The sequence below is a fragment of the Typopeltis vanoorti genome, chromosome 25 (assembly GCF_054136105.1).
Source record: "Typopeltis vanoorti isolate ZY-2024b chromosome 25, IOZ_Tvanoo_1.0, whole genome shotgun sequence".
In the NCBI taxonomy this organism is placed as follows: Eukaryota; Metazoa; Arthropoda; class Arachnida; order Uropygi; family Thelyphonidae; genus Typopeltis; species Typopeltis vanoorti.
Window position 1 is genome coordinate 61,171,572 of NC_143573.1, and position 144,179 is coordinate 61,315,750.

General features: G+C 34.1%; 1 protein-coding gene across 1 annotated transcript; it reads right to left on the minus strand.

The window, feature by feature from the left end:
* Nucleotides 1–37,376: 37,376 nt before the first annotated feature.
* Nucleotides 37,377–117,836, minus strand: LOC150092781 (sodium-dependent proline transporter-like). Its single transcript, XM_090414612.1, has 14 exons — nt 116,859–117,836; nt 76,261–76,477; nt 70,800–70,934; nt 59,723–59,866; nt 57,987–58,140; nt 55,405–55,537; nt 55,046–55,180; nt 54,839–54,942; nt 52,463–52,700; nt 51,251–51,379; nt 47,904–48,003; nt 47,622–47,731; nt 45,956–46,126; nt 37,377–38,401 (listed from the first exon to the last, which is right to left on the minus strand). The coding sequence occupies exons 1-14, from the start codon at nt 116,949–116,951 to the stop codon at nt 38,237–38,239; spliced, it is 2,028 nt and encodes a 675-aa protein (XP_090270738.1). The 5' UTR covers nt 116,952–117,836; the 3' UTR covers nt 37,377–38,236.
* Between the last annotated feature and the right edge of the window lie 26,343 nt (nt 117,837–144,179).

A 144,179-nucleotide genomic window follows, 5' to 3' on the forward strand; every position in this document is an offset into this window, starting at 1 on the left:
AGATTTAATAAATTATCCCATGTGGAGCAAAATATATTATATTGTTCTAAATTCAAATGTTTCTTAAGTTTTGTACTCTGTTGTGAAACTACTGTCAAGGTATGATGCGCTTCTGGTTGTTTTGTTTCATTCTTTTTTTTTTCTTAGGTTTATTAAATCTCTATTCTCTAATATTCAATTCAATATTTTTGGACCCATCCAGCTGCATTAATTTAAGATCGAAGCAAAAAGGCACAATTATGTGGTTTAGTGTGCTAACCGAAATTTCTTCTAAGCACAATGAAGAAATGTTATTAATACAAAAGAATTTGTCTTCACTAAATTCATAATAATAGTTGAAGAATATTAATCAAAAGTCGAGAAATTTGTAATGTTAATGAAAGATAGTTGCCTAGAAAATGCACAAAGATACACAGAAAGATGTTTGCAGAGCATTTCATATCTTTTTATCCATACGTTTGTATCTTATTTTAATGAGGTGTTGTGTATATTGGTTTAGGTGATTATAAAAAAAGTTACCATCTTCATTGACGTTTATCTACCTTAATATTCTACTAATATATAGTTTAATATTAAGCATACAGTGTAGAACTAATATAAGTTTTTTGAGATATATATTTGCAGCATTTCAAACGGAGAATGAGGTGATTCATATTACATAACAAACATTACATAATATCACTGGTAATAAAATGTATGCATGCAGGGATTTTTTTTTAAATGCTATTTTTTCTTCTGGAAGTGTAACCTGAATCACATAAAATATTTAAATGTAAATCACGTGTAATTGTATAAGCCATTATAGAAACCGAGGGGTGTTTAAAGAGCTAAAATGTTACAATAATTTTTAAATTGTATTTAATTGTATTTTATGACTCTTTGCCTGAAAAAAGTGAAACTAGGAAGATCAAAAGTAAGTCAGAGAACTTCATTGCGCACAACAAAGAAAGGAAGGAAGTATTTGGTGTGAAAAGAATTATATAAGGTTGTTGGATAAGCTTTCTTGTGTCTCTACGTTGTTTTGTTCTAAGAATAACAATGAAGTTAGAACTTACTAGGTAAAGTAACTTCTGAAGGCGGGCCTAAACGTGCGGTTAAAGGAATTAAAATAATAAAGCGTTGGATCCTGCTAATCTTCTAATTTTTATATGAATACCACCCACGAACAGGTCGTAATCCTTTTAGATTAATACTGCAAGGATTAATGGCTATTAATTCCGAAATCCTCCTCTAGAAACCAACATGGAATATTTTTAGTTACTTCATAGTCGCGAACACCTCATTTCGGTTATGGATGAAATTTATCTAAAACATAAAAACCGTTTCAGATATCCATGTTACACCGGGACTCGAACCGGTAGCTTGTTAGTTGGAAAATCGAGAGGTTATTCGCTCTCCATCAGAGAGAAAGAAAGAAAGAATCCTATAATTTACAAATACTTGAATTATTAAAAATTTACCAGAGCTAATTATTAAATTCAACAATAGTTAATTATTTATGAAAGCTTTCATACAGACGGCGAAATAAAGTACTGAAAAATGAGATTAATGACAAACTCTTTAGGTAGAGTTTCACAGTAGTTTCTAGTTTACCTTGAGAAGATTACAGATAAAGATTTATTATTTTTTTCATGACAGGTACCTAGACGTTCCGTACGAAAAATTATTTATAGAGCGCGACCTCATTTTTCCGATAAAAAAAAATAAAAGTTCCTCAGATATACTGAGAGTAATGAACAAGCTTTAAATATCGCAGTGTATCATTTTTCTCATAACGTTATCCTTATTTTAAAGAGAAATTATTTAGAATAATAATACCAATAATTTAAAAATCATAATGCAACTTGAAAACTGAATAAAAATGAATTTATTACGCATGCAAGTTAAACACCTCTCAGAACAGATTTTATCACTCGCAGAGTTTCACCATTTGTAATAGCGTTTCATTAACTACCTGTCTTCTTCAAGGTTTTTTTCTATGTGACTCAAGAGTTTTAAGTTTCTTATGTGGGTGTCTAAGATTACCGTCTAAAGATAAGGATTCGCAATGACTTCTGAATTCCAAAATTAGACGGAAATAGTTTAAAGAATGCATTCGAAAGGAAGGGACAGTCATGAGTTGAAGGTATCAGCAGAGAATTATATATATTATATATCAAAGAGATAAATTTCCACATCTTCATGAGTTATGATTGCCTTTTTATTGCAGTTACTTCAGATAATTATGCTGGCCTTGGCCAGGAGGTTGGTAGCGTTTTAAATTTTATATATGTTATTGAAGATAATTCCAATTCTTTATTTTTATTTCTTATATCGATATTCTCTCTCTCTCTCTCTCTCTCTCTCTCTGTCTCTCTCTCTCTGTCTCTCTCTCTCTTTATCTGGATATAAATGTGTAAATGTTTAAATTAAGCTAAAAATTACTTTTCAGTATAATAAATTAAACACCCGCTTTAAGAAATAGTTGAAAAATAAATTGAACATTAAGCACTTTAATGATTATCCCAAAATCGAAGCTCAATGAAAGAAAGACACGCTCATGAACATCACATTTAATTACTACTTTTTTTTACTAAAGAATTCAAATTTCTCATAATTTCCTTCTCACGTCTTTGCATTAATCTGTTGCCTTTATTGTTGCTCTTCAAATTGTGATCAAACTGCTCGTTGATGATTTACCTCTTAAACCCTGAGTTTAGATTTCCCACATAAGTAAACAGGATGGCATCTTCTTTCATCTTCGTTGTCACTTTAAATTTTACAACTTACACTGGCTTTAGCTCTTCGGTTTCACTCATTAATCACGCTCGGCTTCAAAGGATGTCGAGATATTTCCTATTAGTAAATAATTCATTTAAATACTAAATATTCTTCACCATTCTGCCAAACTCCTTCTGCGACCTTTTGTTAATTAGTCCTAGTTCCCATCATGGAGTATGTATCTGTGTCCTCCTTCAAAACTAGGAATATAACCACTTCCTGTTTTTACTTGCTACAGAAATTCTTCCTTCAATTTGTCCCATTTTTTTTCAAAATACAATGGTAGTAAATGGCATGATCTTCGTTAATTTCCATTCCTTTTTGTGGTCAAAATAATGACATTCTCCTGATTTCAAGACAGATAGAATAAAAGAGATAATTATATTATGGTAATAGATGTCTTTATCTCTGATTACCCGAAATACTTAACTACTATTTATTTTTGTGTCCTCTAAAAGTATTTAAAGGTTCGAAGGAAAAATCAGCATCTTAGAAGTGGCTCGAGATCAAAACATCAGCTTCCCAACCATCTAAACTGCGCTTCACAACAGCTACAAAAATCAACACGAAATCTAACTTTTAAAGGGTCAAATGCAGAAAAGTTGCTTCCTATTCAAAAAACAGAGGAACCGGAACTTCTAGTCTCCTGCTAGGACCACAGGATGCAACAATTGAATTTCTTTGTTTTCACTGATAATATCATCGTAATATCACAATACATACTTCCAAATATCATGCTCTTATCAAACTTTTGTATAGAGAATCGTACAGGATATTAGTACCATGTGTGTGCAAAGGATATTTACTAGTATTTAATTGGTGTTTATAATTTTTAGTTTTTTTTATTTCTTTTTATATCATTTGGAAACACTGCTTTAGATATCAAACATGGAATTTTTCAATTCAATTTGGGCCTCTAATAAGCTTGGCGGTGGTCTTCCATCCGAAGATCAAATTCATCTTCTACTTGAAGACAATCACAAACATGGTCACTGAGGAATCCTAACCCGCAGCTGTTGGTTGGAGAGTTGATATACACTAATCACTCTCTGCCAACCAGAGAGTGATTAGTGAATATCTCCATGTCTTGATGATTTCCCGAATCATCAAGACATGGAAAAGTTTAAACAAACGCATGTAGAGTCACTGTTTGGCATTTCCAAAGCCAAACAGAAATTAAGGCTTTCACAGAGACTTGCTCCATCTTTACATTTACAGGCATCTGGATCAGAGGCCTATTTTCTTCTTCTACCCTTTGCATTTCGGTCCTCAGATTTTTCTGTGGTCGTTCACTAATTTCATAACATATTTCTTCTTCTTTCACTACGCGTTATTCCCGCTTCCTCTGCAGGGTCCGCGTGTTACTTAGATGCGACTACTTGTTAGTGCCACTCCCAACCGACCTGTCGCGTAGTCTGCCGCTGGTGGGGGGGATATATTTTTGGCTGTATAGGGGGATGTTCACGAGGATGAAAAACGCCAGATAAACTGGCGGAAAAAGCCCTACTTCCCGCGCCCAAGACCGGCTAACTTGGCTATGGCAGAGGAAGATCCTCAAATTCCTTGCATCTTCGACGGGAATCGAACCTGGGACACTCCTTCCCCAGTCATATGATTGCGAAGCGCAAAGCCACTAGGCTAACCGCGCGGACTCTAATTTCATAACATATAACTTCCTCTATTCAGATTCAGTTTCTATACTCTAGTTTCCTACTAATGCCATAGTACCACTGGTCGTTGTACTCTATCACCCGATCTTCTCTTGGACATAATCGTTTCTCATCGATCTTATCTATAACTATATGGATGGCAGTACGCTCCACTCCTTTTCTTGATTTGACAAACCTTGTGTTGTGCAATCATTGCAAGTTTAAAAATCTTCCATAATAAATGCCTTGAATTCTGATCTCTTTGCTATTTTAGTGAAATCATTGCTTCCAAATACAGAATGATGTAGCTTCACTTCCCTTTACTTTGAAAATACCATAATACCCAGCTATTCATTGATTGAACAATTAATTGAACAATCCGAAAGAGGATTGTTCAATTAACTGGAAACTGTTAACGGGACTCCTTCCTCCTTATATGTATATTAGGCCCTAGTGGCCTGTTACGTTCGTGTTAGGCATAGCCTATTACGATTCGAAACCGCGACCACTGATAATATAAATATATTATCAGTGTTTTTCTATGTCACTTCTCCAAACTCAAAGGGAGCATTCTACATTTTTTTCGAAACTATCTCATACGATATCTTGTTTTGTTATTCATTTAAACGAATATGATCAGGGCTAAAAGTACATTGCTGTCAGTTATACAGAAGATTACCTGGCGATACTGCTCATCAAAGTGAAACCTATGACGTCACTGTCTGCGTTCCTAAACACATTGGCTGATGCTGTTATTCAGAATCTTCGTTTACGAATAACAACTATTCTGGCTAACGTACAGCAAGTCCTGGCTGCTTATTAATGAACCTAAGTGTTGGCAGGAATACTTAGTTCTTGACAGTCGGGAAGGAGCTATTTTGTGTAACATAAGTGTCTCAAAAAATAAAGTGTTTTCGTACGCCAATGAAAAGTTACTTCTGGTATGCTCGTCAATGTCTTAGAAGTTTCTTGTTTGCCATATGCTATATATACGATGTCTACGTGCGCGTGCTTATTTTATATATCCTTCTATCATATACTTAAATACAGTATACTAAATACACATAAATATTGTATATAATATGAATATTTTCGACGTTATAACTTTCTAAATTTCAAATATATGTAATGTTATTAGCAGTGATGGAAGATGTAGAAGTGACATAAAAGCAAGAAAATAAAAGCAAAAAAAGCGATGGGAAGAGATGCCTTTAATAGAAAATGGAATTTATTCAGAAGAAAATGGATTGAATCCTAAAGAAAATAATAATGAAATGTTATGTGTGGAGTGCTGCCCTCTATGCAGCTGAAACTTGGACATTGAAGAAAGAAGAAATTAACATTTTGGAAAGCTTTGATATGTGGATTTGGAGAAGGAGGGAAAAATCAAATGGACAGATAAAATAACTAAATGAAGAGGTCTTAAAAAGAGGAAAAGAAGAAAGAAGTCTTTTAAGGAGGATAAAAAGAAGAAAGAAAACTGGATCGGACATATTCTGAGAGGGAATGGAATCATCAGAGATGCCATTGAAGGAAAAATAGATGAAGAGTAAGGAAAACAATGCTAGATGATATGCTGAATGGAGATAGATACAACCTTGAAAGAGAAGGCTCAGAACAAAAGAGAGTGGAAGAAAAGTTTTTGATACTAAGAGAAGAACCTGCTCAACTGCAGAATACTCAAGAAGAAGAAGAAGAAGATTACTTTTTGAAAGGAATATTCTGTCATTTGACTCTTAAACATTTCCAGAAATCGTGAAGGGTGGTTTAGATTTGTAAATAATAATTAGCTATCTAGGCTCGAACTAATTAACATCAAAGTACAGGAATCCAAGCTATATGTTACCTTTTAGAGATGTGATGTGATTTTTCAAGTTTAGGAAAAAGATTTGAAGGTAATTGATAATCTGAAGAGAGAGAGAGAGAGAGAGAGAGAGAAATGTATTTTATCCTTGCAATGATGTCGTTAAAATAATCTTCATTGTGATATTAGCGTCTTTCTCATAATAATAGAGAGAGCATAATAAATCTAAACCAGTTATAGTAACTATTTAGTTCAAAAATCAATACTTCAGAGATCACATGTAGCTAAGTGACTCACAACGGTAAAATTCCTGATGAACCTATAAAAGAGTAAATAATAGGAAATATATATCAGTTTGGAAAACTAATTAGAGTATGTTCTTTTCCTTATTCAATTACGAAATACTTTTAATAAATGTTAATATCAAGGCTATCCCTTTAGCAGAAAAGACAAGTATCCAATTCGGATGTAAAGTCAACTTCTATCTTGTTTTTTTGAAGGGTTCCTTTTAATTAATCCTCGCCTGTGATGATGACAAGAATTAATTATAACTTTATAATGTTATAAAGATTATAATAAAATTATTTTAATGGCTTATCATTATACTGATAGGATATATATTTCTTTTCATATTAGCATTTAATTCAACTCTTATCCTAAAACCAAAACATCATCACAAATAAATTTACTTCAGACAAAACAAAGCTTGACGTTTTCCCATTTTTATGTTATGTTATTTAACTCCTAAAATAAGTAATTATTCCACACAAATCTAAACCCTTTCAGAGTGTTTATATATTTGAATTGATTGCACAAAAGAAAGGTCCTGAAGAAAGCCTTCTGATGTAGATTCGTTTCAGAAGAAACTTTTTCGGATTTTTGATTACAATGGTCATAATTCAGAACAGCGATATCAATCACTGAGTTAACTATTGAACTATGGCTGATTACCTTACTGACTGAGTCAGTAAGATAATTAGCCTTAATTATCTTACAGATTTGTTCACGTGTCCTTCATGGCCACTAATCAACTGAGCTGGTTACTCTATCTCTCCGCTTCCTCACTTCCCTTGAAATCTGAAATAAAAAAATAAAAAAACACGATGAACACGATCAGTATCATCTTCCAGTTTTAAACTCAACGAACCAGCTTTTGTCCCCACATATTTCTTAACTGTTGATTCTTTTTGAGACAACTTTCCTCTTTCAGCTTTATAGAAAGTATAACCTATAGGCATACAAAAAATTACCAATAGCCTCCCACGGTTCTAACACCTTCCGATTAAATGGCATGTTAATATTCGTAAATGAATATTAAAAAATTTTGAGGTTAGTAACGATTTTATTATCCTACTTGAGAACAAAATCATAAAACAGACCAAACCGGTTTGGAATATACGATCTCGTACGCAAGTTGCCTTCTACTTTTTAAGAGTACTTTCTTGATCCATGGTTATGAGCAAGCGTTCATCAGTATCTCATGTGGAATAACGCCTATTTGATCAAATACATTAACAAATTTATAACTAATAAATTTTAATAAATTATAATTTAAATAGAAAGGATTTTCTTAAACATTCATAGTTTTTGAAGAAATTTTGCTAACCTCTCCCATCATCTTTAAGTCTTCCATGCAGTTAATGGAAGGCTTAAAGATGATGCATGGAAATTGCTCGATGAAGTGCCTTTTTATAGAAATTAAAACAAATGTTAAAGTTGTCAGTTTTCATTTCTTTAAATCATCCCCACAAGCAATCATAAAACCTTTAACTCAAGAATACTATATATAGGAAAGTGGCTAAGGAGAAGTAAAACCCACTGATGTGGTTTTTAATAGTTGAAGTTATTCCAAAGAACAGAGAGGAATGGAAAGAAAAATGAAGATAAGGAGTTGGCTCAATTAATTTGAAGTTGACTTCTGCATGCATGTACACCCGGAGCTGCTTATATGTCTTAAAACTTGAGGGAATAATGCAAGCTAGTTCGGTTGAGCAGCACTCATGAAAACATATGAGGGATTTATCATGTATAAAGCGAACTACCCTCTTTTCTATCTTGTTTTATATTGAACATCTCAGGGAGGTTTTGATGCATCACTTTAAATGTAAGAATAGTATTTTAAGGTTGGGCGAATTTGAGATTGATATAGTTTTTGGAAATATACAAGAGAAGAGTAGCGTATTGAGCTTCTGAAGAGGAAGCGGGATTTGTGAAGACTATAACTGATATGTGTTTGTGCCTCAGAAGGTTAATGGTGTACGAGGGTGTGCTGAAAAGTATGGTAATCACCATGAAGGAATTGAGGTAGGGCCATTTAAATTATACATTACTCTACGTATTCCAACACGAAGTGTTATACACTGGTTACAACGCTGTTGTATCATTTGCAATCCGCTGATAAAAAGCCTTTCCCTTATTGGATAAACCACTCCTCAGCTGCAGTTATGACTTTATCAACTGTGGTAAATTTTGTTTTCCTTTCAAGTGTTTATTTAAATTTGGGAATAGGAAATAATCAGAGAGGACCAGGTCTGGCAAATAAGGTGGATCAGACATTGAAAGTCCAAATTGTGTATTGTCTATTGGGTTTTATGAGCAGTGTGAGCAATTGCGGTCGTTTTGCAAAAGCAAAAAGCCTCTTCTCAGTTTCCTACCGCGTTTTTCCTTCAGAATTGTTACAAGTTGTCCTTTTTGGAGGTACTTGGTAAAGATTACACCATCCGTATACCAAACAACAATGGCAAAAACCTTCCCAGGTGACGTTTGGATTCGGAAATCCTTTGGCCGAAGAGAACCTTTATGTTTCCACTCCATTGACTGTTAACTGGTCTCTATGTCATAGTGATGAAGCCATGTTTCAAAAACAGTCGCAATACGAGCCAAACATACCTGATTTTTCTCAAAATACCTTGAGATGATAGCACACGTTCGCTCTTTTGTTAGGCCATCAAATATTTGGAGATCCACTTTGTTAAGAGCGTCTGCATGTTCACATGATGGGGGATAATAACAGTAAATCATTCCCTGGATATTCCCAGAGTATTTGCAATGTTTAGGCTGTATTCATCTATCATCAAGGATCATGCCATGCAATGCATCGATGTTTTCAGGTGAGATCGCAGTGGAAGGTCTTCCTAAACCTGAGGGGGGGGGGAGCATCTGTTGTCTAACGATGCCCAGTTTTAAACTTGGCAACCCACCTGCCAACTATTGAATATGCTGGGTCACATGGCCCTGAAGTATAACACCCAAAGTTTGGCGAATCTGAGTTGCTGACTTTTCTTGTAGCACAAAAAACTTGATGAAGGCGCGTACCTTTGTGCATTCGAATTCCTTCAACATCTCTGACATGTCATCATATATATCCTAAAAGAAAAAGAACAAATTATTACAATTTGATGAAACGTGGGGCTTAAAGGGTTTTAAAATATCTTCTTTTTTGTTATTATATCAATTGCTTTAATACCATTTTTGTTCTAGGTGTTTATCAGACTTTTTAGCCCCTCCCCCTCGTAAGTTAGTTCAAAAAGAGAAAGCCAATCTCGCGTGGAGATCTGAATTTTATCAAGGATAAGCAGAAAGTAAACGAACGTCTTTCTTACAATATTTAAGACAAGGCTGTGTCTTGGTAACGTTAAGGTCCCTAGTTGTCCTCATTCCAGTAAAGAGTGGATATTAGTGAGAATGATTTTTCGAAGATGTTCAAGTTTGGATCATTTGAGTGTTAAAAGGCTTGTAAATGAAAAATAAAGTCGAATGTACTGTCAACATTTACGCCATTAAAAGGATTTGAAGATAGTGAGAGAACGCCATTAATGTATAGGAAGAACGGCTTGAACAAAAGTATAAAGCCACGGGTTACTCCAGCATTGGTGAGTAAATCTGAACAGGGATTGCATCCACCATGCAAATAGTGTAAACTGATAACTCAATCATAATGGGAAGAAAACATAAAATAATAGCTTTCCCTTCATGCCTGACCCAACTGAATAATTTCACAATATCAAGCATAAGTGAGTGTCTTCGAACCTTACTTTGGCATGCGTTCAAAATTGGAAAGTGTGGACAAGAAATCTGTTAAAGGGATCCAATGTGATCAGCAGTGGTGGCTTTCTTCTATTTAAGATACGCAGGCGCGCACACATACACACACACACAGCACACGTAGCACACGTATATGTACTCTGTATATATAAAAAGATAGGCGTGAAACGTTTTTATGTCACGTTTTTTTAGTCTCCGGCTTACCAACGTAACTCGGTGGGTTGGGAGCCGTAGGCGCCAGGGGGGAGGGGGGCAGAGCCCCCTAGTATATATATATATATATAAATATATATGCGCCGCTTGGAAAGACGTTAACGGAAGCCATAGTGTGAGAAACAAACAGCCATGGCGCCCACCTTAATAAGATGTAGGACTTCCTTGAGCTGCGATTGAACCATTCTTCCTATAACATATAATGAGGTGCTGGATTATTGTTGGGTGAAGGTCCCTTGACCTCTCCCGACGCTCCAGTTAACCCTACAGATGTTCAATAGGGTTGAGTTCAGGGCTCTGTAGAGGCTACTCCAGTGTGATGACGTTCATATCCATAAACCACGCAGTTACTGCAACAACCTTATGACATGGTGCATTGTGTTGCTGAAAGAGACAACAGGCAGTTCGTTAGAAGCGCCACAAAGCAGGAAGCATTGCATTGTCCAAAATCTTAAGATACCTCTCGGTGTTCAATGTTCGTGACAACAGAAACAGAGGCTCGAGGCCAATCCAGAAAAAGGACCATATTGTCGCACAGCGACCTCCGAATTTTATAGGTGTGATTAAGCACTCTGGTAAGAGACGTTCACCGGTCATCCACTCATAGGGTGAAGAACAAACAGCCATTCCCCCCCCCCCACCTTAAAAAGATGGAGGACTTCCTTGAGCTCCTACATCACACACTCGTCCATCTTCTCAGTAGAGGGTGTAGAGTGATTCATCGCTCCATAGCACTGCTTTCCAAGTTTCCAATTCCCACTGTACATACTTTTTTGCACCACTGAAGACGACGCTGCATGTTGTTTTGGGGAATGTGGGTGTTGCATATTGCGGTCCTACCATGGACACATATGTTGTGAGCCCCGGTTATGAATGTTTTTGTGCAGATTCGTGTTCCAGTCGATTCCTGGAACTCCGCATTCAACATGTCGTCCGAAAAATTGCGCTTTTTCGCCTTATCCTTCTTCGCACCAAATGATCACGTTTAGTGAATGTAGTGGGTCGTCTACTGCAAGCACTTGCAGTTGACATCCTAGGCTTCTATCTCAGTATGTTATTACTAATGGTTGACCTGGGATGGCTCAGTTGGTCACCAATTTGCGAAACAGATAGGCCTTCAACATGACATCATATTACAACGCCTCTTTCAAACTCCATCAGTTCCCTTCTTGCACCCATCTCACCCGGACACAGTTGCACTGACTTGGTAGCATCATCTCCTCCAATTTATACCGGCTACAAACACGTGACTCGTTACATGGCATGGCATTACACACACATACCAGTGATGTAGATTATTCCCTCCTTTTCATCGGTCCCTTAGGACCAGATTGAGTCTCTTAATGAGCGGTTTACGACGAATTAATGCAGCTGATTGGTCTCACTCCTCTGCGGCATCCCCTAGTGGCAAGTATTCATGAATGTAGATCCGTGTGTGTTAACGCGGCCGGTTGCGTGTTCTGAGGGACGAGAAACGCAACAGTTTCCCGGTGATAAACCCTACCTACGTATGAGGCCGGCTAACTCACCTTTAGTCGAAACAGTTCCTCACGTCACAGACGGGAATCGATATTTTCCCGTCTGTGACGTGAGGTCTATATATAGGTCTATACCGACTTAGCTACGGAGCCTCTGATGTAAAATTATCAGGCTTTGTTATTACGCCTAAAAATTTAGAGCTGTGTCACTTTTTACCAATATGCTTTGTTATAAAGTTTTTTAAAAAATAATATTATCTTCTTAAACGAATGGTGCATTGTACTTAATCTGTAATGTAAGGCTTTCGAAGGAGACTTATCTCTACATATCCCCTGACATGAGTATTCTACCCACTGAGACAATCGGGATGGTTATGTGTATTTGAAAACTAAGCAACAGATCCGTGGGATTTGGATATAGCGAAAAATTTCCGCTTTTGCGGATAATAAATACAGATCTTTTTTCCGATTTATAATAAATAGATATTAATTTTGCCGATTATTCATATGGAATAAAAAAATGAGGCAAAACACTAAATTAACTGTTTCGATTACATCAATGGTAGAAGCATATGAAAAATTAAAATATTAGGAAGAAACTTAAGGTTACATTGGCATTCAGAAATACGTAAGTAGAGCTAATCTAAGGTTATAATCACTTCACCTGAAGGAAGAGAAAAAGCTGTCAAAACGTTTGACAAAGTGATTGGAAAAGGACCCAGGGAAAGACCAAAATATAGGTGGACTGATGCAGGTCATAGTGTCTTAGATGATCAAAGATTGAAAGATAAGACCTGCCAAGATTGGTGTCATGACAAATAATTGAATAATTTGGAGTCACATCACAGCATTCTGTCCATTTTCATTTCCTCTATCATAATGTTAAAGAAAATTACTGCACATAATAAAGAGTAGGAGATCTTAATGCGAATTTTATCTCCTACCTAGCAGAAAGAGAATGAAACTGTTTCTATAAACAGAGATTCTGTACAAAACGTAACTTGTCCTGCTAATCATTCGTCTAAGCAGGATCCTTTTGTAACGCAAATGCAAATAAACCATTCACGTCTATTTAAACAAAGAAAAGAAAAATAGAATTTTATAAATCTAATCTTAAAAGCACTTAAATTGAAAGGGGAATTATCCAAATAATTTATTGCTACTTCATTTGGAAGTTAGTAATGATAATCGTCATAGGATTGATTTCGTGGGAGATTTTTCAGTAATGTAGCATTAACGAGCTTTAGGAGCTCACTCTATTTAGAGGTATATAGCTACTTCCTGCTCGAATTGGCGTAACTACTTTTACACACGCACACACGTATACAAGAATGCATGTGCGGTGGAAGCAGAACGACAAATGTCTCTTGGGATAAAGCCAACAAAAAGTATCAGTTGCGCTGTCATTTGATTTATCAGGAATTCGCCCATAGATTTCAGGTGTCAAATGAATAACTACAAAAAAAGAGCATCGAGTTTTGAACAGAGTTCCGTTTAATTTTAATTGCTGCTATGTTTTGCATCTTTTTTTAAGAAAAAAAATCACACAGACTACTTCCGTATTTTAAATTTATGTGACTTTTTTTCTATGCAGCAAACATAGCCACTACCAATGCAATATGTTTCACTCTAATGAGTTAAAAGTTAATAATTAACTTGCTGCGTTAAAAAAATGAACACGTGTTTCAGTTGCTGATGGAAATACTTCATGTTGACGAGAAGAAGCAAAAGGTTCGTCAAGGTCAAAAGAAAAATGAAAATATATTTGTCAAGGTCAACTGAAAATGAAAACCTAATTGTCAAAGTCAACTGAAAATGAAAATATATTTGTCAAGGTCAACTGAAAAAGAAAATATAATTGTCAAGGTCAACTGAAAATGAAAAACGAATAAATCCATTTTCATCTGCTCCCTCAGCCATTCAACACAAAAACTTTTTTTTTTTTCGCTTTTCTGTTCACTGGGAATAACTGTTTATTAATCACTGCTTGTTAAATATAACTTAATTATTTCTATTAAGTTATAACTTAATCATTATTTCCTTTTATCTACCATTTCATCAAAGCACACCTACTGGAGTACTTTAGCTTACTAATGTAGGAGTCTTAAGTTAAAGTTTAACAGTAATTTAAAGCCTAGTACTCCTGTAGGAGCAGTAAGTTAAATCTTAGTAATCCTGTAGGAGCAGTAAGTTAAAACGGACTACTCCTTTAAGAGTATTAAATTGAATTTACTACTCCTGTAGGAGTATTAATTGAATTCATACTCCTGCTGATGAAATTCTTATTTTACTTGGAGATCGTTTAACTTGCTAGTTTCCAAACAGCATCCTTTAGTAATGGACAAAACGTTATCACAGCCCTTATCTTTGCTCATTGAACTTGCTTAAAATATAGATAACTTCCAAAATGAGGAGCGCTGTAAATCACTGTGTGATTTACAGCTCATAATCGCAGTTCGACTTGTCAACATTAACTAAATAAATAACTCGTTTCGTTCACCACAAAATAGAACCATCAAATGTTCGTTGGTTATACTATAACTGTATGCCTTATGTTCCTTCTCATGTCATAGAATTAAATATTGAGCATATTTTGTATCAAACAAGTTAATTATAAACGAATGACTAATTTCTGTGGTGTTTAAAACCACTCCATTATATAACGGATATGTTTCGTGCCAGATGGACTATTTTTAGATAGTGCGGATTTGCTTTGCAATTCCTTACATAATTATGATACACCCACATATCTTGAAAGCATAATGGCACACAGTTAGTAAGTAGGCTAACTTTATCGTTCACTGTGTGATTTACAGCTCATAAACGTAAGAAACATTACTTAAAATAACAATTATAGAATTAAAGAGAAAATCAAATAGTTGTTGACTTAATCAGTTATATTTTCGGGCATCTGAAATTAATAATAAAATGCTGAATGCAAGCAGAATAACAAAGAATTAAGATAGGCCTTTCGGGTATTATCATAAATGACTAAATCATCAATGACGTATTATTGAAACACATTACAAAAGAATAAGATCGAAATGCAAACAGCTTCTTCTTATTCGGATTTGTATGACAACTTTGCATGTGCTTCATATGTTATATCTCTCATCAGATAAGCAGACATCAAGGGTTGAACGTTAGAGAGAGCAAAGGCAGAAATAAGGAACATAAACAAATATTTCATTAATTTAATAATATACAAATGTAAAATACTTCAGCAATGTACCGGGAAATCTAATCAAAACATCTCGTTTTGATTAGATAGGCCTAGTCTCTAATCCCTTGGGGATAAGATTTATAAGTGATTTACAGATGAAGATGAATTAACCAGTTTGAAATGAAGGAGATGTGCTTAGTATTTTTCCCCTTCCTCTGATTTTCTTCTACTAAAAGACAAATCTGCCAATAATCATACTACTGATATACGTTGGAGAAATTCGCCTACCATTGCTATTTAAATGGAGTATATAAAAGCCAAATTAGTTGAGATCAGATATGAAAATAAATGTATGAGAAGGTATTTTTTGTTCTAAACAAAAATGCAAAGATAATAAGGTACTTAAAAAACGGCCAGTACCTCCTAAAACTTCTTCCTATTCCTTCACCCATACAGCTGGTGGAGGTAGCTTTTATTTTTATAGAGAGGTGATTATGAGCAAGGTTGTTTTCGGTTGCCTTCGTTGCCGTAGTATATTTTATGACTATGGTCGTGCGTGTTCAAGGGACTGGTTTGCCTGTTTTGAGGGATGAAAAACCCGAGTTACTTGGAGACAAAACCCTCCGCCTCCGTTCGAGACCGGTAAACTCACCTTTAGTGGAAAGAGACAGATAAAGGTTTCTCACGTAACTGACGTTAATCGAATCCAGGTCTTTCCGACCAAAAGACTTCGTCTATACCAGGGTCGGCAACCTGCGGATTAATATTAGGTAACGTGAATATTGTAACATTAAATGAAATATTAACAAAAGAAAGTTATTTTTATAGTATTTAAAATTTCAGCAAATAAGAGAAAGATAGAACAAGAAAATCGTGATTTTAAAAGTGAATGGACCGAAACCTTTGCATTTGTTACAAATACAGCAGGATTTCCAATGTGTTTAATATGCCATGAAAAGCTTTCAAAGAATAAAAAATCAAATATACTAAGACATTTTTTAAATAAGCACGATACGTTTGACAAAGCATATCCAGGGAGATGAAAGTAAAAAGGCAGTAGAAGTGTTGCAACGCAAAGTAAACCTAACTAAATATTCCTTTTCCAAATGGATAAAAGCATCAAGAAATATAATTATTGCGTTTCGTGGCCGCTCAAGAAGTTGTTAAACGAGGAAAACCTTTTACGGATATGTGAAAGAATGTTTTATTAAAATCCGAATATCTTTTCTGCGATTTTATAAACAAAGCGGAAATAATTACAAAAATAAAACACATGCCATTATCTGCTAAGATTGTAAGGGACAGAACTATACGAATGGCAGAAGATATAACAAATCAGCAGGTTACATTGCCTGTGACGAATCATGCGATGTGGATGACATTGCACAGATTGTACTTATTTGTAGATACGTAAACTCTCAAGGACCTCAGGAAGAATTTCTCGATATACTGCCACTTACAGGACAAACTCGTGGAGAAGACATTGAAAAACTGCTGTTACCATTTGCTTCAAAAGTAAGGGAATTAATATTAACAAAATAATATCTATTGTCACCGATGGGGGCGCCGAGCATGAAAGGTACAAAAAAAGGGTTTTGTTTCTTTATTTAAAAAACAAATTTTGCATGACGTGTTTTCCTTTCACTGCATAATCGATCAAGAGATACTTTGTGCACAAACTTTTCCAAAAGAGATAACAATAGTGATGGATTTGGTTGTAGAAATTGTTAACAAAATAACGGCAACACCACCGGCAATTTTAGGAACTTCTTAAAGAAATCAATTGCCAATATTCCGATCTTCTTTTGCATAACAGAATAAGATGGCTTTCCAGAGGTGCGGTGTTGATGTGATTTCCCATTTGCCTTGGAGAGGTTAAGTTGTTTCTATGAAAAATGACCTTGAATATGCACAGTAAGAAATATCAACAAGAACAAGCTGATAATAATTCCATAAATTTAACCTTTTTCAAAGAAATCGTGGTAAATATGCGATCTGAATTTAATGGGAGATTTGAGGAGTTTAGAAAGAACAAGGCAACTATGTCATTTTTATTGCGACCGCTTAAAATTAATCCTGACGAATTAAATTTTTCACCTTTTGCTGGAATTGATGAGGCTGCATTTCAACTTTAATTAGAGGACCTGAAAACCCAGGATTTGTGGAATTCAAAATTTAGAAATCTTGAAGCTGACCTGGAGGAGTTGAAAAGACAAAAATCTATCCTTGCAATAAAACACAAATGGTCTGAAATAGAAAATCTTAAAAAGCAAGATCAGATTGTATTTGACACGTAGAATTGTTTACCGGACACTTACATTCAGTTAAAAACATACGCATTTGGACTTCTATCGATTTTTGGATCGACATATTTGTGTGAGCAAATATTTTCTAATATGAATTTTATTAAAAATAAGTTGAAAAACCAACTAAACAACGTGAGTGTTTGAAAATGAAAATTACGGCGTATTCTCCGCATATTGAGAAACTATCCCAAGAAGTTCAACAGCAAAAGTCGCGCTAAGAAGATATTTTAAATTAAAAAAATTAAAGAAATAGGTATGTTATTGGATTTTATACATATGTTTTTGTAAGGAGGAGGAGGAGATCTTTGTGTTATTATTTAATGTTTAAAAATATCATATAATTTCGTGTGACAAGTATGATAACGTGTTACTGTAAAAAAAAACGGAATAAATAATTTAATTATAATATTTTTTCAATGTAGTTTCTAAATAAATAAATCCACATGTAAAAATCAACATTCATAAAATAGATTTTTAATTAAAATATACTAATTCTACCGTACAAAACGAACACTGTGGACCGCACAAAAAACCTAAGAGGGCCACATGCAGCCCGCGGACCATTGGTTGCTCATCGCTGCGTGCAGCTCCCTAAATGTTTTTTTAACAGATATAATTTTAAAAATGACTCTTCACTCCAAAAAGGTTGCCGACCGCTGGTCTATACTAACTTCAGTTAGTATAGACCAGTGAGTTAGCCTGTCTCAGACGGAGGCGGTAGAGTATTTCATTTTTCAAGACAGACAAACCGCCTCTGAAATTATGAAATCGACAGGCATAAGAAACTGTGCATAACGGCCTATCATCACATCGATAACCTTTCTATGAAACAAGTCACTTGTTCGCGACAGATCATTGAGCCTAATATGTTAATCTTGAATGAAATCTTGTTGTTAATAGTAAACATACACGAATCCATTTCTTCAAATTCAAATCATTATATCTGATCAATGTCTTAATAAATTGTCTTAATGGACTTACCACCGCATCTTCTTCAACAATCCAACTTGTATAATCTTCCCAATTTATCGGCAAACAGTATTAAGTAACTAGATTGATGGCCTCATCATTTAAGTCGCTTTATTACCAGGGAAGGCACAGTCACCTGTCTCAGAAATAAATAAATAAATAATAGAGTAACTTCTTAGCGAACTGCTATTCTTGTAGTATTAAATAAATCACATTAGGGCTAGTGACACTAACTAATAAACGCGAAAATTTCCAATATCCATGAAATGCTTCAGTATTGGCAATCCATTATTCTCTCTGGGAATTGACAAATAGCACTAAACCTTCAATAACTTCTAGCACATGAGCACAAAGTTCGCTCCCACAAATGGAAAAGTGTGACAATCCACTAGTAGAGTGGTCGGATTGAATAAAACCTGTTAAAGTTTAAATAATAGCTTTCATTAACAGAAAAATTATGTAAATACCCAGATTAGAGCTAACGAAAAGTAATTTTTTACGATTATACCACTATATCTGTGCGAATAAATCAAACAAGCCTCTTAACAATGGGCTCTTACACTACCATGCTTATTAGATTCTTGAAGTAACTTGAAAGAGCACTAAATCTGGTTTCCAGAGCAGTAAACCTGCTTTCCTGATTATATAATCTTTAGTAATGTGTACATTCATGGACCAATTGCCATAAAAGGTATTTTTTCTGGGATTGTTGCAAAATATTTGAATCTGTTCATTGTTATCTCAATACTTAACAGAATGCAAAGCAGAGACAATATTTCAGGTGCAATTTTATCACATATATGGTATGTTAAACTTTCAGAGAATTTTGTTCAGTTACAAATCTCCATCATTTTATTTCTCATCAACACTTCTTTTCGTAACATATTTTCTACACATACCAGCTACTGAAGTAGAAAAATTTATTTAATATTGCGTTGGACCTCCTTTAGCCAGAATTAGCACAAATGCAGTTTGGAATCGGGTTTGCGTAGACGTTGGATTGCACCTAAGTCTACAACGTACCAGGCATTCACCATATAGTCCATTACTTAGTTCCGATTTGACGGAATAGGACTTTGCTCCCTCATCTGTTTTTCTAAAATGTCCCAAACATTCTCAAAGAGGTTCAGATACCGACTTTTTGGTAGCCAATAAGATGGAAGTCGGTGTCATGCTTGCTGAACAGTTCCAGTGGATGAACAGAAGCATTGCCTTCTATGAAACAACCGCACCTGCTGGATAAAACTTCAACATTGCAGAATGGAGTTGGTCCTCAATAATGTTCAGGTATTCTTTGGAGGACACCAGACCTTCCAGAAATATCAAGGGACCAGTTCCGTACCAATATAACATTCCCCACACCGTGGCACCATCTCCAGAACCTTTAGTTATATTTACAATGCAAGTTGGACTCATTGCTTCATAAGGATGACGCCAAACTCTCTGCCTACTGTCGGTACATAACAAGGTATACCGTGATTCATCGGGTCACATGCCATTCTTCAAGTGCCCAGTCACGAGGTTCCTGACACCACTCTAGACAAACTTTTTGATTCTTTGAAGAAATCAGTGGCATAGGCATGTGACTTCCTTTACCGATCCACTTCGATTCCTTGGGCATAGTTCGGTGAGATATGGGTCGAGAACAGCCTTCATTAAATGCTTCAGTGAATTGCTGCAAACTGGAAGAGTTATCTGTACAAGCCTTCTCAAAGGACAGTGATCTTCTCGTTCTTTCTTGACAGACTGTTTTAATACCAGACTTCACTTCTTAGATAATGTGGATATTTTTCCACTGGTTTAACATCTGGGATATTTCATTTTTTGAGAAACTAGTCCGCAGAGCGGACTAGTTTCAAAATTTTCAAAATCATGGTTCTAGACAGATGGACACCCACAATTATGCCCTTTAACGAACTCCTAAAGATCCTTTGTTTTTCTCATTTTGATCAACACTATTGACAATTACTGACAGCAACATTCTTATATAGTTGCGTAGAACACGTGGTGACACATTTCAACAAGTATTGTGCAGGTACGCTGCGTAAATGTCGTTTGCATCTTCATAAAGCTTTCTAAATTAGTGGCCTGCATGTGTATATCATATTATAGGGTAGATAATACAGAATAAAATTTACTTAAAGAAAGCTATTTCATTCAAGTGTCTCCTTCGGAGGGTGACAGCTATGTCTTTCGCATCTCTAAAGATCTGGCCATATGTTTGTCTGTCCATTTTTCTATGTCCTTCATATAGTAATGTGTCGTCCACTACTGTTATTTTACGTGATGATCCCATTTGTCAGTTCTTCTTTTCTTGGAGTATGTCCTAGAAAGTATTTTCCTCTTATCATTCAATAAGCTTGATTTTTGGTTTGCCTTTCCAAGTAGTTGTAACCTTTTTTTATCCATCTTATCTATATTTATCATCTCAATAATCACATCTTCAAAGGCGTCAGTCTTCTTTCCATTTCTTTTCCATATTTCTGAGTTGTGCATTAATATAGACTATATACAGCAAGTCATTAGTCGCATTTTTTTATTTATATTGATTTTTCTTATAGCTTATGTTATGAAAGGCTGCTTTGACTATTTGTGTTCTTCTTTTTATTTCTGTTCACATTTCTTCATTTAACTTTCGTGATATATAAATTTGTCTATTTTCTCTCCAGAGCGACCTTTTATTATTAGTTTTCTCACTCTGTTTATCGGTGATTATCATCGTTTTTGTTTTCTTTATGTTTATATTTACTTCTAAATTATCGCAGCTCGTTGTTAATTTATTAGTTATACTTTGTAGAAGCTCTTCTCTCTCTGTCTCAGGGATTAGTATTTATGTTTCTTCCCCCAATGGAGATGTGTTTCGAATTTTTGCACGATCCTTGATGACAATATGTCCCCATACCCCAAAAAAATGTGACATTACACATCCCGTTTACACATCCTCTGTTGATAATCCTCAATAAAAAATAAACTATTCTTTAATTTTTTTGAGGATTGTTATTTTTCATATTCTTGCTATCATTAAATCTTTTTCTTTAATACTTTTTTTTTCTTTTCTTTATTTCTTTAATACTTAACTGTATTAAAGAAAATTCATAAATATAAAAACTTAAACAATACTCTTAACCTCGTAGAGCAGCGTAGTTAGAAGACTATATTTAATTTTTCGATATAAAGAATAAATTTTACTGAGTATTGCACTACACACATACTAAAACGATATCAGAATTTTTTCCAGGTATAATGATCCAATTTGAGTGCTAATTCTTCATCATTAATCATTTTTAACAAACCAACGCTATCAACTGTCATCTATCTACGCCATCTCAGTATTCCTTGAGTGAATTGCTGGAGTAAGACCAAACAACAGCTTGGTTAGCAAGGCTGTAAAGTCTACATACAAACAACACGTTGCTGTAAAAATAGATTTCACATTGTCATCTCAAAGATTCTCCGGTGTTTAAGGTGCGCATGTTTTTCTCTTTTTTTATAGTGTTTTTTTATTTCCTAGTGCAAGGTCACCCCTTCCACTGTATAAGACCAGTAAACATATACTGTTTGTAGACAGAAAACGCGGAAAGGTCACAGGTAATCTAGAAAACAACCTCATTATAGCGAATTCATTTGGGTAGGAACAGATATTAATGATATTTTTCTCACTGAAATTCAGCACGGTGTATTTTGAGTTATATTCATCATATCGAAAAAAGAACTGGCAAGTTCCTTTAGTTGAAACCACTTCCAAATATTCCTTACGTTTAAAATTATAGTTGACTATATTAGTTCTTTAATGTGTTTCGATTGCTATTTAAAATACGTAATTAAAATTACAACGTTTATATTAATATTTAACAATTAAATAACCATCCAGAATTCAATACACTTTTAGTCAGTGAAATTAATTTATTTTACTTTTTTTAATGTTTTTATTTTATTTTGTTATTCTTATTATTTATTATTTATTTATTTATTCCAGAAAAATGCTGAAGTATTGTATAATGAATTGTTCAAGTATTTATAGCGTGAATCGAATATTCTTTCCACAAGATGGCGGCACATGTTACCAGAACTAACTGCACCGGAAGTGATACCAGGAAGTTTTTAAATTTGGTTGATTCGAAATCATGATTTCGAAAATTATTCCAGATGAACTTAAAGCGGTATTTTATTTTATTTTATTTTATTTTATTTTTATTTTTTTTGTATTGCATACTACACGACCATCAACTTATCCCTTTTTTGTTTTATTTCTATGCAATTTAGGATGAGAACTGTCTTTTCTAATTAAATTTTCTATATATTATTGTCCATAAAAATTGTATTTTATGCATAATACAGAACCGATTTCATAATAACTGTTTTCGAGTTGTATATATATATATAGAACACATTTTATATAGAACACATAATATATAAACATTTTTTTTTCAGGTTCACTCTTCCATATCATATGAGTTCTAGAATTTGTCTAGAATTATTTATCTAGAATTAGCACTTTTATCCTTGCAGTTTCATATTAAATATTTACTACGGTTTAATATTTAATGTGTCATAAATTTAAGCCATTTAATATTAATTTAACAATTACTAAATAAATTAATTGTTAAGCAAAAATTAAATATATTATATTTATTATATTTCTTTAAAGACCAATAATTACCACGCATTTAATTTTTGATATATTTAATATTATCCTTCATATTTTTTTAATGTTAAATTTAAAAATATTTATATATCAATTAGTTTTGAAATTTAAAAAAAATCTGATATATACATAATCTTATAAAATGTGATATATATATATATATATATATATATATATATATATATATATATATATATATATATATATATATATATATATATATATATATATATATAAACTGACTAAAAATCAGAGAATTATAACAAATTGAGATTTATTGGATACGCAACATGTTTCGTCGGGATTGACTTCATCAGGCGTTAAGAACATAGAAAGATATTAAAAGACACTGAAAATAACATTGAGACACTCTAAAGCTATACAATTATAAAGTCATAATATTCGACTGTAAATTACAGTTATTATGAACTTGTGCTATACTCCGTGTTCAAGTTCTATTGTTGTACACATGTGCGTGTGTGGATCCACGCGATCTCCAGTATCTGATAGTAGAGCTGAAAGAGTCAGGCAAATTATAGCTGACATTATTGTTCATATGAAGAGGGTCCAAGGTGATTTCCTTTGACTCGACAATGCGGCGTTCTACCTCATCGTGGCAAATGTGCAGTTTGAAGTTGTTGTCCAATTTACTTCATGTTGGCGGCTTTCGTTATTTGTGTTTATTGAAAACAGGACATGGCCTGATAGGGCAGTAGCCCTGGTTCTCTTGTAAGCAATGTCTCTCTGGTGTTCCTCGAGACGTAGGAGGATAGATTTCTGCGGTTGGCCATAGTAAGGTTTTTCGCACTCACATGCGATTTTGTATACACCTGGTAATTTTAGAAGGTTGTGAGATTGTTTGTAATTGCTGAAACTTGATCTTATTTTTGGAAGAGTCGAGAAGCACGTTTGTATGTTAAACTTCTTTAAGATTCTACTCAGTTTTTTGAATAGTGTGCTGATATATGTCAAGGAGATATAACCTTTGGAGTCGTCCTGTGTCTCTACGTTGCTACGTTGACGGTGGAATAATTGTTTGTTAATACTTTTTAAAGAGTAGCCATTGCTTTTAAGGATGTTGTAGTTCTTTTTTTTTTAAGTTTCTTCTTCATCTGGCAGTACAGATCTTGCACGATTCGCTAGAGTTGATATAATACCCAACTTTTGCGCTGGATGGTGATGTGAGGACGCATGCAGATATCTCTCCGTGTGTGTCGGATTTCTAAATATAGAGACTTTTATGGACTCAGGCGTATATGGAGAACTTCTTGTGTCGGAATGTTAGTAAAGAGTGCTACCACGTCAAAGCTCACCATGATGTCAGAAGACTTGAGTTTTTGATTTTAAAGTCCTTGATTTTAGAGACAAAATCTGTTGAGTTTTTAATATAAGAAGAAGATTTTCCCTCATGAGCTTTTAATGATGACGCCAGATATTTAGATAACCTGTAGATGGGTGAGTCAATGCTGTTTACTATAGGTCTCAGTATTTCTCTTGTTGGATTCCTCTCAATTTCCGAATAACTATCCGACTCTAACAATGTTAAGATTTTTTCTTCAAACCTGCACATTTGCCACGATGAGGTAGAACGCTGCATTATCGAGTCAAAAGAAATCACCTTGGACCCTCTTCATATGAATAACAATCTCAACTATAATTTGCCTGACTCTTTCAGATCTACTATCAGATACTGGCGATCTCGTGGATCCACACAGGTGTACAACAATAGAACTTTAACATGGACTGTAGCTCAAGTTCATAATAACTGTAATTTACAGTCGAATAATTTATAGCTTTAGAGTGTCTCAATGTTTTTTTCAGGGTCTTTTAATAGCTTTCTATGTTCTTAACACCTGACGAAGTCGATCCCGACGAAACATGTTGCGTATCCAATAAATCTCAATTTGTTATAATTCTCGGATTTTTAGTCAGTTTATATAAAAAATGAACATATCCCAACTCCGAGTTAATATTAGTAGTTATATATATATATATATATATATATATATATATATATATATATATATATATATATATATATATATATATATATATATATATATATATATACTCTATTTTATTTTTTAATATAATAATAGAACTTTTTAAATTAATAATAATAATAATAATAATAATAATAATATTTTTTTAAATTTTAATGCTCGAAATTTAAACATTAAATTAATCCAAAAATCAAATAAAGATTTTTACTATGTAATTAGATGAACAATTGCACACTAGGTGGCAGCACTAACTGGTGCAATCTGTTCCTACAGGGAAGTATTCAAGTTGTAAGCGAACTTGATTTCACAACCATTCGATTAGTCATTAGAAAAATGACTAGTAATTAATGCAATGAAGGCCATTATAATATATTACATAATACAACACATTAATATTAAATTATTAATAACATACTACATTAAAATAATAATAAAATAAAACGCCTCCTTGCCTTAGTGCTTCCTAAATTATCGCATTAAAACTTTCTTGTTATGTACTCATCTTATATACAGCCTTATTCAGTGATCAATTTGGGGAATGGCAAATGAGGGCACTTTTTCTTTTCGATAAATAATGGGAGATGGCAAAAACGTCGGCTCCCAAAAAATACCTTGAAAAATGTTCTTTATCAGTGTTCTCTCGTGCGTTTTTTGTTTTACATTCATAAATTTATTCATAGATATTCTTAGACTATTACTAAACTCAGAATAAGAATCCTTACTGATTATTCATTACAATTTCTCAGCCATCAAAATTGCCTCGCTAATTATTAATTAGCTAGTAATTACTATTCCCATTAGCATAGGATAATTTATATAATGTCTATTCAAAACGCTTTCGACCTATTTTACTCGTCAGGATAGTAAGTGATCATCATTCTCGTTTTTTCGTTATTTTATATAAAAAGATTTTTTATTACAAATTTTTGAATTAAGTTGAGAATTGGTATCATCCTTGAAGGAGTATATTAAAGAGGGTTATAATAATACAGAAAAAGAGGAGGTGTATAAAATTATTATGGGAACAACATTTCAGCAATAATAACAGGAATTATGCTTGAATTAATGAGTAATGAATGGTGGAATTTATAGCAATATTTCACAGAAACTGAATACATCTGGCAGGTAAGCTAGCTTATTTTGTATTATTCAATTTATAACGAGGACGGGAAAGATGAAATAACTCAGTAAGTGAAAGTAATATTAATAGCATATTAACGTACCACATGATTCTGTTGGAAGTCTGCTAATGGCTGCTTCCTGGGTGCTAAAAAGACCGGAAATTGGTTTTCCATTACTTTGCCACTGAGAAGTTAATTCATGCATTAGCTTAAATATCATAGAATAAATTAATAATCATTGTGCAGATGAAGCCGAAGCAAAAAGAAAACTCTCGGTGCCCTTTCGCACGCAACATATTTGAAGCAGTAATAATGTTGAAAAAGGAGTTAATCAAACTTTTATGTACATTAAAGAGGATAAATGCACTTACAATCATTCTGTGATCATTCTCCTTCAGATTAAACGATAAATATATGGAGAAATAAAATCTTTTTGTATATATTCATGAAAACATAATAAAGTTCTAGAAGAAAAATTACATTCATTCATAGAAGGTTATGGGAAAAAGAGACTTCCAAGGGGTCAGTGACTCAGCGAAAGAGGCCACATATTACCTGCGCCAGCTGTCATCTCTGTTCTTGAATTCATTCATAGTACCTGCGCTCACCACTCTCAGTGGAAATCTATTCCAATCACGCACCATTCTATGAGAGAAACATCTAGTTCTCACCCCCTCTTGACAGCATTAATTCTCACCTTCCAAAGATACCCTATCGTTCTTTATCCATGCTCCATACAACTGAAACCTTCCATTTATTGATATCCTGTATGATCCTTTCAGACGTTTGTAAGTCTGATTTATATCACCTGTAAAAAAACCTTCAGCAAATCCGGTGGACTTAATCTGAAGAAGGGCCAAGGTCGGGAGAGTGAGATAAAAGGGATAAATTGAGGGGGCAAAGGGGCTCTCGCTTCGAAGTTGTTTCTAGTGCCAAGCCTTTCCGAGAACGGGGTAGAGTGACGCAGTTTCGACGAAGATAGAAAGTTTGATAGCAGCGGAGACGGTCCTTTCGAGATGTCCTACCGTATGACTCTTCGATGATCTACGTGTATGCTATAGTATTGCTTCCGTAACCTAGAGCCCGATGGGAAATGTTTTTTTCTTGGAAGAAGCGGAATGTGCCCGTATACCTTTAAGATCTAGAACTATATGTAATGAGCTAGCAAGATTGTAAGATGTTTTATGCTAATTCCTAGATTGTGAAAATTAAGAGATGAATGTTGGGTCTATCGTCGATTAGTAAAGAAAGTATTAGAGAAGTCGGAAAGCCGTATTTCTGTTTGAAAATAAGTATTATACAGAGTTTTAAAGAATTTGCTAATGCTGTGTAATGCAAAGAAATTGAATGTGATTAAAAAGCTTAAATACTAAGCGAAAATACTTGAATGGTCGTATGGAAAATTAGACACGTGATTTGTATTGTCTCCATTGTTATCTAGTTGTATTAGGCTGAACCAGACACTTGATATGTGCAGTTTAAATTTTGTAATTAACTTTGCTTTACCAATGCACTGTCTCATAAAGATATAAAACCTGTGTGACCAAGGAATAGTGATAGCCACGACTGACTGAAAAACAAATTTTAGGAGTTGCTTGAGAGATATTTCTCGTGCTTAACTGAATGTTTCTCTTGCATGTAGGGGAAAGAAAAACAATTCTTTTACGCAATCCTTAATGGCGCAGTCGTTAAGAAAAATAAATTTTTAAGGATCAATACAAGAAAATACAGCAAGGTAGTTTAGGGAATTGGTTCCAGCCAGAAACAATTCCAGAGTCTACACTTCGAGCACGTGAAATAGCTTACTTACGGCCTTGAGAGAAAAGGGGGAGAAGTAAAACTATAGACTAAAAGGATGAAGAATAATCACAAGTTTTGTGCATGAAGAATTAGCTCAACGATAAACTCGGTATCGCGACTGATAGGAAAAAGACATTACAAAGACGCAGTCCGATGACGAAGTAATAATAATAAATAAATAAATATCAACATAAAATATATTATTACACCCCCCCCCCTCTTTCTCCTGTTCGGTACTGTCTACAATCTACAAATTCTCAATCTGTCTTCGTAATCAGTATTCCACAATTCTGATATCACTTTCAACATCAATAGTCCAAGTGAGGTCATTATGATATCTATCTTTGCATCACTATCAAACAGTTATAAGTCACCTGTCAAATCCTTTCTAATGTTATTGATGTATAGATCGAATAACAATGGACCAAGGACTTATTCTTGTGATACACCACTGGTTGTCTTAAATGTTGCAGATTCACATCCCCTCCATCTACCACTTTTTTGATATCGGTCAGTCAGCCCTGCTCTTATCCACGCCAATATTTTATAATTCAATCCCATATTCTCCAATTTATGCAACAGTATTCCATGATGTATTCTGTCAAAAGCCTTAGAAAAAGTCCAAATTTATCATGGTGTACCCATTTCATTTGGCTAACTCAACGGCAACATTATAGAATGTTAGCAAGTTGCTCAAACATGAACCCTTCCTTAGTATGGAATGCTAAGGAATAATGCAATTAAAGGTTTGATGGTTATCCTTATTCTGGAGTTATTCGTTTCAGACAGCGCTCAGAAACAAAAAGGCTCAAGGAATTGACAAAAAAATAAAATGGCTGCGTTTTATACTCTTCTGTTCTGATGATAAGGCTACTGGTTGAATAAGATGACCAGAGTGATCGGATCCTCATCTTATAGTGAACAACTGGTCACATCCATATAATGTTCAACAGATGGAATGTGGGAAATGCTTTTATGACATAAATCGGCACCATGACAATAAAATGTCATTATGTATTGAAGCAAGATTTCAGATTATATACATTCTACAATATTACATTTTACTATTAAAATGGCTGCTTGAAAAGTAACCAGTACTGCTATAAATATTACGTCAGACATAAATAGTGAATTGTAGCAGAAGATGGAGAAATCAATTATCTTTCATGCTCATTCTGATCCCAAGATATTCCAACCTTTGAGTTGTATAGGTGTATTGCAATGAGATGTGTTGCGGAATATCACGTCAATTACAGACATTGGATTGAATAATTAAATATACTGTAGCTATGAGAGTAGCTGGATTATTTCTAAATTCTTTAAATCATTCCACTTAACTTTCTAATCCAATTATCTTTCCATGGTAGCCTAGAGAATCGCATATAGAATTGAAGCTGTTATTAACTAGTTGTATACTATTCTGAGATTCGTTTATAATATTTTATTAAGGATGTGAATTTGTGCTAGCAATAGGGCGACTTTTGTTTTAAAAAAGTTACCTCTTAATTTATTTTACAGCCAAGTTAAAGCCTTGTAGAAGTTCCATACATACCTAGACTTAATCCATAAAATCTTCCCGAATTTCACACTATTTTAAGATAATATCCTCTTAGAGAACTAAATTTTGACTATAACCGTAGTGTCTGTGCGACCTTCATCATCCTAACAGGATTTATAAATTAAGAAATTTCTTTGCTTATCATCTGAAAAATGTTAAAAGGCAGATTCACCCAACTCGCCCTCTTTAGTTTGTTTTGCATGATTACCGATCCAGATGTGGCGGAGGATGTTGCTGATACTTTTCTGTGTATTTAATGCCGTTTAAAGAAAAGTATTAAATCTTAGAGTAGTGTTGGTGCATCTTGTATTCTGTTGTCTGCCTTCAGCAACTGAATTTTCAGCATCATGTGGATCTATTAAATACCTATAGTAAAGAAGGAATTCTAACCTCCTAAGAAGAAAAACAAGCGGGGAATCTCATGACAAATGTTCATCCTTGTATTCTTTCAATAAATGAGTGAAGATAAGCTAATGATCTTTGTTCGAAAAGCAAGTCTTTCACCTACTATTATCTTTGACCATGCTCAGATCTCTAACCAAGAAACCATATTTACAATTTGAATAAAATCGTTAATCTATAGTCTTCCTTTCGCACTCAAGTACTGATTCCAGACCTTCACATCAAGCATCTTTTGTCTTTGGTACACTATTCGTTTATTGATACAGTTGTTGTGAGCCTATGTCTCACTGCAGACAGAGCAATAACCTTCACAACCTCTCCCAATCTCTTCTATCCTGTGCCACTCTTGTCCATGTGACGCTGAGCCGTCTTTCGATGTTTCCCAGGTGTTCTGAGCCATTCAGTTGCTCTCTTTGACCATCTATCAATTTGATATCTTGCCAAGTGATCTGCCAAACCCCATTTTGATTTCCTAACTGTAGTGGTTAGTGCCCAAGTCTGGAAACCATAAGTCAAAGTTGGCAGGACAAGCATATTTAATAATTTTCTTTTTAATCGAATGGGGAGGATCCCTTTCATCTAATGCTTCAGTTCCCAGAAGCCCTTCCAATCACTGTCGATTCTGTACTGGATTTCAAGGTCAAAGTGATTTGACATGGAGATCATTTGTCCTAAGTATTTTTAGTTCCCTGCATATTCTGTTATAGTATTTTCAACATCAATGGAATTTTTGTTTTATGATAGGTTATTGTTAGAACTATTTACTTGCTTTTTATGGTATTTATACAGAGTTCGGCAATGTACAAACTCTACAGGATTCACGAATGAGGGACCTTTAAAAATTATGGGATTTTGCTTTCTCAGAAAGTCAGTTATGTCTAAATATTATTTTTCTGAAATTGTCAGAAATTGATACTGGATTTTAAATTTATGTATATATTTTGTTTCCAAGAACTCATTTGTTTTAGTCTACTATGAAAAAAAAATATTATTGCTCAATGTCAAAGAATAAAATTTCATAATAACACTTCGTCTTTACAAGTCTCAATTACTGTAATGAGTGTGCCCTTGATGGTTTGATTGCATACATACAGATGAATTAAATTCGATTTTTGAAATTACATTTAAATTTAATTAAAACTTAATTCGATTGCTTTTGTTTTGGAAAGTTAATTTACGGAACTGATAATTGATTTCTATCAGTAGTTTATATGAATGATGTGGGTGAGTGGCTTGTTTCTTTTGCTTTGAAGGAATAAAGCGGATCTGACCTTGGTTTCATTTTTCCAGTTATGTTTAAGCGTTGTCTGGTACTGGAACCAACTAACTACAGATAAATGAAATAATTATTATGTTTCTTGTGTCATAGTTAGCACAATATGATATAGTTCTCATGTTTCGACCTTTGAAACAGTGTTCACTACATTTTTTTTATTTCGTATGGGATTTCCCCCCCTTTTCTCTCTTCGTCCTTTAGGACGGGTTGAGCCCACCTAACGAGGGATTAAATATGCATTTTATGACTGTAGATCCATGTGTTCAAAGGACGGTTTGCCTGTTTTGATGGACAAAAATCCTGAGTATCCGGGTGATAAACCCTCTACCCCTGTATGAGACCAGCTAACTAACTTTTAGTCGAAAGAGACCAAGTAAAAGTTCCTCACGTCTTGGACGGGAATCGAACCCAGATCATTTGCTACGGAGGCTCGTTCACTACAAGTGCGACTTATACGAGATAAGAGGAGAGCGTATATAATCTGTGGATGTCTGCATACACCAACACATATCTACAATCCCGGACACTTTTTATTGAGTTACTCATCTAACTTTCATATTTCCCATTAATTAAGTTGTTGAGCAAAGCAACATTTATGGACCCCCCGCAAGTTTGCTGATATGGAGGAATCCATAAATATACCACTTACATATTTAAAACCGTTTTGAGGTTTTCTATTTTTGTCTAAAACATTCCTTTGTATAAACCGACATCTCTTGGCGCAGTGGAAACAACCGTCTATGATCTTCTGTTGAAAATACTTCAATTCAAATCCGAAAAATAAGATTTTCTAGAGCGACACTCGATGAAATTAGATGATATGCGATGTACTTCAGATTGTGTTCTTTCTAGAAAGTTTGAATATAATTTCATGGTTTTTCTTTGTGATAATGCAGACACAACTTAAAAAAGATGTAGTCGAGGGGATCTCATGGCTTTAGTTATTTCTTTGGTCATTCTAAAAATAAATCTTGCCCAAATGGCACATTATTTTTATATTCTATACTGATCTTAATAGCCGGGTTGTTTTCAATCCAGAGCAGTTTAGAATTAAGTAATTATAAATAAAATTATGGCTGATCAAAACTATCTGTAAATTATCAGGATGACTGATAATTTACCGCATGTTGCAATAATGTATCGCAACATGTTTTAATCTCTGATGGAAAGATGTTGCAATACACTTCGTTGGAACATCTTCTTATGCCAAATAGTAGTGCAATTCTTCGTTTATTTAATTCATAACCTTTTTCCCCTATTATAGAGCAGTTTAGACTCTGTGTTCTGTAAACAGAGTTCTATAGCTTCAAATATGTTTATTTGCAGATTACTAATACGCTACGCCATCAGTCTTTTGGGCATGAGATTGCTATAAAGTAGGTTGCTAAAATTGGAACTCTATCTGGTCTCTTAATGATGCCATATTTTCCCATTCATTACTCTTTTTACCCTTTCTTTGAGACGCTTGTTCGTAATAATTTTTCTTAAGTATTAATTCGATAATGTTCCGAAGCCGATGTACTTAGTATGCTTTTAATACATTAAATAAATCCTTGTAAAAGGGTTTATTTAATTGCATTTAAATAAGCCCTTGTAAAGAAGATAAGTCCTGTTTTCAGTGTCCAATTGAAAAGGATTTGCTACGGAAAAATTTTAATTCAGTAAGACGTCGATATACAGAACTTTATGCCAAATAAGCCTTCGATTTATGTTTGGTCCGTTCTTGCCAAAAATATAGTGATGTTTCTAAACCTGTTGGACAAAATATACATTTTACCCAAAAGGACAAATAAAACAGTTTTTTTTTGTCCTCTTGGACACCAAACGACCAGGTCAGAGCCATTGACCTTTTGATGTATGTCTGTCTGTTGAAATTATGTAATAATTCAAGTATCAAGCATTTTTGTTAAAGTAATTCTACACAGGAAAAATATTTATTCTGTTGGTCATACTTTTTTCAAGTTAAATAATTTTATTGGACCTAAATATCAAAATACATTTGTAAATGTATTAAAGTGTAATTTACATGTTCCAGTGCAAAACACTCTATTGAATATATTATTATGAGGTGTATTATATATGAGAAATGTGACTATTTCTAAAATTAATCAAAGCCAGACAATTTTAGCCTTTATTGTTTTGTCATAATTTGTCTCTTTTTTATTATCCACAGAAAAAGACTTTCTTGTTTATCTTAGTTTCCAAGGAAACAAACAATCACATCCATTTCTCCTACTGAAGATGGACATGTATACTCAGTTTTAAGTTTTTCTATTGTTTATCTACATTTATTTGTTTTCAGAAGAAGCAAAGCTACGCAGAAAATACCTTAACTTAAACAACAAATAGGAACAAGTTGTTTTTTGTTTATCTTTCTATTAATTGTTTATCTTTTAATGTAAAAAGTGATTGATACAAAAATAAAATATTCGAGTGTTTTTTTTTTTACTGAGTTGGCATATGAATTAGATTGAGCTATCTTAATACTGGTAAATACTGAAAGGTATTCATATCTATAAATGGTTATTTATTTGAGTTAATTATGCAAAACTTACTATATGCTAAACCACCATTATTTATTACAGTCTGCTGAAAACCTAAGTGGCAATGAACTGCCTCAATGAACAATGAATTTTAGTTATTTTGCAACAATGATTCTGAATTATACTTTTACAACAATTGATCTCGTGACTATAACATAATTTATTCCTTAGCCTTGGACCTATAAATAGATAACCACTATTTTATAAATGGAGGGCATTATACAAACAAATACTATCTTTCTATTGTGAAGATTTTGATTATTTCAGATTTCATAAACTATATATATGCAGTCCATCTTTTGAACATAAGAAATAAATCAGCACCGCAGTATAATTCAAATTGGAATGTTAATTTATGACATATTTAGGGTATTTTACACAACTACACTTATGAGGTAGTGTCCAAAACTAAGCAAATTAGTATACCTACGGAATTATTAATTTAAATAAAGAAATTCTGGTCATAACACGTAGTTAAAAATTATACCTATTATTCTTTCGTAAACTTTCATTCTTACTTTCAGAACTTGTATTTAATTTTCCATAATGAGATCTCATATTATCTAAACCACTTCAGTAGTTTAATTTTAACATCTGTTGTTAAAAACTATACAACTTATTATACCATAGTCAACCAACCAACCGGTAATATTTTTGATTGATAAACAAATTACTATTACTAATAACACCAAGGGTCATCTGACTATAAAAAAGTTGATATGCATTAGCTGAACTATAATCAGGTTACATACTTAGGACTTTGAACGTCTTTTATGATGTAACTAATATTAACATCCCTATGCTGGGTTTGAGCAACTGTATATACTCTATGGCACGTGGAATTCACTCCTACCCTGAAGGGGGTATTCGGATGTGTGGTCACGTGACAGGAAAAAACTATTATGGTTTGCAAAAGTTTACTCTAATATAGTGCAATGTTTTAAATACAATATCAGTACTCTATATACACTCTCTGGTATGTTACCTTTGTTTCGTAAGCTCTATACATTTGTACACAAGTCATGAATTTTATATTAATTTATTTTATGACACACCGTCGAACCAAATTTTAAAACTCCTAAATGAGTTTTGCACTAATAGAAATAAAAATAAAATATTTAATAGCGAAAATATTGCTCATTTTAAATTTCATGACTTTTAACACTGTATTTATTACGTTCCTATCTTTGAATATTTAGTTTAATTATATATCGTGTTTACGGAAGTATGGTTGCAGCGGATAAATGCGACCCTTCCTTCTTTAACCCACCCCCGCAACAATATTTCGTGGGCCTACTCGAGTGCTCCCTATGTCGAAGAGTTTCTTGACATGCCGTCGATTAGCAATTTCTACATAGGGTAATTTAGTTAGCGATGCACTTATTGTAATGGAAGCGAGGGATCATACACTAGAATCAACTTTTTTATTTTTTACCTTTATGCTACAGTAAATATTCTTTTAACTTCTTACACGTCAAGGAAGGAAAAAATATTTCGCCCATTTTAAACTAATTTCTCTAATTGGACGGTTGATTTTGTATAACTCCTAGACATGCGTACACATATCGATTGTAGCGTGGAACTAAAGCAAAAGTGTTTTCCCCTTATGATTAAATTTTTATTATTTGTTTAAGGGATGGAAAAGTCTTCAGTTGTATAGCAAGCAAGAAATTTGTATTTCTTTATAATGATTAACTTATATTATCGCCTATATTTGTATGCATTATTAATGGAAACTTCCATCTTAACTTTTATGTAGAGGTATGTCGTAACTAGGGCTGGTTCAGTGAGCGATTACTCCAGTATAATCTACTAGAAAAGCTAAGACTTTTCTAGTAGATTATACTGGAGTAATCTTACTGTTTCCAAAGATTCAAGTTTGGTTACAAATGTGGTAACAACAAGATATCACTATAGAGTTTCTCGCTTATTCTAAATCGAATTAAACAAATGTTTACTTTCACTGTCACCAAGCCTTCAGAGGAATTTTACAGAAATTCATACTTGCATGAAAGCTGATGGATATGTATATAGATGTTAGAACTATATGCATTACTAATATTTGTTTACTCCAGTCAAATACATCATTTCAAGTTAGTATTTTATTAAATATGTAATATATCAATAATATAGTGCCCCCTTCATGTATTCCTATCTAAAAAGACAATAATTATCTTATCTCCCTCAGATGTTTAGCAATTATAATTGTATAAATTATATTAAAAAAGATTTTAAAATTATAAAACTGAAAAGAGCCCGTATGTTGAAATGAAGAAGAACTTCTGAAGTAGTTCCGAAACCCTAAGTTCATATACTCGTATTGTGGGGTGGTAAAGCACAGCCTAGCTAATGTTGGTAATGTAGTGTGTATCAATAGCCCGTTAGTGAAATAGTTTATTTCATTTATTTCTATGTTCATCCCGTTACTACCATTCTTTCGTTTTTAACTATCTAAAGTGAACTAGGTGTTACAATAATATGGCGTCTAGTTGATTATATTTGGCATATAGTTACTTTGGTATACAGTCAGACTTTGGCGTGTAGCCTAATCCAATGCCAACATATGATTCGGTTCTTATTGCTGCTATAGGATTTGGAAGGTTTTAATGATATGGAAATTGGTTTGATATAAACTAATGAAACTACAACACTTCATAATTATTTGAGAACTCACGTATTAAAATAAAGTTCCAAGTAAAAAAGTAATACACTGAACACATACACATTAATAAAATGTTTTTCATTTCGGATATTAAAACGATATACTAATTTAGTTTAGCTTGGATTGGGGAAAGTAAGCTTCAGAAAATAAATTTATTTAGCTGATGTTGTTTCTACGTTATCTTTCAAAGAAAAAATAAATCAAAAATCCAGCTGTTCACGCAATACAGAATCTTTGTTCAGTCTGGGATTATTTCACCATATTGAGACATTCCAGCTCTATAGAGACTGAAAGGAATGATGGGAAAATCCTAACCCGTGATACACATACAAACACATTCGCACGCACACAAACACGCTTCGTGATGTATATAAAATCTTACATCTAAAGATCTTTAATGTAACTTAAATCAGCAACCATTACGAGGCCATTAATATCCCTATTGTAATTCTAACGAAAGCTCTTTATTTTCAAACAAAAATAAAGCCTAACATTCTGCTGCTTACAAAAGCTATAGGTCATTAGAAGTATATTAAAATAAAGGCGAAATAGTAAAGATTATGAAAGTGAAGACTTTCCAAATACAATCTGGATTAGGCTCAGTTTCAAAATGAGTGCTCATTAAAAATAGTTAAGAAAAGGTTTTTCAGTTATCTAAATCTTATTTCGGTAAGTGACTTTATAAGCATATTGTTTCTAATATTATAAATATCTAACTATAAATATAGACTTCAGTTATCTTGAAATAAGATACGAATTCCTTACCTATAGGCAAATCTCTGCATAACTGCATACAAAAAATATTTGCCAAGACTTATCCTTTCGCACTATAATATATTAAGGCTCCTAATGTCATTATTATAAATAATACTAATTCGTTATTTTTTTTCAATATTTTACAGCAAAAACATTATAGGTTATTTTAAAATTCATCTTCTTTCCATCTCTTGATCTTCCGACCTATATATATATATATATATATATATATATATATATACTCGCACACACTTATCACTTATCAAATAGATTAAAATAAGTAAGAATTCTCTTTAAATACTAAACCTCTCAGTGTCAATGAAAAAAGTTTCTGTCCCTAATATTCTACGTTTAATTAATAAACATTTCTCTATAGACTTTAGCTCCATCTATAAAAATGAGGTTTATAATAACATTAAAAATTCATCAGCAAACATCTGAAATATGGTTTTTTTTTGTAAAAAAATAAAAAAGAAAAAAAAAGAAAGAAGAAAAAAAAGAAAATCAGATGCCAACATAACTCGCAAATCAACAATATTTCTAAAATATTTATACAAAAATATAGAAAATAAAGGTTCACCACACAGGTGTACAGATATATATGTGTATAATATATATCTAACTATACCTATGTAGATATATATACATAACCATCGTCTACATAACATATCACAAACTTGGCTTCTTAAGCCTAATTACAATAGTTCAATGAGACGGTTTAGGTGAAAAACACAAATTACATCAACATGATGAAATGAAGAATGGACATGACTGACCCGTCTTCGCTTCAAATATAGATGAAACAGCAGACCTACTCCCAGAGCAACCCTGTTTTGATAAAATGTGTTTTTTTTTTCTCTCTTATTTTCTCTCTAAAGCAGAACTATTTTTATTTGACAGTTTATTCTAAAATATTCCGAAAAGCAGCTTTTTTTCGGCATAGTCTAATTTTTTTTTTTTATATGACGAACTAACACAGATAAAAGTTTATCTCTCTGTGCTGACGTAACACTGGTGCCATGAAATTCTATAACATACACAGATAAACGCATGTTCTTAGGAAGATTCATGGTGCCCATAAGGCTCAAATAGCAGTCTCAAAAGTATAGGTGACATTAAATGATGGATTGTCAAAAGAATTTTCTCTGATAACACTTCCATTTTCTTCCATCGTTTCTGTAGTTCTAAAAGTTGTGACCTTCTGAGCAGGTCCCCAATCTTCTCGAGGTTGTAGTAACATCCTGCAACGCTAAAATATAAAGCAATAAACTGTAAGTTAATAAAAAAATGCTATGAATGTTTAAAAGAAACAATTATCAGTGCTAAAATTTATCTCTATCATTCTGGAAATTGTTATTAGCGAGATCACGTCATGTCAATATAATCAACAGTTTATCACATCAAGGTTTCTGTGGCTTTTGTTCATGGTCGAAAAAATATATTCGGTAAATCCCTATGCATAAAAATATTCATTAATTTCACTAGTTTATCACATTTTCTGTAAATAGAGCAAACTACATCTTATAAAGATTAAGTTAAAGAATTCTAATAAATACAACAATATACATCAAGGCGTGCATCCAGTAGTACATAACAGCTTCACTGTTGAGCTGTTTAACATAACTCATACCATCGCTGATGATTTGAATCCTCAAATATCGTTTGATGGCCAACACAATGCAACAGAAATTAAGATCATATTCGCAACCACTTAAAAGCATTTGAATTTTAGCAAGTTACGGTATGACATATGATAATATTAACCAGCTGAATAGTAACATTTGAGATTCAGATGTAATATTAGTCTGTTGTATTTTTATCGTAAGATTCCTTTAGAGTTTATGACCTGTATAAGAGGTAATTTGCTTTATTATTTAACACACTGCACTTTGTGCATTTCTATTCCTAAAAATTCAAACTAAAGAGTGTGCAAAACAAGGCAAATTAATATAATTAATAAACCCGCTTTTCTGACTGGTAAACAATTTCCATTATTTGAGGCGATCAAATTGCGTGTTCTTCTACCTGAAGCTGTTGAAATCCGAGAATAATATAATATTAAAATGCTTTCGTTTTAATTAGTATAAATGACTGCCCATAATTAAATCAAAATGGTTTATTTTCAATCCAATTATTAAGTAAAAAAAATGACTGCATGCAGTAATGTAGAGAAGCCTACATTTAAAGGCAAATGCTATCATTTGCCTCAGTCTTTTCTTTTCCGCGCGCGCGTGGGTGCACGTGTGTGTGTGTATATATATATATATATATATATATATATATATATATATATTAAATATTATAATATAATTTATATTTAAGTAGTATTTCATGTATTTCTTTAATTATTATTAAAAGACTCTTTTAGCACTTATATATATAAGTGGTAAAATAGACGTTTGGTTACTTTTCACAATCTACGTGGCTGACATTCAACAGAACCTGAGGACTACCATCACAGCCCTGTATGCTGATGACACATCTATAATGACAAGATCTCTCCGCCCACACCTGGCGATCAGTCGTCTCCAGGACACCATTACAAAGCTAGAGAAATGGTTCTCAGACTGGAGGATACAAGTAAACCCCATCAAAAGCTCAGCTATATTATTCACCAGACGCAAAGCCTTCATCCAAGATGATATCCAACTCCTCGGAAAAAAGATACCATGGCAGACAGAAACCATATACCTTGGAGTACAGCTAGACAAAAAGCTAAATTTCAACAGCCACATCAAGCTCATAGGTAGAAAGACATCCAGAACCATAGCCCAACTCTATCCCTTGATCAACCGCAGCAGCAAATTGGATACACGCAACAAGCTGCTACTATATCAGATGGTAATACGACCAGTAATCACATATGCATCCCCAGCATGGAGTCACACATCCAAATCTAACATCCTGAAACTGCAGAGGATAGAAAACAAATGCCTGCAGATGATCTTGGACGCCCCATGGTTCGTCAGAAACACGCAGATCTACAGAGAAACTGGAACCCCAGACATCCATTCTCTCCTTCATGACCATGCGGAAAAGTTTTTCAGCAAGGCACACTCTCTTCCCAACCCATTAATCAGACAAGCTTCCAGTTATAGTGAACATGGCTATCACAAACATAAAAGACCCAAGTCAATCCTGCTCTCAGCAGAACAGAGCTAACTCCATAGTTCACAAAGTGCGAGCATAAGACTCACAACCCCATCCCATCAAGCTTCTCGACACAGACAAAGGGGAAAACAAAAAGCATTTTATGCTTCACCCAGCAAGCCAGTAACGTTGCTGTTGTTGTATAGACGTTTGGGAGGTGCTTAATAACACCCTTGGAGGGTAATGGATGGCAATGCTGTAGCCAATGAAGTTCTAACTGAGGTTCGGCTATTGCTGTTACCCTCCTGCCATGATCAGAGCTTTAATAGCTCAATAACACCTTATCCCTACACTGTCCTCTACAGATAACCGGGAAGATGAAAAGCATTTTTGCTTCGCCCCTTTAAGCCAGTCCTTACAAGGACTATAAGGATAGACGTTTGATGGATCAGATGACATGCCCTTGGGACACTATGGCGGTTGTGGATTGTAATTGCAACGAGGGCGATTTGTTAGGCCTAACAGCCGTTAGAATCGCCATTGTTAGCACATCTATTTCAGATCCATATATTTGCAGGAATTATTTGCATTTATACGCAAATCGTTAATGATGAATGTGTTAGATTTGGACGTCCTCACAGATTCTCTGGATGAAGAGCCAGCGCTTATTCTTGTAAATAAACTTCAACAGAAGTTTAAGCTCAAATGGCCATCAAACATGATAGCTCCTGACATCCTTATAGACTCTCTAGATAAAGGACTGGCATTCAGCTTCATAAAGAAACTCCTTAAGAAGTTCGAGCTTGATGACCCTGCTTCTTAAATTTTTACTCTTTACCCGAGACTGATGAAAATCAAAATGAAGGCGCTCCTCAAATGGAGGAAAAATTAAATCTAGTAATCTCGGACTCTACTCATTCAGATCAAGGATAGACGCGCGCGCGCAAAAAATGCAAAACTCTCGCCTCGCAGTCAGCAAACGAAAATGGCATGGATGAAGATGCCCCCAACACAGATTCCTCTGCCTCCACCAATGAAAAGGTGCCTCCAGTCATTCTTAGGGAAAAGCAGAGATGGACAGCCTTAAGTACCACCATGGCCAACCTGCAGGTAAATTACTCCACTGCCAAGAACACAGAGGAGGGCATCAAAATTCAGCCCGCTACAGTGACTGACTATAGACATTTAACCAAGGAGTTGGATGTATGAGGTATACAATACCATACCTTCACACTTACCTCGGAAAAAAATTTAAAAGTGGTACTCCGAGGAGTATCTGAAGACATTGAAACAGCTGAAATAGCCGCTGACCTCAACATGCAAGATCTGCCTCCCATAAAGGTCAGCAGAATGTACAGATCAAACAAGATCCCTATGCCTCTGGTATTGGTGGAAATACACAATATCTATAAAAATATTTATAACTTGAAGACAATCTGTGGGCTTAAGGTCTCACCGGAGCCACTTAGGAAGAGGGCCTTTCTGGGCAGTGCCATAGATGCCAAAAATTTGGTCATGCCCAGAAGTTGTGCAAAGCTCAATACAGATGTTTAAAATGTGGTGACACCCACCTCACACATACCTGCTCCAAGCCAAAAACCACCACAGCTAAGTGCGCTAATTGTGGTGGCCACCACCCTGCAAATTACAGAGGGTGCATTTGCCACCCAAAAAACAGGCAAACTGAGTTAATCAGTCAATCTACCTCACTATCAGAAACGAGAGCCCCAGAAGCTCAAGTTCATCAGGCTCCTATTAGTTTGAACAAGATGACAGGTGTTCACCCACCATCAACTGAGTCCCCCAAGAAAATAAATCTTCAACACCAAACAAGAACATATGCTTATGTGGCCCGCCCCAAAAAAGCAGTCCATGACCAGAATATGCTAAATCCACATTCAAATATAACAGCCCTTCATCACCTCTTCTCTTGTAAATATGTTACAGGATTTCAGTAACGCAGATCCATCACTACGCATTACAAAAAATTTCTTGCAGCAAACACAGTCCATTTTATCTGCACTTTCCAATACATAGGAAAAGTTTTACCCCAGATTCTCTAATGATTATTGCATGGAATGCGAACGGCCTTAAAAATAAAATACTAGAAGTGCAGAAATTCAATGACAGATATAATCCGGATATATTATTAATTAATGAAACTCACCTGAGACCTGCTGACAATCCTAAATTCAAAGGTGGTGGTACAGCCATCCTCATCAAAAATCACATCAACCATCATGCTGTAGCCATTCCTACAACCACTAATCTCGAAGTCACAGGTATCAATGTCATCACAAACTCTGTCGGAAACATAAAAATCTATGCTGCTTATAACCCACCATCAAAACCATTGCTGACCACAGATCTGGATGTTATCCTCGGAGTTAAACTATCGGTTATTATCGCCGGAGATTTAAACGCAAAACATCACGCCTGGAGCAGTAAGTCTATAAATAGGAATGGCCGCATCCTCTTTAACTACACAAGCTCAAATTGCGCAGCTGTGGCTGGTCCCTCAGTGCCAACTCACCACAGTCCCACTGGCTCATCCGACGTCTTGGATATAGCTGTCCTTCAGAATGTCAACCTGCAGTACACCCTGGAATCATTGAATGAATTATAATCAGCAAAAATCCTATTCTGCTCCAACTGGGTTATCAGAGGGGACTTTCCCCTTTGCCTCACACCTTCATTCCCTGGGAAAAACTATCCCAAATGCTTCCAAACTACATTGATCCCGTCCCTCATATTAATTCCAAGGAAGAAATTGATTCTGCAGTCAATAAACTTACTGATCAAATCAACACAGCCATAGCATCTATCACCTCAAATTCAATTGCTTTCAAGCCTAAACGACTACCAGATGACATAATGAACCTAATCAGGGAAAAATATAAAGCAAGAAAAAGATACCACAACACCAGAGCACCTCAAGACGAAAAATATCTCAAAAAAATGAACAGTGCAGTGAGAGATGCACTTAAAATCCACAGAAACAAACTATGGGAAGACAAATTAGCCTCCATATCACCTGGTGATCAAACCGTCTGGAAGTTCCTGAGAAACATTCAAAAACAAAAACATACCTCTTCCTCCTCTCAAATCTGACCTGAACATTGTTTACACAAATGCAGAAAAAGCTGAAACTATAGCTAAAAATTCAGAAAAACAGTATAGCCCTTCATACAATAATCTAAATTTCAATCATATTTACAAAGTCCACCGCCACGTCAGACACGTGTTAAAACGGTCTGATACCTGTACCAGCCAACTCACACCTACTTCCCCAGCTGCAATTTATGACATTATAAAGAACTTAAAGAATAAAAAAGCTCCAGGGCCTGACGGCATATCCAACAAAGTTATCAAACTGCTACCCGAAAGGCCATCGTATATCTTACAACAATAATAAATGCTATGTTCAGGTTTAAGGACTTTCCCTATGCATGGAAGTTGGCAGACGTAGTTCCTATATACAAGCCTGGCAAGGATCCTCAGCAGCCTCAAAGTTATCGTCCCATAAGTCTGATTTCTAATTTGGGCAAAATAGCAGAAAAAGCTATCCTTTCCAGAATTCAACTTTCAGTAAAAAAAATTAAACATCCTTCCTTCAGAACAGTTTGGTTTTCGCCAGTTTCACAGTACCACCCAACAAATTCATAGACTAATCGAATTCATCACCACGAGTTACTATTGGCAACAATCCACCGGAGCAGTTTTTCTTGACTTAGAAAAGGCGTTCGACAAATTATGGCACTTTGGACTACTATAGAAGTTGATTTTAGCTGGCATTCCATTAGATCTAGTCCAAATTATAAAGTCATTTCTTAGTGACAGATGAATAAAAGTCAAACTAAATGATATATTATCTACCCAACGACTCATCTTGGCAGGAGTGCCCTGGAAAGCAGAAGCCAAATATCTGGGTGTACTGCTGGACAGAAAACTAACCTTCAGTCCACATATAAAAGCCTCATGTTCAAAAGCATCAAGAGTCATTGCACAGCTTTACCCTCTTATCAATAGGAATAGCAAGCTGGATACCAAAATAAAACTGCACCTTTATCAGTTGATGATTCGACCTATTATTACTTATGCGTCCCCAGCCTGGAGCCACACCTCAAGTACAAATATCCTCAAACTACAGAGAGTGCAAACCAAATGTCTCCGCATGATCTTAAACGCACCATGGTATGTCAGAAATGTCCAACTCCACCGGGACACAAATATCCCCTACATCTACTCTTTCCTGCAGTCTTCGACAGTAAAGTTCTTCTCAGCATCCTCTTCACATCCAAATGAATTAGTGCAACAAGCAGCAAATTATGATGAAACAGGCTTCTCCAATAGGAGACCAAAGGCCATCCTACTTCCAAATGAAGATCTTTAAATCGCACCCACTCAGGCAGAGCACTTAGCTCATAAACTTTTCCTCACACAGCAACCTTATCAGATAGCAGGGATTATAAAAGCATTTTGCTTCACCCTTATAGTCAGCAGCAACGTCTTGCGTCTTGCGTAGACGTTTGATGAGTAGATTCGCGACACCCATCCAGGATAATGGATGGCAATGCTGTAGCCAATGAAGTTAACTGAAGCTCGGCTGTTGTTGTTACCCCCTGGGGCGCTGAGATTCGAGAGTTTGAGTTCGCTCTCTTAAGGTTTTTGCCTTAAGGGAGCAATTTGAGTCTCCGGGGAAAGTGTTCTCCGGCACGGCCCGCTGAGGGGCTTTGTCGGTGAATGCTTTTCTTCGGAATATGAGCGGTTCTGCTCGGTGGTGGTGGTGGTGTGTGGCTGGAAGGCCATCACTGAGTGGAGCCAACGCTGAGATGGACGGTCTTTCGCCCACGCTTGAGTGGCCTAGGGATCGTCCGAATTTTTAGAGACGGCTTTACCTTTACATATGGCAATGCTGTAGCCAATGAAGTTAACCGAGGCTGATTAGAGCTTTTAGCTCAATAACACCCCATCCACAAAGATTTTCTTCAATCAGATGAAGGGATAAAGAATCAAGGACTCAGTCCATCTTTCCTCCCCCCCCCCAAAAAAAACGAACGTTTGATAATCAGAAGATGAATGAGAGAGGGTAACAGATGGCAATGCTGTAGCCAATGAAGTTTTAACTGAGGCTCGGCTATGACCGTTACCCCGTCGTTACCCTGTTATCGAGCTTATAGCTCGATAACACCCCATCCATACATTTCCTTCTACAGATAACGGGGATTATGAAAAGCATTCTTGCTTCACCCATCTAGCAAAAAAAAAAAGTTTGATAATCTAACAATATTGTCCAAAATTCTTTTTAACCACCTTACCGGCCATTATGGATCAAATACATATCCTCATACGCTTCGTATCCATCATATATTTCAATCTAATATCAATGGTAGTCCAATTTTAATATGCACTTCGCATCCATGATAACCTTGACGTCTTGGTCTGTAGCGTGGTTAATATATTCGTTATTTTCTATGTATAAAAGAATATTGATTGTTATTTTATGGCAATCAGGTCTGATTACACTAAGTGTCCTCGTAATAATGAAAATGCAATAATAAAATAGCACACTAATTTAAAACTGTTCTTGTCTAAGAACAGTTTTAAAAACGTGTTTATTGACTTTTACTTTTCTTAACTATTAATATTTCGTGACATCAATGTCTACTGGACGAGTATATGTTCCCGAAAATGATCATGTTTTGACACTTACCTCGCGAAGGGATCCCTTAGGATAGACACAGATCTTCCACACCATCATAAGTAAAATCACAGCTACAGGTATCAGAGCAACAACCCATCCAATCACATTAGCCCACGTGGGATAAACGTAATTACCACTTTTAGCTGGTGTGTATTCGATCCAGTTGAAAAACAGAATAAACTGAAATAGTCATAAAATATAAGTATTAAAGTATAGAACAATGCAAACACAATGTTTCGACATTAAAGAAATTACTAAAAATCTACAAGCAAGTAATTCTTACAAGATATTTCGACTGTTACACGCTATTTAAGGATTATTTAGTAATTAGAAGAAATGCAAATGAGAAGTGAATTGAAATACGTGTTATAAAGTATGGATGATCACAAGAAACATTGATATATTGCTGAGAAATGAATGCTCCTGGTGGACACCAAATAATCCAAGGTGAAACGTTATCCAATAGTATAATATTATATTAGATTATTTTAGTATATACAATACAAGAATACACTATTCAATTTTCCCTGTCGTGTTTGAGACTAATATGAAAAAAAAAAAAAACAGGTAAGTAAAATTTCATTTCTTATCATGATTTAGCACGTTGAGCTTGTTCAAAGTATTAAATTACTATTTATAAAATAATTCTAATCTGAAGACTTCGTAAATTTGCTCTATCTGACAAAACAAATCAGTATACTGCCTATTTATATACTAATGAGTATAGGAATGCGCCAATGAAGTCAATAGGATTAGTTATAATGAATCAAAATAATAAAAAATCATCATCATCATCATCATCATCAATTTTCTGAAATGTACCCTCAAAAGGAGTATGGAATACTATGACAGTACTACCGATTATGTTTATTACATTTCCTCCAAATTCGTTTATCATTATCAACACTCTACTATTGCAAGATCTTATATTTCTGTCTTCTAAGGCACTTCTTAATGTATCAGTTCTGCCTTGGTCCTCCCCTTGGGATTTTTTCTTGACAAACACCTGCCTTGCTAATCTTCTCTCTCATATTCTGTTTAAGTGACCAAATTAACTTAGGTTAGCTCTGCTAACACCTTTAATGCTAACAATGCCAAGTTCCTTCCTAATATCTTCATTTTTAATATAATTCTGTCGATACCCTCTAGTCACTCTCCTAATTTTTCGCAGAATTCTCATATTTATGGTCTCTAGTGTTTTATAATTTTATTTCTAACTCAATTCTCATATCCATTAGTTAAAACGGATTTGAACATTGTCTTGTATAATGGAGATTAATCACTTGCCTTTTTTTTTTCTCTTATTCCAAATATATTTAATCATTTGATTCCAGCCTTGCTAATTATGTTTCTACTTATTTCCAAATTTAATCTTCATTCTTCACTTAAAATTGAGCCTAAATGGCTGAAATATTTCAGTTGTTGTATAGGACCTCCACTGAGAGTGTAACTGAAGTTTTCCATATTGTCCCTGCATATTTTCATAGTTTTGTCCTTTGTATGCTAAACTTCTGTCAAATTTCTTTTTTAATTAAGTAATTAAAGAAAAAAGGATTTGTGTCATTAATTTAATAATTTAAGACTTCGAACATATCAGATATGAGTGAGCGTCTCATTCTTCCAATTCTTATACCCAAAAATACTTCTTACATAAACAATTTCTGAGTTCACTCACCAGAAGAGTTGCTGGTGTAAGAAATTTCCACATTGTAGTCCAAAACATCGTCCACAGGTATGATCGTGAACCAATCATCTTTTCTACATCACTCAGAAAACGTTCAGCACCTGTAAGGTAAAATAGAATTCAAAGGAAAAGTAATATTTTTGGTTTGTTTTCTGGTCTTTTTATAAACATAGTCTATTGGCCAACTTCTACTTTAAATTAAAGTTTAAGTTACCATAATTTATCTGTTTGTTGAATCTATTTATTTATTCATTTGTTTCAACTGTTCCTTACCATAGTTCCATGAAACCAAGACACATTCTGAAATAGCGATCAATAGAACGGAGAAGTTCGCCGCATATTTATCAAAGAGCTGCAGCCAGTAGACACCTGCCTGCATTGAAGAAATTAAAATTAACAAAACGCAAGACTTTATAGCATTTCTCATTCTTAGGCGTAAGTTATAGAACTATGATCAATTAAAATTAACTTAATTTTATTGCATAAACTCATATCGTAATTGTTAATTACCCATACCTTGTGTATTTTATTATTTATAAGTACATGTTTTAAACAATTAAAAAAATTTAAACAATTAACCTCATATCGTAATTGCTAATTACCTATACCTTGTGCATTTGATTATTTATAAGCATGCTTTTATAAGAATTTTTTTTAAAATGATTAATAATAAGTAGAAAGCGCGTGTTGTACTGACATTAACAAAAGTTGAATTGTTCAAATAGATTCGATAATATACAGTACATCATCTTTATTTATGATATGAGTAGATTTGAATTGAAATCAAGCTTTTGTTTCTATTATATTATATAGTTACGACCAAGCAGGCTACGAACGTGTTTACGTAAAAATAATAAAATCACTTTTTAATACCAAATATAGTTGTAATTCTTAGGTGTGTATTTTAGAAAGAGATAAACAACGCATATTTTGTCAAATTAAAATGTTTTTTGTGTGTGTGTGTGTGTGTGTGTGTGTGTGTGTGTGTGTGTGTGTGTGTGTGTGTGTGTGTGTGTGTGTGTGTGTGTGTGTGTTGAACACGCAGAAAAGGTTATCTACACTTATCACCGATTTATTTTATTCAATGCCACTGTTAATTTCCAGTGATACATCTGCTAAAATTATAATTTCTCTCAGTCATTCATGGCCAACAGAATCGTATTATTTTCTGACTTAGTACACATAGTACAAATTTCATCCGCTAGATGGAGGCAGAGTCGATCCTGCTCGATATCTCGCTGTTTCGTTCAAAATTGTAGTGTGTTATTGAGACTATTTGAAGTTATGGATGAAGCAACAAAGGCTATGATGTCAGTCTATTATAATCTGTTAACTCTTGTTCATCGGGCTGGTATGTTTGGTGGCTGAAAAACACCCAAGTTCCCGGAAGTAAAAAAATCTTACTGTCCAAGTATAAGATTAGCTAACTCATCTTCAGTTGAAAGCCCTTATAACGGGATTTGTACTCAGGTCTTTACATCCAAACATCATCGTCCATACCGATTGAGTTATTCAGTCTGTGTTAGTGACTGTTTGTTTGCACTTCTGTGTTTTCTGCTCCATCACAAAAGGAAAAGTAGATAACGTCATTAAACAGCGTGTGCGCATTAAATACTTCTTCAAACTGGATAAAATTGCGAAAAACCTTGGAAATATTAAAACCTAGGCTTTCGGAGAGGTTTTAACATTTCACTGATTTTTTTAAGATGAAAGGCTGACACATATTTTTTTTTTGTACTTTAATTTGTTTTATTTTTGTATTCACGACATTACGAATTCATTAAGGTGAAGGAGTGAACGTGTACTTTCTACAGCGTGTACAGGCAGATGTGAGGTAAACATGACTCAAAATGGGGTATAATATTAGTTTCATCCCACAACAATGAACTCACTGTGCATGATGTCTGTTTCGTGAAGAGTGATGGCTGTCAAGTGCCGCCATTTTAGGGTCCCTAATCCTAACACTATGTTTCACTCTCTGAAATGATGGGGGTTCTACGTTCGATTTTATTGAGTTTAAGGGGCGAAAAACCCGAAAAGAAAACCACTTGCCCATTCCACAGATCGATAGATTAATAAAAAAACAACCTAACTTAACAAGAATTCTAAAACTACTTTAAGTTTTAGAATTCATGTGGCCTCCAGTGGGTTCGTTCATGTGAAATGCATCTCAAAATAGAAATAAACAATACCGACAATGTCAAGTACATATTTCAGATCAGGAAGCTAAAATTTGGACAGCGAGACCACTGCGAATTTATTTTGATGCAGATGATGCAGATGATGGTACACAAATATTCTATGCATTTCATTTTCGCTTGAATAAAACCTAGAATGGCTTCAGATTTTATCCCATATGTAACACAGACATACTACGATGTGTGCTTTGTCTTAGATAAGAGAGAAATTAACAATTGCTTTTTGTTTGCCAGCAAAGAATTTCGAGTATACGAAATAGTATCCTACATAACAATAGTTTCGTATATTTTAACTTTTTACTTAAATACTCCTCGACCGACAGAGGGGAAGGCCCTTTGCTAAGGGCTACTGTAAAGATTTATAAAAATATTTCGCATACGAGACGTTTTCCAAGATGGTTCAGTATAATCTCTCTTCATGCGCTTTATGTGTTACTAGCTCAGAGTGGTTTCCAGTGTCCTTTCTGGAATCACGTGACCAAAAATCATTATTATCATATATTAGAAAGAATATTTGCTTGTTAACTAAAGAAGATAATTTCTACTCTATTTGGAAAATCCCAAAACAATTAATAGACAGGATGTTTTAGTAGATTGTACTTTTAAATAAACGATTAGCTACGAAAACATTAATTACTTAGACTACTCCGTATTTTAATTCAGTCAAATCCCATCAATCTAGCAGATAATAACAGAGCAGTTAATTGATATCAGTGGAATCATAAACCTCGCTTATTATGCTTTTTTTCACCCCGAGATATCTAACAGAATCGTATGTTCTAAATTATGCATAATGGAATGGGCATTGTTAGGCATTAATTGTTGTTAGGCATTAATTATTCGACAATTAATGTTTCTACATTAATTGTCGAATAAATGAACAATTAGAGAAAAGTTCACTAATTATAATTATCTATATGGTGATATGGTGAGTATTTAGACTATAAATTAATTATGCTAGACATAATACTGTTCCTCTCTTCATTTGCGTCACAATTAAAAATATATAAGAAGCAATACATTCAGCCATAGAAATGTCTACTTAACCTCAAATCCCCTCCTGCAAAAAAAAAAAAAAAAAAAAAAAAAAAAACATCGGATGAAAGTGTTCTACTTTGGGTTAGAGATCTACCATATACTGTATATACAGTATATATATAGCTTTTTTTTCATACTTTATTTATATACACTCTATTTATGTATATTTACACTTTATTTATATACACTCCAGAAACTTTTATTAAAACCACGATTTTGGTCGCAACGACTTACATCAATGGAAATAATAATAAAAAAAAATCATAGAAATATTCCATATTCTACGTGTAACTTGCAAAAGAATTTCCTATTTCGTATATAGGTCTGCCTCTTAAAGCATTTTTGAATTCTTCCGATTCTTCAAAAATCCTAGCACGAACTTACCTGAGTAGTAAAGATCAGACCTCCGAAATATCCGAAGACACAGACGCACAGCACCACAATCAATTTCTTCTCCCTCAAGAATGGAAAACGATCTAGAATGGCAGTCGTAACCGTTTCAAGTAAGGCGAACTATAAAAGACGGAGAAAATTCATATGAAATCAACCTTTTTAGTGGTTTTTCTATGACGTGCAGAGAGTACCAATTGAATAAAGGTATAGAGTTAGATAGATCCTTTCGGCTTTTGTTGTCCGTGTAGTATTAGTGTCAGGTAAAGTTCGCCCAGAAATTTCCATTACAATTTTATTACCAGTGTCAATCAAAAACTCCGAAACAATATGTTGTACAAAGTGAAGCTGAATAAATAATATAGCTAACAATATGGCTATAAATAAGTCGATATTTAAACATAAAATTAATGTTTCTTATCCTCAAACTAAAAGGCTAAAATCTGTGGTGTACTGTTCTGCTCTTGATGTCGTACATGGGAGTACTAATAATTTTCTTACAGATTAGAAGAGCTTTCAATACATAATATTTAGTACAATCAAGTAGCGGTACCACACACCCATCTTGAAAGAAAACATGCCTAAATGTTCATAATACATTAACATCAACAATCAGTCGTATCTTAAGACGAAATAAGATGGAAGTTACCATTCACGTTTTAGCTTTGGTTATTTCTTTTTGACAAAAGCTATTTAGCGTGTAAATTAGCACTAAATTAGAAGAAACTATTCATTTATCTTAATAGTTTCAGAGTAATTAAGAAGAAAGACGTTTAAACCTTCATTTTAGAGGCAATTGCTTGTTAACTTGGCACAACTATCAGTAATCTTCCAATGTTTGAAGTCTTCCGCTGCTGTTAAAGAACTACCGTTGTTGCCACTAAAATTATTATTGGTTAAAATCGTGACAGCTAATTAAGGAATGGAATGTTTTACACATTCTTTTCTTATCGAATTAGAATAGTAATAAATTAAATGTATTTAATTTAAACGTAGATTAGCATTTAATCTGCATTCCTCTAGACGGCCTCGCTATGGAAGAATTTCACATTAAAGTGCTCCGTAATGAACATCTATAGATTGTTTTTATCGTGCTAACGAATAAACTCATGTAGAATTAACAGGAATTCAGTACTTGAGTGTTTAATTTATAATTCTAATGTAATAAATTATCTCTATATTAACCAAACACTACTTTTAACTAACCTGACTGTCCAAACCAAGAGTAAGTAGCATGATGAAAAAAAGAAATGCCCAAAGAGGTGCTACAGGAAGCCGAGCTACAACTTCAGGGTACACGATGAAGGCCAGTCCAGCGCCTTGGTCCACGACTTTTCCTACATCCACTTTCAGCTCATTGGCAAGGTAACCGATGACGGAAAAAATAACAAATCCGGCGAATATACTGGTGAGGATGTTACTGATAGATACAATAACTGCATCTCTACAAGTGGAAAACAAAATTATGTACAAACTCTGACACGAATAAAACTGAATTAAGTAAAATAAACATTCCGCTTACCTTTAAAAACAATAGAGGGAGTCATACTCCTTCACTCTCCCACATTTCATATTTATTTAACTATTTAATAAATTAATTATAACTAATTAGGAACTTGAATCAATGATTTAAATAATCTGCTTATATTCTCCGTAGATCTCTGGATTATTTCACATACAGCTGTTTTTTTATTATATTATATTAAAAAAGTTTCGATCAGTACTTAATTTTATTTGGTCTACATCATTAAGCATAACATAGAAACAAAAATCGACTATGGACATACAATTTGTTAAATCTGTTAACAATGAATCACCTATGTGATGCACGAGACAGGTTGTTCCATGAATAAGCTGAAAAATCATCTGGTTAATTTAATGAATTTGACTTTATATATATATTAATTGTGCAATAAATTGCCTTGCCTTTAATATCCTAAATGCCACTGGGAAACTAAGCGTAACCGAAGAAAGAAGTTGTAATACTTACGTTAAATAACATGGAAATCATTCTCTCTGAGATTTGAAAATCCCAACTGAATCATATGTTAAATACAATACTGCGAGTATTATTTGTGAAATTAGAAACTGAAATATCTAAAATATAAAATGGGAACTGAATATTTAAATGTCGCTAATAAAAAATGTATAAGTGTGTTATTGAGGATGCTATTGTACAATAGGTAAGCTAGACGCACGTGTAGTAAGAAACAGGTGACCATGATCCACTTACCTCGGCTTCCACTTACATTTTCTTTGAAGAGTTACAAAAATGATTTCGTTAATGTGGTATTTGTTGAGGGGAGGAAACCCCACATGTTTCATTTTCTCTGATGGCATCTAATTGGTTGAACTGCTAATGAAAATGTAAACCCCATGTGACGTTACCTTCTCCCTTTTCTGAATGATGATACTGCCAAGTGTAGAAATAAATTTTCAGTACATGTTAGGTGTCAGTTTGATCAGTGACGAATACCCTGTAATGGGTCGCATTTAATTTTGCAAATTATTGCTTAAAGGGAGATATTTCGGAGACATGTGTAACTTTGTAATGTGTCATATTCTAAGATTAGGTTTTTAAAATACAGAAAAAAATAAAATACAGAAAAAATAATGTACAATGAGTTATTATTGGGAATCTAATTGCAGAAGGTGAAGAAAATAATAAAGATGCTGCTAGCTACGATTTTATTTTCTTATATCGTGAATTGTTACTGGAATTGCAAAGTTTTATTAATTAATAGAAATGCTATTCTGGTGATATTTTATTGAAACTATTGATAACGAAGTATCATATCCCATATTCAGTGTCGAATACTGTTGTGATGTATTTCTACATTTTGATGATACCAGTTTTATTGAAGTTATAAAGTTTAAACTATTATTCGACTCACATTTATATGAAAAGGAACTAAACCGACAACCAATTTAAGAAAGCTTAGACAAGATATATTTTGCCATCTTTACGTAGGTATGAAAAGTAGTAGTCTTCCGGTGGCATCCACTAAAAAGTGGGTTGCAGCTCTTCTCCATTTCTTTCGATCTGTTGCCTCCGTCATTCTTAAGGCAGTCCATTCCACGATGTCATTAAACCACTCTTCAGTTAGCCTTCCCCGTCTTCTTTTCCTCTTCAACTTTCCCTTGAAATATAGTTCTTGTCAGATGTCCTGAGGAACCTCTCAGAAGATGTCCTGCAAATCTGATCTTTCTTTGCATAATATTTTTAAGCAGTGTTCTTTCCATCCCAACTCTTCTTAAAACTTCTTGATTTGATATTCTCTCTGTACAGCTAATCTTTTCCATCCTTCTATAACACCACATTTCCAATGCATTAATTCTTTCCATATCTCTCTTTTTGAGTGTCCATGACTCACTTCCATAACTTGCAACACTCCAGACTGTTCCTTTAACTATTCCAATTCTCACACTTATTTTAATATTCTTATTTATTAAAATTCTCTTCATTTCTATAAATGAAACTTCCATAAGGTATGAAAAGTACTGCATAAAATATCAAAACAATATACAGAATAGCAAACAATAGTAAATAGTTTGTATTACATAAAAAATACCCATACTTACTTGTAACAGTTGTTATGAAACTTATTATAGGACGCTAATGTGATGAGACCTCCCCAGGCTGGACTAAGGGCAAAAAATATCTGCACTGCGGCATCACCCCATACCTAAAATATAGGGGATATTATATATATACTGATGAAGTATAGGCATCAGAAAGCAAAAACTATTTCCTAGAAATATCTTTAAATAAGTTTTATAAATAAATACCTGAGCATTTCCTAGGAGACTCCAGTTGGGTGTGACATAAAAGAGAATACCCTCCTTGGCCCCTGGAAGTGTCACTCCCCGGAAAAAGAGTATCACCAGAACCACATAAGGAAAGAGTGCAGTAAAGTAAACAACCTGAGGAAAATGAATTGATCAATATAACTTTATTATTACATTATTAATAATTAATAACCTGCATTAGTAAATGCAACTGCTCATTCTCAAAAAGGCAGATAAAGTATCAGTTCCATCAAGGTATTACTAATTATTTGTTAAGCATGATTCTTCTTTAACAGTTTTGTTATACAATAATTATTAACGTTTTGTTTTAACAATTTTGATATTATTTCGACACTTACCTTCCCTGAAGACTGCACTCCTTTACAGAGACATAGGAAGACAACGATCCAAGCAAGGAGAAGGCAAAGTGCAAGGGACCACCTGATCTGGCCAGTCTCTTCAATTCCCGATGACTGCCCGAGGACATAATATCTAAAAATCATCGGAATAATTCTCATTCTTGTCTGATTATCTTTAGCATCTAGTTAAATTTAATCATTTAAATGATTAAATTTAAATAATTAAATTATTTTAATTAATTTAAATTATTAAATTATTTTAATTAATTTAAATTATTAAATTATTTTAATTAATTTAAATTATTAAATAATTTTGTGTTCTTTAACAGAACTATTTTTATATTTTTTTTCTCTTATCTACACTTGAAATTTTTTAGCGTAAGTAAAATTTGTAAATTCGTCAATTGACATTGCTAATCGAATGAGTTTGGGCTATAATCAGTTTGGCTAATAATGTGGACTTCAATTATGAAATATTACCGAAAAATCCTGAAATAGCTAAACATATGGATATGTTTTTGACCGTATAGAAAAATGATGACTAGATAAACACTGCGATAGATATAGGTGTGTACTTTTTATAATTTCCTGTTACTCGTAAATCTTATGTCATCTACGTACTCCAAAGTCTACTTCAGAAATATATTATTATGATGTGCATTTATTTATACTGAAGAAGAAAACATAAGGTAAAAGATAATAAAACGGGCCTGTTTTGATGCTGAGCACGACACTATCGTTTTAAAATGACAATATTATACATTTACGGTATTATTACATCGATAGTTTATTTTCCATTATAACAGTAGTGCATTTTCAATGATCGTCAATATTTTTTTCGGTAATGTGCAGAAGAATACGATTTGAGAAAGAAACTGGTTCATCCATAGTTTGAAAGAACATTGGCATTTAAATGCCAATCTGTATCCAAGGGGTTTGCCATGCAGATATTTATGATGTTTGTGTATAATAATTGTCTTACGATAAAGAGAATGCATAATAAGTGCATCACTGTTAAGAATATGAATATAAAAAGATCAATGCCGAAATAATTCTCTAAAATATGTTTTATTCGGCTATTCTACTGAAAAAAAGCTTAAACTTCTTTTCAAATGTAAACAATGAACAGACCTTTATGCATTATGCATTGCTGTTTATCATACAGGAAAAGAATACAAAAACAAAATTATCGTTTTTAGTTGAAAACTGTTTACTTTATAAATTCGTTTCAATAGCCAAGTTAGCATGTTCTGTGGACCGAAATTAGCACAGCTGGATAGGTAAACACTGCTTATTATAAACTTTATAGTAAGCATTGTTTACGTTATGAAGATAATACCAAATCTTTAGAATACAAAAGCAATTATATTTCATAGAGAAAAACAACATAAGGGAGATTGAAATTTTAAAGAATAGCAATTATGATTTGGAAGGAACAGCCAAAATCTCGACCTGACCAAGATATAGTCCTCAAAGGTTGTCATTACATATAGTTAACAATTCAATATGTACTTATAAATTATCATTTTATTTTTTAATACTCAAGAACCGAACTTCAACCCTGCACTAATTGAATAGTACTGTTCTGAAGATTAATTAATTGATGCAATTTTTAAAACCTTGTTTTGATTTCATACAAAAAAATAAATAAAATGCTACAATTCATATGTTAGAACAATAGAAATTGCCTATGTTTTTGACACAGTTATCTCAAAGATAACTGTCAAAAACGTTTATTTTTCCAACATCAGTATCAAGACAAGTCAGTTATCTCAAAATTATAAAACACTTCGTGTACTTGAGACCAGGGGAGAATGTTGGTCTTGAAATTCACGCTTGCCCTCTTGTTATCATTGAAGTCTGATTAGCGGAATAATGAATTACTGACCATTTAAACCTATATATTTAGAAATGTATATACATTTAATCATACAAATACATTTATTTTACAAATGATATTCTGTCTTTTTCACTACTTGGATAAATATTCTACCCTACGGTTCTTCTTTATGAACTGGTCAATAACATTGTCATAAAAAGTTGGTTGTAATTTAATTTTCCCAAGCAACACGCACACTTGTAAAGGCTGGCTGAAGCTCACTGGCTAGAGCTACACTGACTACTTGTGGCCTGTGTTTAAGCAACAGCGTGAGACGACATGCAATGGCTATACGCGCGTATGAAATCACAGTACTGCTGCGAGGACCTGGAAGCTCCCACAACCGAGCAAGCCAAGGTAGCTTTGACTAGACGAGCAAGCATCGGCCTTCGATACACAACCCAAAGCTCAATTATTGCCGCGCAAGCTTAAGATGTTTTCTGTCTACAAAAAACAAAAGCCTAAATTCACTTAAGCATAAATGCATGCATTTATTAACAAATAAATATTAATTCTTTCTCAATTAATGAGCTTGCGCAGCAAGCATAGCAAGCATGGAGAATTCGCCACTGCTTGAGGCGTGTTTATTTCATACAAAGTGTAAAAGTAACATATATTGAACAATAAACACTAAAATATATAATAATATGTATATAATTATTATATAATTATTTACACGTTTACAGGCAAAATTAAAACTTACACAAAATATTCATCAGCTGGAGGCTTCTTTTGCATCGTTTTCACCAAATAAGTAAGGTTCAGGGAGACGGAAGCATTGTGATCAAAACAAGTCTGATTATAATACATTCCATTTTTCTGGGAACACTCATCAGCATCTTGATAGGAATAACATGCTATGCATACAGAATATAAATTTATTAATAACTGCTTGTTTTTATGATTATAACGGGTTTAAGAATTAATAAATAATAAGCTATTCAGCGGAATAATTGTATCTACCATGATGGCAAACTGAATAATAGGCCTTATTATTATTATTCCAACCACGATATAAAACAAAATATAAACTAGGATATGGCACTAATTAACACTAAGAAAATTATATATGAAATAGCACTAAGATATGTCATAACCATATAAACTAACACTGCAGACATTCACCTGTCGAAATCATAAATGCTGTAGAGAAGAATCATTTCCGCCCTGCTTGTTTTTGGTTTTATACTTTTTTGTGAGACTTTATTCGTATTAAGATTGTTTGAAATATAAAGAAGATACGGATCTTTCATTTGAAAATAATCTACTTAAACATTCCAATCTCACTGAGGAAGCCAAGACTATTTTCTAACAGTTTAAGAAAATCTTAAACCGTGTGTGTGTGTGTGTGTGTGTGTGTGTGTGTGTGTGTGTGTGTGTGTGTGTGTGTGTGTGTGTGTGTGTGTGTGTGTGTGTGTGTGTGTGTGTGTGTGCGCGCGCGCGCGTTGTAAGAAGTTTTCTTTAAAGAAACTAATCTAATGCGAATAAAAGATGGAAAAATTCGACGTGATTTGCCATTTATTGCTGAAGAAACTGTCTCAAAGGTCACGTAAGATGATTTGGTAGTTTATTGTTGCGCGAGCAATATCGACTGTATTGTGCTGAAGTAAGCCATATATATCTCCAAGATATAACATAATGATCATGCTTCTATTGAAGATATATGCGAAGTAGATTTCGAAAATCCATATTTCTTCAATGCTTTAGTTGCACTATCAAGCACAACATCGTGCTTGGTACTTATGGCAGTTCATTCACCTAGGCATTGGTCATTGGACTACCCAAATTGATGAAATTCAAATCAGGAGAATTAGATGGTCAATCATATTATTAATAAGTAAAAGTTATTACTTGGCAAGCTACACGTAATACTAAACGCACACCGGACTAAAAGTGTTGGCAGCAATGCTGCAACTTTATCGACTAGCCAACTAGGTCAATAACTAGATGATTGACAACAAAAATCAGCCTATCAAAGCTGTGACTGTTATGATGATCGTAAAGGGTAGCAATCAAACAACCACATGATGTGCGATTGCAGTCATAACTAGACAACAAAAGCTTTGAATTTGGGAGAAAATTGTATGTAACCGCACATTTTGACTTTCAAGTTTACGTTTTAATTATTGTTAATGAAAAACTCTTAACATTTAACATTTTCTCAGTTTTTGATATGTATAATCTATAAAATCTATCCCTTTTTGAGTGCGTCGAAGAACTACTTCTAATTATTTTATATCCAGTAGGATGTGCTGTGCGGAGTGAGTTCCGCTAGTCTCCATATTCTGTTTTTATTTTTTTTTTTTTATCTAAGTGGAGTATATTTTAATTATAGAGCGTAGTTAGCAATAAAATTCTTCGGACATTGTTTAAGAAAATATCAATAGGCAGCTCAGTTACTAAATATAATTATTTACTAATCTCAGTATTAAAACATACCTGATGTACTCCACTCTGGATCACAATTCTCCCAAGGTAACCTTTTACTCCAGGAAGCAAACATATAGAAAAAGGTCCAGGCAATAATCATATTGTAGTAGAGCATCACAATACCCGAAACTAGCACCATTCCATAACCAAGACCTAAAATAATGACAAAAAGTTAATTGTCCCAGTAATGAAGATTTTTTTAATCAAATATAGAGTACATTGTCTGTTCTGTTCATTATATAGAACATTATATACTATATGACACATCTATCTTTGAAATATATCGTAAAGCAATTACGTGTTATTTAACCAACTTATTTGCCATAAGTTACCATGCTTAAAGAAACAACCCACAATCAAAGAATGCAAGTGACCTGCTCGCCTTTTTTGCGTTTCCTTTTACTGAAACCTCTTCTGTTGTTGGAGGATTTGACGTGCATTCAGTACGATGAACCAAATACCAAAGCAGCATTTGTAGCGAAAAAGCAGACGATGAAAATCAGATGAGAGATGAAATATTTTATTGCCCATATAAATTTTATTTGCATTACTTTAAAGGAAATAATAAATATAGAATCTTATCCAGTTATTGTTAATAATTTTCTATTTCAAGTGGCCATTGATTTTAACATCTATATTTACAGAATTAGATCGACTCATGTTTCTTTCTTAATGTAAAACCTAAATCAATACCTATCAATAAACAAGGTCACTGGGTCAAATATGACATTCACAAATAAATCTTTTTTTTCTCTTCAGTTATGGAAACTTTTTCCTTTTTAAAATTTTTTTAAAGAAAAAAATTTTAAAGGAAAATTTGATGGTGACTTTAAATTGCGCCCATTTAAGAATTCACCCTCATTACAAGTTATGGCAACTTTTTCCTTTTTCTTTTTTTTTTTTTTTACATTTGCGAATTCACCCTCGTTCCACGTTGTGAGGTCTCCGGAAAACAAGATAATTTTATTGATCTGCAAAATTTAAAGTTTATGAAGATGAAAGTTGAATCAGCCAAACACATACGAACAATAATTTTCTAAGAAAATAGTGCATGGTGCGCCGGTAACTGCAGAGTTGGAAATGTGACATTCCTAATTAGATTTCGTACCCAAAAAAATGAGGAAATACTTGCAACCTACCACAATATCAATTCAAGTGTGACTAAATTTATGCGCATAAGAATATTGTTTTTATTCTTCTTCTTGTGTGGATATATGTAAGAATTCCTGGAGGACTACTTTCCCAATCTGGAACCCGAGTGATCAAATGCATGCATAAAACTCCACATTCTGTATTCTTGTCTCATACAAATTTATCATGTTTAAAATATCTATGCATTAAAAACGGTTGAATATAGAACAAGCAGTGATCAGTTCTTCCTACTTCAAAACTTTATGTTCGTGTTTAGATTTAATATTATCAACCAGCTAAGGGAATTTTAGGTGCAATTTTAGCGATACAGGGAAAATCACCATGTTTTTTATGAATGGAATTTTAGATAAAGTTGAAAAGGATGGTCAAGTGTTAATTATTTAACAAGTGTTAAAAGGAATTATAGAGATAAGAAACTCTGGTTTTATTATTTTTTAAAATCAGTACTTGGTTGATAAAATGCTCATCAGGTTCAACGAACTTGAAAACCAAACTGGGTGATGAAAATGCTTACAAAATGAATATTATATGAAAGCTAGTGTGCATGACAAAGAACTCTTCAACAGTTATATATATATATATATATATATATATATATATATATATATATATATATATATATATATATATATATATATATATATATATATATACACACATACTAATTATTGTCCAAATTTACACTTTTAAATACACGACGGTTTTGTTTTTTTCCACCTTTATTAAAATTTTGAAGAGAGCAAGACCTGTCTCAATGGTTTATCTTTTAATGTTTTAATTTACGGTTATTGTAAAAAGAACTTATCTCGTTCACCATTATTACCACAGACCAGACTAGATTTTGTGTATAAAAAATAAAAATATAAATAAACTTATTCGGAACATGATGAAAGCGTGGAACAATAAATAGAAGGCAATCGTAGATAGGAAATATGATGCCTCATTTTTTTAAATAAGTTAAAAAAAAAAAACGTTTTCTGAATAAACAGAAACAGTCTTAAAATGAGAACTGCATGTCGTTGAAGACATGAACATTATTGGTCAGGAAAAAACGGAACTGCCAAGATTGCCTTGTATTTGTTTACACCGTAAGTAATTACTGCATTCCAAATGCGCGCGCGCGCACGCACGCACACACACACACACACACACACACACACACACACACACACACACACACACACACACACACACACACACACACACACACACACACACACACACACACACACACACGCACGCACGCACGCACACACACACACACACACACACACACACACACACACACACACACACACACACACACACACACACACACACACACACACACACACACAGAGAGAGAGAGAGAGAGAGAGAGAGAGAGAGAGAGAAATTAAAGATGCCTAGAGGTATCCATCAATGTTAAGAGAAAATATCCATCGTTATAAGAAATAATGTAAAAGTCAAATATACGTAGACATGAAAAAATTACTTGATATAGCAGGCAGAAAGGAATACTGTAACTAAAATAATTCGTTTATCTCGTTGACAGACGAAATATTTGACAGAAACACACTTCGGTCTGAGAAGACCTGCTAACATAGCCTAAATTTAAAAAAAAAAAAAAAAAAAGTAAAAATTCACTGATCTGACAATCTCCCATCTCAGTCGCAAACATAAAACTCAAACTCCATCGATACCACAAACATCACTGATCACATCGATACCACAAACATCCTTGTTAAAATATTTATTTGTTGAATCCCATGAACAACCAATGAAAGAAACACTTGAAAATTTTATTGAATAGAATCTACAGCCAAAATAATGGTTACGTATATAATGTATACATTATAAAATGGTTTAAAATGCCTCTAAAGGTACGTAAATTCTCCATCAGTAATTTTACTCTGCCGTTTTTTAATAATATGAATAAAAAGACAGAATGGAAGACATATGAATCAGATGAACACACTATTAGAAAAGATGTTGCGAAAACAGATTGTTAAGAGCGATAAAGTGAAGGAGAGTTGTGATTGAAAAAATTCGCTGAAAGCTACTTTTGATTCCCTGCACAGCAATACAGAAAAAAAAAGAAGAAAGAAATGCAAACTATTATTGAAATTATAATGAAAAATCAGTAGAAAAAGAAAAACTAGCAATGGACTTTTGATTATTAGCCGCTGCTCTCTAATATATTTCTTTATTTCATATAATTAATTCAATATTTTCATCCTCTTAAACAAAGACGTGAAAATATTTTTTATTGTTTTATTGTTGCGAAAATATTGTTGGGAGGAATAAATAATGTTGCTGTTTATATTTTAAAGTGAATTAAAGCCAAGACATTCTATCGTTTCCTCCTATGTTATAATTGAGATATATCTAAAATTTTAATTCCAAATATTTTTTCTCCATTACATAAAAAATATACAATGAAAGAACAAACTTAATCGAAAATATTAAACTTGAGTTCAGTTGCATAGATTTGTGAATATTTGTATTCGTCACTTTTAAATTGCATTTCGAAAAGTTTACATGATTTCTTAAGAAACCAAAACAAAATTTGAAATGAATTTTATAATTGCTTCGTTCACAGCTTTTATAAGAATAAATAGCTTTTTAACCGAACTATTTTCTCATTTGTAATTTCACGAATACATTTTTGAATTCATTTGTGTATTTAGATAGATTCATTTCGATAAAAAATAAAATAAAATATGGTATTTTTGCAAGTTTAAAATATAACTCTTAAATTTTTTTTGTTTTGTTTTTGACGTAATTTTATCTTGGCAGTTTTTTACTTCTAGTGGTAATCCTTTTTCCCAAATTCAGTTTGTTTTTCATAAAACCTTATTATGAAGATATGAAATATCTGCATAATAAGGTTTTATGAAAGTATAAGGTATGAAATTATTACGTTTTAGTTTTCGACTTTTGGTCTCCAGATCATCATGAAAATCTAAAATATATTTGCATTTATCTGAAAAAATTAATTAAATTAAACAGAATGTCGCTTTCTTTTTGGAAAAAAAAAATCTTAATTAATCCATAATATTAATATATTATTGATTAACTGAGAAAATAAATTATAATAAATTTAAATTATCTTTCTCAAAAACATTAACATTATACAAAGTGGGTGATTTCAATATATACTATCATTAAAAAAAGCACATAAATTCTTTAAATACATACATACATACATACATACAGAAGAAATAGTCATAAAATATATAAAACATGAAAAATAGTGTGTATATATATATATATAATAAACTCCATATAATCTACAAAAAATCCAAAATAGTGATTTCAAAAATGCATAATTACTCTATAGGAATTATTTTGTCCTTACAATCACGGCCTTCATTATTTTTCTATTGTAGCCCCTCGCTAGTTCAAAAAAAAAAAAAACGTGAGACACCCCTGTCCTAAAAATGCATTATCACGAAAACTAAAGCGGTTTTTGCAGTTCAATTTGCTTTATTCTTTAAATATGGTAAAGCTTCAGTAAATATCGCTAAAATATGTTAAAGTAAAAATGCTTAAAATATATAGCAACCTTAACCTAATATATTGAGGCCGTAAAAAAAATAAAAACAAAAAAAAACTTACAATAATTTTGATATGTGGGCGAAATATCCATGCCTAATTAGGCTTTTATATTAGCAATAATCTTAACAGATATTCAGTTTTCTTTTTTATTAGCCACACTTAATTTTAATTAGAGGTAGCTAAAAGCTCATCATTATTTAACACTGAATGGCTACAGTAAACAGGGATTATTTAATAAATATAATTAATCTTAGTTTGACTTAATAAATGTAAATGTACATATCAGTTATAGTTGCAAAAGATTGTGATTTTTATAGATTTAATATTTAATCGTATTCCCTTTTCAATGGAGTAAAAAGCATTTTTACTCCATTGAAAAGGGAATACGAATATCACCAGAACAAAAAAAGTTATCTTTCTAAAATTAACAATTCGTTTATTGTGAAAAATTTTAGAAGGCTTGCTAATTTTAAATTGAAAGATTTAATTTTAATATTTCATTTCGAAACAGTGTTTTCCAAAATTCGGAACATGATATCAAAGACAGAAGAAATCATTTTGTGTATAATTGCGAATAAAATGGCATTAAATCAAACCAAATTCAACATAATAATTAAAGATATAATTTCTATGAATTACTATAAATTATCACAAAACATCATTATACTAAAATTAATTATCTCTGATAAAAACATAAGAATTTAGTTTTGATTCCAAATATACGCACATAATCATAAATATATATTTATTTATCATTATTTATAAACTAGTGAGCAGATCGCTCCACCGTTAGCCGATAGTTGGCCCGAGACGATCAATGATCTTAATTGTTATTCCGGTGGGAAAGTATGGCAGAAACTGCCATCACCTTGCAGTCCGTAACCATAACACTATATATCAGTGGTGTTCAACCTATTTTTACTACGCAAGCTAGTTTTCTATAAAAAGTTATTCGGCGATCTACTCTCTTATATATAGATCACGTTCCCCCAACCTGATATCTGATTACGCACAAATAAACAACTAAAAACAAACAACTAAAAAAAATACACAACTAAAAACTTTACTTATGTATTTAAAAATTTATTTATCACTTTTAATTATTTTAATACAACAAATATTTTAATACAACAACAAAAAAATATATATTGGAATAAAATATTTATTTCTCTATTTTGGAAAACCAAAGTTAGAAAAAACAACAGATTGATTACAAACTTACAAGTTACAGGAAATACTGGTTGATTAAAAAAAAAGTTAATGTGAAATTTGGCATTGCTTGGACCTCGCAATATTTCCATAGTCAAGTTGATATGATGAAGTGGCCAATCGCAAACAACCATCCAAATGATCATTTGTAATTTGGTTTCTTAATTCATTTTTTATGACGGTCATTTTTGAAAAAGCGGATTCTGACAAATCTGTCGATCCGAAACACGACAGAATTTTTCGCGTAATATCAGTTAATATTGGGAATTTTTCATGTGCATACTTCCAAATGACTTCATTGTTTATTGATTTTAAATGTAAACTGTTCTGAATGTTTATTATCTCAAGTTCTACTTCAGCTTGGTTTATATCAAACAGCCCACTAATTTTATTTGAAATTTCTGTGATGTTCAAGTTTTCTTGAAATGGATTATTAATAAAAGATACAATCACTTCAGTTTTATTCAAATCTTCAAATCTTGAATTTATTTCTTCCTCAACTAATTCTTTTCACGAATAAATTCTTTTAAATCATAGCGAAGCATTTCTTGATTTTGTTCAAAAAAACGTTAATAAATATGGGAGAGGAAATATTTAAATTCGCGGTAATTTATATTTTTCTTTAATAAAAGTAAGTATTGTTGAAAAGTTTTTATTGAACTTAACATGTCAATGTTAAGTTCAATAAAAACATTATTGTACAACACCGAACATTATTGTACAACAGAAGTTCCCTATCATCATCTGCCTGCAATTTAAATAACCGCCGTTGCAGGGCTTTTCCTCATACAGAATTTACAATTTTAAATGTAATATCCAAAACACCTTTTGTGTTTAATCTTTTACTACACAGTACTTGTTGGTGAATAATACAGTGGTACGTTAAAAAATCTGGATATTTGTCATCGTTTTTACATAATGAAATGAAGCTTGATTTATTACCTATCATTCCAGGAGCACCATCAGTAGTAATGGACACAAGCTAAACATGTTCATTGTCAATCACGCGACATCGCGTGATGCGAGTTCTCACCTGGTGACGATCACGCGTTATCGCGTGGACGTCGCTAACTAAATAAAACAATAAAAAAAATTTGGCCACCACACGAAATTCCAATTTTCAGCTTGGCAATGAAAGTGTTAAAAAGCGGAAGTTTGTGCTGTTTCACAAATTCATCAAATGCCGAAAAAATGTCTTCTCCCGTAGTCCTTCCCAATAATGGTATAATTTTCAAAAGTTCTCCTTTACTTAAATAATCTCGAAATATACCATTAACTGAGCAATATCAGTGAAGTCATTTGATTCATCCAATTGTAATAAAAACGCAGCACACTGGTAAATGTCTGAGTTTAACCTGGCCTGGAAACTTTTCTCCGGCAACTGGAACTCTTCCTTTCGGCAATTTGAAACCTTGTCTGCGGCCTAGAAATAGTCTCTCTCTAGCGACGTCTCGAACCGAGAAGCTCCTTTCTGGAAGCGGAAAACTCCTCTCTTAAGCAACGTGGATCCGGGCAGGCTCTCTGACGGCGACTCTGGACCGGGCGACCTCCTCTCTGACAGCAATTCTAATACCGGGACCCCTTCTGCTTGCTTCAGTCCCTTTTTATTAGGCCTCCTCTGAGACCTCGCATGAATTTTGGCAACCCCCCAAAGAATCGGTATGAGTCTTTCATCTTTAGTTTCAAGTTCGGCACGCCTTTTTTTCTCCTTCGCTTTCTTTTGATTGTAAGTTGCCGGCCATCGGAAAGTTGTTTGAACTCTTTCTGACTGACTTCGGAGATGTTTACACTTAGAGACTGCAAGTCTTTCTCATACATACAAGTTTCAATAACAATCTTTCTAATGCCGCCATGTACAGCTTCGGCTACAAAAACATTGCCTTTGTTTTTAACAGTCTAACATATTCTCATTAATGCAGTATATATACAGTTGGCTTCAAAAGAGACAAGTTTGTCTCCGTATAGTTTTTATAATATTCACATGTGACTTAACCTAAGTAAAAAATCGATGTAATGTGTTTTGGAATATTTAATACTTAAGCTACAATCGAGTTTTTACACTTTGCTTATAATTGTATTCACTCGGCTCGCTGTTTGACTTCCACTAATCCAAATTAATTCATTTAACCGGACTTATAAGAACATTACTGATTTGACAATTTTAACGAAAAATAAATAAACAATAGCAATACACTTAAAGAGAATTAAAAATAATACAAAATAATGATAAATAAAATATTATGTTTTCAGTTTTAATTAAATTTGAGGAATACACAAGAGATCGACCAAAAATCGCTCCGCGATCGACGGGTTGAACATCCCTGCTATATATAATCGTCGGAAACAGCGATAGTTATACGATCGGTTTTCTTAAATATACAGGATGAAAAACTTGTTTTTTTAAATAAAAAACTTCCTTACGAAAGATCCTTGGGAACCAGCCGAAAAAGGGTAAGAAAACTTCCTCCAGTCAACGACTAGAATCGAACTTAAAACGGTCTTCCTTTGGGAAGTTTAGCGCTAATGATGCAAATGTCATTTCTATAGGGACTGCAAAAGACTACCTTAAGACATTTATATGATAATTTTCTATTTTTTAAATATTTTATTCATAAATTAAAAAATCTATGAAGAACCAGTTTTAATTTTAATTTGTAAAAATAAGATTTATGATAATTTATAAGAATTATTATTATGATTGAATCTAATGACAATAGAGATTCATTATTATTATTATTATTATTATTATTATTATTATTATTATTATTATTATTATTATTATTATTTATTCATAATAATTACGAAAATAGCTAATATGAATGCCATCTCATTGCAGTAGTTAATCAAATTTTTGTAAATCAAAATCTTATGAATTTCTTTTTGCTTTAAATTTCATTCTGCTCCGAAAAAATATTATGCCTGAATGACTGAGAAAACGAATTCATGAAAATTAAATTATAATGATAATATAAGAAAAAATTCTATCCCCTATCCATTATATACTTTTCTTTATTTTTTTTTTTACAAAATGTTTTATCCTCGATTATATTACGAAATGAAATAATTATTCAAATGGTATTAACGGCTAACAATCAAAAATAAAATAAATCCGTTTAAGCCTTTTATTCCCGTATAGGAAGAGGCCGTTTTAGCTCTGTAAAACTTTGGAGATTGAGGGGAAAGTTAAACTCCAACAGTAGCCAATCATGCATGGGTGGCCAAAGACTATCACTAATTATAAACAGCTTCCGATGAAAAGAGGCAGACAAGTGCCGTCATCGAGGTCCCTAACAGAAGATATTATTTTTTGTCTAAAATAGTATGGGTTCCTACGTTCGATTTGTTATTATTATTTTTTTCAGTTTACGTGACGAAAACCCGTGTTTCTGTGAGTTAAGAACCAACTTGCCGAACCGGTGTCCAATAAAGGGTGAGAAGAAGTTTCGCTAGTTGGCAACTAGGTTCGAATTGAAAATGTCCTTCTTCGAGCAGTCTAGTACTATGGATTGAAAAGTCATTTCCATGGGGCTACAGGATTTGCAAAAAAAAAAAAAAAAAAAAAAATCTAAATTAGAAAAAAAAAAAGGGAAACGTATTTTCACTTGTTAACTAGTCGCGGCATCAAAACCTTTCAAATTACTTCCAGAAGGGAGAGCTAAATTGTAATAAATAAAATATATCTCACATAATAAATGACATCCTAAATTAAACTGAAAGTATACTTTAATAAAGAATACTTCTTCAACATGGAGATGAAACAAAGTGGTGCATTATTCATAGCTAGTATATCTACGGAGGTTGAAAACTTAAACATTTAATGATGTTTTAAAACTCATTAAAAGTATTACTTTCATAAGACTCAATTAAACCGTATTACTTATATTTCCTGAAACTACTGTTCTGGTAATTTGTTTACATTAATTAAATTGCAGTACATTAAAGTTTATTTTTCTAAACAATTAAATGCAGCCTCTATAAATGTAAAAGTACTAGCACATATACTGTTAAAGTTGTAGTTGGTGTGAATGAACATATCGTGGATGTTTTCTTTCAAAATAAAAAAAAAAGAAAAGAAGAAGAAGAAAAATAAAAATAAAGTGGGTCTAGATAATTAGGTATTTGGCAAGATGCTTAATGCTATCACTTTATATTCCTAGACTGTTTCTATAAAAAGCTGTTTCCAACTACTTTATGATTAGTTCGTCATCATGTTAATTGCATTTGGCTAAATAGCGTCATGAAAAGGAGAAAAGTGTAACGGAAATTTAACGTAGTGTACTTCCTTCTTAACAAATAGCGGACAAAGTCAATTTGTAAATACAACTAATGGCTACGTATTTAGAGATAGGGAAACATTTAATTGTTAAGAATTCATAGGGATGTTTTAATTGTTAAATTCATGGGGATATTTTAATTGTTAAATTCATAGGAATATTTTAATTGTTAAATCTTATAGGAAGATTAATTGTTAAAATGTATATGATTATTTTAACTGTTAAAATTGTGTATGCAAAAGTATTGCTCCAAAACCTAACCTCGTTTTATACTATTGTTTTATCTCAATGCCTTAATGCAAAGAGAAAGAAACTTTACAGATATAACTAAACAAAGAAATGGAAAAAATAACTCATATAATAACAGAGCAAAGATAAAGTATTTAAACTTAAAATTGTATTAAAAATCGGGATGAACTGTCATAACAGCATTATCTAGAGTAGCCATAATTCGAAGCTTTACACAGAGAAAGAGAGAGAGAGAGAGAGAGAGAGAGAGATGAAATTCTTCAATATTAAGCAGAGAGTGAATTGTGGATTATCTTTAAAGAGTTATTATCGGTTTTACTGAGTCGCAGACTACATATTATATCTAATTGAAAGAACTTTTCATTTCTTTCAATCAGGATGATATTTTGGCATGTCATCCATGCGGTTTCATAATTGGCATTTGACTTCTTGGGGGAAAGGTACTGACTTGTTGGAAAAACATTTCCAAAGAAGCACGACGAAGAAAAGAGTGAGAGAGAGAGAGAGAGAGAGAGAGAGAGAGAGAGAGGGAGAGAGAGAGAGATGTATCGTTAGGGGGATGGGCAGAAGGTCTAGGACAAATTAAGTATCTTTAGCCAAACACTGTGTGATTCACACCTGAGACCAATAGTTCTATAAAGTTCTGCTAGGTGGCGCTTTACCCTGTAGAAGTGGGCAGAAGCGCTCGAAGATGGCTATGGGACCAAGGTTAGCGAACTGCCCAAAAGCAAGTTCCATGAACATGAGAGGTAATCCAGCCAGGATCATCATGCAGATGAATGGTATCAGGAAGGCACCTGAAAATAAACAGAGAATACATTACTGGAAATATATTATGTCACAGGAGTTTTGTATATAATAATACGTTTCAATTCATTGTAAAATATATTCAACTATGTATGTTGTATCAAACACCTCGATTTGATTTGCTTCATTTTAAAGCAAACGGCAAGAGGACACTACTTAAACCTTCACGGTGCCTCTAACCAGTGAGAATTATAACAGTTATGAAATATATGTATCTTATTTATTATTTACGGAATAATTTAGATTATTACGTTTTCTTGGATATACAGGGTGTTCGGGATAAATTTGACATATTTATAATTAATTATATTTTTCCGTAAGTTACATGTATTAACACACACTTCTCTTCATTTAAAAGTTTGGACCCTTCTTCATTCATATACAAGATGTCAGAAAGGATGGATAGCTGGAACCCACCTGAATCATGGAAGAGAATAACTTGTATCATGATGATTCGTGCCCGCCATCAAAATAAGTATATTACGACTGCTGCCCAATGCTCCCTGAATACAGTAAAAACAATCAGGCATGAACTAGAGACTTGCAATGGTGACTACGAGGATGTAGCAAGAAGAAAGATCCCTAGCAGACGATCTGATTGCGTTCGTACAGCAGAATTCCTCGCAAATCTGCAGGAACAGGTGTTGAAGAACCCTGGCATTGGAATTCGGGCTTTGTTCGTGGAGTTGCTAACTGTAGTCAAGCCCTGGATAACAAGGGTAGCCAATGGTAGGCCGTATGTATGGCAGCAGGATTCGGCCCCTTGCCACACCTCTGGGAAAAGTCAAAAATGGTTGTCTGAAAATTTCTACGACTTCACCAGTCCAAATGTTTGGCCTCCAAACTCCCCAGACCTTAACCCCATGGATTATTTTGTATGGGGCGCAGTTGAAAAAGACACCAATCGCACTTCCAGTAATACAAAAGCCCAGTTAATGGATAAAATTAAAACAGTTTTTGCGGCCCTTCCCAGGGAGACTGTAGCATCAGCTTGTTCGAGGTTCCGAAGCAGAATTGAAGCTGTGATCGATGCTAATGGTGGTTATTTTGAGTAAATCTTGTTGATAGTATTGTAATTAACTCTGCCTGTAATGTTTTTTTATCAATTCACTAAATTTAATAGATACAAAGAAGATTTTCTTTTTCCTTACGAAACTGTCAAATTTATCCCGAACACCCTGTATATATAGAATAAAATTGATTTAAACACAAGAATGTTAAAATAAAACCTCTACGCTTGCAGTTGAACAAGTTTAATCTTAAAAACCATTATGCAATTTCTGTTAAGATCAGAAATTGAGATGAGTATTCATGTAGTGCTCAGAAATTACTATAAATATTAATGCAATAATCAGAAGTTGTTATAATTATTTAAGGTGATATCTGTATTTTTTATTATATACCTGTGATATATCAGCATAAAATTTCTTGAATACTACCATTATATGTTTCTATATTAAACAGCCAAAAAAATAAATAATAAATAAATAAAATAAAATCTTTTAACAGTAACACACATCGTAAAAATTTAAAAAAAAAAACGAAATATCAAGTACGGATATTTAAAAACAGAAAGAACAAACAAAACATTCAATACTGTGCTTTTTGTTTATCATCAAGTTTACCGGTCAAGTTTTTTTAAGTCATTCAATTAATTTTATAGAGCCTTTAAATTTAGGAATTCATAAATAAATATAACCGAGAATATACACTCAACTAGACAACACATTTTCCATAATGCACAGCATACCCAAGGCTTGGCTGAGTGAATTTTGGCTCTTCTCTACAATCTGCAGGCAGTGATTTCGAATCCCACACGAAAATACGATTGGGAAGGTGGGAGATGATTTTAATCTCTCGTTACATATTTACGTTCACCCCTAAATATGTTAACACTGCTCAGTCCAATTGAATTCCAGGTTATAGCACTTTCATTCTTTCATTTTAACAACCGTTTTGTAGGAGTATCACGAATATCTTTTTCAAAGTACAAACTACATCGATTTCAAAGTACAAACTACATCATTAATAATATTAACTATTTTGATGGGAAACCAACAAAAAAAAAGAAAACACTACCTTTTCGTTTTGAAAAATATCGCTAAATAGTTATTAGTAGTTAACTAACAAATATACTCGTTGTATACATAACGCTCCCCTCAAGCAGCCATTTACTAGACAGACGTATTATTATTAGCAGAATGCAAGTAGCTCGCTAATAATAATGCATTCAGACTCGCCATGTTGTTAATCATGAGCTGCTTTAAGCGAACTTTGTTCACTACTACACACTCTATCCACATCAATCATTAATTTAGTAGAACATTTAAGTCATTGGAGAAGTGACAGAATTATAACGTACAATTACCTTCAAAGGTATGAGATATATGATGTATGAGATATCTTGCAATGCCAGTTTCAGTGACTGTGTCAGTCTCATGATGCCTACACCAGTCGATTTGTCTGTTCTGCAGAAATTAGGCATTAGTTTTATTCGGTATTTATTGGCACAAGGCTCATTAAAATATATATTATCAATCGTACACTGCTTAGAAAGAAGACAACGGACATCGTAGTGTGAGGTACACACAAGCTTTTATGAGATAGGACCTCTTTCCACAAACGTATAACAATCAATGGGAATTTTGGACCAAACGATTCTTCCTGTAGGCATGCAATTAAGTTCTGGATTGTTGTGGGACGGACATCCCTTGACCTCACTCGACGATCTAGTTGATCCTACAGATGTTCAGGGCTCTGTGGAGGCTAGTCAAATATGGTGACGGTTATGTCCACAAATCACGTAATTACAACAGCAGCCTCACAAAAAGATGCAGTGTCTTGCTGAAAGAGACATTGGTCAATTCCGTGCAAAACCACAAAATGAGAAGCACTGCATAGTCCAGAATGTTCAGCTACCGCTCGGAGTTCAATGTTCGTGGCACCACAAACAGAAGTGTGAGGCCAAACCAGGAACTTCAGGATCACACCATCATACCGCCACCTTCGAATTTCATAGTTAGGGTTGGGTATTCTATTATGAGACGTTCTCCGGGATTCCACCAAGCCCACACCCGTTCATCTGCTCGGTAGAGAGTGTAGCGTGACTCGTCACTCCATAACACGACTTTACAAGCTCCCACGCCCAATACATGTTCGGATAATGTGGGGCTTATATACTGCGGTCATTACCATGGAAATCCATGTTGTGAGCCTCGGTTCTGAATGTTTTTTGAAGATTTGTGTTCCAGTCGATAGTCGGAGCTCTGCATCCAATGGATGTCGCCCGACGAAAGGCGGTTTTTACATATTTGTCCACTGTACTGCAGCACGTCAGTTTATTCTCCCCGCTTCCATCTAAGTATGGTATTATTGGTTATTGACCTGAGATGGCCCAATTTCTCAACAATTTAGGAACAGATAGGCTTGCAACATGACATCCTATCACAACACCTCTTTCAGACTCGGTCATTTCCCTTCTCGCAGCCATTTCAGCCAAACACAGATCCGCTAACTTGGGGGCATCATATCCCTGCAATCTATAACCACGTAACTTGTTACACACAACGACGAACTTTCACCAGAGGGATGTCCTTTGACTTCCTTCCAAGCAGTGTATATCATTTTAGAAATTATATCTCTTCTGATTCGTCTATTTTATATTGTGTTTGCACTAGAAGTATTTAAAGTGATGATTATTAATCGATCTCGGACTATTATATTGGATTATTTTCCATCCAGGTATTCGATTTCCTCTCCAAATCAAGAAACCTGCTTCGAACGCATTTCTGTAGCGATAAAAGTACTTCAGTATACAGTAAGAATTTGGAGATTCTTGGATTTCATACTATTACATTATACGGACAAATATTTTCTGTTAGACGATGAAATAATAATAATAACCTACTTTACGAGTATCATGGTGGACTCCCATATCTTTCATATGGAAGTCCATACACGCAAAAAATGTACTATAGGTGATAAAAATATACAAAAAGAAATATTTGGAAGGTTTATTTGCTTCATTTGCTCATCCACTGGTTAAACAGTGTTCAATATGCATCAGAAACCAGAAGAATTTGGGGATAATTTGATTGGCTTTTTTACCGATGTAGCTGGATGCTTTAGGAAAAGTGAACTTGCAAATTTTAGTAAAAACTAGTTCTTATTCAATGCAATTCAAAGACGCTACTTAATAGATATTCAACAAGATAAATTTTAAATTCTGAGTTGAGGGCTGCATTACAGATTAGTGTACTTTAACACATTTGTATATCACATGATATACTTGACCTTGCCCATCAGCGCTTTTTGTGGCTTACAAAACGATGATAGAAACATGTAAATTTTGAGAAAATCTGTCTTTCCAATTTCATTTAAATGGAAAACAATCACCTCTTCTCTTTCATTCTACGCAGCTGGACATCGATGACTCAAGATTTAATTACTTTCGAAGTCAATCATTTCATCTTTTTCCCACTTAACTTCATTCCTTTTTGTCACAAAATACATGTGAAGCAGAAGTATTGGATGTATTGATTTCTCACAAGTCTCCATAACACATGCACTCTATTCTAGTGACAGATCTAGTGATAAAAACTATTTCCACTCGGTGTCATAAAACAAAGTTGTCACACGAAAATGGAGTGCTTTTAAAAATACTTGAATGTTTTCATAATAATATACTTACCAAGATATTCTTATTAAATATTCATAAAAAATAACTAGTCGTGGATATGATATTAAAAAGTATTAAACCGACAGGATATTTTCCACACATTGCTTGGATAATACCAGCCTTTGTGATGGGGGGCATTCCTTGCTTAAAGATTCCAGACCCATTGGGCCACACTCACCATGTAAGGAAATATGTGGTCTGAAAACATCCCAAGGTAAGAATTAGCGGTCAAGGTGTGTTCGCTAGAGATGAAAAGACCCAATAATATCCAGATAAAAATTCCCATACTACGATACCTCTATCATCAGCCTGTTGTAAGCCATCTGTGTAGTCTGGTAAGGCAAAAATAACCTTCTAGTTGTCCCAAAAGAATTTTCTGCTAAACTTCAGAAGATCTAATCAAATGTTGTTCAGAAGCATAATTCGTCTACCATCTCCTAATTAAATTTTAAACAGAAACCCACAAAAAATATCCACCTATTCCGTATAGAATGGTTTTGACGAAATAATGAAAGGATAATAGCGTTTTACTTCTCCATTTGTCCCTTTCTATATTTTATATTACCGGAAAGGGCCTATTGTTCAAATATATGAAATGAATTTTTATGATATTCAATTAAATCAGATAGAAAAATTACCTCCTCCATTGCTGTAACAAAGGTACGGAAACCTCCAAACATTCCCGAGTCCCACGGAGTAACCCAGAAGTGACAAGATAAAGTCAAATCTTCCTGTCCAGTTCCCTCTTTCCACTGCCTCCACGTCCATCCAGCTGGCTCGGTCCTCATCATCCACTGTTTTTGGTGATAAGGGAACTTGACTACTAACCCGAGGAAAGTCTTTGTCAACATCATTCTGAAAAATAAATATTCGGATGTCAAATGTGTATATTGGTATAAAGCAAAGCAAAATATCGATATATTGTGTCGTATTTGAAGAAGCTTAATAAATATCCAGTATACATTTAAGTACATGGCATGTTTCTATCAAAATATTTTAATGGTATGTTTCTCCATGTATTTTGTTTAACTATTGAAGAAGATAAACTATCAACAATTGAAAAAAAAAAAACTAACAATTGAAAAACAAAAAAAAATAAAATAAAACTAACAATGAAAAAACAACAACCAACAATTGAAAAACAACAAAAAAAAAAAAAAACTAATCATTCATTCTACATATGCTCCTGTTGTTATATCTTTGTGGCATAAAAGCAATATTGGAATACGTTAAACTGGGAACAAAACTGTTTACAGAAAGAAGTTAATTCAATAAGTAGGTAATCCAGAACTCTAGTCAGTTGTCTTAAACAGTGTTTGATGCAGCTTCTGCATCTGAAAGCTAAAATTAGTTACCAGCACAGTAAGTGCATTATAGACATCCGTATCATTGATTATTAGAAACGTCTGGTTTTCACTTACAGGAGGAATCTCGTTATATGTAAAGTATTAATTACAAATTCTGAAAATAGACCTCAGTAATTTAATCACTTTCATGCATTATTATTAGCATTTGATTGAAATCCTGTATCCGTATCAACAGGATGATTTAAATTCTGTTGAAATGTCGAATCATCTTGGATTTCATTACAGATATTATTTATTGTAAAAGTACTTTTCTAACATTAAAATCTATCATAGCTGATGATTATTACTAACAATATAGATGATGATTATGTATGCAATTCACAGTTCTATTCCAGTATAAGGTAGCAGTTCTGAATGGTTGATTGTGGTATCACCGGACCGTCAAATGATTTCTCACAGATCCCAGCAGTTTCAGCGCTCAATAGTTTATATACATATTCAGCATTACGAAGATACTTTATTTTGACCTTATAATATTTAAGAATCCAAGTTCATACGAGTTTTCTGTTTCCTAATGCCATCTGAGAAGGATTCATGTAAAAGTGTCGTTGTTTTTGTTGGTATACCAAACACAAGGATAACTCTGAGTTTTTGTCAGGAGTATAATGCTTTTTCTGGTAAATAATGATCCTGGTAACCTTCCATAAGACATGCTAATAGATATTTTCCATAATAAAGAGGCCTTTCTCATAGATTCTAAGAGATCTGATATCTTATTCATAATAACAGATATACGTTACATTGATTATTTCTATAAACTCTTAAATGAAGATAAGTCTCGATACAAGGATTTAATTAATTAATGGCTTATTCTAAAAAAATAAAAAAAAAGTCATAAAGTAAAGTACGTTTGTGGAATATGTAAATTTGAGCTCAGGTCCACGCATGCACTCAAGTTATTTGAAACCCGCGTGGTGACTGGTTAACGCTACGTTGAACAGTGACCGGTGCATAAAAACGGTAATTACCTGAGCGAGAGTAAACTAGCACCATCGTTACCTCATTCTCTGCAAATGCAGCTTATGATTTATTGCTAATAACTCCATCAAATAACGGAACTTATCTTACGGCTCGATGTAATGAAGATAAGCTATAATGAAGAGCTGTGGTCTGCCAGTACGTTCATTAGCGTATCATAGCATTAAAGCTTTCCCCCCCCCCACCCCTCTATACTGTCACGTGGAAGATAATCTTACTCCGGATAAAAAGAGAACTAATTTACTTCACATCTGAGGATTATGCTTTCATTTTAAGGAAGGTCTTTAACATGTATGCTACACGAAGATTTTAATTATTGCTATACAAATTATATCTCTATTTCCTAGACGAATGTTGATTGTCTACATACTTTTTTGATTTCTAGATTTTGATATATATATATGACTTAGTACTAATGGATTTGTTTATCAATAGACAAATAATTTGAAAAGGAATTGAACGGGAGAAAGGAAGAGAAGTTAGAACCAATGTCTTTTCTCATCAGAGGAGGAAATGAAGTCTACGAAAAAAAAATCATAGAGAAAAGTCATAGAGAAGATGGGGAAGACAAAATGGGCAAAACTAATATACAGGTTTTAGCTATAGTGTCCATAAATGACATATTTTCAACTAAATTTTACTAAAAAGATCGTGTATATAATAATTAAATATTATTATCACAGATAAACAGATTTGTGTAACTAAGGGACGGCAGTACTTCCTTCTCGGTGGAAGAAAGTTCTTGAGGAAGCTATTATATAAACATCATGGATCGGGTATAAGCATGAGCGAACATTGCTTAAAATCTACTTTGGATCTCGCCCAAAACAATAAATGCTTGGATGAAAATATCCAGGAATGTACTTTTGCATTTCAAATAGAATGGGTGTATTGAAACGTTGCCAAAACTCACTAGAAAACATTCAAATTACAAAAAAGCAGCCAGAGAAGTTATTACCCCAGTAATTATAATTTATCTCGCCATTTTTAAAGGATATTTTATGGTTTCATTTGCTAAATTAGCCAATTACTTTTTTACGCAGCTTATAACTACTCCGTTTATGGATCCAACTGTAAACTAAACCAATCTATCTAATTATACTTGGCAACAACAATTTTAACTTTTGTTCATTTAATGAGAGAAACTGTTCGGTATAAAATTTGCACGCTGATGGCAGTGCATTATTTGTTTTTCTGTGCGGTGCATTGCGTTAGTGAAATAAGCCAAGTGTCCGCTATAGTGATCTACAAGAACTACCATTGAAATTTCTTACCCTTCAATATCCAAAACTATATTTGTTCTTAATACATTCCTATACTCATCGACTAGGACAGGGGGTGTTCAACCCGTCGATCGCGATCGACGGGTTGAACACAAATGAAAACATAATATTTTATTTATCATTATTAAATACAAATGAAAACATAATATTTTATTTATCATTATTAAATACAAATGAAAACATAATATTTTATTTATCATTATTTTGTATTATTTTTAATTCTCTTTAAGTGTATTGCTATTGTTTATTTATTTTTCGTTAAAATTGTCAAATCAGTAATGTTCTTATAAGTCCGGATAAATGAATTAATTTGGATCAGTGGAAGTCAAACAGCGAGCTGAGTGAATACAATTATAAGCAAAGTGTAAAAACTCGATTGTAGCTTAAGTATTAAATATTCCAAAGCACATTATATCGATTTTTTACTTAGGTTAAGTTCCATGTGAATATTGTAAAAAAACAAACTTTGTTTGTCTCCTATAGTTTGTATTAGATGTTTTTGTAAATAACTCTTTTGAAGCCAACTGTATATATACTGCTTTAATGAGAATATGTTAGACTGTTAAAAACAAAGGCAATGTTTTTGTCGCCGAAGCTGTACATTGCGGCATTAGAAAGATCATTATTGAAACTTGTATGTATGAGAAAGACTTGCAGTCTCTAAGTGTAAACATCTCCGAAGTCAGTCAGAAAGCGTTCAAACAACTTTCCGATGGCCGGCAACTTACAATCAAAAGAAAGCGGAGGAGAACAAAAGGCGTGCCGAACTTGAAACTAAAGATGAAAGACTCATACCGATTCTTTGGGGGTTGCCAATTAGGTCTCCTCTGAGACCTCGCATGAGGTCTCAGAGGAGGCCTGAAGCAAGCAGAAGGGGTCCCGGTTCCAGAATTGCTGTCAGAGAGGAGACCGCCCAGTCCAGAGTCGCCGTCAGAGAGCCTGCCCGGATCCACGTTGCTTAAGAGAGGAGTTTCTCGCTTCCAGAAAGGATCTTCTCGGTTCGAGACGTCGCTAGAGAGAGACTACTTCTAGGCCGCAGACAAGGTTTCCGATTGCAGAAAGAAAGAGTTCGAATTGCCGGAGAAAAGTTTCCAGGCCAGGTTAAACTCAGACATTTACCAGTGTGCTGCGTTTTCATTACAATTGGATGAATCAAACGACTTCACTGATATTGCTCAGTTAATGGTATTTATTCGCATGGTATTTCAAGATTATTCAAGTAAAGAACTTTTGAAAATTTTACCATTATTGGGAAGGACTAGGGGAGAAGATATTTTTTCGGCATTTGATGAATTTGTGAAACAACACAAACTTCTGCTTTTTAAACTTGTGTCTATTACTACTGATTGTGCTCCTGCAATGATAGGTAATAAATAAAGCTTCATTTCATTATGTAAAAACGATGACAAATATCCAGATTTTTTAACGTACCACTGTATTATTTCCCAACAAGTACTGTGTAGTAAAAGATTAAACACAAAAGATGTTTTGGATATTATATTTAAAATTGTAAATTCTGTTCGAGGAAAAGCCCTGCAACGGCGGTTATTTAAATTACAGGCAGATGATGATAGGGAATTGAGTGATAAAAGATGGTTGTTACTTATCATTTTTAGTAGATTTCTATACGAATTTTAGCAATTTAAATTTAGAGTTACAAGGTAGAGATAAAAATTTAATTGACATGTTAAGTTCAATAAAAACTGTCCAACAATACTAACTTTTATTAAAGAAAAATATAAATGACCACGAATTTAGACATCTCCCATACTTATTAAATTTTTTGAACAAAATCAACAAATGTTTCGCTATGATTTAAAAGAATTTATTCGTGAAAGAATTAGTTGAGGAAGAAATAAATTCAAGATTTAAATATTTTAATAAAACTGAAATGATTGTATCTTTTATCAATAATCCATTTCAAGAAAACTTGAACATCACAGAAATTTCAAATAAAAATAGTGGGCTCTTTGATATAAACCAAGCTGAAGTAGAACTTGAGATAAAAAAATAATAGAATAGTTTACATTTAAAATCAATAAACAATGAAGTCATTTTGAAGTATGCACATGAAAAATTCCCAATATTAACTGATATTGCGCGAAAAATTCTGTCGTGTTTCGGATCGACAGATTTTTCGGAATCCGCTTTTTCAAATATGACCGTCAAAAAAAAATCAATTAAGAAACCAAATTACAAATGATCATTTGAATGATTGTCTGCGATTGGTCACTTCTTCATATCAACTTGACTATGAAAATATTGCGAGGTCCAAACATTGCCAAATTTCACATTAATTTTTTTTTAATCAATTTGCTGTAACTTGTGAGTTTGTAATCAATCTGTTGTTTCAAAGGATATATTTCGGTGATTACACCACATTTTTTATTATTCAGTTATACAAAATACTGAAATAATAGTTCCCGACAAGTTTCGTAAATCGTAGGATTTACATCTTCAGGGGGTAAATAGTATAACTTAAAGTTTAAACAAGAGAATTAATAAATACAAATCATAAAACCGTCTGGCTATTCATAAACTCAAATAACAGAATGCAGATATATAACATTATTGACGTTGAACAATACTGGACGATGTGACGTGTTCTCGTTCATACAGTCCGAGCTCAGATTGAGGTAGATTTTTTTATTAGAGCTGACCACACTTGATGGAGAATTAAACCTTGATTTTTATTGCATTGGGTTGGGTTTTTTAGCATATTAGCAGCTTCTTTAAATTTTCTTATATAACTGTTGTTTTCTATGTATGACATCGTCGTTTTTTGCCAGAGTACATCGTGTCCAGTGGAAGTGGTCTGGAAAGCAAGACCCGTTTTTTGCTACGTAGGACAGACAGGAAGATCTGGAGAAATACGCATGACTGAACACCAAAAAGACGTACAATACAAAAGAGAACAAAAAACGGGTCTTGCTTTCCATACCACTTCCACGATGTCGTAGATAGAAAACAACAGTTATATAAGAAGCTGCTAATATGCTAAAAAAAACAACCCAATGCAATAAAAATCAAGGTTTAATTCTCCATCAAGTGTGGTCAGCTCTAATAAAAAATCTACCTCAATCTGAGCTCGGACTGTATGAACGAGAACAAGAACACGTGACATCGTCCAGTATTGTTCGGCGTCAATAACGTTATATATCTGCATTCTGTTATTTGAGTTTATGAATAGCCAGACGGTTTTATGATTTGTATTTATTAATTCTCTTGTTTAAACTTTAAGTTATACTATTTACCCCCTGAAGATGTAAATCCTACGATTTACGAAACTTGTCGGGAACTATTATTTCAGTATATTGTATAAACTGAATAATAAAAAATGTGGTGTAATCACCGAAATATATCTTTTGAACCAATTAGTCACAGAAGTCTGCGCCTGCGATCTGTTGTTTTTCTAACTTTGGTTTTCCAAAATAGAGAAATAAATATTTTATTCCAATATTATCGACTTTCTCATATGATTTAGCGTGACTCATGACTCTTATATGATTTAGTGTGATCCTTGACTCTCATATGACTATCCCATGACTTTGCTTGGCAGGTGACTCTCTCATATAATTGTCACATGACTTAGTCTGAAAGATTATTCTCTCATATCACTGTCACATAACTTAACCTGATAGATGAAGCTCTCGTATGACTGTCACATGACAGCCTGACAGATGATTCTCACAATGTGACAAATAACTCTCTCCTATGAGTGTCTCATGAAATCGTGACACTCGTTTATGATTCAATCACATGACACTGCGTCTGCGCGGTTAGTGGCTTTGCGCTTAGCAACCATATGCCTGGGGAAAGAGTGTCCTAGGTTCGATTCCCGTCGGCAACGAGAGGAGCTTAAGGATCTTCCTCAGCCATAGCCAAGTTAGTCGGTCTTGGGCCCTAGACAGTAGGATTTTTTCCCCAGTTTATCTGGGGTATTTCATCCCGCAAACAGGCAAACCGGTCCCGTGAACACACACGAATACAGTCAGGAATACTTAAGACGATCCCTTCAGCAATAGGTCTGAATTGTCAGCTATGCCGGACCCAAGCCCGGATGAAAAAATAGGGGATGATTGAGGTGGTACCGTACCTCCCCGGAATAGGGGCTCATGGCCGTTGAATTACCATACGAAATAAATAAATAAATAAAACATGACACCGCGACATGACTCTCTCACGTGTCTCTGTCACATGATTCAGCGTGACACACGAATTACTTAATAGTAATTTCTAATATGAAGTCGTTCATCAATTATGTATTGCTATTTTTCGTACTTTACAACTCTCATCTCCATCAAATACTACATAATAACTTAGTAATAGCCCCCCTCCAATGAATCCACAAGTTTTACAAAAAAGAAAAAAAAAGGAAAGAAAGGCGAATATTTATATCCTGGTTGCATAAAACTTAAATGTGTAATTTTGTTTAACAAAAAAAGAAGAAAATTATGGATATTAAATTTGCAGTGAAATTTTATAATATAATAATACACTGATACATACAAGTCATTGATAACTTATACTAAGGCTTTATTTGAATATCTTTTAGTTTGTTATGACTTATTGATCTGTCGAAAGAAGTTTCAAACAGTGACTCAATGGAGTGTCTCATAATTCGCCCACACGTAGTAAGAAATTTCGACATAACAGTTGTATTAAGTAATCTACATTTCTTTTATCAAAACCACCCTATAATTATGTTGTAGTCACTATATTATACAGTTAACTTTATTTACATTATACTCTCCCGTGTGGTGGCCTGGATAAGAATACTTATCCAGGGTTTTTAGAATACTTATCCAATGTAGTTCATGCATGTCGTAAAAGAGGCGACTAAAATGGGTACCCAGGGAGGGTAATAGATGGCGATGCTGTAGCCAATGAAGTTCTAACTGAGGCTCGGCTATTGTTGTTACCCTCCTGCCATGATCAGAGCTTTATATACCTCAATAACACCCTACTCTTACATTGTCCTCTACAGATAACGGGGAATATAAACAGCATTCTTGCTTCGCCCATCTAGCCAGTCCTTTTAAGGACTTTAAGGACTTATATTATACTGGTAATTTTTTAAAACAGAAAAAAAAATTTAAGGTGAATTAATACTGAGATAAATTAAATCAACAAATAATCCTTACTATAAAGAAACGATACTTTGTTGATATTGTTATTACCATCAAAAATATTCTCCCGTCACAAACTATCTTGCATTTCGCTTACAAATATAGTAACCAGCGCCGTAAATCGGTGCCTGAGGTGGAGATCATAACTGGCGTCCCTACTGACATTATTAGTATATAATAACAATATAAAAATATTGCTCCATAATTCCAAATGCTTTCCCTAAGAACACGACGCCTGGAACAAGGGCACGGCTTCACAACCTACTCTACGGCGCTGATATTAACTGACACTATTTCTCCGAAAACGATAAACTCCAAATTTTTTTACTATAAAACGTATTAAACAAGATAACAACCGAGCATTTCAGTTTGTTTGGCTTATTTATTTATTTATTTATTTATTTTTCAGTTAGAACGGCCTGAATTCCTATGTCGTCTAGAACGTTCAGTGGATAAATATAAATACTTTATCTACCGAAACTGAGTTCATCTTATCATTTTGTAAGTTTTTTAATTCCGAAAACGTCGTATTCAATACTGGAAAACCAAACAAGCCAGCCTGGGAACACAGATGAAGTTGTCGAACATTATAAACTCGAATCAGTGCCGTGTTTGCTTTGGAATTACAAAGATCAAAGTGTGGCGCCATCTCTTGGCCAGGACGTGAACTACATTTATAAAATACCCATCATGGCACGTTATACACATAACGATAAGAAACAGGAATTGTAAACGATGGAGATGAATTTCACTGCCTAGTTTGAGACGACCACCTCACCGCTTATTGGAGACCTGAAGTGGCTTGAAAAAGATGTTCCTTAGCCCACCATAAGTACAAAATGTACTTTAGTTTAGTGCATAACATTTCGTGGGTGGGAGCAACACAGTGACATCACAAACGCAATCCTATATACATCAGTCTATTCCAAAAAAGAGAAATAAAACTGCCGATTCATCGTCATTTTTAAATAACGGCAAGTCATCAACACTCCTTTATTCTCAGACTGAGACTTACTTAATCAATGATCATCAATATGAATTCCTCTACTTCAGATCAACGGTGGATCTCCTAGCCTATATTACCCAACACTTGATGCGTGCCATGAAATTTGAAGAAATCTGTGCTGTTGCTATTTAAATTTCTCGCGCAGTAAGTTAGACTGAAATAGGCCTACTCAGAACATTGTCATCCTCTGATTTATCATCCACGCTCTGTGGTTTAGTAGCTGGTGTCCTCTCTTGTTAATCACCTTCCATAGCAATGCTTGATGGCTTTCTGTATCCGAACTCCTAAAAATATGCAGGAATACTCCAGAGCTCTGTTCTATCACCTATCCTCTTTCTTTTGTATGTATGTATGTACGACATTCTCTCACTGATAATAAATTCTACCCCTAGTTTTGCTAATGATGCTACGTCAATCTCTAAAAAAGAGAACGAATAAAAAATATGCGTTTTTTTTCTCACTCTCTCTTTCTTTCTGTCACTTACTTCAACTGCTGTTTCTCAGGCGGTTTGTTTCAGTCTTATATTTTTCTACAGGTATTTTTCTTGATCCGTTCTAAAGAAGTGGCACTTCATTCCTCCGCTTTTCATTAATCTCTGAAAACACAAGGCGCCGGCTGCCAAACATCATTTTATAGTCTAAGTATAAATCAATCGAACTTGTAACCTTTCATATGCGAGATTAATACACTTAAAATGATTGCGAAGAAACTTTCTTCCGAATATGGGATAGTTAATCTAGAATAAATTATGAAATTAGTCAGGATGAATAACATAGCGATAAGAGAGAGTAGTCATCCTACCTGTGCAGATTATATTTAAACATTACACCGTGGATACCAGTACAGAGCTTCTCTCCCATATCTCCCAGAGTTTCTTTGCATGTCGCTTTAAGGCAGAATATTTGCACTAATAGAACTCTTAATAGGAATCAACGCTTCCTCTTGCATGACATATGAAAGCCATTTACTAGAACTAGAAATATATTAGACTTCAATTATTACGATAATTATGGAAGCAACGAGTGAAACGTAACAACACATCATTCGTTAACATCAAACTTAGGCTTTCTCTGAGTATACATGAGTCATTTTTTTTTCTTCATTTACGTACCAGTTTTAATAGTCTAATGGAACTACTAGATATTTAGTTAGATAAACTTGCATTATATACAGGGTGGTTCAAAATTCCACGTACAAACTTTGAGGGGAGGTAGAGAACATCAAGATCAACCATATTCACATAGGAAAGCATGACCAGAAACGCCACCCGAAAGTGATAGGTGGCGCTGTTCGTCAGCGCTCCAGATGAGCAATTGGGGCTTTCTCATTCAAGCTTTCGACGTCGTACGAAGAACATGCGTCGTTTTACGAACGCTGAGATGACAGACATGCACCTCGTTTACCATATCACGTATCCAACTACTATTGAACTGTTCCGTTACGCTTAGAAACGTTCAGCGATCTTTCCAATTCTAAATCAGCCACGTGTAAGTGCTCACTATGCTTACCGTACGCAGCAAAGATGGCAGCAACAAAAGACAACGGCCAACTAGCACCGTGTCTCGCCAGCACAGTGTCGTCGATCGCCGTTGTTAAGCCTATTACGCGCAGCAGCTGCAAAACTGGTGTCACAGATAGAAAAAAAAGGATATATTCTGCGAGTTCTGTTGCAACTGGCTGCACGCTTCCTGCGGTAAAAATAGATGAATCTGCGCAAAAGCTACTGATCGAACTTAACTAGCCGTTCTTCTGTTTCGAACTGACTTCTGAACATAGGTAAACGTGTCGAAACCTCGAACAGCACATCAATGCTTTAAACGAAACTTTTACCTCCAAAATACTTGCAGTGGAAGCTAAGCTCGAACAAATTAACGATCAGCGCAACGCAAGCTCAACTTTGCCCGCGAATGAACTCCGTGATCTAGTCGCTCCATCAAATCATAAACGATTTGATGGAGACCAAAAACAAAAAATTCAACGAACATTTTGAACTTACCGAGAAAACGGAAAATCATTAAAAGATCACATCAACAAATTAACTGAAGAATGCAACATCGATCCCGAGAATATCGTCAAGTGCCATATCGTTTCAGGCCTATAAATAAAAGGAAACGAACTTTCCACGCCTAGTAAAAGTAACTTGCGACACGTCGACAAGCACATCAAAATTAATAACAGCGATCAACAACAAGTTCAAAGACACTTGTCCCCAATTGCGCATACGTGCTCGACCAGATTTATCATTTACACGAAGGGAACAAAGACGCCAGCTTCGAAAACAACTCGAAGAAAAACATCAAAATGGTGACAACAGTTGGATCATCGGCTACACACAAGTTAAACTGGTGCAATAACCAAGTGATGCCACTAGCAGCCACAATGGAGATTATTGTGGCTGATAGTGGCATCACTTGGAGTATGCAGGCATTGCATAGGAAATGTGCAAGATATATGTGAGTCATATGTTTTTGACCGCAAAAACATATGACTCACAAAACCCTACATATCCACTTCACCAACATCCGTGGCCTAAACTCCAACCTTAATAGTGTCCACTACCACCTTCAGTCTACCAAACCCCACCTACCCTTTCTGACAGAAACTCAAATCTCCCCTCCCTTCAGCACTATTTAACTCAACCTTCCAAACTGCTCACTCTTTAACAACTTTCGTCCCAAGGGTATGTGCATACATCGGCTCTGCCATACCTTGCAAAAGAGCACCCAACATAGAATCACCCAACTTTGACCTTGTTTGGTTGAAAATATCCCTTCCCCACTCAGTCAAATTCATTTGCTATCTCTATTGCTCCCCCAACTCAACCAACCACTCTGAGCTCTTTAATTTCATCTCCTTAAAAATTGACTTTCTCCAATCCCACTTTCCTAACAGCAAAATTATCCTCCTAGGAGACTTTAGTGTCCACAACACTAGATGGCTTTCTCCTCCAGTTGCACAAATCTTGCAGGCAGAGATGCTGAAACATTAGCCATCATTATCGACCTCACACAACTTGTTCAGATGCCAACCAGAATACCAAATAACCTAAACCACTCCCCAAACACCCTAGATCTCTTCTTCACCAATGATCCCTCCAAATACACAATGAAAGTAGTGAGACCCCTCAGTAATTCTGACCCAGGACTTCTGTAGTTGGATTGCCTGCTTTCTGTCTGGATGCACACTGTTTGTGAGAGTGGATGGCTCCCTATCCTCTCACCATTCAGTTAATGCTGGGGGTTCCACAAGTTTCTGTCCTCTCACCAATCCTCTTCCTGCTATATATCAACGACCTAGTTCGGTTGACCTCCAACCCAATACACAATTTTACGGACGACAGCACACTACACTCCTTGCTTTCATTTGATAAACCTTACCCTACACAACTCACCTCAACCTACAGAACATCAACCACCACTGCTTTCAATTCTGATCTCCAAGTCATCCTCCAATGGGGTTCAGATAACCTCATCAATTTCAATGCTAATAAAACCCAATTCTGTCCTATTTTCCATAATAAATAACCATCCCCACCCCCAGTATCCTTTTTGACGATACCTAAATTTCTAGACAATTTAAGATTTCTCGTCTTGGAATTATCTTCACATCAAACTTCTTCTGGCATAAACACATCACAATCATTGCACATCCTCAGCTTCAAAAAAACTAGGATTTCTCTTTCGCTCAAGACGTTACTTCATCCCCGACCAGCTGTTAACATTATACAAATCCGCCCAGCTATTGAATACTGCTCTCATATATGGGGTGGGGTCCCTAAAAGGTCTCTCAAAATGCTCGACTCAATACAGAGGAGAGCAATTAGACTGTTAAATGACCCATCTCTTACCCACTTTCGCACAGACGTTTGGTCTCTGCAGTATGTATATTCTACAAATATTTCCATGGGAAATACTCATCTGAAATAACATGAATAAATCCTCCACTCAGTACTAAGCTCGTCGGAACACGTGCAGCTGCTGTTCAACATCCCTTCACAGTACACCTAGAAACAAACAGAACAAGTTTCTTTTCCTCCTCCTTCATCCCTGCAACTGCTGCACTGTGGAACAGTCTCCCACCTGCTGTGTTTCCCAAGGAATACAATTTAGAGTCATTTAAATCGAATTTAAACAAGTTAGTCCTTTCCCAACCCACTACCCATACACGGTACTAATGTACTATAGATTGATCAATCAATCTCTTGTATATGGGCACAACATAAAAAAAAAGTTATTTGTAATAGCCTGATTCTTAATCTTGCTGATCGCTGCTGATATTTGATTAGCAGAGCAATAAAGAAAAAACTCTAACACATAAATGCAGGAACGATAATACGAGTGGGATATCATTGTCAGTTCGAAAAAATCAGAAAAAAAATTACATATTCTGATTTATATCATAACGCATAACAGAGATATGCTAGATAAAATCAAAAGAGGTTTTCCAACGAAATATTAAAGAAAAAACAAACAAAATTCTGGTCACAAAGAATTTCATTTTTATATTTTCATGTTACTGTGTGTTTAATGTTCAGTACCAGTCATGTAATATGAAACGTATAGAATTTGGCTGCATGCTGCATTGCTTGAATTTCTGTAATTTCATGAAAGACCTACAAATGCCACTGTTTCGATTTTTTTTTTTTGAAGTAGTTGTGCATTCAAAATAAAATCATTATTTTCAATCAAAATCTGATATTTCATACACCCCTTAACAAACATAACTACTGGTGTCACGATACCCATACTATTTCAATACAAGTTACAATTTGCCATCACGAGATGGCGGAAGTTGTGTGCACGCCCCCTGTGCGTTCGAAATCCTCAATAGATGGTTAACGTTATAGACAGGCTCCCCACTGATTTCCTAAAAAGATAATAAAGAAGACAGGTACGCCATCTACTCCTGTTTTGGAAATAATGGATTGCCATCATTATAGAGATGTACGAACAAACGTACATAATGACATGGACAATTTCAAAAAAAAAAAAAAAAAAAAGGAAACAAAAAGAGACAGAAAGTAAATATAAGTGAGCTGTTGATTACGTTATCCCTACTCTCCACAGTACCTTCAAGATTCGGTTAATAAAAGCGGCTAGCAGAATGAAATAAATAACAGAAGTAGCAAAGACTTTGCAATTAAAGTTCATAGTTTTATCAATATCTGGTAACGAGAGTATAGGTACCTGCTCTGTTTTAAAAAAATAGATTAAACTTTTTTTCCCCTTACGTTATAAATCTAGTAAAAAGCAATCGTGGTGTTGTAATAAAACGGAAACGAGAACTGGGCCAGTATTCCAAACTTGGCTACTTGCCAAACCGTTGCCAGAGTAACACCCTAGTTGTATAGTAGCAGTGGAGCTCGATTGTTGAGATATATATTTACTCCTGTGTGCAAGAACTGTAAATAAAAACGAGCGAGTTATTGAATGGTCGACGAACAGTGACACTATTTCTGAGTAGAGGAGTACTTCAGATTTTCTAAATATAGAATAAAGTATCTAAGATGTTACAGTTCTAGGATAAAAGTATGAGAGCAGTTTAGAGAGGAACTTAGGCAAGCCAAGAAATAATAAAATTGAAAAAAAAAAAAAAAACGAAGATAAATGCTTCATCGCTACATAATATTTCAACATTAAATAACGCCCATTCATGACGTTTAGAAATTTCAAAAGTCGATTCTGAATACGAGCGAGTTGATAATCGCTAAAGAATGGGAACATTAGGAATGCAAGAATGTATTTCACGTCATAATATGCAGACACACGAAACAATTTGCTCTACAACGCGACTGACAATGAGAATGAACGAAGAGGCATGACTAAGACAAATGTACACATCCATAAATGTCCAGCAACAACCATGATGCAGGAAAATAAATCCTAATCTTTAACGATTAGTGATTTAGCTTTCTTGACACATTAAAGCCTTACGGGAAAAAGGATGTGAATGTGACCTTCGCACGAAGGACTCCGGTAATAATTTGCCGTCGACCGAGTTTGCGAGAACTTTCCGAAATCGATTATACCCAATGGAAACCAAACTGCGTGACCAAATGATTACAGCCTCATTTCGTTTTTATTCTCATTTCATTTGGATTTTTCCTACGCAAGCAGGCAAACCAGCCCCGTGAACACACCAGCTAAAGCCACAGGACCTAGTTCGTTACTGCTATATATACATATTTGTGTGTGTGTGTGTGTGTGTGTGTGTGTGAGAGAGAGAGAGAGAGAGAGAGAGAGAGAGAGAGAGAGAGAGAGAGAGTTAGCACTTTATGCTTCTTCTTCTCTTCTTCTTCTCCCTTCTACGTATTAGGCCTACTGGCTAACTTGAGCTCTTCTAAGTCGTACCGGTCCTGTGGCTTTTGCTGGTGTGTTTCACGGGGCTGGTTTGCCTGCTTGCAGAGGAAAAATCTCGGATAAACTGGCGGAAAAAATTCTGTTGTGCACACCCAAGACCGGTTAACTTGGCTATGTCTGAAAAAGATCCTTAATCGCCTCACGTCGGCGACGGGAATCGAACCCAGGACACTCTTTTCGTAAGAAAATCTGCAAAAGCTAAGAAATGGAGAAAAAAGTATTGCAACAGGAATTAGGGGTGATAAAGATGACATCAAAACTGAAGACAGAGATATTCGGAAGTAATTACTGTGAGAGATTACTAAATGAAACACGTGATAGTGAAATGATAGACAATATTCCACGGAAATTCAATCAGGAGTGCATATCAAATACTTTAGGAAAAAAGTCACCAAAAAGGCAAGTAGATGACATTCGACCAGTAATGCTCAAATATGGAGGTATAAATGTTTCCCAGTCTTTACTGCAAATTCACAAGCCATGGTCAGAGGGTCGAATTCCAGATAATTCGAACAGAGCTTACGTAGTATTCATCTATAAAAAGGGAAATAAAATAATCTGAGAATTACAGAGGAATATCTCTCCTAAGTGTTCCAGGTAAGATTTATGCAAACATACTCCAAAATAGGTTGAGAGAAACTGTGGAAGAGAAAGCGGGAAAAGAATGAGTTGAATTCGTGTCATATGGAGATTGTCCGGATCAGATTTTCAGTTTACGATAAAGAGTTTAGAAATCGTGGGAATGTGACAAGGATCAGTAATTAAGTTGTGCAGATCTCGAAAAGATAAGTAACAAAGAAGAGCAAAGAGAAAAGGCGATAAAACATCACAACTATATTGTGTAAATGGGACGCACTATTAACAGAGCAATATATGAGTTATAAACCAGCAGTTAGAATTGAAGGATGTTCGGGAAGTTGATTTGGCGATAAGTCAGAATAAAGATTTGAGATTAACATCTCCAGTTTTGATATCAGATTTAGTACCATCTCCATTATTCAACTATACGGATCTCATTTTGAAAGTAAGTGGCACTAAACCTAATATCGAAATTGGAGATGTTCGACTCAGCTCTTTATTTTATATTGACGATGTTATTACTCTTAATTAATTTCGTTCCAAGTAGGCAGGATTTCTTAACTAAACTGAATAGCTTCTGTACCAAATTCTGTATGAATGCCAGCAATAAAAATACATAAATTGTGAACAAAGCAACAACGAAAACATCATCTGCATTCTTAGTGGGAAATCTAGAATACAAATACAACATTTTAGCTAACAAGGCACATTTTTTATTGAAGATGGCAAATTAAATATGCAGATGGACAACATAATTAAAAAAATCAGTATGGTAGGGAGTCAATTTAATAAATGTATATTGAATAAGAGAGAAATTAGTCCAAAAAAAGCCAATGTTAAACAGTTGATCACTACAGAGTAAAATTAGAAACAGTATCTGAGAAAAAGTAAGAGAATAAACAGATTACAACAATGGAGGCATCATTAACAATCAAAATGTTAGGAAGGAACTAACAATTTTTAATCAACAATCTGTGAATAGAGTCAATCTCAGATGGAGAGAGAAAATATTAGCAAAGCCGATGTCTGATACCAGGTTGTCAAGGGAAGACTGAGAGGAAGACGAAAATTAAGATGGACTGATTCGCTAGCTTATTTTGGATATTATAGCTAATTGTTTCCAATACATCTTCAATATCTGGTTCTACATTTCATGTTATAAATAAGAATTACTTTTGTAAATTTCTCGTTGGAATCAAGTCAGTCATTGAAGACGATTTGCTTAAGTTTATTGCAATTACGGAAGAAACAGTTATGGCTTTGAGGTCAGTTGGAGTATGTAATAACTTCAGTTTCGGAGGAAAAACTGACGTACACACGTCAGACCGACTAATTGACATCCAGGTTATAAACCATATAAAGAATCCTTGCGTCTTACGTAGGATGAGAACCCAGTTCGTTCTTATCGAAGAAGAAATGTCACAATCCTGACGACTGCACCACTATGAAGATTCCAGCATAGATGATCGAAAGCAAATTAAGTAACCCCGGTATACACGTAAGTACAACTAAAAATGTATCATCTTCCTCAGTTTTATCAATTGTAAATACTAAAAACATCAGTAAAATATGTCATTAACTAAAGTTTGTATCTTAATTAGTATTTCACTGATTATTACTACTTGCAAAATACTTAAATTCATCCGCAAACATACTCTAATAGTCAAAAGTATGCTCTATGAGCTAGTTATATTTAATTAGCTTCTACCATCCATCATTCTTTATCTCTGTTAACTCTAAAAGTTTGTAGGATTAACCTTATAATTCAGATTTCGCTTTATAATACTAATTAACAATTTAATTAACGTTAGAAGGCGCTTATATCATGATAAGAGTAGATTTATCATTTGTCCTTTTCATAAATTCGTCCCGCAATTTATTTCTATGAGACCTTGAATATTCATTTAGTGAACTATGTATTTAAATTTACATCTTGGAATAAAGCTGAACATTGATTATGCAAATTTTCTCTCACTTAATGTTGTTTTTATTTCTCTTATCATATCTAATACTTGGCTTTATTGACCTTCTCCTTCTGACTTATCACTTTTCCCCCAGTCTTAATTCGCCTGGTAAGGTGACACGATCATTATCACACAGAAGCTAATTAATATGATCAGTCACTAATTCCCCAAGAAATTATGAAAGCTAACGTTCTGTCTCCATTAGTATGTTCACATAGAGATAGCTTTCACATAATTATCAAGACGTTGATCTCATAACAAGATGGTTCACATAAATATCAAGACAAAAATTAACCTATTTGTATGATTGGCTGTTTAAATTCTTTCATATAAGTTCATATGAAGGTGACAGATTTTTCATCCCTCAACACAGGCAAGCCGGCAGAAGAACGCACGCAAATACCGGATATAATATATTAGATTCACAGTCTTAGTTGTTTCTGATGTAATCCCAAAGCCACAGGTTAATAATATAATTTAATTTTCTCTTTCTTAAGTAATTGATCATTAATAGTATGCTCCCACTAAGGCTACGCACACACACTTGGCGTACATTACATATGAATGCATGTTTCGTTTGAATTTTTTCAGTGCGTATAGATTATATATGAATGAAGCTAACAACGCAGTAATATGATACAGTTTGTAAATATCAAGAAATTAAGTCATTTATTTTAGTTCTTGAAGAGGGATCCATGTCTCACTCTGGTTGTACCGTCCTTCCTATCATCACTTAAAATATTGTCCTTCCACTACAGTTAAATGTCATAAAAACTATCTTAGATTTCTTTTCTAAATCATTAAGAATGTCATTTAAAATGGCACTGAACCATCAGTATTTCAATGGATACCACAGCCAAATATCATTACAGTTTGTTAACAAATGGATACCATGAACTGATGAAGCTACAGTCGTGTATTGCGTACTAAGAATCCAATTAGATGCCATTATTCTAACCATGGATTCCTCGCTGTCGGAAGTAGACATTACAGCGAAGCTAATCTTATTAACTATTGCTCTCTTCCTCTCTCCATTGTTTTTAAAAGTTACCAGTAAAGGATGTTTTTTTTCTCTCTCTCTCTATTCATCCATTTGTTCATGTTTTGAGAATTCATTAAAGGTGATCTTCCTGTTCGCCCAGACAGTAATTCGTTATTGTTCATGGTATATGTTGGAGTTTAATAAGTTCATAAGCTATTTTGAAAAGCATATACAAGAACCATTGTGATTTGAGTTTTATAAAATTCTTTGCTATCTCAGGCTGTGTTTGCAGGGCTTATTGTGAGTTAAATTCTCCAAAGACTGTAGGAGTTAATTCACTGAATAAATGGGGAATAATATATTAATCACACAGAAATTAGTTACTGTTCGTAAAATGCGTGTTAAAACTGTCTAATGTAGTAGTTTCTGATAGTTTATATACTCGTATATAAAAAAATTGTAAACCGCATATCATAAAAAGGTGCGTTTTCTATATCCTCTTCTTCAAGTGTCATCCAATAGAAGGAAGAGGTTGGCAACCATGTGCAGAACGTTTTTCTTTCTTTTGCTGCTCTGGAACATTTATGGTAATTCAAGCCAGTCCAATCCTTAATGTCTTCAAACTACATTCTCCTGGGTCTACCTCTCCCTCTTTTCCCATCCAGTTTCCCTTTTAATATTAATTTCTGAATGGCTTCTTGTCTAGTTAGATGTCCAAAATATTTAAGTTTTCGTTCTTTAATTATTTTTGTTAATGTTGTTTTCATTTTTGCTCTCTTTAAAACATCTTCATTTTTCATTTTTCTGTTTATGATATTTTCAACATTCTTCTGATAGTCCACATTTCGAAAGCTTCTAATTTTTTCTCTGCTTCTTTATCTGGAGTCCATGTTTCACTGTTGTAGAGAAGACTTGACCAGATATAGTATTTTATTAATATTTTTCATGTGTTTCTCGTGTCTATGCTAATGTCTCTGGATGTTAGAACCATTTTCATATCAATAAAGGCTTTTCTTGCTATTTCTATTCTTCTTTTTATTAAGGGAATTTCCTCTGTCTGTAAACATTTGTCCCAAATATATAAAAGACTGAACCTGTTCAATTTTCTTTTTGTTAACAGTTATGCTTAGAGTCTTATTTATTGGTTCTTTTGATATAATCATGCACTTTGTTTCCTTTAGGTTAATAATTATTCCAATGTCTAAGCTTCTGTTGTAAATTTTCCGTGACTAAAGTTTGAAGATCATCTTCAGATTCACCTATAAGGACTGTTTCATCTGCATACCTGAAGTTGTTGAAGTTCCTACCCCTGACTTTTACACTCTTCAATTCTGAAATATCTTTAAAAACTTGCTCACTATATATTTATTATACAGTAAGGGTGATGAGACACATCCTTGTCTTACTGATTTTTTGATTTCAAAGATCGTATTTGTATATAGCGTTTTGTATATAGCATGCTTGAAAAATATCAAAACAGTCATTTTTCCTTCTTTCTCTCTCTCTCTCTCTCTCTCTCTCTCTCTGCAAATGCAGGGACAGGTTGAAGTACTCAACCGCTTTTACCACATTTGTAATACAGTTCTTTCTTACGTCCTTAGAAGTTTAGCAGTTTCATTAAACCGAAAGAGTTGCAAATCTTCCATACACAAAACTATAAGCCGTATTATTCAACCCGTTTCTAGTGAATTTGGAATCGCCGATTCTTAAAGATTTCCCTAGAATTTTGACACAATTAAACTAAATGGAGAGGATTATAAAGGAAGGTAAAAATATAAAATATTCGCAGACACCGCTACAAGCAACATTATCCAACAGATTTGGGAGCAATTATTCCTCATTAATCAAACGATAGTGTATTTATTTCGTTCTCCAACAAAACAGCAGAATGCACATTCGATCCATTGATGACTTTCATCACCCAAAGATGTCCATGCACTTCGAATGTTTAACTCAGCTAAAATAAACTGATTCAGAATTACTCAGTTTTGTTTCTTTATGCTGAAGTTCTTAGCGAATCTTCATCAACGTAAATTATGGGTGTATTTCAAATTTGTTTGAAATTTCTTTAACGATGTGACCACTAGTTGTTTGTGTGTGTGTATATACAAGATAACTGGCTATAATCTCTTGTAACACTAAAAACACCAGAAGCCATGTCAGAGATATCTATATGCCAGTTTGGTTGATATTGGGTCTCATGATGGAATGTCATGAAAACAAAAATGCTTTAAGTTCGTTAAGGTCCATTTTGCAAAATGCGCAAGTACCTACAAGAGTTATTTATTGTCTGCCGTCGTTACATAAGCTTGCAAATTAATACGGGACTCTGGCTCGATGGATTTTACTCAAATTTAGTATTTGGAATTTTTGCAACACCTAAACCATGTCTCTTTATCGAGATGTGGAAGTAATTCTGCTCGTAAAGATTCTTTTTTCATCTCTTATTCTACTCCAAACTATATGTAATTTCGTAGAATGCTATCTACATCCATGTTTATGCTCCTAACCTTATTGCATGTCATTTGCATCGTGGTTGAGCTTTTGCTGAAGTATTCCAATAACTTCAGCAATACACACCACAATTTATAATGGATAAGGATGCTACGCAGAAATTAAATATACTTTTTTTTTTCTTTTTCAAACAGGATGCGGGAATCAGGAATAAACAGTGGCATGTAGTATTTATAACTGGTTCATTCTCTCTCTCTCTCTCTCTCTCTTCATACCAATTAATTTACCAACAAACAAACCAACAGGTGTTTACAGCGCAATCTTAGGTGATTGCTGCTGCTTCTGCATCATATCGGCCTCGTGAGTCATTTATAGGTAAATATAAATAACATCTTCAGAAGTGAAGCTCTGAAGTATGTTGTTAATACGTAGGTCAGATTTCAGCGCTGCGCTGTTATATTATAACAGCGGAATTCGCTAATTATAAGAGTGAACAAATCTGACATTTATGATTGGCATGCAGAAATCAAGTGAGAAACGTAACTTTAAATAAACAAAGCACACCTTCCAATAGAAATCGGTTCTGAAAACACGAGGAAGAAGACATTTTCTACATAAATAATTAGCAAAAAAGTCACTTGCTTTTAACAGAATATATGGAGTTGACCGGAAGGAGTTTATCGCTTTGAGAATTTTAATGCAATAATAACTTGTGGGCAATATTGTACCATTGTCATCGTATGAATTAAAATTTTATGAAGACATTTTGCAATTGATCGATCGACTCTCTCTCTCTCTCTCTCTCTCTCTCTCGATGAATCTGGAGTTTTGTTTATCTTTGAAGCTTCATATCACTGCAGGAATAGCTCAACATTTGTTTTCTGACCTAATGTATCTGGAAATCTTCTTTTAAAGAATATATCAATATATTCTATAATAATTAAATTCTATAACAATTATAGAAACTGCTGATTGTTTATTGCAGCAGATATGGGGTTTAAATCCCACGTTCTATAGGCCTAAGGGTTTATAACGCTCGCCTTTTTTTTACTGTGTGGTGTGAAATGAACGTGGAATTCACATTCTATGCATAATTATAGTAGTAGGTATTGGCAATATCGAACCTACGTAGCTCAGTTGGTTTCGCCGGAGCCCTTCGGTTGGTTTGAATTCTGTCTATGACGGAAAAACCTTTATCAAGGCTTTTCAAACAAAACTGAGTTAGTCAGACTCGGAGGGTTTTTCGTCCCTCAGAACAGACAAACCAGACTCATGAACACACAGATCTACAGGCGTACAATTCCAATAGTACAATTCCAATAGATTGCGGGAAATACACATTAGTAATATAGTACATACGTTAAATGCATGCATAATAGCCAGAAATCTAACCACAGAATTTGCACGAGCCATTTTCTATCTAGAAAATATCGGAATCATATACATAGATGCCAACATGTTCTGTCTTTAGTTCTAAAGAATTCTTTTGCAAATAAAAAAGCACTGTTTTAAAAAAGAATAGATTAACACATTTCACCTGGAAATACGATCAATTTCTTTCATTTTCTATCATTTTCAATAAAACTAAATGTCCATCGAAGCTAATTTTTCTAAAGATTTAAATAATAAGACTATTTCCCCTTTAAGACATACTATTCCTTATTTAGTGAAATGTATTTAAATGAAGGATATATACACAGATTTGCGTATGAGCCAGAAACAAAATTCCAGACGTTGTCTGTACGTAATTCTGGTTATATTTTCTACTGTAATATACGACCCAAAAACCTCTGCTTCTAAATTTATTTCTTATACGATTCAGCGAACCCATTAGCCTTCCAATTCTATTAATATAAGATCTTATGAGGTAAACGGATGATACTCAAACTTCAGAAAGGAAACACCAAAAATTCTGAACAACACAAAACTAAATACGGTCTGCCTGCGATGATCACCAACACTTCGGAGTTTTATTTGCCGTCTCCAAACATGCACGTCTCATCGATTACGAGGACGACAATGTCCGAGTGAAAGATCGATACAGGCTGGCGCGAACTTGCTGGCATCGAGCCAACTTCGTATTACGCAGGAGGCGCAACGGCATGATTTCATCACTAGTGCTCGTTATTCTCATACACCGTTACAACGTATGCCATTCTCTAGCAATGCTTCTCACCCACTCATCTCGCGCTTGCCCAGCTATCGACAATGGTTAAAAATATACCAAGAATATAGGCCGCGGAATTGGGGTGTATTTCAAGGTACGTTTATAGGGGGGGAGGGGGAAGGGTATCATAAGAGGGTTAACTTTCTGAATGTTTTACTCTTACATAGAGTAAAAGAATACATAATATAAAAATAGCTGTTGGTTTCATCCAAGTTGCTCAAGACAGATTTCACCATATTTGATATCAAGATAGTATTTCCACTTCTGAATAACAAAAGGGTTTTATACATTTCTTCCGTAAAAATTCATCTTTTTTTTTTTTGATGCTGTAACAGAATTTTGTCCGCGCAGTTAGCCTAGTGGCTGTGCGCTTCGCAACCATATGCCTGGGGAAGGAGTGTCCTAGGTTAGATTCCCGTCGAAGACGTGAGGAGCTGAAGGATCTTCCTCAGTTATAGCCAAGTTGGCCGTTCTTGGGCGTGGATAGCATGGTTTTTTTCCCCAGTCTATCCTGGGGATTTCATCCCACAAACAGGCAAACCGGACCCGTGAGCACACAGGATACAGCCATAGGATACAGTACGGCAAGGCAACGGGAAACCACCTTGCTCATAGTCACTTTCCTTGTATGGTAGCATAGCTTCCCCTACCATCCGTATGGATCAAAGGAAACTAATCATCATCAACAGAATTTTAAAGACCATGTCATGAATGTTGTTGTCAAATAATGAACGTGATTCAGAACGTCTTTGCATATAAATTTGTGAACGAGTCAATACACATTATTGGTAGAAGATACATTGTGGTATTGCTATGGAAACAATGTTGAAGAGATCACTTGAAAATATCACTGGAAGTGGTTATTTGTAAGAGGAAATGTTTAAAGTTAGTACATCTGCGTTTAGTTGTAATAACAATCAATAATACTAAATTCTAACTTTTAAACGCCTTGTCAACATCTGTGTAAAGCTGAATTGACATATCCGTGACTTCAATCATAACAAATCAGAGCAATCCGATTTACCTTGATGCATGTGTATCACTCATACGTTTAAACTTTACTGACAGACTGAATTCATTTGAAACAAAAGTTCAAGGACAAATTCAGATGGAGAGAAATCCGCTAAAATGTTTGCAGTTCGGTATACCAAAAGGTTAATCAATACTCAAACCTATTAGTTGAATAAAGATACTTTTTTGCGGATGCCCACACTGTTAATATTCCCACCTGTTGGCCAAGAAGCAGGAATGTAAGCTTCATACACTGGCAGACGTATGTTAGATGGATTATACTGAAATGTAGAACTAAATGAAGCAGAACTTAAAGAATGACAGAGCATGTGAATTAATACGTGATCCAACATATAATTCTGAAATTAATTGGTTTTAAATATTTTTCTTTACGAATGTTGGTAATTAAACACACACACACACATATATAGAACGGTAAAAGAGCTTTTATTAAGAGCACAAATTATGAGAAAATAAGAAAAAAGACGACTATTTATATGCATTCCATCCATTAAAAAGATTATAAAGCAATTGTACTTTAGTACCGTGAATGGCCGAAGTGTTGGCAGATTCAGAAACTCTATTAGAGAGATCAAACATGGTACTTAAATATTCTTTAAATAACCAGTATGGAGGTCTCACGTCAGATAATGAAAATCCTCTTCCAACTGAGACATTCACAAACATTCATATCATAGTAGGATTTAAACCAGAAATCTATTAGTCGGAGAACTGTGATGCTATCCTCTCGTTTAGTCGAGCTAAAACTGCTTTCTCTGAACACGTATTATCGCACAGAATTCGGAGTGTCTATATTTCACTGAGATGATGTTTGTATATTACACTATATTTACCTCTGTCTCGCACTCAATGGTTCTCAAACTGTGGGAAAGCTGCTGGTCCAGACAGCGGGAGACATTTATGTGGACTGCGTACTTATCAAACTTCCTAATGTGAAATAAACCGAGAATAAATAATTGATTTATTGAGCACAAGTACTACTTTTATTTGAGGAATTTTAAGACTAATAATCGACGGTTAACTAAAATGAGGGGTGTTAAAAATAACTTTCATTTGTTCATTCATTATCGACGATGCCTTTTAGTATGAAAGCTGGGTTCGAAACTCGTATTGGACGCGACATCATACTGGACTCATAGCCTTAGTTGCTTCTGCAGTGATCCCAATTAACAAGTAAAGACACAAAACACGAACATGGAAAAAATAAAATGTTTCAACAAATACAAAGAGGGAAAAATCTAGAGAAGATTCTTGACATTTTTAATATAAGACAGTTTCAAAATCATTTCCCTAAATCAAACATAGCACAGTTCCAAAAGAAAAATTTCATTCTGTTTGTATTGACAAATATTTTGTGAGGATCACGTGTGCACACTATTATGTTAACGACGTCATTTGTTGTAAATGCAAATACAACCAAACCAAACTAGTAAATTATAATTAAAAAATTTAATTTTGAGGCACACTCAACTGACTCTTGAAGAGATGCATAGTGGCGCCATCTATTAGATCACTGTCTATTGCACATTTCTTAAAGGCATGTATTTAAATTTAAAGCACAGAACTGCCTAGTTACGTAACTTACCCATCTATGTATCCACGAATTCTTTGCTTTAAATTTAAATACATTCCTTTAAGAAATGTACCTTGGGAATCGTGTTATCATAAATATGTCAAGTCCATCGAGGGTGAAGAGAATGAGGTGAACAGAGAGGAAAATTTAAACAAAACCATCACAAAAAATCGCTATGCATAATTTAAGATAGATTCTTATATAACAGTATATGTTTCAAACAGTGAATCAATACTTTATAATAGTATATTGGTTACAACACATTAATGCTGTTCTTGTTTCTTTAAAAATTAATATTTAATAAATGAAACTGATTTGAAGATATTTTTTGTTTTAACAAAACTCTTATTTATAAAACTAGGTTTATTATAAAATTGTATAGTACTGAAATTTGCCTTTAGATAAACTCGAGTGTTAAAACAGTTGCATTTGTCTAAAGGCAAACTTAAGTGATAGATTCAGAGTAATTTGCGTTACTGTGAATCAGTTTAGCACTCTTCAAGGCATCCAAGTGTGCAAGGATTATGAGATCACATTATGTCACACCTGAATGTGCCTTGATCATTGTGGTCTATCATTGGACAAGAGTGATAGCTTCGTTCACAATGTGATTGCATTAACGGAAATGATGAGGACAAAATGTACAGATGTATAGTTCTCACTCTGACCTTTCCAATCTGATTTTTTTTACCCTGCTATTTGGCATCTTCTTTCTCTTAACCTATGTTGTACCATTTAAATGACCTGCTATTTAAATATGGAGTGCATTTTGGTGTAGGTGTATTTAGTGTTGCACAAACAGCAGGCTGTTTGACTACTAGATAGCCATCCGACAATGCAGACTCATTTCCTCAAGTGAGTGGGGAATTTATATTAAAATCTTCATGCTTTGACGTCTCTAATAAAAACACATGAGTTGTATTTTTGATGTAAAAGAACAAACCGAGAGACAGCACCTGAAGTTCTCAGATATGCTGCGGCAGATATGCACGGTATTCAAGTGGATTTAAAAAGGTACAAATGCATTGCCATTACAGCAGTACTGGAAAGCAAATGATTGTTATTTCTGTCATCTTGCAAAACAGACAAAAGAACACTACAACCATAGCAAGTATGGCATATAGGATTAACCGGAAATGTGCACTCCTTGAAAATCTGTAGGACAGCTTTAAGCTCATATTCGAATTCAGCACGAAGAAATTAATGAGGGCCACCTCCATCGTTTCAAGACAAAACAAAAATTTTCATTTTGTTGTTCCTCATATTGAAATCTTTTTTTTTTTCATAATTACTTTTCTCAAATCGGAAAACATAAAATTTAGGCATATATAATCACGTATATAAAGAGAAAAAAACGGATACAAAAATTGTATCCGTTTTTATCTCTCTCTTTGTTGCCTAATATCAAGATAAATCATGAATATCATATTATTCAAGGCTGTTTATAAAAATGTGTTTAAGTATCTTAATTAATTTAAATAATTAATAAAATTCTGTGGCCACATACTCTGGCCACAGAATTAGAAACCTTTATGCATATATATGTAAAAGCGTATATGCAACATACTTGATCACGTGCATCACCACTTGTTTTAGGCACCTATTTAAGAATGTTTCTGGTGAGTAATAGTCAATAGCGTTGATCACAATGAGAAAAGTAAAGGATCTTTTAGAGTTCGATAAAGGGCACATTGTGGGTGCACGTCTGGCTGGAGACACGAACTTGAAAACAGCAGAGCACAATAGTTTCTAAAATGATAAAATATTCCGGGTGTTTAATCAGTGGGAAAATAACCCACATTGCTTGTCTAAGACGCGTAACTGTGGTCCTAGATCGCTGACGTCTGAGAAAGGCTTGTGCGGACAAACATAACTTCCTGTATACAACAACTGACCGAAGCATGTAATGAAGGCTGTTCCCGACCATCTCACCGAACTATGCGCAGAGAACTGAAGAAGATCGGTATTGGCAGGCCTATACGGAAACCACTGATTTTTACGAAGTTCTAATTCAGTGAATGATATGTGAATGTTCTTCTGTCCGGTACCTGTTTTACTGGAAAAAGAATAGGAGTTTCCGAAGGTGAAAAAAACTCTGTCATAGCAGTATGAGAGCAGCTAACTCATTCTATATATATATATATATATATATATATATATATATATATATATATATATATATATATATATATATATATATATATATATATATATATATATATATATATATTTATTTATTTATTTATTTATATTCGTGTCAGTGGGAGAGCCTTATCAGAATAGCCTACTCCATTTTTGGAATTGTTCGGAAGTGCTAGTGATGAAAGTAAGATCTTCATTCCAAGCAAAAATGCCTAAACTGGCAATTGATAATGTTTGAAGCTACGACAAAAAGCAACTATATGTGATCAGTACCTTGGTTGATTATCTGTTTTGCAACAGAGGCGAAAACCCGTGTCATACACGTTTCATGACACCTAGACTGCATTGCAATTCAAGTATTTCAAAGTGAAGGGCATGTCACTTTGTCCTCAAGACTACAAAGGCTCTCCTAGAACAGTATTACGAACGATTAGACAACTGCGTTGTGTATAATATGACACTAGTTATTAGTAATACAATATCTTTAAGACTAAAATGTGTTGTCAGATGTAACTTCCTGATAATTATTCCTAGTCAAAAAACATTAGCATTTCAGTTCATTTCTTTGACATAATTTAAATAAACAGATGAATCGGGGTAGATTGCACAGTGCTTGTTTATTAAATTAACAACACAGTCTGTGCACACAGCATTACCTAATTATTGTATATATAAAAAACTTCCTTCGTGCTGGTTGTTGTGGAGAGGAAGTTCGTTCTAGCTACGCTGATTGGATTTTTAAAGATTGAGAAAGAAACAAGCGTAAGCAGGCATCCGGAATAAATTGAAGGCTAAAAGTGTATAATTATGGACTGATTATTTCGCGCAACTTTAATGAAACAAATGATATATTAGAAAAGCTTCTTTAGAATATTGAATAAAAAAATAAAATAAGAGAGAAAAAAATAAATCATGACTCCCAAATTACAGCTGATGAGGATGCCATCTTTCTAGTAAATGGTAATACATGTCAGAGACATCCTGTAGAGAATCCACACATGAAGAATATATCCACATTTTTTTCATTAGTTTACTCACTTACTATGGTCATTGGAGAAGCACAAAAGGTTGATGGCGTCACTCAGAAATTTATTAATCCATTTATATTTAGTTTAGACCGTTTTCACTACGAAAAAACACGACAATCTTAATGTTACGTAGAATTCTGTAGATGAACTTGATGTCTGAAGATGTTTGGGCACATCATTTTGCTTTACTGCACAGAGAAGATGGGGATGGGGTTTATTCCTTTTACTAAGTATTTTGTCTTTTTACCTAAAAACGACATTTATATACGAAGAAAAAAAACTTATATAATACGAAATATGCTGATCACAGACAGCTGTCACTTCTCAGAGATGATGTCTGATCCAGAAGAGACTTAAATCAGATTGTTTTTAATACTACTGGATGAAAGTACGCATTTTAGTGAGTATCCATCCAAGAAAGATTGAACACCTTCAAATTGTTGCGTAGATGAACTAAGATTAAGATTATCTGGGAGTCTCCTAATCTGGAGACAAACACTGTATACATATTGAATGTATGGTGTTCTGTGGACTCAAATTAACAAAGTGCTGAAGTCTGTGCTTGGACTCTATTAAAAGAATCAAATAATTATCAGATTCAAGCAGACGAAGTATTGCTTTATATGATACATATCTACCATCTAACAATTTCTAATAGAATGAAGAAAATATACTCGGAAATACGAACTGGTCTCAAAGTGTATTCAATGGCCCATTGCCAAGAAAAGTTATCTAAAGAAGAAAAAAGATAACAACAGCACATAGGGCTTGATTCAATAGCATGCCCTAGGATATTCATCATTCACTACTAAATATTCATCATTCATAGAGAGAACTGCATCCAGGCACACTAGGGTAGCACTGGCCTCTCACTCTCCCTCCATAGAAACGACAATGATAAATGATGTTTGCGATATTCCACCCACATAAGGAATGTATAGCCTGCGTTTAGATGGTGTTAAATTGAGAAACACGTTTCTCCATTACTTCATAGTGATCGGCAATAAAGCTTGACAGGTTCTTTTAATTTGTTAGTTTTGTAGTAATCAATCACTTCCTTCTAAAGCTATAACATGATAGAATAAGGGCAAGAAACCTTTCTTGAAAAACTACACTTTACAACTATGCTTTAGAAAGCTATTGATACTTTTGAAAGGCCTGTTCTGATAATTATAGATCACAGCTTGCTATATTTATAACCATGTCACAGGAACAAAACTAAGATTTGTTCCCGTGGCATGGTAAAAAACAGTACATATCGTATTAAATAGAAGAGTTAGTGTAAGAATATTTATTTCTTACACTAACTCACTTGAAAGAAAATATACACCTTGTGTGAATTAATTTTTACATTTTTAAATCATACGAATTAACAGTAATTAACATTTTTATTTCAAATATAAAAACAATTAATTATTCTGTAGAAACTTTAAAAACATATACAAATCACTAGAATATTTATGTTTTCTCTATTAAGATGGTTTTGGTTCTTTATACAGAATACGTTTACAAAAAAGACATACTATAAGGATATTGACAAAATTACTAAAGGAAGATGAAGAAACTGATATCTTCAGTTATTCTTGCTCTACCTGGCAATGTTGCTGGTATCAAAGGGTTCTGCTTACCTGAGTGAAATTACTAAATTTGAAACAGGACTCTCCATTAATGGGATCTTAAAATGTATTGATAACAGATAAATATAAGGTGGCGTCTATTATTCTTACGATACTATGAAAACATTCGAAAAGGGTCGTTGAGCTAGCAACGACCTGTCCGAATTCATTATAGTTAAAAAAAAATGGATATATTCATGAAACATTTTGGATGGTAAATCAATAATTCTTTTCAGTTATATCATATTTTAAACATTTAGTTGTACCTACTTTGTTAATTTACTAATATTTACAAGTTCTAATTGGGAATGCAACTTGCATATTTATTGTATATATTTTCAGATTATTTACTCCTTTTTGATAAGAAAATATTCTTCTGAAAAATATCGGAAAAAAGATTTTTTTTCTCCATTGAAAACACTAAAATTTTGTAAAATAAAGTTATTAAATAAATAATATCACAGATCAAAAAATTAACAGTATATAGTTGCTTGCACTTTAAAAAGTGCAAGCAACTCGTATACTCTTAAGAGTAATTATTTAACCCGGTATCAAAAAGACTAAAATAGTGCAAGTAATCATGATGGCTGATTTGAAGGCGGATGGTCCAAGATTTTTTGTCCTTTTATAAGTTTGTCCAACGGAACACTCGTCCGGTCGGACATTTCGTCCAATCTCAATTCGTCCCATCGATGTCAACTGACTATTATTGTCACATGTGTCAACTGACTAAAATACTACTATGCCAACTGACTAACCTACTACTATGCCAACTGACTAACCTACTACTATGCCAACTGACTAACCTGACCAACCAATGTGTCAACTGACTAACCTAACGTGTGACGGTGGACCATGCATCTTGCGCCCTTCTCTTTTGTGTGAACTGATTATTATTGCCAGCTGTGTCAACTGACTAACCAATGTATCAACTTACTAACCTAACCTAACCTAACGTGTGAGGGTGGACAATGCATACTGTCTTGCGTCCTTCTCTTTTGTATCAACTGACTATTATTAATGATCACAAGTTACTTATAACTCCTTGGACTAATATGAAGAATTGGACAAATAGGATTGGACGAATAAGATTGGACGAAATGTCCTATTGGACAACAAGAATAATAGACGAGTAGGGATTGGACGAGATTTGCATTGGACGAAATGGCCTGAAACCTAATGGTTATTCTAAAATATCTTATCAGTGTCAAATTCTTTCACTATATTTACATATTTATTGATAATTCAGATCTCATAATTGATACTCCTATCTTACATCAAAATTTGAAAATCGTGCATCCTTCCTTATAGAACAAACTCAATTTTAAAACAAAACCCACGCTTAATTCTTCAGCATGTAACATAAAATTGAAGTATATATTCATGAGATGTTCTTTGTTATTCTATTTTTTGAAACGGGGAAAATCTAACATGTACCCCCTTGTTTGCATATAAAAGGTGGATGGACTTGTTGGCGAGGTAAATTCTCAAATATAAATAACTGAATTCTCATCAAGATTCCGTGATTATGTAATTTACACGAGCCGAACTCTGACGGTCGAAAAAAAGAGTTTGAATATAGATATAAATATTAAAAATCACAGGTTTATATCCCCATACCGTAGTCATCTGCAAAACCCTTTAAGCATAAAATGAAAGAGAAATAAAAAGAAATATATTAATAGAAACGGCAAACATTTTTGCTATAAGATTCTTTCTTGAATTCATTTAAATCTAATTGACAAAAAAATGCAATTCATACTAAATTACTTAATACAGTATTATTGTTTTATCCATATAAGTCCATGTAAAAACAAAGAAATGGAATAGAAATAGCAAAAGGTAACGAAAATTCTCTCGAAAAGTTGAAGGAAAATGCAGTATGGCCTATTCATTTTTATTCTTCTTAAGTTCTATTACTGACCACCTCTCTCAGGCAATATTTTCCTGTTCAAGTTTTCCGTAAAACGTTACTTCATATATTCATTCTGTATTCATGGATGTAATTGAGGTGCAATGCATACTATTTACTTGAGCTTAGAATAAAACATCCAAACTGATTCTTTGTGCCGGATTCCGCAGCACTGCCATAGCAACACAATTGGACAATTGGGAATGCATTCACAGGTAACATCCTGAAATCCATTTCCCATGTTACCTACAAAATTTTAATCATAGAATGCATTTACTGTTAGAAATGCATTGAGCTATCTCGGACGCACATATGCATTGCCTTTTACGTGCAACTAGTTTAACTTCGCTTCTTTTAGGAAAAAAAAATAATTGATGTAGTCCATTATGATATTTTTTTTTAAATATGTTTCTCTTCTCACTGAGCTTGCTATATACCTTTAGTAAAACGGTTTTACTGTTCTTTGTCAAGGAAAACTAACAACATACTATCATGTTAACGGTTTGATTTTACTGAAGAATTTTTCCTTCGTTTTTATCAACGGCGTTTTCCAAAACTCATTAATGGTTTCAATTCTGAGGGCCTACAAATTGGGAATTGTGTTATGGTTTATGCATTGGATCATTTTTAAGAAAACTTGGAAAAGAGCAAAATAAATTGTTCATCCTTTGTTTCAAGTTGGTAGTGAATATTATGTTCAGAATTCGAATTTAAAAAGGAAAAAAAAAAACTTACTTGGTACGATGAAATTATCAGTTTTTATATAAATTAATTTGATAGTTAGAAGATGATTGTTCCAACGTCAACTTTCAATGACTTCAAAGGTTAGAGTAGCTCCAATTAGTAATCTCTCTCTCTCTCTCTCTCTCTCTCTCTCTCTCTCTCTCTCTCTCTCTCTCTCTCTGTTTCTTGATAACTGAAACTGTTGGATAATATTTTAATAGGGTTACCTCGTGAAGAATGAAAGCGGTGAGCAGCCTATGGTTGAATGTTTATAAAAATGACTATCAAATGATCCAAACCTTCCTTAAAGCTAGTATCTTAGAAAAATGCCACGAGCTCTGCCCGACAATCTTTGTTCACTAACCCGAGTTAAAAGTGTGCACACGTGCAACATGTACATGAACGCATTCGGAAATAGGATTTCTGTGAAATTTTCGATAACCAGAACTCCAGATATCTTCATTTGAATTTCTCGAAAAGTCCCAGAGCTAGAAGGATCGTACAGGCTGGAAGCTTATTGGTTTGAAACGTTCCATCCTACCTGCATCATTTCTGCAGTTGATTTTAATTAATAATCCAACTTTATTTCTGTCTGTAAAAAACGATTTTGCTTATTATCATGAGGACTATATGGTTTTTTAAAACAAAAATATCTGTCATTTATAATATTTCTTCCCTTCAAATTGCGCTAACTTGAAGTGTAAAAATGAAATTTCACTCGGAATTTTTAAAAAAAAAAAAATAGAAAGAATTTGACTATATATATATTTTTTTTTTCTTTTCAGATCTAAGAATCAATGCTAGTTCCTCAAAATAATAAAAGATGACTAGTGAATTTATGCATCGGCGAGTTCGTCTTCTTCAGCACTAATAAAATCACAGGTTGGAATCAAACTACAGTTTTATAGTTTTTCCCCAAAGTTTTTTTTCTCTTTCAAAGCAAACTGCAGTTTCTTTTAGAATTTCAGCAATTTACTGAAACGGCTGTTTTGTTTCATGCTCTTGTAGATTAAAAATTCATCAAAAAGAATATTGACGAGAAGCAATATTACAGCACTGCTGAAAGGATTTTTGAAAAATCCATTTTAAAAATATTTTAAACTTGTTCAGGGATGCTGATTATTTATAAACGTCACAAGAATATCCTACTGAAGGTCATTGAATACAATAGTTTAGATTAAAATATGTTTTACAGAATCAAATTTCGTATTCCTTGTAAAATAAATATTCTCTGTCAAAGTTCATCGTGATAATTCCATTTATATTTCCAAAGGATATTTTAACTTCGTTTTGAGAAATACGAAGTAATTTCTTTGTATCATAAGATGAGAAAGGTGTCTTCCATCACAAGTTTAAACACATCTTATCTTCAGATGAAGAGTTTTATGCCAGAGATTGTTAGTTACTGTGATTTAGTAAAATAAGGAAAACTAATACTTAAGGGATTTTAAAACGAATACTTATTCTGGGATTTTTCCCAGAAATAATAAACCTAATACTTACGGAAAATAATCGGAATGTGTGTGTGTGGGGGGGGTAGCGTTATATTCCTTTTACTCGTGAAGTTAACCCATTTATGAGAAAAAAAAAGTTATTCTAAATCAAAAAATAGAAAATGACTTCAAATTACAGTGTGATTACATGACATTAAAACATTTTAAAAATTACAAACAATTATCACAAAATATTTACATAAATTTTTTCTTTATTATTATGTTCATTAAACAACCAATAAAAACAAGAAGAGTCGGCTTAATTATTTAATGCATGACTTCCAAACATTGTTATGATCATATGTAACTGTTTACGCTGTAATTTGTAAACGATATTTGCATGTTTAAAATTTCTTAATAAAATTAAGCATTGGCTTGTAAAAAAAACACTGCAATCTTATAAAAAAAACTAACTCAATGTATTCTGTTAGATTAGCATTTTCTATTTATCCGTAATTGTATTCAGTTCTTCCACAGAACTAGCTTTGATTGGCTAATATTACACCAGAAGTGACTAAAGTCAGGGCATCATTTTTATTAATTTTCTGGGCAATCTGCAGAATGAAAAACTCAAATTTTAGGGAGAAAAGCATCTCCAATTTGTTATTGTATAATGATTGTACACTGAGTATAGATATTGCACACCACATTATATTTATGTGCTTGGCTATCTAAAAGGTATCTTACATACTACATCTCTAGCTTACTCCCGTCAGGTTTTATACTTAAAATTTTTTTTTGAAGATCCTCTCTCTGTTCCACTTTTTTAAAAGTTCTCATATTGTTATCATTAAGCATCTTGCTAATTAGATTTCTTTGTAATTAACATTTTGAAAATGTGAATTTCTCTCTCTGTCTCTCTCTAGTATTATTGTACCTTAATAAAATGCAGGGATTTAATTTTTCTTTTTCTACCTTGGTATTTACATTTCGTTATAATCCATTTTAAACTTCCTTCCATTATGTTCCTTCGCATATCGATTTTTATTGTATTTAAGTAAGACAGTAAATTTATTATTAATAGTATTTTCACCATGTTCATCATTGTCGCGGTCATAGAATCCACATTAAAGCAGAAATACTGTGTTCTGCGCATATATTTGCAATATAGGAATTAAAATTGGTGGAAGAAATATTAATAATTTGAGGTATGCAGATGATACCACCTTGCTAGCAGAATGCAAAAGAAGATTTGCAGGAACTTATTATGAAAGTTAAAGAAATGCTAAAGATGGCTTTAAACTTAACCTCAAAAAAGACAAAAGTTATGGCAACATGTGAACTTAAAATGATTTTGAAGTAGATGGGGAGAAAATGGAAGCAGTTAACAATTTTGTGCTCCTACGATCCCGAATTGATAAAGATGGTTATTGTACTGAAGAAGTTAGAAGAAGATTATTAATCGGAAAGAAAGCAATGACAAATTTAAGCAAGATCTTTAAAGATAAAGATATTAGCCTCGCAACAAATATCAGAATCGTGAAAGCAATGGTATTCCCTTTGGTACTGTATGGATGCGAAAGTTGGACCCTGAGAAAGAGTGAAAGAAGGAAGATAGATGCATTTGAATTATGGGTTTGGAGACACATACTAAGAATACCATGGACTGCAAAGCAAACCAATAAATCAGTGATAGACAGAATAAAGCCAGATTGCTCCCTCGAAGCTATGATCATCAAGCAAAAATTGTCATACTTCGGACATATTATGCTAGCAAATAACAGTCTGGAGAAGATGATGCTTGCTAAAGTTGACTTAAGCAGGAGAAGAAGAAGACCAAGAATTAGATGGGTGATGGAGTTAAAGAAGCAACTGGAATGTGCTTGGAAATTTTGAAAGATATGGCCAGGGACGGTCTGAATGAAGAATGTATATTCATAGAATCACCAGGAATCGAAAACACTCGATGGAACATAACAACAACAACAATTGTCACTATTGCTTTACAGCTATATCACAATATGTCTAATACACACTACACGGCAACCTAGAAACAATAAGGCGGTCAGAGAATCCACATTGAAGCAGAAATATTGTGTTCTGTGCATACATATGCAATGTACGCAACATAATATTTAAACACTTAGTTATCAAGCATCAAGCAGAAAATCAATATGTAAAAATAAGAGATAAAATAATCACATTATAGTGATTATTGTACACACAAGTAAGTACCTAATTACTTCTCTACCACCCTGTATCCGTTAAATTGCATAAGTTTTTTTTTTCCTTTCGAAGTTAAGGAGTCCTTTTTACAGCCTCCTTACAAATTTATCTTAATCTTAAATACACTTTAATAAAACATCAACTTAGCAGTCAATATTTTTTATATGACACTGCAAGTATTATTCTGCACATATTTAATCATTTTACCTTCCGGAATTATTTTTCAATTTTTCTCTAGAATCTTGATTTTGAATTGGAAATTACTAAATTTTCAAATAATCATAAAGAAGAATAGATAATAAATATAAATAAAAATTTACGAATATGATGAAAATAAATCACTGCACGGAACAAAATAAAAGTAATCTTTTACTTTTTTTACAACAAGTAAAGAGTTTATTTTACTTTTACTAAGTAAAAGAAAGCTGGCTTAAACTTGACGACGTGGAAAAAAAATAAAGTTTAAAAAATCTAAAACGTAAGCTAGAAGAGTATTGAAGATAATCTTTAAAAAATAAAACTATTTTCGACAGGAACAGCCATTTATCCAAAACATGAAAAATTGTTCTGAAGATTACCGTCAAAATATTTTCTCTCAAAGGCTATTTTTATTAGCCGATATTTTTATACATAAGTTTTCGGCATTTACTTACGAAGCACTTTTTCTGTTTGTAGATTGAATGGACTTTGTTTTCCACTGACGTCATAAACCCACTTAAAATAAAGAGCGTTAGCAACTTTTAGTTGATGTTCTCTCGGAAGAATAATGTGAAATCAATTGAGAATGATGGAAAAACTAGCTGAATACATGTTAATAATATCACTTAACACAGCTGAATAAAGGAGTAAATTGTCTTATATTGACTTCGGATAACCTAAATTGATATCTTTATATGATCATAAATAGATGAACCCATTTATTACGTAATTAAAGAAGAAATGGAAGTTATATTTGCGCAGTGTTTTATTAATTGGAAAAAAATGTTTTAACAAACACCATGCGAGTTTACAACTAATTGTAGATAAGATGAATTGTTTGCAGTATATTATCAACCGATGACGTCATATTCTGGTGAGGTAGTTATTAATAAATTGTCAATAAGCCTACCGCGTAGAATCCGAGGTATTCGTCAATAAACAAGATATACTCACAATATACATGATGCCAGACATCGCATTATGATTATTGGCATTCACGTCACAATGTTTATGAATAACAACAATCGTATGTATCCAATCATTCATCCCTGAAAGATTAAACATTTTTCCCGTTTAGGCATAAGTTATGTTATTTTAAGAGTTCAAACAATCAATCTATTATGGATTATTTGCATTATACAAACAATCTTGTACAAACATTTCTGTGTATCTTCTGATTTTCAGGATGTTTTGTTATTTTAGAATTTTTACTCATTTTTAGAATTTCTTATTTCTTCAGAAAATTCAGCTGACATTCTCTCCCTCCAGCAGTCAAAAATAGCTCCTCCATTCATCTTGCTTTTCAGAAACAGTTTCTTTTTATATGGAAAGAGAGTTGGGATAGAAAGTAGAATATCTATTGGTAAATTAACGCACACAGCGAGTGGAACAGTGACACCGCGAAGAGGTGCTATCATGCTGTCAAACTCCATCTTTGAAGTTCTCTTCCTACTCTATTATAAGATATGAAAGACACGCTAGATGTTTTATAGGCTTTTCACAGCGGGGGAGGACTTTGAAGAAAGTCTTATAAGATGGTATACGAAAGAAATTCCATAAAACAGGATGGGGGGAACACTTCAAAGCTGAAAAGCGGAATATATATATATAGGATACATAGGATACATTGTTAATCACTCTCTTTCACAGTGAGTGATTAACAATGCTGAATAAAAAAATATATTTTAAAGAAATATGTTTTAAAGCTTGCTGACAACAGGATCTTAATAAAGTAATTATGATTGAAATGAACAAATCAACGCTACAATAATAATATATAGTAATAACTGAATAACAGTTTGATAGCACATTAAACAGGATAATAATATCGATAACTTCAGAAGGTTTAGCTGAAAAGATGGGGAAAATAGCAAGAAAGAAGTACTTGAAATCCTAATGAGAAATAAATCAAACAGATACAACAAATGGATGAGAACAAACGTAACAGAGATGTTTTGCAGAGAGCTAAGAAGGACATTAAAGAAAATAATAAGTAGTAATTAACGACACAAGAAAATAAAAAGAACCACAGAGCTATCTGAAATAATACTTGGGAAGACAAAACACTTGAGAAGTGGTGTGCATGTTCAATTATGTTAGTGAAATAACAGACTGCCAAAAATACAAAAACAATCTCTAGAATCGCAACACCACATCGTGATGTAGGGAAAAGCTTAACCTTCGATTAATGCAGTGAAGAATATCGAAAACCAGTAGATTGTTTTCATGATATTTTTATGACTACAATTATCTAAATGTAATAAGAGGTAGTAGCCTTTGGCTACTTTTACAATATATGTCAAAAGTTCAAACCACAACATATCTTATGTGAAGAAATCGTGAAATTTTTCTGCTCCTTGGAAGTCATTATACAATTGAAATAAAATGCATTTTTCATGAGATATTAAAAGATTACAGAAATCAATTAAAGTCTGAAATATAATGAATTAATATTTGGGAAAAATAATTTAAAAAGGTATAGCTATGATTGACAGTATTGTAGATATTTACAGTTTATGTAATTCATGAAAGAAAATGGGGATGACGATGTGTAGTCTGCGCGCGCGCGCGCGCGTGTGTGTGTGTGTGTGTGTGTGTGTGTGAGAGCGAGAGAGAGAGAAAGAGAGAGAGAGAGGATTATAAATCCCTAAGGCGAACAATAAGAAAACAATTGCAATAGATGATGCTGATATACAGAAAGTGGACACGAAAAAATAGTAAAAAAAATTCCAGAAAGTTAGAAAGAAAAATTTGAAATGAATTAAAGATTGAAAATCGATATGAGAAATAGAGAAGTATAAAAAAATTAATAAATACCAGGAGAAGAGAAAAAAAATGAAAGTATGGTAATGCTAGAATTATGTATTAAGATGCATTGACAGACAAAATTAAACCCTTACAGTTTTGTCTCCAGCTTCCGTTAATGCTTAGAAATAACGCCATAAATATATTCATTATTTTACATTTATACACTACTTTTAAATATGAATATTTTCGGCTTCAATTTAATACTAATTATTCAAATAAATTAATTTTATTTCTAAGATGGGGTTGATTCAACATTAAGAAACATCAAATGCTTACGTTCCAGTCCAGATAAGGTCTTAATCGAATATTCTCTGTAATGTCATCTTCGGAAAGGTTGTCTTCGTCAAAGCGGACATTAGGGTTATCCATGCCACAACGGGGCCTGTTCTACGTTGTAGCCGGGCGACGATATCGCTGTTTGTAAACAGCCAGTTATGTCGGAGTATTATAAAATCAGAGGCAAGTGTATTGGCGAATCCACGTGTGGAAAAGTATCATTGTCAATAAATTGTTTAACGGTCGGAGGTACGGGGACTGCGTGGGAGGGATCCAAAAGGGCAGCAGCAGCAATGCGAGATCTTACCTGCGTTTAGAAATAACCCTTACATTATACGAGAACACGCACACATACACAAAACACAAGGCGAGTTCTTGCTGGTGGAGGCGAAAACTTTCAGCTGAAAGGCTGTCTGTCGTCGTAAGCCTAAACGAACTGCCTGATGACTCTCATAAACCTATGAGAGAAAGGGAAGAAACAGAATATACCACTGTTTTGATGTTTATTTGCATGTGACGTAGTGCGACTCGAATGTTGTCAAACAATTCAGTACGTCAGTGCTGACAAAACGAAAACAGTGCACACACAGTTTCTGCTTTGAACGCTGTCGCAAAACCGTACATACCCGGATTCATCGTGTGTCCTTTTCTCACTCAAGGTTGTGCTTCGGTAAAACGGTCGTGGGAGCAGCTTCTGCGCACCCGATCGATTTCAGAATATGTGGAAGGTGGAAAGAAACGCGGGGAGGGTAAGGAAAACTGTTTCGTTATTTTATGAATGCCCCCAGTTGTCAGAATGAGAGAGAAAAGGATGTCGGTTACTACCTTTAGAGCTAAATATCCCGCGCGCTTCGTGTTGTTGTTACAACTGAAGACCATCATTAGTCAAGTGGCAATGGCTTTGCAGACAAAAGGTTGCCGAGTTCAAATTACTCGTTTGTGTTTCTATTAATATAAATGCACCCACTATTAATAGTGAGGCAAGTTTATTATTCAGTATTATATTCGCGGTATAGTTAGAAGTGATGATAATAATGGAAATGATAATAAATTGTACATTATTTTCATGTAAACGTTTTTTTTTTCTGATGTGAATATAAATGTTGAAAACAATTCGTTAAAATTAGAATACATATTAATCGTTTTTAACATTGACAACAATTGTTTAAACATTTCAATTGTTTGATAACAATGAAGATGATAATGCATATACACCTGCTTTCTCACGTGAATGTAAAATATTGTTGACATCACGAATTGTTTTAGACTACCAGTATGGAGAAATAAATCAACAAAATATATAGGCATAAAACACCAGACTAAACATTACTTACTGCTATAATTTGATTTTAAATTTCATTTTTCTAGCTTCACTGATTTATAGTGAATTATAAATAGCCCAATGCCAGATTCCTCTCTTCTTTTCAATACAGGACTTCACATACGTACGTAGCGTGGGATGGGAGTGAGTAGGCGGATGCTTCGGTTGTTTTCCCTTAGTCCGTAATAAATAGTAGAGATTCAATAAACACATTGATAGTGATGAGTTGTAAACACAGTTCTGCAGAATAGATTATTGTTTATTTCTATCCTTCCGATTCCTAATGAGTATTTCGATCCTTTTTACAACACGTCATTATAAATCGACTGATGGTAAACCGTTGATTCCTGTTCGGCTAAAAATAGACACCAGATAAACTGAGAGTACCAGATTATAGGCATATGTTCAATGTTCAAGCGTAGGCGTTGTTTATAAGTAAAACTATTCATTTTTGGCTAATGTCGCATCAGATATTGAAATTTACTGATGATTATCAAAGGTCAGGATTGATGTTATTTGGTGAGGAAATAATTGCTTCTTATTGCAAAAAACCTCTTTCTAATGTGCATTAATGTAAACTATAAGAAACATTTTAAAAACAGTGGTTTTCAAACTTCGAGTTCATCGCCTTTTAAACTGTCAACGTTCCAGCGACTGTGTGGTCCTTTAATCTGATTTTAAATAATAATCATTCTATGGTGCACTTTGAAATTTGTCCTTCATTATTTCATATTAATATACTCGTGAAAATCTTTTTATATTATCATTATTTTGAAATTCTTTTCGAGCAAGCAAACATGGAACTTTTTTCCAGCCTCTTTGGGCTTCTATAAAGTAAAGCGGTGGTGTCACACTGGACGAAAAATATCATCTGCCACCTACTTTCATTCGTGAATCTCCATAGGTCAATGGTGGCATTCAACGTGGATTAGAACTTAGTTTTAAAGAATGGAACCGCTTTTCCAGCAGGCGAACTAGACGGGCCAATAAGAAAGGAAAAACAAGGAATTAAACTTAGTAGTTTTTATTATTATTATTATTATTAATGAAGACTGGTAGTATATCTAGACACACTAAAGCGCATCTCTCTCTCTCTCTCTCTCTTTCTAATTTATGGACAAGTTTAATACAAGCAATAGCCTTATAATTAACATTCAGCTTTCTATCCAAAGTAAAAAGTTCTGAAAAGGTCGGGGACATAATTCACCCTCCCCACGCGGGCGCACCCCTCCCCCCTCTGTTCTGACTATATAATAACTGCCGTTCCATGTTTCCTCTTGCTACATACTGATTTTTTTTTCCTTATTGTTACGTGCTTGGAATTATTTATAGTGACGACAGTAGACTGACTCATGTAGATGTCACGATTCGTTTTATGTCGTCCACTCAATTTAGGGGCTCGGGAAGAAACCGATCGATTTCGCCTGTTGACGTCAATGTTCAGGCAAATTTATCGAACATTGATGCAATAAAGGGTTTGGACATTATGCGTGCTTGGCTACAATGTGTCACAGATACGATTTGTCATGCTGAAAATCTGCACAAGCCTGACCATCCTATTAGTAAAACGTTTGGTATTCTGACAACTAATAAAGCATAAACACGGAGATAATAAAATGCCTTCGTAAATCTATCGTTTCTGAACTTCGGCGATGTCTAAGAAGAAGGTAACAATACCCCCTTCTCCAATAACCCGTTAAATATACTAGGGAATATGTGATAAATTATAAGAGACATAAAATTATTATTTTACATTAACCCGACAAGAGTTTAAACATAAATGATTAAAGCTATAAAAACGAGATAATGGTTGCAATATACTTTTAAAGGAATCTACAATTTTTTTATCTTAATTCATAATTTATTTTGATACGAATTTTTATTCTACTATAAGCTGTTTTTATATTTGTTTAAAATCCCATAACATAATCTCTGTGAAAAACCAGCCAGGTGATAATAAAAGGTTTTGAAAAACGTAACCTTACACATTTACAGTGTTTGCATGTTTTATATACGTAATCAACGTTAATATTATTATATACTCACTTTCCTTAATTAACGCAACAATACGACAATAATTTACCGCTTTTAACAATAGTTTAGCCTTAATAACAACGGATCAATAATCTTGGCTTGTAACAATGATAATTCTATTCATCTTCTGAATAATGCCTTTCGGTTATTCTGCAGTTGTTGTATATTATGCGCAATTACTAACAATAAAAAAAAATTCTTGACAATGCTTAAGAACTTTTTTACGCTCTGCACTTAATATCCCTGTTACTCCCTAGAGAACAATAAGAGCGTCGGTAACCATGTACTGTGGCAGTGGTGATGCTTGTAGTGGTGTTATATTTCTCTTTAGAGTTTAATTTAAAAAGACCTGTGAAACATAAGCTGGGTAAAGGTTAGCTCATAAGGAGCAATTTTCATATTTTTCTAGACAGACAAAGAGAGATAAAAGTAAAAACGTCAAACAGCTTATGATGAAGAATAAACAAAAAATTAACTTTGTAGCACGTGTGTCAAGCTTTTCTTATAAAAATTGTTAAATATTTAATAAATAATTTATATGCACAATAAACGTAATGAATTGACATTTCATGAGGAAGAATAAATTATATAAAAAATGCATAATGTTAAATGGAGTTCAACAGAAGATTTTATAATGATAAATGAACTTGTATGGAGAAATTCATTCAAGAAAAATATGAGAAAAATCCCGAAAAAGGGAGGAATAAATTTTGAATAAAAACTCACTCACGTTGGTCCACATAAATCATTTTGTTGAATTTTATATCAGATAAAGCAAATATAACTCAGAAAGTGTTTATGTGCACATTAATTGACTACGTGTTTTGATGTTATAATTTTTACATACCACCTGATATTATTGCCAAGAAGAGCTCTGCCACCTCCATTATGACACTAATTCACCTTTCAGATAATAAATATAAACTTGTAAAGCTTATTCACATCTTTGCAACCAAATGGCATCTTCGATACCAACTGAACAGCACAAGCGTGCATTAAACAAGTGATTTATGAGTGATCCAAGTAAACTATTGTTACGTATAAGATGAAACAGAAGCGGATAAATGAATTATGAAATACCATTTATACTCTTATGTATACAATTTCTACGTGACAACGATTTTCGATGAGCTTCTCGCTATATCCTTTGCATAAGAAAAAAACTTCTTTACCATTAGCAGTACTGTGAACAGAAGAAGAACCTCACAGTCGCATAAGATTCTGAGTCACAGTCGAGTTAGAGGTGACGAATTTATATGAGATTCGCCTCCTTCTGCTACTCTCTTGACAGTAATATTAACGTTATTCATAGCTGGACAGTGTAGGTATTTCTTATCTAGAAAGATAAGAAAAAAATTTGGTGGTCTCCTTATAGAGACTAATATCCATCATAAAAATATTAATAACAATACTGAATTCGAAAAAAAAACTACACTCACAGCATATCCTTTGATAACATTATTCCATTGCTGGACACAAATTAGAGTGAAAAATATTTATAGTGTTGTAATTAGTATAACCCATTCGATATTCTTTTTAAACACCATTGAATAATTCCATTTATAGCATTCAATTCTTATCCTTATAAGGACTAGCTTAACCCCCCCCCCAACCGGCCACGACGTCTATCAGCTAAATCTGGATACGAAGCTCTAACACCCATTGAATAACATGGATAAGAAGTGCAATTTGGTGTCACTATTTCATCCACATCGGCCGGTAGGGAGGATGTGGAAGATGAAACATGATGTAACGGGGAAGATGAAAAGCAAGAATGCTTTTCATCTTCCCCGTTATCTGTAGAGGACAGTGTAAGGATAAGGTGTTATTGAGCTATAAAGCTCTGATCATGACAGGAGGGTAACAGCAATAGCCGAGCCTCAATTAGAACTCCATTGGCTACAACATTGCCTTCCATTACCCTCCAAGGGTATTAATCACCGCATCTCACGGTCGATTTGACCGCAATCGGCCATAACAACAACAACGTTACTGGCTTGCTGGATGAAGCATAAAATGCTTTTTGTTTTCCCCTTTGTCTGTGTCGAGAAGCTTGATCGGGGAGGGGGGGGGGTTTGTGAGCCTTATGCTCGCACTTTGTGAACTATGGAATTAGCTCTGTTCTGCTGAGAGCAGAATTGCCTTGGGTCTTTTATGTTTGTGATAGTCATGTTCACTATAACTGGAAGCTTGTCTGAATAGTGGGTTGGGATGAGAGTGTGCCTTGCTGAAGAACTTTTCAGCATGGTCATGAAGGAGAGAGTGGATGTCTGGGGTTCCGGTTTCTCTGTGGATCTGCGTGTTTCTGACGAACCATGGGGCGTCCAAGATCATCCGCAGGCATTTGTTTTGTATCCTCTGCAGTTTCAGGATGTTATATTTGGATGTGTGACTCCATGCTGGAGATGCATATGTGATTACTGGTCGTATTACCATCTGATATAGTAGCAGCATATTGCGTGTATCCAATTTGCTGTTGCGGTTGATCAGGGGATAGAGTTGGGCTATGGTTCTGAATGTCTTTGTGCCCATGAGCTTGATGTGACTGTTGAAATTTAGCTTTTTTTGTCTAGCTGTACTCCAAGGTATTTGGTTTCTGTCTGCCATGGTATCTTTTTTACGAGGAGTTGGATGTCATCTTGGATGAAGGCTTTTCGTCTGGTGAATAGTTGAGCTTTTGATGGGGTTTACTTGCATCCTCCAGTCCGAGAACCATTTCTCTAGCTTTGTAATGGTGTCCTGGAGACGACTGATCGCCAGGTGTGGGCGGAGAGATCTTGTCATTATAGCTGTGTCATCAGCATATAGGGCTGTGATGGTAGTCCTCGGGTTCTGTGGAATGTCAGCCACGTAGATTGTGAAAAGTAAAGGAGCCAACAGGGATCCCTGTGGTACTCCTGCCAGGATTTGGCGCCTAGTTGTGATGGTGCCATTTATTTTTATCTGCATGGATCTGTCAGTGAGGTATGATTTTATTAGACAGGTAAGGTTTGTTGGAATGTTGGCCTGAATGAGTTTGTAGAGTAATCCCTGATGTAGAGAATACCTTGTCAAAGGCCTTGGCAATATCCAGAAAGACTGCAGTTGTGTGAAGGTTCCAGTTGTATCCTTAAGTGATATGCTCCACTAGTCGGTGTATTTGTTGCACTGTGCTGTGTACACGGCGGAAGCCAAATTGTTCGTTTGGAATTATTCCTAATTGATCTGATTTTTCTTGTAGTCTTGAGAGGATGATTTTTTTCAGCAATCTTTCCTAGGTTGGAAAGCAGGCTTATTGGACGGTAGCTTTGGGTGAGTTGTGGATTGTTTCCTCTCCTTTTTATTGGTATGATGTCGGCTGTTTTCCATGCAGTGGAGAAGTGTTGTATCCTCAGTATTGCATTTGTTATGTTAACCATCAAACTACTTCCATCTGGTTGGAAGTAGTTTGATGATTTTGTTTGTAATTCCATCTGGACCTGGAGCTTTTTTGCTGTTTAGATGTTTTATGATGTTGGCTATTTCCATTGGAGTAGTGGGGGTGATGCTGTCAGGTTTGTCTGTGGTCTGTCTTAAGGTACACTTGACCTGCTAGTGGACTTTATATATGTGGGCGATGTTTATGTTGTCATATGATAGGCTGCATTGTTTTTCTAGGTTTTCTGCTATTGCTTCTGCTTTTTCTTTATCAGTGTGCGACGTTCCATGTGCAGTTTGCATGGGGGGTAGAGGGTTGTGTTTGGTCCGGAGGATCTTGAAAAATTTCTATATTGTGTGATCTCCTGGGTTGAGTGATGACAGTTTATTTTCCCAATCCTGATTCCTGTGGTTTTGAAGTGCTTTTCTGACTTGGTTGTTCAATGTTTTCTTGTCCTGTGGGGCTCTTGTGTTCCCAGAAAACGTCATGGACCTCATCAGATTGGATGATTGGTTGTGGTTTTGGTGACTGCTTCTAGTGCTTTTTTGATTTGGTTTGTTAGATTGCTTACTGCTTCATCTATTTCTTCTTTTTTGTGGATGATGGGTACAGGGCGAATGTATTCTGGTAGGATTTTGGCTAGCCTATCCTATGATATGAAGGATATCATATGTCCTTGATATGATATCCTGTGCTGGGAGGACCAGTTGGTCTTGCATGCCAAGTTTGATCAGGATTGGGTTGTGGTCAGATGATAGTTCATTGATCGTATCTTGCTGGTATTGATAACCGATGCTTTTAAGGATAGATATGTCAAGTACATCTGATCTGCCATGAGGGCTGTAATGAGTGTGCTTAGTGGGTCCTGCTACCACAACTGAGTTAAGTGTTGAGTAGTTGTGTAGTATGCGTCCACTTCTGTTGTTGGTGGTGCTGAACCATGCTGTGTGTTTGGCATTCAAATCTCCTGCTGTGATGGTGGGGTCTGTGGTGCCAAGGACGGCATCCAGGTCTGCTGTCAGTAGAGGGTTGCTTGGTGAGTTGTAGGCGGCATATATCTTGAGGCTTCCAGCATTGTTTGTGTGGACTTGTATTCCTGTAGTCTCCAGGTTGGTAGTCTGTGGGTTGGATATGGCATTGTGGTGGAGGTACGGTTTGATGTAGATGGCAGTGCCTCCCCCTCTGGTGCTGAGTCTATCCATTCGGTATGTTGTATATCCTCTCACTTTTGGGTTGTTGGCAGGTCTTAGGTGGGTCTCGTTGATCAGCATTATGTCCGGGTTGTGTCTTTGTGCGAATTCCTGTAGTTCTGGTGTCTTGTTGGTGAGGCCGTTGGCATTCCAGGCTGCAATTAGAAGCGAGTTGGGTTTTACTTTTGTTTTATTCATTGTTGAGTGCTGTCAGTATGGAATGGGTTCCTTGCAGGAATCTCTTTGTGGAGGATGAAGTTGGGCTTGTTCTGCTGAATTCCTGCAGCATAGTGGCTAGCGAGGCAGTCAGTATTGCTGTGATGTTGGAGCCTATTTTATTGCTCTGCATTGTGTCCTTTGGGCGGGCTGCTTCTGCATAGGTCTTGGTGGGAGGTTGAACACTTTCCTGACTTTTGTGAATAGGGTTTTGTTGGTTTGATGACTGTGCAGCTGAGATGCTTCGAGTGGTCCAGATTGGGGGGGGGGAGGTTGGACGAGTCTTGTATTTCCGTGATTTCTGGGGTGGTGGTTGCAACCTTTGTAGTTTGCTGGGTGGGGACCTTCGCAGTTGGCACATTTGGCTGGTGTGGATCTTGGTTTTGAGCATGTAATGGTTTGATGTTTCTCACCACACTTCAGGCATCTGAACTCGGCTTTACATAGTCTTTGGGCATGGCCAAACTTTTGGCAACGATGGCATTGCCCTGCTGATGCCCTTTTCCTAAGTGGTTCTCTTGTAATCTTAAGTCCACAGACCGCAGTTATGTTGTAAATGTAAATTCGTCTTTGCATGTTCTGGATCTCAACTAATACTAATGGCATCGATCGTTTATCGGATCTAAGCATCCGGCTGACTTTGATTGGTGTTAGGCCCTGGTGGGTGAGGTCTGCCGCGATCTCCTCGGCGGTAATGCATTCAGTGACACCTCGCAGTACAACCTTGAGATTGCTTTCGCTGCTTAGGTGTGGAGATGCGAAGGTGTGGTACTGTAGTTTGTTGTTATCCATCATTTTTGTTATCCCTCTGTAGTCTGTGACTGTTGTTGGTTGAATTTTTACTCCTTCGTCGGTGTTTCTGGCCCAGGAGTAGTCAATGTTATGTTCACTCAGGTTTCTTGCAACTGTGGTCCATTTTTCTTTTTCACGGAGAATTACCGGGGGGACCTTTTCCTTTTTATTCCGGCACTGTTTGTGAGGGAGTTTCGTTTTCCATATGATCATCCTCGGTTCTGCGTCTTTTATCTGTGTGTTCTTCTGTGAAGTCTGTCTGACTGTAGTTCTCAGGTAGGAAGATGGACATGTTGTTGATCTCATCAACTTCGTCCTTGATATCTTCTGGTTCATCTGGTAGAGTGTACAGGTTTAGGAAACCTGGCCATTCCGTATCGAATTTTTTAAGTAATAATTTGAATAGTTTTAGTGCTTAATCTTTGTTTAGATGCTCTAGAAGATCATTAAAGTTATCCATATATCTGTTCTGTTCGTTGTTAAATCTAGTAGGTTGTGATTGGGGAATTGCGTATGAGCGCAAGTAGAAATCCAGCAGAAATTCTGAGAAATATTTATAATGACGAAGAGAACGGGTGAGGACCGGAAAATTGCATCAAAAATCAAAGTCTTACCTTGTATTCCGCTATCAAAGAAGATTCACAAAATCTAAAACACACTAATCACCACTGAAATCAAAAACATTCTTCACAACAACAACCATCATGCTGGAATTCATCTTCCGCCATCTTGAATCTTTCCATCTCCGCAATCGGACATTATATATCCTTATAAGGACTGACTTAAAGGGGCGAAGCAAGAATACTTTTCATCTTCCCCGTTATCTATAGAGGATAGTGTAGGGATAAGGTGTTACTGAGCTATTAAAGCTCTGATCATGGCAGGAGGGTAACAGAAATAGCCGAGCCTCAGTTAGAACTTCATTAGCTACAGCATTGCCATCCATTACCCTCCCAGGGTGGACAGCGACCTCCCAGGGTGACATCGACCAGAGACATCGATCTCTGGTCGATGTCACCAATCGGACATAATAACTGTATAAGAGGTTACTATTTTGCTCATTGTTTTGTTAAATAGGTATCTAAGTACATGTGCATTTATGTAAGTATTTTATTTAAAAAAATTCATTTTGCTTCTCATTTTTATTTATGTATTTTTATGATATTTTATGTTATATTTACGCATTTCTCATGGCGTAAACGTCTTGAAATCTGAATCAGACCATACTTTCCATGAGTTTATCTGGTTGGGATTACAAGGGAACTAACCGTGAAGCCAAATATATTGTACTCCCGAAAAAGTTTAATTGTTTTCGTAATGGGGGAAAGGGGGTTTTACTTCTGTCTGAGATCGGCTAATCATCCTCGAATGCAAAAAAAAAAATTTAAAAGATATATTCCTCATTTTATAGGGACTAGCAAAAAGAATAATTATGAATCATAATATCACGTAAGCCATTTTGTGTGCAAAGAAAATTCCTGGCGCTTCAAGCAAGCAATCCTTATAACACACACATACACACACCACATAATAAAAGTGGGTAGCGAGAAGTTATGTGGTGCTCAAGTATCTGATTCCAAATATTCTTGCTTTGTTCGCGTAGATGATGATGTTCACATTACTTTTTACAACCATTATTTGCGATAATGGAAGTCTAGAACACACGACGAAGAAAGAAAGGTCATGAAAATTGCGAGCGTATTGTACCTTTACCAGGCAGGCAGGAGTTGGATTTCATGACGCACTTTAGAGAATAATGGCTAGCTATTTCAAAAGAAGACGATCTAATTACATTCGTTTTCTTGATGAATACTTTCTTCATATTTTCATTTGTAAGAAATTTTGCAACCTATACTGAACAATTACACAAAGTGAGATACTAGTAAGATGTGATACTCGTTAAAGGCCATGCTCTAGAATCGATATTTCTTCATATTTTAAGTGCGTTCCTTATCAACTAACGCTATAAAAATGCATCTGTTATCTTCCCTCTGAACCAAATAAATTAGTCTGCGTATGATTAATTTCGCATAAAAGAAAAAAATATATATTTAACGTATGCTAATACCTTTATCATCGCTGAGTTAGTTTAAGGTTTTTATATATTATCTGCATTTATGAAACTCTTTTTATAACCGTGTGACCAGGGAAATCCAAATATAAAACAGGAAAACGGTAGGAGAATATTTTTCGCATTCATTTACATTGTTTAATTTATTATCATCTTACGCATGCGTAAGCAAATGAGTAAGAACTAGGAAACAATGGTTTACAGTTTACAAACCGAAAATGTTCTCTAAAGCAGTCACGTGACGCATGGTTGCAAATAAAATTGTAGTTGCCATGAAGAGAGGATCTCAATGGCACAGCTCCAGATGAATGTCACTATTTGAACTTTTTCTTAGTTGCCAACAAGAAATTAGGTTATTGTTATGCAGGGGGGGGGGGGGAGAAGGGAACTGAATGATGCTTATGTCATTGACATTACCTTTCTAATATCATTTTTCGTACTTATTTGTATTATATGCTTATTTATCAGGAATTAGATTAAAAAATATCAACAATTAAATGTAATTTTCCTTTTTTTTTTTTTTTTTTTTGAAAAAGTTGAAATATCTTCTGCTTTTTGTTGGTAATGAATGACAGCAATTCTGACGTTTTACAATCAAATCCCTAAATCGAAGCATGTTCTTTAAAAAAATAATTCAGCTACGTATCTAAACGTTACTTATGCAGAAAAGCGTGCAATCGCTTTTTAAGTGATCCTCTTAATGGTACTGTCAAAGAGATATCGACTTCTAAAAGAAACAAAGAAAACAAAACAAAAATAAAGTAATTCCTTGGGGATTTGCATTCTTTCCACTGCACGCCTCATTTACATCTGCTAACTTATTTAGACAGTGCTGTAAAAGAGATTGAATTTGCATTTATTTACTTACTTAAATAAAATGAATGGCTGGTTAACCTTACCTAATATAATCACATAAAATAAAGGAAAATAAGTATTATTACAGTACTTTTCTATGAAAAGGTGATGTCAACTTTTAAGGTCATTTTTGTCGCTAAAATGGTACCTAATACATAAAATGTACTCCACTTTCCTACTTGGTTTATATACATGAGGATAATTCGCAAGCAATGGTTATAAGTTTATAATACTTTATACTTTATAATTACTAATAATGCTGAAGCAGATCTAAACTAAATTTATTGGTAAAAAACTGGATGTAACGAATGATTTTTTCCACTTCAAATATTTGATTTTAACAATATATTTTAGTTCTTTAGGACAAGAACAAAGAAAAGTAATGTTCTGCAATATGTCTTACGTGCATCCACTATGTGTGTGTGTGTGTGTGTTATTTTAAGTGAAAAAGAATTCGTTCGAGTTTATGAATTCCATCCAGGAAAGTTTGTAAACATATTGTACAATTAGTGTTAGTATCGTGGATGGGCTAAATGTTAGATAATCCAGAAATCCTACTTTTTAAGACTAAACAAGAATTTTTTTTCAAGGGACTTCAAATCTCCAGCAAACAGAGTGACACCGAACAACCCATTGAATCTAGGACCTCAACATATTCACTCAACATCCATGCCCACAGTGTTATTTGAGTTCACAGCCTCTTGGTTGGAAATGAACATACGCTAACCACACCCGACTACTTAAAAACTACTTATTTCTTTTAAATCTGTCAAGCTGTTCTGTTTCTTGACTATACGAGCAAATTTAACCTGATGTGCCACAGTGTTTCGGTGTTAGAAAAATGTAAACATTTTTCTAATACAGAATTACTTTTTGAAGTAATTTTTTTAACTAAACTCTTAGAATTTATATTTTTCCCTCACTTTCTAATACTTAGATTGTGCGGCTGCACATCTTGTTCTTCGAGAGCTTAATGAACTATTTATGTGTAGTGCTGCCATCACTTTGATTTTCTCCATCTGTCTGTATCATAGGCTGCATATGGAGCAAAGTGTTCATCCAGCTGAAAGATCTTTCAATACCACATCCATCCATTGTGCTCAGGATCGTAGTGCAGATTTTGTCTTTCAGTTTGTTTTTCTGTGATCATTTGTTTTATCAACTGCCATTTTCCTCCCAAACATGGCCAAACCACTCAGTTTTCATACTTCTTATATATGACAGAATGATGGGATTTTGAAACAAGTTTCGTAGCTCCTCATTATGTCCTCCTTCACATTCATATCATTCAGTGCTTTAATTGTAAGATGGTCCAAAATGTTTTTCAATAATTCTTTCAACTGTAATAAGTTTTCTATTATCTCTATTTGTTGTTGAACATGTTTCACAACCTCAGGTTAGGATTGTGGATAATTTAAGTAATTTAGTCCTGATGTGTCCTTGAAATTTTCATGTATTATTAAAGCTTACTTGGCTTAATTAATTAATTAAGATTCCCTAAGAATAACTGTGTCGTCCGCATAACCAAATAAGATGTTCTTCCCTGATCTTCCCATCTATTTCCATTCTTCTTTGTTCATTTGGGTCTGTAATGACTTTTTCCATGCTAGGTGGAAAAGAGTCAGTGAGAGGAGCATCTCTTTGGCGAAGTCTGTATTTTATTTAAAAAAACTAACGAATATTCCTGTAGGAAACACACCTTGTAGAGGATGTGGTGATTACATAATCGTATCATATTTATATAAGTGCGCGGTATCCTAAACATTCTTATTGCACCTCAGTTCGTTTGAAGTGTATACTGTCATATGCTTATTCATAGTCCACAAATACCAGATGTAATTATTTATCAAATTCATAATGTGGAACTAAATACCAGATGTGCAACTAATGTGGAACTAAATACCAAATACCTAATTCTATAAAGATGTAATTCATTGGATTGATTCACTGTTTGTTTATTTGTTTATTGAATGAGCATCTTACGTTTCACAATTGGCTAAACGATCTCAAAAAGTGCTGGGTTTGCCTTTCTTAATTTAAGACTATAAAACCTATTTCTGATGTAATTCTTACTAGAATTATATTAGATGGAAAATTCGTTCACAATTTCATTCTTGGCGCATCTTTCGTTATCTAACCTCGATTGTTCAAAAGATGCGCCAAGGCTGTACATTGAGAAGCATACTATAACTGGATTTCAACTGAGTCTAATTCTTTCATCACTGCTTATACGAATACGCGAAATAACTGCAAGAAAAATATCACCACATCCAAACAAAACTGATTTCAAAAGACTGTAATAGTAACTAGCTGACATTTGGCCATAACTTTCTGTTCCCGTCTCTGTTTACAATCTTGATGGTTCTATTGCATTATCACCAATGACAAAGCCAATCTATTGGTTGCATACTTTTCCTCAAATGCATGCGGTTGATTTAAGTAAAGTTTCTCCAACTATCCTAGAAACTAAAAGTTCAATGTCCCCTTTTGACCTTCCACTAGCCAGAGATCGGATGAATTTTTACCAAACTAGAGATCAACAAGTCTACAGATTCTCCTGGCATCACATCAATTGTTATGAAGATTTGCGCTTCAGAGCTGACTTCTTTTTCTCCTTATTAGATCTGTTATTCTACGACTATCTATGTCACATTATGAAAATTAGTTTATGCACGACCCATTCTCAAAGAAGGGTGACAAATCCTTCCATTACTATCGTCCAATTTCTCTTACCTCAATTCTTTCCAAACTAATGAAGATAGCCGTTAACACACAACTGCTATTATTACTAAAGCCACTAAAAGTAACCGATTGCTAGAATGATGTCCGGCACTGTCTACGAAGAGATTATCCTCTTACACATTTAACCCATATTTGGACAAGTACCGTGAAAAAGTTTGGCGAATCACAAGTGGTTGTCCTTAATGTTCCCAAAGCTCTGACCGAGTCAGACACAAATGTCTGTTAAATAAAATTCATCATTAGATCGGTCCTGACTGAATTATCAGCTTTTTGACTAGGTGCTAACTATGTGTGATGGTAAATGCTTATCTTCTAAATTTGGAAGCACTATTAGAATCCCAAAGGGTCTCTTCTTCTCTTACTCACCTTCGTTTTCCTTTATATCACCTGAGGCAGGTGATATCAATCCAATACACAGTTTTGCTGATGACAGCGAAACTGTGTATTGGATTGGATCTAATCAAAACTGTGTATTGGATTCACTAGAATCCAAGAAAGTAAGATTTCTCTTTCGTTCAGGGCGTTTACTTTATCTCTGAGCAGCTATTAACTTTGTACAAATCGCAAATCCAACCAATCATGAAACACTGTTCTTCCGTTTAGGGTAGTGCCCCTAAGACCTCCCTAAAAATACTGGATTCAGTTCAGAAAATGGCAATTAAACTTATCACTAATTCATCTCTCATTAACCACTCCATTCATTTTCACACATTCACCTGTCTTTACTACACACATTTTCTGTTAATACTTATATGGTCTTTGTTTATTTGAATTGGAATCAATAATTTCCTACTCCATACGAAATTTGTGCCACAGCAACACACTTTCTTCAGAGTTCAACTCCATAGAACAAATTTCTTTTCTACCTCATTCATTCCTTCTACTGCTACCTTCTGAAATACTCTCCCCTCTTATGTATTTCCCAAAAGAACAAAAACACGGATCTTCAAATCGTGTGAGCGAGTTTCTCATAAGAATACTTTAAATCAAATAATTGGCATAGCAGTATCGTGTCATTTATTGTCGAGTATAATGTGCATTATTTCCAGTGTCTGATATTTATTCGTGAATTTTAGTTAAAATTGATTGTTCTTTCGTTTAACAGAATAAATACAAGAAACTCTGAATCTGCAGTTCCCAAGCTATAAAAGTGTTGTAAATTGAAAGTTGTAAACGTATTATATTGCAAGTAGTTATTATGCAACGGAATAAGTACAAGTGTCAGCTGTTGGTCAAATGATTAATGCACTCACTCTACAAACAGGCTGTGGGTTCAAATTTTGCCATGGCATAAATGTGTTCGACTGTATTTAGATGAGAAAATTTCCTGGTCAGGTGACCCCCCCCCCTCTCGTTTATTGGAGGCCTGATATGGTTTGTAAAATTTGGTCTCCATATTTCGTCTCTAAAACAGGATTTCTGGACTTCTTAAAAAAATAAAAATAAATTATTTTCAAAAAATTAAAAATCCTTAAACCTGTCGTGGATATTAATCCACTATAAGTTTATATTTCGTAGATAGGAATAAAAGCGAGGTCATAAGAAAAATGCTCCCAAGACATGAGGAGCTGCCTAACTAGACATAGAAAACAGTGGTTGCACTCAGCCTATGAAGTGAGATTTTATTTGTCTCCTTAACGGTAAGACTGACTGGTTGCTCTTATAACGCATCCTCCGGATCAGGGGTCGGCAACCTTTTTCGCATTATGCAACTACTTGCGGTAATTAGAGACGGACTCTTCTATGTACAAAGCGATACTTCCCGATGTTAGTTCATCGGCTACGAACACAAAAACAAAACGCAGACAGAAAGTAACACTCCCTGGTGTAAAGAAAGAAACGAAGAAAGAAATGATAAAAACAAAAAAACATCCTGCAAGTTGTGTAATGATGCTCTTATATTCCAATCTAGAAAGAGAGTCTTCTTTCTTCTGTATTTTCTTCTTTTTTGGTAAGAACAAAGAAATGTTATTCTGTCTTCTTTATTATATTATTACATATTTCTGCGGCCGTCTGACATTGGGGTCAGGATCGACTGGTTGCTGACCTTGCATTAGGTAACTTATTAGTGACAAAGTCACGAAGGGTAATAGATCAGACACAATTTAAACCAGCTTTTCAGTTGTCTTATAAAGCCTGCCAAAAGAAAAGCAAGTACTATGTTTGACCTAAATAAGAAAACATAGAAAGAAACGCAAGTGTATCTCTTCAGTTGAAAATTGTTATTGCAAGACTGAACGCAAACCTAAAGTACTCTAGAACATATTGGAAAATCGTGGTCAAGTTTAACCGGTTTTCTTTTGTATGGAACAGAGTAGATTAGTGAAATTCATACAAGTGGATTCCTAAGAAGGTCCAATTTTTCAACAATATATTTCCAGAAACTGGTGTAATTATTTATCTCTTTCTTTCGAACATACACTGGGATGTAATGTCATGGTTCTCTTTATTTATTTATTTGAACGATAGTGAAGGATTTATCATCCTATTACCCTGGAAGAGTTCATTACACTTGGAATAGGGATGTTGTTATCACAGGCCATTTGGTTAGTTGAGAGTTGCAAGCCTGATTTCAAAGTTTTGCAACCATCAAAGAGTTTCCAGTGTAAAAATAATAAAAATAAATAAACATCCCTCAACCTCTGCATGAGATCTGCTATCTCATCGTCAAGGTAGCACGGGATGCTTTCCAGCAGCAAATGCCAATTAATGTTCAGAAAATATGGTTGTTAAAATATAATAAGCATTATTAGATGAAACAAATGATAATTCCATTATTTATCTCCTGAGATATTCCACTCGATACTCGATTCAGTATTGCGGAAGCTGGTTAAAGATATGTTTTGAGTGAAAGATTTATCATGCCTCCTCCTCCTCCTCCTCCTATTTTTCATTTTGGTCGCGTCATAAACTTTGTCATCATAAATCAGCAGAACTAAGATGACCAAAGTATGGAGTCAGTACACAGTAGTGTAAAACTAGCAAGTCATTTTATGGAAAAAAACTGAACACTCTGGGGAGTTTAATATTCTATGATATGTAAAAGTATCGTAAAAAAAAAACTTCTAGACTTCTGAACTTCTTAAAATACCTCCAATAAAATACTAAATCCAATGTATTTATATTATATTTGAGATGTAAAGAAAGACTAATTTTAAAATGTGAAAAATATAATTTCGATAATTTTGATAATTTTATTATGCACTAACAATACACTATTTAAAATGTGTATTTCCAATGCTGCTTTCTCATTTTCTATGTTAGAATCATTCAGAATTAGTAATTTGTATTTTCCCTTAAAGTACAAATTAATATGTGGAGCACATAGCACTATTTGTTTAATTATTACTTTGTACAATTATTTCCAATCTCAGTATGAATCAAAATATAAAACTAGATTTGTCAAAACAAATTCCCAAATTTTATAACATAAATACAGAACGGCACTAAATTTAAAGGAAAAAAAACAATAAATAAAAAACAACTCCAATGTTGATAACTTCCAGATCTAAAACCAACTCAAATTAGTAATTAGGTCTTAAAATATTACCATATTTCTGTAGAATCCAATATTCCAGCTTTGAATAATGGCCGTTAAGCAGCTTCTAATCCCGCTTTTCTCTGTGTGTCACGAGCATGCTAAAACGCAAGGTACATTCTATGCTGAACGCAAATAACTGTGTACTATTTAAATCTTTCACCATCACCCTAGTTTCCTAGCTGGCAACCGAACATTTTGAGAAGACGATGACCTCTACCGGATACAGCTAAATACGTTCTCATATACAGATAGTGAATATCTGCAGTTCATGTTTTTTTCTGACAAAAAAAAAAATAATAATTTAGGCTTTTAAAATAAAGCAAAAGCGTTGGGTGGAACATTCTGGTGGAGTTAATAATACTTGTCAAATATAACTAAAAATCTCATATTATAGAAGTAAAGTTGGCCACGTAGCTATATTGTAAATGGATGTGATTTCTTACTGGAGATATTCAAGGAAGATTTATAAATAGATTATGGAAGGAGGCTTGCGATAAAGGCAGTAAACAGCAGTATAATTTTGTTATTTAAAATACTCTAGCAATGATATCTAATTCTTTATCAATATTATTTGACTAGGTTACCTAAACTTTTAGTATCGATATTTCAGTACTATATTCCGAAAACTATGAGGGAATAGAATCATATCTAAACTTGAACCTTTAGTTCGAATTACAGGGAGAAATATATCACGTTTCCAATTAAAAATCTTGCTATCTTTCAGTCATATCATCAGATAGTAGATATCTAAATATTTCCAAGAATTATTCTTGTTCAGTCACTCCCATGTGTTAGTAAGAAAGGAAATTCCCCCAACACACACACACACACACACACACACACACACACACACACACACACACACACACACACACACACACACACACACACACACACACACACACACACACACACGCACGCACGCACGCGCGCGCGCGTTCGATTTGATTCAATAACACACCGATTCCTGGTATTGGAATATTCTTCATCACTTTCATTAAACACATGTAAATAAATGTTTTGCTAATGCAAGACAAAAAAAAAAATCACACATCAGTTCGTTGTTCCTTTATTATGGATACGAACACAAGAACTACCATATTTGGAATGCCTTAATAGCAAGTGTGATAGCACTACCTGTCGGGAAAATTTTGAAAAAAATCATAAAAGATTCATCATCATATATATATATATATATATATATATATATATATATATATATATATATATGTGTGTGTGTGTGTGTGTGTGTGTGTGTGTGTATGTGTGTGTATTCAAGATACTAACAAGTAATTTTATATAAACTTGGCTTTTAATCCTATTTCCCAAGTAAGCAAACAGACAAGGATGCCAAATTTGCGCCTGCACGTAGTGTAAGACGGAGGCCACTCCTGCAAGCAGTGCAGGACTGAGGCAACTCGTGGTAAAGGTGGATTAAGATCCGATCACTTTCCTTAGTATTTTCCCCTAATGCAAAGCACATCCCTTTGAGGAGATGTATGATGCTATGCATTAAAGGCAGGGGGTCACTACCGAGACCGGTTTCGACCTTTATTGAGGTTTCGTCAGTAGAAGCCACACCTGAAATACGAAGGGTGAAGTAATGCAGAGCTTATATAAATTTCACCTAAACAAGTTGCCACATGGTGCTTGACCTTATAAAAATACTAAGGAAAGTGATCGGAGCTAATCCCACCTTTACTACGAGTTGCCTCAGTCTTGCACTACGTGCAGGCGCAAACTTGACATACTTGTCTGTTTGCTTACTTGGGAAATAGGATTAAAAGCCAAGTTTATATAAATAAAATTACTTGGTATTTTAAATACATAATATTTTAAATACATAATACATATTATATATAATATAATATTACAATAGACGAATGTAATATTATAATATTACAATAATTGAGCTAAATATATAATTAATTAAATATATGAAATATTTTATATTCATTTCGATTCCTTTTCATTAATCTTACAGTAATTTTTGATATAATTATGTAATATTTAAAAGTGTTATAAATATTTTTTAAAAATACAGTATATTAAGATGTTTAACATACTTAATTAAAGATTAAAATAAAATAAGAATTACATTATAATTTTAAGATAAATAGTATAATTTAATTCTATAAACCTCCAAAAAATCCAAATCAATCTGTAATCAGTGAACTAGATTTTTTTTTAAAAAAAATTGTAGTACTGTGAACAAGTACTACCATTTCTATATAACTATGGAAGTTACCAAATTAGAAAATTATTTGGAAATTTTAAAAATACATTTTTTCGTGATATGGAGGAGGAGGATGACCTATGGATGTGTGTCATTTCTTATTTTTGTGGTAATAGTTCTGAAATTCTTAAGGAAAAGGAAACGACAAAATCGAAGGATGACCCCATTACTAAAGAACATCCCATAGCAGATCCCATTCAGGTGACTTCATTTCCTTTGTTTTTTCATCCCACTACAAGTAAATGTCGGATTTAAGCTATGCATGCACAGCAATAGTATGAAAATAGACAAATCCCAAGATGCATTGAAATAGACTACTAAATTAAAACAGAGTTCTAAAATTTATATTTCGTAATATTGAGCGGATTACAGAGAACAGAATATGGTCATCATCTAATGCCCGCGTAATATAATATTCTATTTTAAGTTAAAAAATAGACTGAAAGAAAAATTGTTTCTCTTGTTGTAGTTACCCATGCATGTAGAAAGTTCGTGAGCATACTGTTTATCAGAGTATAAAGAAGCAAGGCTAGTAATTTTAATATTAGAACTGAAAATTAAAATACTGCTTGATCAGGCATTTTCTTGACCTATTTCCATTGGAATGTGGCCAATGATAAACCTACTGAGTAAACTGTCGTAAAATCTAATGCCCAATGCCCCCAACCACATTTAGAACACACAATTAAGTCAACAAACCTATCTATAAGTACATTGCTTTAATTAAGCAGAGAGAGAGAGAGAGAGAATACAGTATACTGGGAATTACTCATTTCTACAAATAAAAAATAAAAAAAAACTAATTTTTTTTTTTTTACTTACTTCATCAAGTCCATCAGTAAGTCTATTTAACTGACTTGCCTCTGATCCTAACACTAACTGAAGTTTATTGCTCGCCACCTTTGTTAATACTACCTCTTTATTATCATGAAGCCTTGCATTTTCCATATGGCTTCAATTACTATGTGTACAAATGATTAACAAGGCATATATTAAGAGTCTGTAATCATTAAATACTCCACAAAAGCCATTATCTTTCTTCCAAGTTAACTAGAAATAATAATAAAAAAAAAAGTTAACAATGCTGGCGCGGATAATTGTATAAATGGTTCAAGCACACGCACGTAGACTCCTGACGAACTAAACAATGTCTGACACGTGTGTAGAAAACGACACCAGGAGCACGCGCGCGCGCATGTATGCGTCCGTGTGTGCTATGTGAGAATGCGGTTGTTGTAAACGTTGAATGAAAGGTACACGGATTTTGGTACCAGTTTCCCAGGGCAACGCTTATAACTTTTGGTGTTTATTTCGTTCTTTAGTTTCAACAACAGTAAAATACAAATTTTCATTGTTGCCAAGACCAATTTCGGAAGATGTTAAATTGACATTATTGAAAATTAAAATTAAACAGCTCATATCATTGTTTTCTATACCTCATTGTCATTATAATAGTATGATTGTTATCCCTTGTTTTTGATGCATATATCATTTACTATTTTTGTTATAACTAAAATATAAAAGTCTAGATTTCAAGAATTGGCAAAAAAGTTTTCAATTTATCTCTCAAATAAAAAACCAATATGAAAATAACATACCATTGTTTTCTGTAAGTCTTCCATTTTCTTTCGGAGTAAAATTTACTCAGAATAACTCAGAATTCTAACATTAAATAAAAATAAACATTGCTTGGAATTAAATAGTAGTTTTCTTCATCTCACTGCATACAAAATGCGACAGATGTTTGTCCCGAGATTATTCCAGTTGTCCACCATTGATCGTTTCCTCATTGCTGAATATTTTATTACTTACCGTCATAAAAGTCTATTTATAGAAATAGAAACCCTGTCTGCAGACAGATGGAGGAATAATCATTCTTTGACTCCAAGTGTGCTAGTGTTTGCCCGGATGTAGCTGCGTGGGTGACTTGCTTTTCTGACGTTTTCAGATATTCAAGATAGAATTGTTGCAACATGATGAAGAAGCGTGCCAAGAGGAGAATTTTTGCACAGATGATGATTATGTATTTTCTGAACTGATAGAAAGTCGCAGAATTCTTTAGTGGATAATAATAATTTTATTATTATTTTGCACAGATGATGATTATGTATTTTCTGAACTGATAGAAAGTCGCAGAATTCTTTAGTGGATAATAATAATTTTATTATTATTTTGCACAGATGATGATTATGTATTTTCTGAACTGATAGAAAGTCGCAGAATTCTTTAGTGGATAATAATAATTTTATTATTATTAGCTTTTATTATCAGCAATTTCAGCTGACGAACACGATAACTACCAAAGAATATTAGAAGCCAATGATATTCTCCACTCGAAAGTTAAACAACATGCAGCATCAGAATACACCAAAAGAGTTAGAAATATTCTGAAAACAAAACTAAATGGATTAAACACAATTAGAGCAATGAATTCTTGGGCTATACTAGTGATCCGATACACAGCTGTCATAATAGATTGGACAAAAGAAGACCTGGTGGACAAACTGTACCGCAAAACTAGAAAACTAATGACTATGCATTACATCCACGAAGTGATGTTGACCGGTTGTACCTACCGAGGAGAATAGGTGGACGGAGTCTGCTGCAAGTGAGACAGACTGTGGAAGAAGAAGAAATTGGTTTAAGAAATTACATCGACAATAGCTCTGAGTCAATGCTTCAAGCAATTACACAAGTGGGCCTTCTAAAAGCAACAGGAAACAAATCCGATTACAAAAAGGAACAATAAAATAACCGATATGTGCGCTGGAAAAATAAACCCTTGCATGGCCAATTTCTTCGAGATACTGAGGACAAAATTGACGTGAACAAGACATGGCAATGGCTACAACACGGATACATTAAAAAAGAAACAGAAGGATTTATTCAAGAAGCTCAAGAATAGGCATTACAAACTAATGCAATCAAAGCAAAAATTTTGAACATCAATAATAATAACAGCAAATGCAGATTATGTGATCAGAAAAATGAGACTGCAGAACATCTAATCAGTGCCTGCAGCAAAATAGCTCAAACTGACTATAAATACCGCCATGATTCAAGTGGCCAACATAGTTCACTGGCATGTATGCAAAAAATATGGCTTTCCTACTTCTGATAACTGGTGGCAGCATAAAATAGAGACTGTATTGGAAAACGAAACACAAAAATTCTCTCGGACTGTAGAATACAAACTGATCGGCATTTAGAACACAATAGACCTGCCATCACAATTATCGAACATCAACAGGTTTGGATTATCGATATCGAAGCACCCAGTGATAGCAACACTAACAACAAAGAAATGGAAAAAATGACTAACTATCGAGATCTGTCAATCGAAGTTGGCCGACTATGGCTTAAACACCAAAGTCATCCCAATAATAATCGCTGCACTTGGTGCAACTTCAAAGAAGCTATCCAACTATTTACAGCAATTAAACATCAGTGAAGTGACCTTCATATGACCTACAAAAAAACAGCATTACTTTGAAACTCCATATTTTACGACGCTACCTGACGGACTATTCTTAGTTTCTTAATCTGAATTGTTCTGTTTCACCAGTCAAATTTTTGTTTATGTGATATCTTGTTTTGACTGTGTATCAATGATGTGAATAAAATAATAATAATAATAATAATAATAATAATAATAATAATAATGAAAACTTCAAATATATATTGTCGTAATAGAATAAGGAATAGAAATAGTACTGTCAAAGCAGAAATTGTAGGGTCCTTTATTGGAAGTGTAATAATACATAACCATTGCTAATAACAAATTCGTTTAAAAAGTCATTTGTATTTTGAAACGTTAGTTGAAAATTAATTACCCATTTTCTATTTTTTTTTTGTAATTTAAATTTCATGAGAAGCTCAGAATTGTTTCAAAAAAATTAAAATATTAACATATTCCATGGTTTGTTTGCTTTTTTTAATTTTAAACAAGTACTTAAAAGAGAGCGAAGTTGCCAGAACAATGATGTCAAAGGATAGTTTCGTTGTCATAAAATGCAGTTAATCTATCTTGATCTTTCCCAGTAACGGAGATGGGTGGTAACTGTCTTAAAGTGATCGGTTCTTGTGTGCTTTGAAGTTTTATTTGCTTGAGCAGACATTATATAAGATCACGATATAAAATAAGGGAACCTATGGCTTTATTAAAAGTTTTTATGATAATACAAATAATAATAAATCCACATAAAGTATGTGATATTTTATTAGACGTTACAAAACCAAATATTATCTCTTTGTTTTTGTCTTTAGAGAAATGAGCTATTATTAAATATTTTAGTGACTGTTGACCTAAAGCATAAATACGTTCTCTTACGTATATATATAGTTAACCCCCAGTTTTAAAAGTTAACACGTTCTCTTATTAGAAATAACTAGAAAACTAGAAAAGGTACTTTGTTGCATTATTAAAAAGAAAATGCCAACATTGTCTAGGGTAGACAGACCAACGTCGTCTTTCCTGACCTACTTTATATCTCTATAAATAGTATGAGATGAAGGTCGTTTAGACATCTTAAACTATAATACTTTTTTTTTCTTTTCTTTTCTTTTTCTTTTAATATTCAATATAAAAACACCAAAGCGATAAAATTATGTCCTCACTCTGGATTAAAATTTGTTTCGGAAATATTATATAAAATACCAAAAATTAATAGCTGCCGTCATTAATTTTGGACTGTGAAGGATGACCGGAATTAACAAAAGAGGACTCTTACAAATCAATAATTCCTATCATGATTCTGAAGACAAAGATTAATCTAGAAATGGATAAAATACGCAAGTTGATCTTGATTTTAACATACTTCCTGAAATTTAGCGCTAAGGGACGTTTGGCACATATGCTATATCCTTAAAAAAATGACTTAAAAAATTCTGGGATTAGTGTGTAGCGTAGAGTTTCCAAATTAACTCATGCTTAATTCTACTGATGCACGCAGATGCTTTGGGTTTATAAATTTGACATTATAAACTCTCACAAAAAGAGAGAAGGGAACAAAATGGGCCAACCGTGTCCATCTATTAAACTCAATAAATCGGATTATATGTGGAAGTGTGCATGCATTTTGTTATAAATGTTTACTGCAATGTTAATAATGAATGGACATTAATAATTATTGCCAAAGCAGATTACTTAGATGTAATTTAATTTTAAAATCCGCTTTGAAGACTAATAAATCATTTAACAGGAAGCGCCATACGAATCATATTCACTGATGGAATCGGGAAAAATACGAATCATTAGATGTCTTTCATAATATTATAATAAGCAAACATCTCGGAGTCTATTTTGCGTACTGTTCTTAATAAGTCTATGGTAGTTGTTTGATAGATAGAAAGGCAAACTTATTCCTCTGATTATGAATACACAATGGAAAGACGCTCTCTACAGCCAAGTCCGATCAAGAGCAAAAACAGAAACATTTAGCTTCAATTGCATATTGTTGCACTTACGTTCGTGGTATTGTTGGTATGACGCACACATGACGTCACAATGGACAAAAAAAATAGTTAAACGATAGTGGCTTGTGCCTAAACAGAAATTTCATGCGGCTCAATAATGACAGATATACGGCGACTTGGGAGATCTCGATATCCTGTTCGTGTCTTCGAACTCAGCGTACTGTGGACAAAACGACAGTATTATATACAAAGGATGTTTCGGATAAACTACGGCGGTAATTTCGTTACGCTTGCGCAAATCACTACTTAGATAACAAACGCGATCGTCGCTTGTTCCTTACCGAGATGATAAATATAGACTGGAATTCCTCGAGCCAGCACGAGACAGCGGCAACAGTGCCCAGCATGTGATCTGTCTGGAGTTCCGGTTTTCTGGAGATCTATACGCATATAAACCCCACTACATGAAAACCGGAGAGTTTGTGATTTACGTGACGCAGTTAGTAATAGACAGTGCTTTTCCATCCCTAAACCAACGAATACATACAATTCTTATGTTCGAGAAAAAATACGTTTCATCATGTGACATTTCGTCAGTATGACGTTAAATGCTTTAATTTTATTTTATATTTTTAAGAAAATACAAAGAAGAAAGGTTCTTAAGATATACATGGCATATCTGATTTCGGAGGTAGGGGTTTTTTTTGGAAAAAACCCTACCTCCGAAAAACCCGGAAAGTCGGGTTTTTCGCGATGATGAGAGGAAACATAACGGATTTATTACAGTAATTTATAGACAAAATAAATACTTCAATGAATGTTTATTAAAAATCCCAGCCTTCAGTCACCAAATATTGAAAGCCCAATAATGCGACATGAAAGAGACTGCGGCAATGTAGAAGAGTCACAACCAGGGCCGTAGTTATATGCACAGGATACGAGGCTCTAGGTGGGAACCCCGAAAAATCAGGGCCAATTTAAGAGCTCAAAACAATGAGGAGGGGGCCTCGGATCACACTAGTGCCGTCAGCCTTGGGAAAATGTAAGTACGGTCCTGGTCACAACAGTACTCCCAAAACCAAAACTCTGATATCTTTGAGAGGCAATAATCCATTATGGCCTGACCATACACAAAACAGGGGCTCGATACAAAATTCAGAAACTAGATAATCTGAAAGAGAGAGAGAGAGAGAGAGAGAGAATGTGCGAATGTCAGAGTGCACGCCCTATCGCCAAGCAATAAGAAGTTACTTTATAGCATGTTGAATGAGTTTCCAGCGAATTTTTTCACCTACAGAGATCTTAAGAATAACTTTGGACTCCACTCAAATTATAAATAGATGAGCACGCTGGAAATGACACGTTAATTAATAAATATTAATAAATTGTCACCTAATTACTACGGTATCTCCCAAAAAGCTAAGTAGGTTAGGACAGTGATAATAATAATGTCACAATTCATAAATTATGCGACACATCGTGCAATACACTTGTTTAAGAAACGATATGTA

Bases quoted from the DNA above. Each gene is read 5' to 3' on its own strand.
- LOC150092781 (XM_090414612.1), bottom strand. From the start codon at position 116,951: ATGGATAACCCTAATGTCCGCTTTGACGAAGACAACCTTTCCGAAGAT. The intron at 70,935-76,260 runs GTAATTTTTCTA...GTTTATTTTCAG, and splicing joins TTGTTACAGCAATGGAGGAG to GTGCCTTCCTGATACCATTC. The intron at 59,867-70,799 runs GTAAAGCGCCAC...TCATTATTTTAG, and splicing joins CTTCTGCCCACTTCTACAGG to GTCTTGGTTATGGAATGGTG.